Genomic DNA, 128,128 nt, shown 5'->3' on the forward strand with positions numbered 1-128,128 from the left:
TTTTCGGTCCTTTCTTAGTCCAAGAAATCCGTGGAATACAGCTCCTTTTCTTAGCTAGATGAACTCTCCAAGTATTAAGCTAAGTGTAGTTAAAATTTGGGGTAATTTGGTGGAGATTTGAAGTAGTTTGGTGCAAGATGGAGTGAAAAGATGAAGAAGCTTTTTGGTCTTCTTCTTTCCCTTGCTGTTCGGTTGTGTTGAGGTGAGAAATAGAGAGTGTTTGCTGATGGTGAGGCTTCCGTGAGAAGCTTAGCAATTGTGGGTTTCAAGTGTACAAAAGTCAACTCTCCAATAGTTCTCGTACGCGCGCGTTTCGTGCTCGATTCCTCTCGAGTTTGTTTCACTAGTGCACTAAACCTCTAATGCACTTCCATTCACATAAATATTATTCACTCTTAATTGTCCCAAAATGAGGATCTAAAGTCTCTCAATTAAATCGCGCGTGTGAAAACGCGTATTTCCAAATTAGGCGCGATAAAGCGAAATCTCTAGGAAATTATTATAACGATAGTATTATTAACTACTAATTGAGCATTTGAACATAAAAATACCCATTTTGAGACTAATGTACAAGTCTCCAATTTTTCAAACTTATTGTACTCTCAATCGGTTAAAATTTCCAAACACATTTTTACTATTTTCACTAAACGAGGCTTCAGAAATTAAATTTTGAAACGAGTCACTTTAAAAGTATAATTAAGTTATGGACTCATGTAATTAGGTCTAAAAAGGTTAGAAAATAATATTCGAGGCAATTGGCCAAATAAATATTTAAATAAGCTAAAAATAGGAATTTAAAATAAGTAAATTTACGAGTCCTCACAGATTGCATTTCTCTACGTCCCATTTTCCTTATTATGTGGACTTCCTTTTCTTTATTGGTTCATCTAGTAATTTTGTCCATCATGCATTATATGTTTTTTGTTTAGAAGTTCTGAGAGTTCATATTTCTTTGTTTTGCAAAGATCCCAGATGGATAATGCACTTGTTTCATCATAGTTCATTTGCATTTGAACTACGTTTGACATATGTAAGCAATTTTATACGAGTTTGGTCATGCCTTTTGCAATGTCATTGGATTGTTTTTGTTCAATTATTTTTTAACTGGGTGTTTATTTGTTTATTTTGATTCACATGCAACCAGAAGAGACAGGTAAGTAATATTTTTTATAAGACAAAGACGGGCAAGTTGTAAACGCCAAAATTTTGTTAATTTTAATATATTTTTTTTGAATTTTTAACTATTTAATTGGTCATTTACTTTTATGCATTTCAATGTGAATTTTCTTTTTTTTCAAGTCTATTTGAAAAAAATAAAAAAAAAAAGAAAAGAAAATCTTGAAAAGAAAAATCACTCTTCAATCATTTTTCCTATCTAATATACTATTAACCCAATACTGCACTCCACCCCCCAGGCACTCTCTTTTTCTTTTGGTACCAAAAAAAATTCATGATCACAACCAGCATTCCAACTCCTCCAAAATCTTTCTTGGCCCTTCCCTTTATCATTTTTTTGGTCTCAAAAACTCCAACAACTCCCTCACAACTCTCGCTCTCGGTCTCTCTTTCTCCCTCAGTCTCATACTCACACACATTCCCCTCTCTATTTCTTAAACACACACAATTGCCTCTCCTTGTCCCTCTCAGATTCTCACACAAATGCACACACATTAGCACAACACACACATAACACACACTAATTCTCAACACAGAAAAGGAGAAAAGAAAAGTGAAGGAAAAGAAACAAAGAACACGTGTAAAAGAAAAAAAGAGCCGGGAATGGGAAAATAGAGAAAGAAAGAAGAAAAAATGAAAGTAAGTAGCCCAAGTTTGACTGGAAAGCCACCATCATAATAACATTCATCACCATCAAGGTCTTCCCTCTTTTATTTCTACTTGATTTAGTTTTTAAATTTTGTTAAATGGGTTTCATAGTTAGTTTTTAAATTTTGCATATGAACTTATGAATTCGTGATTGTTTCTTGTGAATTGAGTAGTTGCTATGGACTTCCCAGTTTCTAAAGAATGTGTTGGAGCACTTTTAGTGATTTGTTGGGCCTTACTCTAGTGATTTTGGAGGAGAGAGAAAATGAACTATTTTTGCCCATTTTCACCATATTCTGTTCATTTTTTGTGAAAAGTAACCCTGAAAATGGATTTTACGTGAAAAATTGAGTGAAGGTGTATTTTCGTAAATTTTGGCTACCAAAAATGTCGCCACAATCAGTGGTGGGTGGCAGCTCTATCTATGGCAGAGGCCATGGTCGTTGGCAGGATAAGGGGAGTGTGACAGCCCCACCTTCCCCTAAGGCGTACCAAAGGGGTTAGCGGACTGCCTGCCCAGCTCTCGCCAGGACTACTAGGGCGATTATATGCAGTCTCAAACGTTCCGGAAGTTATTAGCGCGCTCAAACGGAACAAAACCATGAAATGAAAACGGAATATCGGAGCCGCACATGAACAGTGCCAATCACATTTATACATGTAAGGTTCCCAACTTACCACCCAAAAGATAGTGTTAAAACAAAATACATTTTAGGTTTTCCAACCATCAAGGAACTATACAAAAAGTATATTAAACTAACTCAACTCGGTTTCAAAATCACAGTTCCAAAAGGTGTTCACATCCCTGTAAGGAAAACAAAGGGAACAGAAAGGGGTGAGCTTACGCTCAATGAGGTACCAAACATATAGGGGTAAAATCATGACCTTTCACATTTAATCAATCAGATATACATACCAGATATAAAGGAAAACATTTAAACACAGTGATTCAAAAGGAAGGATACAGGTGGCTCTCAGGAGCCAGATTTCCATCTGCAGTACTTGATCCGAATCTGTTGACTCTCCGTCAACGTAAATAGAACCAACATATCCGTAGACCCCACTTTACACCAATTTTTCGTCCAGCAAACATACCCCTACCGGGCCCGAACGCCGAACAGAACAGAAGTGGTAATACTCGAGTATACCGGAATTAAGGGTCTCAATACCCAAAGATTCCTGAAACAGACTACCGTGGTTCGTTATCTAATCGACCAGGCCCTTGCCGGCCCGATTTGAGTAACTAGCCACAGGTGTTGAGTTCAGAGGTCACAGAAAGGTCGTTGGATACCAGCACCCAAACGACGTCCGAACAGATTCAGATACAGATAACAGATTAACAGTAAATAGGCATATGGACAGACAAGAGAACGAGTGTAATAAAGTACACCCTCGTCTCAAACAGAATAAACAGATAGTGCAGTCATTTAAATCACAGATTGCAGGGCAGAAATCAAGTTAAGCAGCAAATGAGGGGAGTGGTACACTCACCCGTTCAAGTACAGATATTTCAAAAGTTTTCACTTCAGATTGGCTTTAATCGCCAAGAAACCCTAAAATCATCAAAGTAAACCAATTGAAGGTTTCACATCCAAAATCGAGTAAACGGAATGCACAAGTGAGGCTCGACTACATGTCGTACGCCTTTCCATGTTAAGTACTAGTACAAAAGAATAAAATATGACTTTTGAGCAAAAAGGATAACAGTTGGTCCTAGGGTTACAAACAACTCCTAAAACCCAACATTTTTACCAAGATCAACTCAACTTGAAAGAATCGCGTAGCGCTAAAATTTTGGGCAGCATGCCCTCTGTATTTACCTATTTTTCCAGCCACTTATGGCTTCATTAATTTTCTCAATCAACCCCAAAGTCATACACAATATAAATTCATCACAACAACCATTCAACAGGTTCAAAGTCATTCAAGTACAAAATTTAGCTAGGAAAATGACCGGAAATGAAAGTTAAGCCCAAAAACCCAAAAATAGTTTTGACGTCATTTAGCATATTGGACACAACCGGCGCTAAGATTATCGGATGGAGGTGCAATATACATTGTTTCGAAGCTAACAGAAAGGGATACAATATTGAAGAAGGCCACTCAGTCCAGTTTGTAGTGCAACTAAGTCAAAATTGCAATGTACCAAACCAGAACCGCATAAACAGGTTAGCAAACCGCATTCTGGTTAAACAACCATAATTCAGGCTACCAAAGTCCAATTCAAGTGATTCCAAAGCCATCCGAAAGCTAAGATACCAGGCTATATTTCTTAAGAAGATATTGACAACCAAATCAGTAGTATTCCTGGTCAAAACAACTAATTACAGAAGCTGATTAGCATGTTCGGGTAGAAACAGGGCAGCATGGGTATTTCGGTCTTTTCACAGGTTACGTTGCTCCGATTGGGCTGAAATTTTGTAGGAAACTATAAAACATCATTATCTACAACTTTAATGTTTTAACCTAAGGCTGATTCGGCCTATAACTAGGTCCAACAGTGCCAAGCAGAATAGTGAGAAATTGGAACCCTAACCTGGAAATTTCGGTTCAAAGCGGAAATTTTCCGCAAATAGCTACAATTTACACACTAAGGCTTCATTCTAAACCATTCCCAACCATCATCTATGGCCACACAATATTAATCATATGAAAACAGAAAAATCACAAATAAATATACCCGGTATCCAACACTTAACCTAATTGCCCGAATTTTACCGAACTTTCCGCACTAGCGGGTCCCACGTCCGGTATAGACTCTTAATTTCTCAAAAACTAACCGATACTAGAAAATCATCAAAAAATTATATTTACTCATAAAAATTATTTTTAAATTTTTTCGAATAAAGAAAATATGGAAAAATGTGCAATTAAAAGAAAATAAAACCTAGAAATTAAGAAAATTACGGGTCGTCACAGGGAGCTAGTTGGAGAAGAGAAAAGAAGAAGAAGAATAAAGAAAAAGAAAAAGAAAAGAAAGAAAAAGAGAGTGGAAGGAAAAAAATAAAGGGTTGGGACTTTTATTTATTTTTATTTTTTGCCCTAGATTTTTGTTTGGGCTTTTAGATTTAATAAAGGGCGGGGTGATTTTATTTTTGTTTGGGCTCGTGACTAGGTTTTGGAGTTTAAACCCAATATCTTCATTACTTTTGAATTTGTTTAATTAATTGGGCTTGTCTGTTTCTTTTCAATAAGATAATTTGTTCCTTTTCCTTGGGTCAAAGTGGTGCGGTCTAAATGCTTAAAATGGCCCAAAATTGTGTTATTTATATTTTGCCGAAATCAGAAATCAAATTTTGCAATATAGTCCCTAATTTTTGAGTAATTTTATTGTGGCCCAAAAAATTTTTCATTTCTTTCATTTCGGCCCTTAATTTAATTGCATTTTAGCACCTAAATTTTATCTTTATTTATTTGTAACCCCTAATTTTTTGAAAAAAATATTCTGACCTCTATGTTTTTTAATTTTTACAATTTAGTCCCTAATAATTTTTTTCTCTCACTTATAATCATAGTTATTAAATTCGGCCCGTTCCAGTGGTTGAACCGATCGGCCAGATTACTCGGGTATTAGATCGGGCTGGGTCTCTAGTTTGACTGGACAAGAAATCCGGTCAAATCCGATTGACTCGATGGTTCAACTAAAAACCCGTCTGATTTTTTAATTGACCCGATTTACTTTTTTAAAAAAAAAAAAATTGCAGGTCTTTATTTTTGAAATAAAAATGTATTTATGCTTTTGATAAGATTTGTACATTGGATTTTCATTTAAATATATATAGACTGTACCAATTGTTTAGTTTTTATTTGATCACTAAATTTTTTTAAATAAACTTGTTATATTTTTTATTATACAATTAATCCTTTTAACTTTTAAACTGATAATATTTGATTATTTAGAAAATTACTTTATTTTAAACAAAAAATAAAATATTGAAAAAAGTAATGCTATATTTTTTGAAACAAGTGGTGTAAATTTTGAGGACCCGAATTTTATTTATTTATTATTTATTTTATTTTATTTTACTGGCTTATTTATTTATTCATTTGCTCCAATTAATTTATTTTATTCATTTTAATTGCATTTGCATGTCATTTAATTTTATTACTTTAGCATGAATTTTACTTAAATCATATTTATCACTTACGCGGCAAAATTTTTCAAAAAGTCACACCGGTACGACTAATTGGGAATTTGGAGAATTAATCTTGGACTAGTAAGAATAAGTATTAGTGGTGTAAGAGAAACTAGCTTGGAGGGGGGAGGGATGGGTTGGATGGTACGGGGGGAGGAAGTGTAAACAAGAGGTCTCGATTCGAGTCCTCCTGCTTACACAAAAAAAAAAGTGAAAAAAAAACTACCTTGGAAGATTAGTATTTGAGAGAGAGAAACAAGAAAAAAATTAGTGACTGCATGGCACTATTTGGCCACTATTCCTAGTTGACTTTTAAACCACCAAAAGGCAAGCTTTCTCTTCATTTCACATCACAAGCCAAAGCTCCATTTCTTCTTCCTTTTCTCTCTCTTGGCCGAACTCTTGAAGCTCCAAAGGAAGGGAAGAAAAACTCCATCTTGAACCCTAAATCTTGCTCCAAGAATCTCTCCAAAAACCTTCAAACCTTTGAAGTTGATCAAGCTAGAAGAAAGCCATTGTCTTGTGGTGATTCTTGGTGGTTTTGGGGATGCAAGGCTTGGCTTTAACTAGGGTTGAAGAATCTTTGGAGAGGTAACTAGCTTCACTTCACTTGATCTTTTGTTTCATGCAAGATTTAGTAGTAGCCTTGGGTTGTTATAAAAGGGTATATGAAACCCTAAAAAGTTAGGCTAGATTACTTGAGGATATCCTTGTTTTTTTGATTTATTATTAGGTAGTGGACTTGAGGATTTCTTGTTTGTTTGGTTGTTATTTTAATGATTTCTAGTTTGATTTTGGCTTGAAAGTTGGAGGGAAAAAATTGAAGGGAAAGAGGGCCAATGCTGTCCGAATTTTGTGATTTATTTTCCTTGATTTATTCTCGAATTTTGTCATTAAATTGCTGCAAAAATGCTTGTTATATGTTGGGTTGTGTGTGTGGAAATTATCTCTAAAAAATCATTTCATTTGATTGGGGAAAAGTTAAGTTTAGAGGAGAGAAACCAATCTGGAAAATTCTGATCAGGACAGCCAACCAGAGTGCATTTAACCGCACATAATTTTTCATACAGGAGTCAAAATCAAGTGTCGTTTGTGGCATATGAAACAAGACTCCGAGTGCTTTCTAACGGTATAAAATACACCTGCTAATTCATTTTCTATGAGCCGCAGTGATCCGGTAAATTTGACTATTTTTCCTCATAGTTTTAACCGAGAAACAAGTACAGCTGCAGTTTGTGGCTCGTTTTCACTCATTTTACAAAGCGAATTTGAAGATAGTTTCTGTTTGTGGCATATGAAACTAGACTCCAAGGGCTTTCTAATGGTATAAAATACACCTGCTAATTCGTTTTCTTTGTGCCGCAATGATCCGGCAAAGTTGACTGCTTTTCCTCACTATTTTAATCGAGAAACAAGCACAACTACAGTTTGTAGCTCATCACTCATCTTACAAAATGAAATTGAAGACAGTTTCTTCTAATGATTTTTAGAATTTTGAATCTAGTTTTCAACGCCATAAACCACGCTAATTTTGAACTTGTGTAGCCTTATTTATGACCTGATTTCTAAACTGTGTCGGATACTCCAAGGATGGAATTTCGTGAACCAGGTTTTAAAATCAACTTTCATAAAGCTGTTGTATCTTGGTGTAGAAAGATCCAAATTGAGTTATGCTTGCTGCGTTTGAAACTACACTTAGACTTCTATCGGTGGAATAAATTTCAAGGGCTTGTTCGATTCTTATGAATTTTGCCAAATTTTCAAATTTCACTGAAATTCAAGACTGTTTTGCCCTGTTCCTACTGAAGCAGTGATTTGGAGCTAAGATTTGATCGATTTCTGATTTGAATCTGGAAAAAATGTCTTCTAAAGAGTTTTAGTTCATTGAATCTGTTTCCAACGGTATAAGATTTATAAATTTTGGACTTATGGAACTCAAGTTATGATTTTTCAAAGAATGCTATCCAAAACTGAATTTTCCTTATATAGAAGCAAAAACTCCAAAGTGGTTTGGAAACATTTCCCAGGTATTAAACCTAACTAACTTGATTATTTGCACCTCATTTCATACTTGAGAAATGAATTTCACCTCCTATTCTTATGTCCTTGGTTTCCATGACATTGAACCATAAAATGGAGTATTTTAGCTGGAGTAACTCTTGAGAAATTTTATTAGTTTTATATTCGAAACTTGGAACTTTTAATTTCAACATTTACTATGAAAATGAGTAGCGTTTTGATGGATTTTGATTCCATAAGATTTGAAAACATGAACGCTCCTTTATATTCTAAAACTTGGGCATAGGATTAGAAGTTTTGAGATATGAAAATAATCTTTCCTTTCCTCGATTTTTGTGCCAAAAATTAAGTAGGGTACTTTCTTCTTGGAATCAAGATTTCTTGTCACGATTTGACTCGAAAACGACCCTTGAATTCTCCTTGAGTGTTATTTCAATGCTTAAGTGAAAAAGTCTCTTTTAACTCGACTTGATTGTGGCTTTGGGTGTAGATAGTAAGAGGATATTTTTCTTATTAGCCTTGGTCGAATACCTAGGTAATCGTGATTGTGCATGTTTCAGGTGATCACGTGGATACCGAGGAGCTCGTTTGACCTCTTGCTTTTGCTCCCGTTTTTGCTCTTGACTTTTGGTGAGTGTCAAATGCATGTTTCATGTACTATGATTGAAATGATATTTGTACAAGTGTTATGTGAAATTGTTATGATTTATGAATTTGCCGAGGCGAGAGTATACTTTATCGCCCTTATCCTCTCCCTCTTGAATGCTTGTTACTTGAAATTTGAATTTTTATAACTTGAACTTGTACTTGAACATGCTTGTAACTCGTGAGTACTGAACTGTAGCATGTACCACACCCTATTCGGGTGGAAGGTGCCTCTCATCTTGACTCAGTACTATGACCGATTTTTAAGTCGATTGGAGCATTGTCTCATCGACCATTTATACTTGTGGGGACGCCCAAAACCTAATGACTAGCCATTCAACTCAAGCCAGCAGGCCTTGATTGAGGAGTTTGGTGAACCTTGGACTCATATACTTGACTTGCTTGGATATACTCGAGTGGGTGTAACGGTGGACAAAAGTTGGTGAAAAGTGGGGTTCTACGGACTTATTACTTGCTCTGTTGATGGAGTGTCAACACTTGGAAATTGTGGATCAAGATTATCTCTGAAGCAGTGTGGATTTAGCTCCTGAGAGCTCCCGTATCCTTTATTGATTGTGCTTTTGTTTTCTTTTGTGAGTTTACATGAATATTGTGGCTGCCTTTTGATTTACATGCTATTAATGCTAGTTGCATTGGTTGTTTGCCTGCTTTTCTTGGTCTCACTGAGCGTTAGCTCATTCCTTTAAGTTTTTTTTCCTTAAAAGGTTTGGATGTGGACGTTGAGAAGTTCTAGACTAGCGATTTTTTGTTGAAACTAGTAAATCTTTTGTATGATATTGGAGACATTGGAAGTGTAAACTTTATTATATTTGAATTTTGGGATCGTAATTGTAAATAGTAGCCCTAGAAGAATTTGGATTGTATATTTGAACTATTCCTTTAATCCTAAGTCTATAATTGACTTGTGGATCGCTATTAAGCTTGAATGAGTGTGTGAGTCCTGATGAGAGTTGGGCAGGCGTTCCGCTGATACCTTAGGGTTTGCCTCATAAATTTTGTTTTATACTTGACTATATTATTTAGTTTTTTAAAAGTATGATAAAATGAAATTAAATCTCTATTAATATTTATATATTTATTATATATCTTTTTAAGTATAATAATTAGTATTTAAAAGCACTTTATTATATTTTATGTATATTAAAATTACTTTTTTTGGTTAACTCCATACACGGGGACGGACGCCACCCCAAAGTTTATTCAAAGAGCGTAAAGTTACAAAAAGAGGACTAAACTTTTCCTTAAGTTTTGCACGAAAAATTCTACGAAAGCTTAATCTTCTTAACCAAAGGTTCCTAATCTATCCAATCCGATTTCCCTTCGACCCAACTGCGGGATCATGTGTAGATGATCATAAATCCTGACATGTTCTTGGGGGTGAGAGATGCCCACATTAGAGAATATATTAGCAACTCTGTTTGTTTCTCCGAAATAATGTGAGAATCTAGATGAGTTTGCAACCAACTGCCATATCTATCTTACTTTGCCGCGAATATGCCAAGGACAATAAAAATGCTGCTGAAGTATACCAACTAAGGCCAAAAAATCAGATTGCACACAGACTTGTTCAAACCCCTTCTGGAAGCATAGTCGAAGGCAAAGCAAAAGAGCTAGAGCTTCTGCACGTAAACTTGACGTCTTCCCAAGGAAAGCTAAAAAAGCTATTAACAGGCACCCGTTGGATTCATGTAACACTCCATCTCCACCACACACTCCTGGATTCCCCTTAAAGCACCCATCAGTATTAAGCGTCAACACACCAACTGCGACCTCCTTCCAACGAACAAATTTGAAACCAAATAAGCTTGATGATTGAGAAATCAAATCATAGAACCAAGAAAAACTTTGCACTTCAATAGTTTGTTTAAAGTGAATCTCAAAAACCATTTTGACCTCCAGAAAAATAGCTTGGCAAATAGCTGCACTACTCAGTTTGACACTCTCAAATACCTCTTTATTCCTTGCCTTCCAAATATGCCTGCATATAAACTTGGAAGAATGTTAAAAACAAACCGCCTTTTATCAAATTTATCTGAGGAAAGCCACCAAGCGATTAACCGAGCTCTTAAAGTAGAAGCTGAAACAATTAACCCATACCTACTGCCAAGGAAATTCCAGACCTCCCTTGCAAGTTGACCCATGGAAAAAACATGTTTGATAGATTCACTATCCGCTATCGAACAACAAAAACATTTGGAAGACAAAAGAAACCTGACCTCACATAACATATTATCTATAGGCAACCTCCCTATCAACATTCGTAACATAAAGAATGACACTTTAAAGGGGATGCAAGGATGCCAAATATTGGAAAAAACAAGAGAAGTATGATAGGCCTGCCTAACCTCTTGAAAAGCTGATGATAAAGAGAATTTTCCAGACTTCGTTGACATCCAAACAACCTCATTTGCATCTCCACCATGCGAGGACCCGAAAATTATTTTATATTTTCTTTTATTTTTGAAAAAATTTAATTTATATTTTCTTTTATTTTACCTTACTTGCCTATTTACTAGTCTTAATTTTATGGTGATTTTAAAGGTTAAATCAAGATTTTTCTCTTTTTCCTTTATAATTTGGTGCATGTTAAGTTTCGTAGATTATTATGGTAGTTTGACCGACTAGTGGATGTGCGCCCTATATTTGGTGGACAATGAGTGTTGTGCAAGAGGGATTATGTGATTAGAAGTCTTAAGAATTAATTGGAGAAGTATACTATATGATTAGAAATGCAAGATAGACAAAGAGATAGGAATGAAAATATGTGGTGCCAAGTGTCAACGTTTGAAGCTTCTATTGACCAAGACTTTTCTCTAGTCTTTATCTTGCATTTTAACAAAAAAAAATTCCTTCATTTTTTCTTGCTCTTGGCCGAAAATAAGAGAGGGAAATAGGAGAGAAAAACTTCCAAAGTTCATCTTGATTTTCTTGCTTGATTTGTAAAAAAATCCAAAGACTAACCCTAATCTACTTCGATCAACCTTGAGGTAAGCTTGAAGGGAAGCTTTTGATAGAGTTTTGGAGGAAGAAAACTCTTGATTTGTTTGTCATCTTGGGGTTTTGAGGTAAATTTTCTAGAAAACATCTATTTTTACTTGTTTCTTGAGATTTTTGTAAGATATATCATCATTGAAGCTAAAGGAAGCATGTTTATGGAAGGTTTTATGATTTTGTTAGCTTTTGGTGAATTTCCAGCTTTGATTTTCAGAAATTTATGGTGATTTTGGTAAGGTTTTTGCTTAAGATACTTTGTTAAACCTTAATCTTCACATGTATGTTGAATTTGAGCCAAGAGAGTGGGATTTGATTAAGAAAAGTTTCATTTTCTCAAGTTGTTAGAAATCTGGAAATTTTCGCAGGAAGTTTTGTGCAGTTTTGGGAAATTGGCTATAACTTCGTATAGGAAAGTCAGAATTGAGTTCCGGTTTTTGGATTGAAACTAGACTCATAGACCTTCCAACGGTTAAAAATTCAGGGTTTGGTTCAATTTCTATAAATACCATCAAATCTGTAATTTTTTTTGAAAATCATGACTATTCTGTTTCTGCACTTGTGATAGTAGTGAGTTTTAAACTGAAATTTGACTAATCTATGAGTTGAATTTCATGAAGATGTCTTCCAAAGCTTATTAGTGCTTCGAGTCTATTTTTTAACGATGTAAGTTTTGTGATTTTTTGACCTACGGAACTCAAGTTATATCTTTTCAAAAAATGTCATCAAAGTTGGGAATTTTTATCAAATGGACTGAGTGGGACTTGGGAAAACTTTAGAAAACTTTTCTAGGTTTTAAACCTAACTTTCTTTGGTTAAATCCTGTATATTTTAATTTGAAATACTTAGTGATGTCTTAACCTTATCATGTATGTAATATTTCATTTGATTTGAACTTGATAAGAACTTTATTTAAACAAGAAACCGTGGCCCTTTTGGTCTTCTAATATTAGGGTTAAGCCTGTAGTTTCTGTGGTTGCTAAGTGAAGCTTCGAATGTCATATTTTCTCATCATCTTGGCTTTAAGTGGCTAGACTCTTGATGGATTTCACGATTACCAGACTTGAGAATGTTCGAGAGGAAGAACTAGGGTGACCAATTGGTGAATTAAGTGTGAGTACTCCTTGCATGTTTGTGCAATAAGTGATAAGTTGAAATATTTGTGAATGAGTATTGAGTGTTAAATTGCTTTCCAATGATTGTTAAATAGATTTTCAATGGGCGAGTGTATACTTTATCGTACTCGACCTAAGTAAATGTGAATTTTCAATGATCAAATGATTGAATGTTACTTGTGCTTGAATATAAGCCATGTGTAACTTTATCGCATTGGTTGAATTGGGCCATTGCCCTTCGTTGCTAACCTATTTGAGCCAGAAGCGAACTTGGTTGGGTATGTTGGTGACCCTGGACCACTGTTTTGGTATACTCGAGTATGACCACGAAATCAGGTGGAGTACTGGCCAGTGAATGAAATGCAATGAATGAAATGATTGACTGAATGAAATGATCACTGTTGGAGTTTTTGTTTTCTAATGTTTTCAAATGCTGGAGGTATAAGAAAGAAATGGAAGGAGACTGAATGGCTGAATGAATGAATGGATCCAAGTGAGCATGAATCCTTTTACTAAATGTGCTATGTACTGAATACTTCCAAATCTTTTCTTGATTGGTTGTTGTTAAATGTAAATATCCGTGATTACGTTGAAGCTTGTTTGAGAATTTCATTGGGTTTTAGCTCATTATTTAGTTATTTTCCTTACAGGAGTGGAGTCCGAGCAAATAAGCATGGGTTGAACTAGTGTGTATTAACCCTCTTGTACTGTACTTGTAAGATTAGAATGTATTTGGATATTTGAAATATTGTATCTTACATTTCACTTTTAGTTTGGAATTAAGTTGAATTATTAGTTGAATGTAGAAAATCCAGAAGCTCAGATAAGGTTTAAACGATTATTTTGAGAATTGATTGTAGCGAATGTTAGTAAGTTCTGGCGAGAGTTGGGCAGGCAGTCTGTTCCAAACCCCTTGGGTACAACCCTAAGGGGAGGTGGGTTCATCACAGATGTATCAGAAGCCGCCTTGCGTGGACTCTACGAACAGAGGAGGTCAAGGCGAATGTAGGTCCTAACGAATCTAATCTTCAGTTGAGAAGGACCAACCTGCTCTTTGAGGAGAAGAAGAATCAAGCTAGTTGATAATGAACAAGTTAGAGACTTGAGGGTGTAGGACATGAGATTAGGTAGTGGATAGACACGTCATTTTCTTTTTTTACCACTATGAATTTTTCTAGTGACGTTTCACTACTAATGTGTATTAGTATTACTTTTTTGGTTATGTACTGGTTTTGATCATGTTGATTGCTATAGCATCTTTGTGACTTGATGTATGAAAACTTGGTGTGCTAATAAAATATACTAAGTGTGTTTCCTTGCTTTATGGCTCGGATTCCATATGCTACCATATAAGATTAATGTTTTTCTTTTTGAAATTTCTTTTTACCTTCAAACATTTGAAGAAAATCATTTACTATGTCTTTAAAAAAAAATACTACTAAAACATTGGTTGACCAGAGCAATGCAATGGATCAGAACAGTGAATCCTGAAAAGTACAGGTTCCATTGCCTACCTTACCTGTTCATACCTCTACCCACCTTCTTGGAACCATTTTTTGAGCCTTAATTGAAATGGAGCTCAAAAGACCCAAAAAAGAAAAAAATTTTCAACGGAATATTCTACAAAAATTTTCAAAAAAAAAAAAAGAAGCTCACAATCCAAACTCTTAGACTCTTCAACGTTTTTTTCCTTTTTCCTTTTTTGGTTTGGGGGGGGGGTCTAATCTTTCCTATTCATAAAGCATGAGAAGGAAATTCAACATTAAAATTAAAATTTTATGTCATCTTTTAGTTTTTCCAATTTTATCCTCACAAAAGGAAAAATTTACAAAATTTTTTTTGTAATCTTTTGATTTTTTTCAATTTTATTGTCGTAAGAGTAAAATTTTACTACAGATAACTACTTAAATTTAGTAACTTCTAATAACTTCTATTTTATATTTTTGTTTGTTTGCCAAAAAAAAAAAACTTCATACGATTTAAATAAAAACAACTTAATTTTTTCTTAATTTGCACCCTCATATATAGGATGTGCTTTTCTCACTAATGTAATACTTTAAAGTCGAAGGTATTGACTGCGACATCTAACAACCTAAGAGAGTAGTATAATAGTAAGGTTTTAGAAAGGATTGTTTGTGGTGTGCAATTTCCTAACCAACACTCTTTTGTTTCTTTTGTAGCAGTGACAAAAGAGTCAAGTATTCAACTCTAAATTCACCCCCTAAATCCTTGGAGAAACAACCAAGACGGAAATAGACAGCTCCAGCCTCACCTCAGGAGCAAATCAAGTCAAAAAAAAAAAAAAGAAGAGAGAGAGAGATAAAAAAAACAGTAAAGTTGGTTTTGGTTGTGTACCTGTATAAGCAGTAAAGGACAGTGAAGGACTCCTGCAGAGTCAGGAACATCATAGAGGAGCTCCTCCAGGCAGGGGAATGGAGGCTGAAGTTCTTCCCCAAACTGCTCCAGCGTCACCTCTGCATCCGCTTCAATGAACATGACACCCTCCCCCGTGCAGTCCACCACCAGCTTCCTCCCGGCGCATTCTCTGAGACGCCCCGCGAAGGGGTAGTAGAACACCAGAGCCTTGGCAATGGCCTCCCTGATCACCTTCACGGGGTCTCTCCTGCCATCATCGCTGCGGTAAAACTGGATGACAGGGATTTGAAAGCGAAGACCCTCTTGATCGTCGATGTCAGAGAGGACCTTGCATTCCCGAGGAGTGGACTTCGCCGGACGGACCAGCTCAGGCTTTTGTCTGGTCACCCTGAATGTCAGAGACTTTGATCCCATTTTGTTGCCCACAAACAAACTGCTACGCGCAGTGATTTGACCACCACCAACGAATATATTTGCTCAGGCTCAGGCTTAGGAAATGAAAGCACTGGTAATGAGGATGCTTTAATTGTGTGTATACAGATATAGATAGTCTGACACAGGAGAAGAAAGAAGGAAGGTTTGGTAGTTCTGAGGATGCCTTCCTTCCTTTCCAGCATGGGATTTATATAGTACCACTGAGTGTAACAGTAGTCATACAGGAATTGAAGGGAAAAACACCACATGTCTAGTGCACTTACCACTTAATTGGATCTTATTTGCAAGTACATTTTCCTCATCTTTTCCCACTTCTTTTGTCAATTGACTGACCTGTTATTTGGTCTAGTCTTCTTCTCAGTTCTCACTTTGAGGCCTTCACACTATAAAACAACAAAAAGATGGTTGTTAAAACTTGGATCAACACTCTCAAATGAATTTTTCTATTCCTAGAATTTCTGGGCTACTTCTCTCAACACATTATTGTACCAGTAGCATACTTTAATTTTCCCTTGAGTTTCTCGGTACTTCTATGTGATGTGGACTCCCACCTGCAAATAGAAAACAAATTCCCGTTTCAGCTTTTGGTCAATAGTACAAAAAGTGATGATGCTTCAATTCAATTTCATTACTGACCTTCCAAGATAATGTTAGGTAGTTTTCTTTTATCATTCATTACGCCATATATATTACTACAAATAAAAAAAAAGTTTTTTTTGAAAGAACTAGAATCAGACCATGTTAGTGCAATGTAATCCTAGACCTTCATGGGTGCAAATATTGGACAGAACATCTATCATGGGACATCAATTTTCTGATGTATTTGTTGGGCTCCTCAGTGTTTCAGATTGGGTTGGACAAGCTAGTGCAGCCAATTTTGTCTGAAATGAATATGTCTTGCTTGGTTTGGTGCAAAACCAAAGGTGACTTCAAAACCGGTCAAACCCAGTTAAAGTTGACAAAATCAGTTGACGTGGAGTGCATGGGTAGGACCCAGCACTATTTCTACCTTAAGATTTGTATTAAGGTAGAAATGAGTTTTTGATCCCTAATGTTTGATCTATGTACTAAATTGGTTTCTAATCTTTTAACCAAAGTAAATTTAGTTCTCCAAGTTTTGCATTTTTAATCATTTAGGACAATTGATGGAAAATCAACCAACGATTAATAGTCAATATCATATTATCGTTATTCAAGAACTTTACCTTTACATTTTGGTCCCAATGTTTTAAATTTGTATTATTATGGTTCCTTAGGTTTTAAATAATTATAATTAGCATTTGAAGATGAAACGAGATGTAAATTGATTAAATATACAATAGATGTGTTGCCAAGTCTCTGTAGAATGTCATAAAACACTTCATGTAGGCAACAACAATGTTGTTTAACCTAAAATGCATCTCTATATTAAATAAGTTAAAATTGGATAATAATACACATTTGATATATACAACAAAAAGATCATAGTTTAATATATAACTTTACTAGTTCCTACTATAAAAATTCTTGCATGATTAATAGACATAGGCTGCTAATGGTTGTAGTTAGGAATTGTGATTTGTGACTCTAAAAACTATTGAAGGTAATTACTTAGGAATTTTTGAGAAAAAAAAAACCTTCTTTATTTTTATTGTTTTTCGACCTATTAAATCCAACGTTCCAATAGTAATGTTTATAAGTATTTATTTTCCTTTTTTTTACCATAATAATTTTATTGAATGACAAATAATTCTAATTTTATCTCAAACTCAATTGATAACCTATTGAAATTGAAAAAAAAATAGACGAACAATCTAATTTATATATAGTACATATTCTTTCAATTTTAAAGGGATACTTAATTGAGTGCTTAATTATCAACACAAGTGAAAGATAATAAAATTCATGATCAATTAATTCTTCGTACTCCAAAACAATACATACATATATTATGCTAACTCTGAGACCAGCTATACAAGAAGTCTATGAGAAATTAGTGGGATGAGTAATGAAATATGAAGTAAAAAAGAAAAGAAAAGAAAGAAGTTTACTTAAATTTTTTTCCCATTGACTAATGGTGCAAAATGACATAGATTGGCACGGGCTGCCAGCTGCTGAGATACAGGGAGAGGCGGTGGATGTGAAAAATCTTCAATGCTCTCTATGCACTGCTTGACATTATTGTCGAGTGATGTACTATGACCCATAACATATCACCAGGTAGAAAATGGTGAGTCATATATTATTTTCTATTTTTTTTTTCACAAAAGGCGTATCTTAATTTATGCCAGACTAATTTCCCTGTGATGATGCAGAGCCCGCTCCAAAAATACGTCACACGATAGTCAGTAGGAGTCGACCTCATAATTTTAAGGGCAAAGACCTAAGGGAGGTACCATTCGAACTGCCCGCTGGGAGTCATATATTGTTTACTAATTAGTAAACAAACTATGTCCAATCATCGGCTTCGAATCCTCTGTCCTCAAGTAGTCTCTGTCCCCTCTGTCCCTTATTTGTACAGCTGTCACGTGTCTCTAATCTTTTGTTAACCCAAATTCAAATAAATTGATAATAATCTATTTACAAGTTTACTCAAAATCAATTAAAACAGATAATTCAAAACTTTTTTTACTTTTCTTTTTAACAAAAAAGAGTCTTGTTGATTTGGGGTAAAAAATAAAGAAGAGTTTTATTTGACTTTTATGTTTATGTAATACTTTCCCTTCTCATCGTGGTGATAGATGCTCAACGCAGCCAAAATTGCCGCCCTTACTTTCCCTTCTTAGTACTTCATGTGGGTTGACTTCCTTCTGCAAGGTATACTTGGGTGGATTGATAATAGAGGAATTGACATGTTTTGGTCTAGAATAGGGGTGTAAACGAGTTGAGTCGAGTTGAATTTTGGCCTAATCAAGTCGAGTCTCTAGTTAATTTTATGAATCTCGAACTCGAACTTGAATTCGACGAGTTCAAAATATCAAACTCGATCTTGAGCTTGATTCAAATTCGAGTCTAGCTTAAAAAATAAAAAAATAATTATTATTATTTTATTTTTTAAAAATAAAAATGTACTATTTTATTTTTTAAAATGAATAAAATAATAATTTTTTAACAAACAATAAAAAATTAGGAAAATATATATATGTGTAATTTTACTATTAAAAAAAATAAAAAAAATATATAATCGAGCTCGCGAGCCAACGAGTTTAATGTTTTTGAGTTCGAGCTCGAGCGGCTTGATTCGTGAACAGCCCTAGTCTAGAATGATTGTGCCACTCTAGCACAAATGGTAGAAACTACACATTTGATTCTAAAAGATTTTCTCAGGAAATAGTTTCTGTCAAGATTCTAAGAAACTATTCTCATAACACACACACACATATTAGGCACTGGTCCTAGCATTATTCTCATAACTTTCCAGGAATTCCAATGACATGAGAAATAGTACAGTATAGGTAGGGGTGGCAATGGGGTGGGGGACACCTCCCCCAACCCCCGCCCCCGCTCCGCTTCCCCCGCGAAGACACCTGTGGGATTAAAAAATTTTGTTATATAATTTCATTATAATTAAATTTGAGCAAATAATTAAGTACTAAAATATCAACATATTACCAAATTATTATTCTTTGTAACTTCACAATTGAAACTAATAAAAATAATTAAACAAAGGTTATTTGAATACAATCTAATATGATAAAACAAATATAACTAAAATAATCAAATTTTCACTTTTGATACAAATACAATCACTAAATTATTATTGTATTTTTTTTAGAAAAAAGTGTTATTGTATTAAGTGTAGTTAGGAAAATAACATAAATGTATTAATAAATTTAGTATAAATAATTAATAATTTTTATTAATAAATATATATAATTAGTAGTATAATTGATAATATATTTATATATATAATTATGTACATATATATATATTTTTTTCAAACGGGTGGCGGGGGAGTATACCCCGATCCCCGCCCTGTTTCTAAACAGGGGGAAAAAATTGCCCCCGGCCCTGCCCCAACCCCCGCTGCCATCCCTAAGTTACATAGGAGGCGGACACGAGATCAGGGGAATGAATGAAATTAAGAAAGTTGTTCACAGGGCTGATCTGACAAAAGTGGAGCGATCAATAATACTATGATGGTTGTTGCTCAACAACTTCTCCAGCTCTCTCACAAATCTGTCCATCGCAAAGCCCGGCAGGCAAATAGGAACCACTATTCCTTTCTCCCCGTTCTTGTTCGTGACAGTTATGTAAAAGCTCAACAAGCCGGGGATGGCACCAACCCCGCCTTTGGCCGGGCCTCCGAACTCTGGCCTTCCCCAACCGAAATCCACCTCATTGAACCCAATCCGAGTAACATCCGACACGACATAAGTCCTCACCACGGTGAAATGAGGCCTCCCTTTGATAACCATTAAATCGGCCACCGATTTCATGTAATCTTCAGTCACATCACCTTTGGCCTTGGTCACCAGCTCCAACGCATATCCGAGAGGCCTCTTGCATAGCTCTCCGGCAGTCGTCAGGGCCACCGGAAATGCAAAGCCATTGCCGTAGTATCCTTGTGGCAAGGGAGGATCGAACTTGGAGCGAGCATTGACGACGCAGATCATGCGGACTTCCTCATTGGGTTCGGGCTGGAGGGCGATGGTCCGGCAACGCCAGAGACAGGCCGTCAAAACCTCAAATGTCGAACACTTGCGACTGATGTCGAGCGGGATGGATTTTCTCAGAGCTGACACCTCCGCCGGGCCGAAGAAGAAAGAGCGGTGGACCATGTCGTCCAGGGGAATTATGGTTCCTTTGGTATCGGCTACCTCATCGTATTCGTGATGGATGCACGTCACCCTTGGCGAGTCTCTAGCGTTCAGGCGCTCTCTCTGCCATACTGGCAGTACAGATGGGGCGGAAGCTCCCCGTGCGATCTCGCCGACTGCATTCATGAACTGAACTAGTCCGGTACCATCGGACATGATGGTGTGATTCAGGCGCACTGCGAAGATGAAACCCCCGCATCTCAAACGAGTCACCTACAATACAAGTACTCAATTATGATCAGTAAGTAGATATACAGCAGTACTAGTAGTTGTTTTCATGCAGTAATTGCGAGTGGAATTAATTTATGAAATTAGCACACGTGACAAAGCGTAGGAGTAGTTTTATCCAACAATTACGCGATCCTATTTCACACATTAATTGCTAATTTCGTAGATTAAGAGCAATTATCGACCAAATGGTCACGGATTTACTGATCATATTATTTAGTAGTCAATTACTAATGAAAAATAGTTTGATGGTCAAAACATGATCCGATCAATAATTTAATGACCGTTGAGATTTTTTACGCTTTATTATTTGTCTTAGACTCTTCATTGGTTTTTTTTTTCTTTTTTTTGGGGGGGGGGAAGGGGGCTAATCTTTCCTATTCATAAAGCATGAGAAGGAAATTCAACATTAAAATTAAAATTTTGTGTCATCTTTTAGTTTTTTCAATTTTATCCTCACAAAAGAAAAAATTTACAAAGATGACTACTTTAAGTTTAGTAACTCTCTATATGTAAAGCATGAGAAGAGGATTTGACGTTAAAATTTTTTTGTCATCTTTTGATATTTTTTCAATTTTGTTGTCATAAGAGTAAAATTTTACTACTAAAGATAACTGCTTAAATTCAGTAACTTCTAATAACTTCTATTTTATATATATTTTTTGCCAAAAAAAATCCATACGATTTAAATAAAAACAACTTCTTAATTTGTACACTCAAGTATTCAACTCTAAATTCACCCCCTAAATCCTTGGAGAAACAACCAAGACGAAAATAGACAGATCCAGCCTCACCTCAGGGACAAATCAAGTCAAAAGAAAACGAAAAAAAAAAAACAGAGTGAGAGAGATAGAGATGAAAAACAGACTTGGTTTTGGTTGTACCTGTATAAGCAGTACAGGACAGTGAAGGACTCCTGCAGACTCAGGAACATCATAGAGGAGCTCCTCCAAGCAGGGGAATGGAGGCTGAAGTTCATCCCCAAACTGCTCCAGCGTCACCTCTGCATCCGCTTCAATGAACATAACACCCTCCCCCGTGCAGTCCACTACCAGCTTCCTCCCGGCGCATTCTCTGAGACGCCCCGCGAAGGGGTAGTAGAACACCAGAGCCTTGGCAATAGCCTCCCTGATCACCTTCACGGGGTCTCTCCTGCTATGAAGACGATCATCATCGCTGCGGTAAAATTGGATGACAGGGACATGAAAGCGAAGACCCTCTTGATCGTCGATGTCAGAGAGGAGCTTGCATTCCCGAGGAGTGGACTTCGCCGGACGGACCAGCTCAGGCTTTTGTCTGGTCACCCTGAATGTCAGAGACTTTGATCCCATTTTGTTGCCCACAAACAAACTGCTACGCGCGCAGTGATTTGACCACCACCAACAAATATATTTGCTCAGGCTCAGGCTTAGGAAATGAAAGCACTAGTAATGAGAATGCTTTAATTGTGTGTATACAAATATAGATAGTCTGACACAGGAGAAGAAAGAAAGAAGATTTGGTAGTTTTGAGGATGCCTTCCTTCCTTCCCACAGCATGGGATTTATACAGTACTACTGATTGCAACAGTTGTCATAACTCATACGCAAGAGGAGTTGAAGTAAAAACACACCACGTCTAGTGCACTTAATTGTTCTTGATTGCAAGTACATTTTCCTCATCTTTTCCCACTTCTTTTGTCAATTGACCGACCTGCTATTTTTTTTTCTGACATTTTCTAACAAAAGTAAGAATTTATGCAAATAAACCTAATCCCCACAGTAACTTTAAAAGCCGGCAACTTTTGAAGTCCTGTGAGGGACTTATCTACCCAAACCCTTCCCCCCATACCGACCTGCTATTTGGTCTAGCCTTCTTCTCACTTTCAGGCCTTCCCACTGTCGAACAACAAAAAGATGCTTGTTATAACTTGGGTCAACACGTAACGGCCAGCCATTTAAGGTTTGGCGGGTGAAAGGTAAGAGTGCCGCGTACTGCATCCACCAATTGTCACGTAAGTAATTTCTTTTCAAAAATTTAAATGGATGTATAGTGCACTCATCTGGTTCGTTGGTGGTTCACTCCTCACCGATTTTCTTAGACTCAGTTGAATTTTCCCTTTAGATTAGAATGGTGTAGGATTGACCAAAAAAAAAAAAAAGAACTTGGATCAACACTTTCAAATGAATTTTTCTATTCCTAAAATTTCTGGGCTATTTCTCTCAACACATTATTGTACCAGTAGCATACTTTAATTTTCCCTTGAGTTTCTCGGTACTTCTATGTGATGTGGACCTCCTCCTCCAGCAAATAGAAAACAAATTCCGTTTCAGCTTTTATCATTCATTACGCAATATACATTAGAATCCTGTACTACAAGAAGAAGGTTTATTCACAAAATAAGGATAATGACCATAAGTTATTATTTAATTCTTTGGAAAATAAGCAATGATGTAGCTAATAGCATAAAAACCCAGAAAAGACTTTAAATTCCTTTTTTTTTGTCTTATTCTTTGTAAATGCTTCTAACCCCCTCCCCCCCCCCCCCCCTCCTCTTAATCTGCATTTTAGTTCTACATTTGTTGATGGGATTATAAGAGTCCGTGTTGTAGTTATAAGATGGTTGGTTTCCATCTTTTTTGGACTAACAAGCATGATTGCAATTTGCTAAAATGGTTGTGCTTCTAGAAATTTGACAGACATGGATGCTATTCAAGTTATTAGCTCTGGCTTTCTTTGCAGTATGGTGTAAACTAGACATATAGTTTTTCAATTGGATATACTAAGGAAAAGCATTGTAGATTTCTATTCTTCTTTCTTGTTCTTCTTAGTGTCTTTCTGTTCCTGCATATACACGCTTTTTTTTTACTAGAATCATTCAAAAGCAAGAAAACGTGGAAGGTGGTCGTTGAAGGATGGGAAACTACTGGGGAGAGAGTCCTGAGCAAATAAGGCAAGCACACCCTCATTTCCGATTAATGAGTTCTGCATGGCAGAAGCCAAAATTTTATAACCATTTCTAGAGTAGTTTCAAACCTTGTCTCTCATCATGGTGTCACTTAATGTGACTTTTCATAGATCCATATGAGTGTTTATTGCTTCCATATGACACTGATGGTTTAGTCTCCGTCGATTTTCCGTGACTAAAATTTTATAAGAGTGGTCGAGTCTCGTTCAAGTGAACACCAAAGTGTAATCTTTTTTTGTGAACAAAATTTTATAGAAGTGATTGTTAAATCTCATTCAAGTGGACAATGAACTACAACCTAATTGGTAAGATGATTCATCGTTAGATCATGGATTCAAGTCATTCATTCAAATGAACAATAAAATATAACCTGATTGATAAAACGATTCATCTGCTAAGACTGGCTAAGCGTATAACCAATATGAAATGAGCAAAACCCGCAAGACAAAAACACTAAAAAATGAGATGAATCATTATATTATTTAGATTTTTTCTTTGTTTTCTTACTGGATAGTTATCCATGTACAACAGAATATCTGGTACTCCTCTCTGAAGAGTATTGTATAACAGCTAAAATGAAGACAAAATCTTGCTCGAACGCAGGAAAACAATTCACAATGACATTATACATTCAATATAAAATCTACCAAAAAGAACAATTCTAATGCAGTCGTCCCAAATACTATATACAAAGTTTGTCATCTGCTCTCCTAGTATTACACTGAAAGCTAATTTTTCTAACCCGACCGTCTGCTCTACCATCAGAAATGCGAAAGAATAAACCTACTACTTAACAGGCTTCAAACATATGTGCAAAAGCCACATCTTAACACTAAATGGATTATGAGTTTGACACAAGCAAATAGAAAACAACTGAATGTTACCATGGGAAATACCTCAGTAATCCAAAACTCTTCGATTCTATGACGGTGACTCCTCTGGCTGTCGAGATAACTCCTTATCAGCAAAGTGAAGAAGCCTTCTAAGTCTCAGAACCATGTCGCAGTGAAATGGCAATGCAGATCTCCTTTCCAAGTATGCAGGACTTACGGTCATCCATGATAAAGCATGAAGTTCTGCTGCCACAGACTCGAGAACTAGATGAGTCTCTAATTCAAATTCCCTAGCTTCTGAACTTAAGCCCCTTCCTCCCAATTTCCCCATGCCCTTCACAATTTTATCTTGGGCCATGTTATTACCTCCATAATAATCAACAAGACTCACGGAAAGTATAGAAGGCCATTCTTCTTTCGAGATGCTCCTAGAATCTTTCCTCATTGACGGAACAGCTTTTGAAACCACAAAACCAGTACAAAGGGGAATAGCAGAGCCTTTACTGTGTAGAAGGTGAGCTAGGGGTGGGGACTCAGCGGTAAGGCATGTAGGGAGCTGAAGAGGTGCAGGAGGGAGAAAACGTATGCTGGGTGACGGAATTAGAACATAGGAAGCAGATGTCAAACCAAGGGATCTTACGGGAGTATATCCTTCAAGATAACTTGGCTGGTTTAGAAAACCATTGCTCTGAGTTGACCCTGCATGCATGCAACAGGTGTATCAGATGGCAAAACCAAAACTACTTCTTAAGTCATGCCATTTTGATGGGATGGAGGATGTAAACCATCAATTGAATTGAATTGCTTTCGGACTGAAAACAATTTGACTGAGCAGGACAAGGGGATAATTAAAATTGAAAAGTTTCCTCCAATCAAAATATATTGCAATATAATACTTTACATTCTCTTTCTAGCTCGTATGTTTTTTGGGAGCAAGTGAAGTAATGTTATCATCCATACAGGCTATGGCAGCAGAAAAGAATACAAAGCAACGTCTCCATTCAAACCCCACAAGTACAAAAATGCTTGGTTTCTAGTGAAGTTGTACTTCTGCAGTTCAAATAAAGCACTTGTACTGTTTCTACATTTTGACTAAAGCATTAAAAACTGGAAAACTATGCTTCCAGGAGTTGAAGACTCCAGTCCAAACATGGAAATTCAGTATGCAATACAACTATGTTGAGCTTGGCAAATATTACTAAACAAAGTACATGCATAGAGGATCTTAATTCACCACCATATACATATACTTCTCTTGGAGAGGTCACTTCCTCATAATCAATGTAACAGGTTTCACGACAAAGCTAACCAAATGTGAGGTCACTACAGTTATTCAGGGTGTTAATCAAATATGTAAAGACACGTCAAAACCTCAGAAGCTACCAATTGCTACATTCTTGCAGCATCACCAAAGCACACTACAATCCGAGATTAAAAAAGAAAAACCTGACAATTTGTCAATTTGACACTTTTTACTAGCCTTGAATCTTTACATAAACAACACCCTTCAATGCATGAAAATTGCGCGTGAGACAGAGCTTCTTAAATGCAGACTGGAGACGTTTAATTTTCATTTTAATTTCTCAGATCCTATACACTACAAGGTCTAAATTTAGTTGAACCAGGGCTCTTTCAGTTCCAGACCAAAGGAACTACGAAGCCTGAGCTTCCTTATTTCCTTTTTATTTTATGTTACTAGTATGAATTGTCCACTTCTAGCTTTGTTTTGCAGCCGGTTCCTTGTGAGACTAGAGACTAGGACCCTTCTAATCAAATTCTAAGAGTGAAGCCCTTTCTATTAATTCACCACACTGATATACCCTAGGCAACTGCTTCACACCGGAGTAAAATCAACTAGTGGCCATATAACATGTATACCTCTCTTTACCATGAAAGGAGAAATTTATGGCAGAAATAACAATAAAGCTTCAGGCGTAGCATGAAGTACTAGTTTTCTGAGGAGTGATTTAGATGCCATTCCTGAGGTCTTAACATTAAAACTTCATAGCAAGTTATCAAAATGGACTTTTCCCATTCTTGCCCATGGAACTATGTAACCAACTAAAGCTGGCACCTCAGTTTCCTCCCCCCACCAAAAATAGTATAAGAGCCAAACAAACCCCAATCCCATTCTTTCGTTTCCTAATGAACATGTATGGTCAATTTGGCAAACTGCAAGCACAGCAGATTTATCATTAAGGCCACACAACCAAATTTAAAATTTCGAGTCCAACTGAGGTGTAAGAGTTAACCCTGTCAGGCTAGCAACCATACATTTCAAGGAAGAGATCTCAAATGTTAGCGATGGATTTACACATTCACTGCCTCCTAGTTCACATATTTAGGCACTACAAAGCTCGAACTCATTAGTAAGTAAAGCAAACTACAAATGCAGTCAATCATGAATTAGTAAAACGATATGAATGGTTCACATGTAATTCAATCACCTCAATAATTCTTCAAGGAAAATATTCCCCTCTCATGCCTAATATTTATTATTATATGACCTCATAATTCACCTTCATACCAAATCAAACAAAAACTGTTACTTAAACTCTGCTGTTGAGTCATTATAATAGTGAACTACTTGCAAGCTTGGGACATTCAAGAAGGTACAATTTGGTCACATGAAGGGGTTTAGAGCTTCCAGTAAAACATAAGAGAAGTTAATAATCTAATATATGGGTTTTAGCATATTAATGAGGTATGCATTAACTAAAACCGAAAGTTAAGTCAACCAATCAACTTACGATTGTCAAATTTAATGCAAATGTTAAAAAAAAAATTAAGAAGAAGAATATGAGATGACTACCAGAAGCTAATGAATCTGCCTGGAAGACCAGCTGTAGAGAATGGTCAACTGATAGTGAGATAAAACTGATACTTTGCACCCACTGAAGCAAACCTCTCGAGCTATCCACTCCTCCCATCAGTTGCTTTCTGTTTGAAGGTTGTCCCAAACCACTTTTCATGAATGTCGAAGACTTTGAGTGAGGACTGTACAGAGGACTAGGCGAAGATGGAAGTGTTCTCTCTTGTAATAAAGTCATTTCTTGTTGCTGCATTGAAGTTCCATTACTATTGGTAGGCATCCCGTCAGGAACAGAACGTCTAAGCTGCAGAGACCACTTCTTCACCTCTGAACCACCAATTGCATATAGAGCTTTCTGCCACTCTGGTTTTAGCCATATCAATGATAAAATTTAAAAACTTGAATGAACAACCAGGATATCAGAAAATGGTAGTATATATACAGCAATATTCAGAAGCTTCCCTCAATATAATATTGAATATTGTGAAGGAATCAAAGAAACAAGCAGTAGCTGAAATTGTGAAGCACTCAAGAGGTGAGATTATCATATTATTTGCAGCACAATAAAATCGATCCTGTTTCCACACTTTCCTCAAGATTGATGCAGAACTTCAAAAGATACCATCTGTGATAACTACCATGTGATGGTTTGAATCATTGTGGTACTCGATAATTTAAGGACCATATTTCTAGCATCATCTAGATATAATCAAGGAAGTCAGTCAGCCAGTGAACAGGGCTAAAAACATGCATGTGAATTTCTGCTGGTACGATTAGCACAAGAAATTCCAATTGGAGAATATGTAAAAGCTACCATAATAACTAGGACTTAGATGTAATGGAAACAGAAGAAAAACCAACCACACCTTCTGTTACCTGGTCCTGATAACATTTTGAATTGCAGGGAACCAGACCAACTTTTCCTAATGGCTTTCTAGGACTCAAAATGAGGGGGATCTAGTTAGTATCAAAAAGTAGGGCAGTTTAACAAACTTGTAAAACCACCCATACCACCCAAACCATAGCACAATAAGAGTCATGTTAATGTCATGTTTTAATTTTTTGGATGTCCCAAAAAAGAGTCACTCTTTAAAAGTCAACACAATTTCCCACCTTGCCACTTGAAAAAGTAGCTTTCCCACCTCCCAATGCATTCCTCATACTTTCAAATTTTGAATTTGAGGATAATATTGTAAAATCACCCAAATCCAGCTCATCCAATCACAAAGATCACATATTCCCTCAAAAAATTGGTAAAAAAAAAAGCTCAAATTATGGGACGGAGGGAGTAGTTGGTTTGAAAATCATGCACAAAACCCCATGGTTCAGTGTACTTTAATCTTCAAAAATGAAATTTGGAAGAGATTATCCAACCCCAAAAAAAAAATGTGTGTGATACAAGAAGACAAATGCACAAGATGGGGTAAAACAATGGCAGTCTATAAGTACAAGTATTTTAAGATTCTTTACATAATCTTAATGATCACTTTTTGAAAATTACATCTAAATATTAGGTCCACTAGATCAGCATAAATGGAGATGAATTTGTGAATGAGAAATATGATTCCTATTTTCAAAGGAATCAATGGAAGAACGCTAAATTAGTGAAGTGGGCTGTTCGGCATAATCATAAGAATCACTTTTTATTCATCCTTGTAATTCAGCTTCTACCTTTCCAAATGAAGCCTTCTCAGAATTTGCTAATTTTTCTACAAGTTAGAATAACATATTAATTAATTGAATTATGTATACTTTTGAAAATTGCTATAAATCAGTATCAACCTACAGTTCAGTGGCCTTCATATTTCCTATTTGAGATGACAGTGCTTACAATCCAAAAGATGTTTTCTTTCTTTTTATGGTAGAAATATCTACACATGTTTGTTTTAACTGTTCAAATCGGAAAATATTTAGTGCCTGTTTAATAGTTAACAAAAACCACAACTGACACTGCACAGAACCATAAGGATAAACCCTGCAAGCCATAGCTCTTAACTGTCAATGTTAGGTGATGATTTTAGTTTTTATCCAAAATGGCATACCTTGGTGATGCCCCTAAAAAAAAAAAAGGGTTGTACAAGGCTGCCCCATACCAGAGAAGGCAATAATTAAAGTCAAATTCTTAATCATGGAACAATCCACTCAGCTGCAGTTTGCGCATTAAGTCCTCATTCTTTTGTGCTTTGCACTCATTATTCCCTCAATATTTTACACTATACTCTCATGTAATACATCCTTAGTTGCACCACCATCTCAATCATGAGAATAGAAGTCCATCTCATCAACATCTAAGTACTTCTACTATCAATTATATATGTATATATAATTAAATTCTAAAACCTTAGAACTTATATAATCATTTGATGTTTTATGATATATTGTATCTTTAACTATTTGCTGATTTGCCAATTTGCACACAGGTATTGGCTTATTCTAAACCGTTAAAAAATCTCAAAACCAGGACAAAAGAGTCAATCTACAGTGCAAACATAATGCTCTAATGAATGCACCTGCAACAGTTAGTTAAGTCCATCCATAACTATGCACAGGAAATTATTAGTATCAAAATAGAACTGATCTGCAACACTTTGTGAAGAAGTTTAAAAAGTTCAAAGGATCATGAGATCTAAATAGTGCAGCAGCCACGATCAAATACCAAATGCTGAAAACCATTTAAGACGTGATTCATAGATGGACATGGAACCTAAATTAAATGATTGCAGGCAATAGGACCTAAATCAAAAGATTGCAGTCACATGCAATATCACGTGCCGAAAACCAGATAATAAATACATCCCTATATTTATATTGGAAAGGAAGTATTGGAAAGGAAGCCACATACCTTGGCATTCAAGCTCAAAGAAGCATCCAATACGTGCAATAACAAAATCTCTTGGTTTGCCAGCATCTGCAGAACAAGACTGAAGTATTTGACAACCTTGTTGCAGAATTTGGATAAAAAGAGACTGCAGACCCTTTGTATCCTGCCTGCTACTGATTCCTCCAAAGGGATATATGTAGCTGTCAAGCAATTCCCCCCTAGAGTCTGTCCATATACACACCAACCAACGCCAATCTTCAGTCCAGCCATAGCAGCAATGCAAGCTCGGGAGTGTCTTTTGGTTGCCAGATCCAAATCCATCTGACTCTGATGAATCGTGCTGAGAGCTTGGTCCAGTATCTCCACTTCCCGAAGAAGCAGAACTTTGCATTAAGCTTCCACTTGTACCATCATCTGCCAAAACCTTTGAAGATTCTGAAGCTGGATTCCCAAAAACAGGAGGAGTCACTCCACGTTCTAAAGATCCCGGGTCAGCAAGAATAAAAAGTGGCTCAAACATGCAACGGCTCTCATCTTGAATAAGAAAATCGCCACCTCTATTTGGATCACATCCGAGTGCCCCAGACCTCGTTTGCCAGGAATTTTCCCAAGTACTGGACCTCAAGCTAGCATCAAGATCACTTTCTCTCTGGAGGGAAGATGCTGCTAGTCGAGGACCAACACAATCTTTCCACATCCCAGTTAATGGTGAAGCCATTTGCATTAAGACTGAATGAGATCTACCAGACAAGGATGTACTAGATGGAACCACATCACAATTGCTTCCTCGTAAAACCCTTCGGGCCTTATTGTAAACTGTAAAAGCAATTTCCTTCAGAACAACAAGCTCATTAAGAGGTGGATTTGTTACCCTAAAAATGGCATCCACTGTTACAATCTGCAACACCAATTTAGGAATACTAAATCCTGAAATAGTCAAGACATTGGATAGTGTTTCGTCCACAGCTGCTGAATGATTTAAGGCCTTTCCAACTTGATTGTGCATCATCGATCTTTTCTCCTTATCTGAAGAAAGAACAGAAGAGCCAACTGCAATTGAAGATTCAACTACAGTCCGTAGAATTGCAAGAGGCTCTGGGAAGGGACAGACTACATAGACTACCTGCTAGAACAAATTCACAGCATAAATTTTTTAAAGAATGAGCAACCCACATTTCATGGACATTTTTCAATTTAAAACTATAATCTATTTAGTGGCTAAGGAAACCAAAATGCCCATTCTAGTAAGCTATTCTTATGTGTAGTACATATTCTGCAATACTTATCAGCTACAAGGTGTTTTAATATGCAGTGGAATGGTGTGTAGTATTTTAAAAAGTATAATGAGATATGAGAGTATATGCAAAGAATATGGATGATATACCACAATGCTGCAATTTTTAACAGAAAAGATTTCCCAAAGTAAATTATTTTATGGAGCCAAATTTGGAAATTTTAAGCCATTTATTTTATTTTCTTCAAATTAAACCTCAGACGATAACTTTTAAGTAGAGTTAACAAGTCAAAAAACTAAGATGTAACTTTTATAAGTAGAGTTAACAAGTCAAGTAGAGTTAACTTTTATAAGTAGGGACCTAAATTATGCCATTTTTATACTTCACTGCCTCTGGAAATAAGTTGTCTCATTAATTCTTCATGTAACCATTTGCTATCTCTTTACCCATGTGACTTTACATCAACATACTTACGCATGTAAATTTTGACTTCCAAATGCCACGATAGGCAAAATTCTCACAATATGTGGCTAATACCTAACATATTATTTAGTGCATCCTACTTTCCTTAAAACGCCATGTTGGGATGTGAAGACTGTCCCACCTTACATGTACATACTTGTGTTCTGTGCTAATAATCAACAATAAAGAGTGGATACTTCTGTTTAATGAATGATAAAACATTCTTCAGTGTGACAACTGCTGGGAGATTATGAAACTTGGGACTTACTGTGTATGGACCACTATTCCCTTCTTTTGTGCTTGTGGTCATGCATGAACTGAGATTTAAAGTTTTAAGAACTTTTGAAAGAGACTTCAAATAGCTCGCCAAATCCCAACCATTTGACAGGGAGAGGAAATAGTCACTGATCGAACCCAGAATAGATGCACTACTGCTATCAATCTTCATTGATTGAGGACAATCAAGTACAACAAAACCAGAACACGAAGACTTCCCAGAATCTAGATCCATTTCACTTCCGAAATTTTGAGGTGAATGAGTTCCCAAATTGCAAGTTTCATACACTGGAGAAAACAAAAAACATAAACTTAGTAGAACATATAAAAAATTATGTATCCACACAAAAACAATCGTACAGTAAAGATACTTTGTTTATTCTATATAGAAAGCATTTCAGATATTTAGAGGAGAGTAGATAAAATTGACTGTCTGTACTAACCAGTTCCAAGTTGTTGAAAGAAATCAGCAGCTGCTGTGGTGAGGGGTTCAATATCTGGACATACAACATGGTATGTCATCTGCAGAATCAATCAACAACTAGAATCACTCATCCACAAGATCTATCCCCTTTTTCTATTTGCAGATGGGGGTTGGTTCCAAGCCAATTGAAGACTTGATTTTAATTTTTGGAAGTCTGGTCATAAACTTTAGCAAATGAAATGTTAAGCCACCACAACTATTATATGGCTTACATGTTTCTGTGTAGCATATGGTTCAAGCGGCGCCTTTTCCCAGAGTTGCAGAGAGCTGGCAGATGTCTTAAGCCAATCGTCTTGGTACCTAGTGCAAATAATGATTTTAATAACTTATTATACGAGAACACTTGACACTCCAGAAAAAGAAAATCATTCCCAAGTTACATCTAGCATATTGAGGGTATCATAGTACCTATTCTACATGAAATATCCAGAAAAGTTAAGCCTGCAAATAGCTACTACAAATATATTCCAAGCAATTGGTTGGTGAAATGATAATTAAATCATGGTTAATGTAATAATTCTTACTGTAATGGTTGATGAATATAGTTTTATGCTATGCTGCTTATTCAAGCAGAGTTGCATGAAAGCTTTACTAGAGAGATGCATAACAACAAACTGAGTGAGCAAGCAGCACGAGCGGTTAGACAAAAACACATTTAATTGTCAAATTAATCTGATTTCAACCAAGTAGTAGCTGCAGATTGACTTAGGAAAGGAAATCGTTTAACAGCAAACAGTATCATAAAAAGTTATGCCACTTCAGTTAAAAAGAACATGACAAGTTTCACCAAACTGACAAGAAAGTTCACGTGACCTACATCCATGCAATGTTCAAAATCATCATTTACTTCACAGAAGTTGTCAACTAATGGTTAAATAAAGCAGCAGATGCCAGAAATACAGGGAAAAGCTTTTGGAACAATACATACCCAACAAGTATAGCAGGAAATGGAACTACAGCCAATGTTGGCCTGAGCTTTGAGCCTGCTTGCTGCTCTGACTCTGATAAACAAGCTTCTTGGAGTGATTTCCTATCACTTGCCTCCTCTGCTCTAGCCCCATCTGTTAAAATAAATAAATAAATAAATCAAGTGAAGTGTCAGTATCCCAGCTGTTCGTGCACTTGACAGAAGACTGCAAAGTGCTTATAGCCTTCCCGATAGAGAGAGTTACATTACTTGAAGAATCTTGACATTCACTGGCACTAGCTGTTGATTCGGCATAGAATTCATCACACATTGATCCGGCTTCACAGGACAGACTGCGACCTTTGCACCAGTCAGATACAAATAGTGGACCGTCCAAAGTGCCAAAAGCAGTTTTGAGAGCTGCTTTTATGTCTGATTGCAGCAGACTAATCGTAAAAGATGGCTGAACCTGAAACAAAGTACTTCCATGTAAAACAAATCCAACAAAAGATTAAATATCACCATTAAGAAAAATGGAGAATAGCTATAATTCAACATGACAATTTCAATGAGGCCATTGGATGAGAGTGGAGCACATTTAACACCTCACTCCTTCAATGGTGAACACTATAGTGCAAGTGGGTAATTGATTTCAACATGACTGCTCGAATGAGCACATTAGATGAGTATGGGACACAATTAACGTCTCACTCCTTTATTATCCATGGTGTACAATTTTACGATCTTGAAACATTAAATTCTATTGAAGCAAAATGTGCACAGGTATATTATTTAACTGATGGATACATATCCTCAAGACCATGTGTATAGGGAAATTTAGAATAGATATCGTCTACATCACCAGCATCTACAAGTTGTACATCACAATTTATCAATTGCTTGAGCAAAAGCAAGAGCAGTCTTCTGAAGCTTTGGGTACGCAAACAATTTTGAAGTTACATGAGTAAATCCTATATGATTACCATATAGAACACCATGACAGCCCTGCCTAGAAGGCAAAAGACAGCAATGCTCCTTTCTAGCAACATGATTAATAAAACGGGCAAATTGATTCATCCTCCCATGATGATGTTAAAATCAGTAAGAGTAACAAAGTGCAAATTAAGGAATCAAATAATTTTCTAAGACATTTCATCACCATTACCACATATTCAGCTGAATGAAGATTTTCACCTGAAGAAACTTACATCAACTGAAAGTGGATCGACTAGCTCCACTCCAGCAATATCCACTGAATGGCACGAAGATAAAACTCCCCCACAACCTGCATGAACCATAGACGGTCCACAAGAAAATCCGCGCCTCAACTGCTCTTGCAAGGCAAGCCAACCATGAACACCATCTCCACAATCAGAATCAAGTGCCACATCAACAAATGAAGTAGCTTGTTGAACTAGTAAGGCCAAGCCATCAAGAAGTTCTTGAAGTGGTTGCCTCAGTCCATAAGATAGAAGGTTTTCCTCAACAAATGAATTTTGAGGAATAGATGGGCAGAGCTCCATAGGATGGGTGGTAGATTTTGCACCTTTAGTAACAGGGCGCCAAACACCAACAGGTGCACTAAGATTCCCATCTAGCAATACTGCATCCATGTCACCAGCAATTCTTACTGGTATAGTCTCTTTCTTCTTCACCTCAGATTTACTTGAAAGATTGTCTGACAGTATGCTTGAATCAACATGTGGCTGATTCAGAATATTAACCGCAGACAGCCTATTCAAGCCGACTGGCAAGTGACACCTAGAAGATAATAGTGTATGTCTTATCCTGCACATAAAAGCCTGACACATGAGACATTCTAATTCTGTTGCAAGCATAGGCTTCAAAGATGGAACAAAACTCTCCACTCTTAATGAACCATCACTTCCTTTGCTTGAGACGGATTTAACAGCATTTAGGGAATTGAGCCCCAAAGAGGATGACATTGTTACAGGTTCATGCGCTGCTGTGCCATCATCACAAGTTGATGACATGCCATTAGATTTGTGAATTCCACCATCAATATGAGTGTAATATTTCTTTGATTGGGGAACCGCAATCTTGTCTTGTCTCCCAGAACATATTTTCATGTTTACAGTGATACCAGACTTCTCATCAGAGTCATCAACACAAGGAGAAGGAGGTGTTGCTGAGTATACATATTTGTTTGAGCATGAATTCTCAGTCTCTGTTTTCCGTGATTTGGGAAGGTATGGGCTTCTGAAGATTGATGAAGTGACCTCAACAGAAGGGGTTTCAACTGCTCCATATTCTGGAGCAAATGTCATTAAGGCTTCAGCTTTTACTACATGGTCAAATTCACCACTTGTAGATGCTGGAGGACAGTTAACTTTACCCGGAACACTGACAGTCTTTGTTAGATCCTGATTTTGGGTCAGAGAATCATCCATGGCAACGGGAACTGGTGGTGAGTGAAAACTTTCAAATGAGGGAAAACCTACTGGCAAAAGCATCTGGTCTGAGACATCCATCATTGATGTACTAGGGCTACTGCCAAAATCTCCACAATCTTGTGCTGAAATTACAACAGCTTGTGACTCTGCAGTTCCCGGAGGCTTCACAAATAAGACTATATATTAGGTTCAACAAAAATCAACTGAAGCTATTAGCATAGAAGATATAAGAAAGACATGCAGTAAACCATTTTTATTAAGTGTCCTCACATGGCCATCAACTAAATGTGTATAAGCTACTAGACTAGATAATCTACCAGACCATAGGGCCGCCAAAAACATTAACATAGATTCATTTCAAATGAGATAGATAATGATTTGATGATTATAGTGGTTGCTGTCCTAAAATATTCTCAATTTATGGAAAACCTGAATCATGCAGAATAAACATATGTTTTTCTTCAGACTCAACTTGCCTGGAAAATTTCATGTAATTTTCCAACTGATATGTAGAATGTGAAGCAAACTAAAAAGAGGTAGGTTAATTTGCCTTTCTCTGTAAAATCAGAGCAACCCCAACATCTGATCCAATGTCTTTCATGATCTTTGTACATAACATACCAACACTATCCAAAGCCAGAAAGAAGTCATGCATTATCCTTCGCATAAAGACAAGGTCAATTAGCTAAAACTACTGCAGTCAGATAGATGGAGGAGAATTTTATGATTAGTAATAGCGTGTCATGCAGTTACAAATTTGTTCTTTTCAAGTTGGTTGAAATAGTTCCAAGAAATTCTGCAATTATACATCATAAACTGGAACTGAAAAGATCAATGCAGAATCTAAATCCTGAATATGCTTTCTGTTTGTGCTTATGATTTTAAAAGTCAAGACCAATTTACGTTGTTGCTTAAGGACAAGAATTACCTCCCCAAAAGGCAAGACATCATCCTCAAATAAGTCACCAAAATCTCCAAACTCTGACAGAAGTGCTTGAATATCCATGCCCATACCTCTGTCATCATCATCCCAACCCCATCCAACAGGATGATTTGAACCTCCAATAATGGCCGAGTTATTAACTTCTATTGAGCCATAATCACTTGTAGATGGGTTTATAACTGCACCTGCTTGATTAAATGACTCAGACATCCCAGAATGCACTCGCTTAGAGCCCTGTACAAGACAAGACAAATCGTCAGTGATCAAATCAAAACTCCCACGTATAGGATACCCAATAAAGAACTCAATCTTCAAACCTTAACTGGAAATTGCTATTTGAAGTAAAGAGTTCCTAAACTTCGAAATGACATTAAATTCCACAAAACACCAAGTGCAGCCCACAAAATGATTTTGAACCAAAAAGTTTTAGGCACTAAATTATTTCTAGTTCAAATTGAACCAAGTGCAGCCTGCAAAATGATTTTGAACCAAAAAGGTTTAGGCACTAAATTATTTCTAGTTCAAATTGGCCATCAACTGCACTAATAACCTGAAACAGTCCCACAAGTGGCCACCATTCCTCCATTTTTAATCTCTTACAGCAACACATCCACCAAATCTTACCCACAACCCTAAACAACTTTTTCCATCTCTGTTCTCTGTATGGTTTGAGCATTGTGTTGTCTGCAAAATTTTCTGTAATTTTACAATTGCTTTATATTTCTCAATCAAGTTTGGAAGCGAAGGATGAGAAGAGGAAGATGAGGAAAATGAGCAGAATCAGACTTATTGCAAAGAAGAGAAGAGACAGTCTAAAGGAGGTTTAGGTGGCTGGCTTTAAAAAGAATACTAAAATTTTCTATAGTGGACGAAAGATATATAGCTTAGGCTTTTTAAAGCAGTGGCCATCTGAAACAGAATACAATTCAGCAATGGTTAAATGGACCAGCCACTATTTTAGCCCAATCATATTAAAACAAGTCAAACAACCTGATACAAATAAAAGATATCTTATCTAATCAATGTCAAGACACAACAACTAGTTCATCAGTTTTTAATTCACACACCATCAATTGTCCCAATCAGTGAAGCAAAACTAAGTAAAGCTACTAGACCTACCCAAGCAGACAGTAAAAGGGAAGGAATGAAAATCCCAGTCCTAGTCAATGTCAATTAATTGGCTGAAATAAACATGCAGCATGTAACTGGAATTTTTCCCATCAACCACCAAAGATGAGAAGCCCATAGAGTTCCATCATTATTATTCCTATAACTCTGCTCATCAGTGCCAAGTGTAGTCTTGGCTAATGATTTTGGCACTCCACCATTAACTTTAGGAACTCTCTTGCTTTTTGTTAACCAAAATGACACAGATACCCAAACTTTAGATTTATTTGAAAAACTAAAATGCCAGAAGTAATTATGTATACGCAACAAAGAACTTTACAGTAAGCTTTTGGGAATGTAATTGTAAAAGCATCTGAAGTCTTACATATAAACTCATTAACCTACAAAAGAGTAGGACAAAACATACATCATCTGTAGAATATTTTTTCTTAACCAAAAGCTTACATATGGGAATGATGAACACACTAATAACCATTTTATCACCCCTAAGACCCTCACTAACTTGAATACCTATCATAGACCAAAAAAACTATAAAAGGCTTCTCCTAAAGTATTAGAGCCAAAGCAGACAAAAAATAAAAGAGGAAAACCAAGCCATATAATAGCAAAAAAACAAAGCCCCAAGTAGATGCCATATTGTGCTCTTCTTTCTATCTGCATACATAGGAGAAAAGATGATAACAAACACAAATAGTTAACAAAAGACAGATTCTTGCCACTGAGAATTTTCTTCAACACATGTATGCAAGGAAAGTACCAGCTTGAGAATGTCATGTGACTGGTCAATGGAAGATAAACCAGACTGTCTACATGTCAAAGAATCAGCATCAGCCTCAAGATCGCCAGCTCCAGAAGTTCGGTAATCACTATCACTGGATGAACTACTAATACTGCTGATACTGCTATTGTTACTGCTGCTGCTACTGTGATAACCATGCTGAGAGCGAAGGCTGTTTGACTCCAGCCGAGAACCATCTTTTGAATCGGCTTTACAATCACTACTGAAATAAAAACTACAGCATAAACTTCTAGTTGTGGATCTCAAAAAAGAGCCAAGAAAACAAAAGAGACAGGCAAAACAATAAAAATTAACGAATGATGTGCACTAACCTGTGCATAAAGAAGGATGAGGCAAACAATGATGGCCCTATCCAGTTTTGTAGCCAGAATCTGCTAGTACAGAGATTTAGTATCACATACACATTAATAATTAGGAACCACATCATGCAGAAAGAGTTTCAACAGTTGAGATGAACTTTAACCCTTGAAGACATTATATAGAGGTTCCAGTATACCAGATCAAAAGTCCACTTTTTCTGAGGTTCATAATCCTCAAAATAAACTTGGTCTTTCTTAAAGCAAAGCAAACCTCTCACATCATTTTCAACAGATTAATACCAAATTATCACTAGGGAGTTCATCGTAGATTCTAGCATATTACCAATGAACCACAAATTATGAAATTGCTCAACTCAACTAACTGTTACAAAATAGTTCATACCTCTTAAGACAAGACCTCGCTAATGATGTTTGCATCACCGGAACAAGTACAGCTTCAGCAGGATATATAAATACTCTTGAAGGCTCTAGTGGCCCTTTTTGATTGACCTTCGTCTCTGGCATGGATTCTGTCAAATTATGCCTAGACAAATTCTTATGCAAGCCTGAATTTTGTGCCAGTATCTTGTCATTTCCACCAATAGGACCACCAAGGGTAATTTCAGCATAGCAATTTTGACCTCTCAGATGACAACCAGAGCCATGCAAAGCATGATATGGAAGACCTACAACTTCATTTGATGCTTTAAGCTTGACAGAACTGTTTAAGGAAGTCAATAAAATATAAGGGGAAACAAAAAGTAGTACTTTTCATGTTAAAGACAAAAAGCAATTCGCAGATGACGATGATAAAGTAAAAAATGAGTAAATGAATTAAAAGAAAGTTGGTTGACCTGAAATAGACTTGCTTCACAAGATCACTTGGACAACACCCAGTGAGCCTCCCAAGCATTCCATGAGGGGAGATCACAACTGAAAAGTAGTGAAATAAAATCATAAGAGATGCAAGGAAAGGTATTCTACTTTACAGTTAATTGAGCAGATAAAGTGCTCTATTACTATATCAATGACCATGTGAGGTTTGTAACTGAGTGCATAGCCATGGGCTTGAATGTTTATCAGATTCCATTTACACAAAGGATTCCAGGTTCAAACATGGGTAAAACAGAACCAATTTCACAAACATAATCCCTACAACAAGACCATAAAGATTAAACACATCACAAACTAACCATGAATAACCAAAGAAACAAGGAAAAATCCAAATGGCACCATCATATGCAAACAAACAAGATTAAGTCCGAACCTAATCAACTTTCCTATACTCACCATTTGTGGACCAGAAATATCGAGTTCAAGAAGCCCAAGTAATTTGTAATAAGTTGAGCTACAGCGTCAAACTGTACTAGTCAGCTAAGTTCAATTTCACCCTGCCCTAAGATCCTAGATACACAAATTTAGTGCCATCTTGCTCATGTATCTCCATTAAACAAGAAACCAAATGCTTTTAAACAGCAAGCTTGGCTATTGCATTCATCCCAAAAGCACTTCTACATACACATGTAAAACTGACAAAACAAACCTGGAAGCCTATTGCTAAAATGATCAGTGGAATGCTTCAATGTCATTTCAATATCACCACTTGAAAGTGCCCGTATATGTCTGTAAACAGTAAAGACAGTGAACAGATCACTCAAATAATCTTTCAGTCAAAAGTTTGAAATGCAGCCACAATCTACAAGTAGGCCTAAAAAACGAACTTTGCAGATATTACAGCATGCACAAAAATTGCTTCCTCTGTGGCAGCAAAGATGAATTCAACCACTGGCTGACCTTTCCTACAATAACAGAAATCACAAATTATTCAACTCAGGCTTCATATAATCAAAGTTCTTGTAATCACACTTAAAAGCACAGAAAAGCTCACAAGTTCATCAGCAACATCCTAACAGTCAACAAAATTTGAGAAGAGACAGATTAAAAGCAGATTTTACCTAACCAATCCAACTTATTTAGAAACATATACTGAGCCAGACTGGTTTAGTTAAGTATAAAATCCCAAAAGCTGCTACCCTTTAAAGTCGGGCATGGATGCAGAAAGTAACACCTATCACTATCCATGATATCCTAACAACTATAGAGTAAGTAGTTGTTCTATCAGTTTATATGGCAAGTTCGAAACCTAATTCTTTAAGACAATGTCAATATTTAATATTCAAATCCTTGTATCATTCAGCATTCATATCCTACCTACTAATGCTTTTCTTCTGATTGCTATAATATTTACAATAAATGGATGTTTCCCGTGTCTGTTTAATAATCCCAAGTCTGGTCGCGCAACCAGCAGGGGAGGGGGAGGGGGAGGGGGTCCAGTGAAGCAAACTTATCAGGCGTGCTAATTATAATAGATCAGTAGCAATAATTGTAACTTTCAAGCTAGACAGAATTCTCATTCAACAAAACTAATAGCAAGCCATCATAAAGGTTCCAGACAACTTAACCCAAAATAGTCGTTACTCCAACTTTAATGGAGAGACATTTCGCAAGAGTATACCTGTAAAGTTCTTCACTCTGTGAAGATGGATGATATCTCGAGAATACATCCCCAAATCTCATGAAGGAAAATCCTTTAAGTGCCCTGTCAATTTAATGGTGGGAAAAATAAGGAAGAACAAAAATGTAAATTTTCTCGTACCAATAAAAAAAAACTTCTTATATGCAGACAATTGCTCGTAGCAATCCACTCACAGAAACAAATAAAGAAATATTGACAAGCAAGAAGAGTTAAAGAAGACTTAGTAATTCAAGAATAAAACCTTTCTACACAGTTCCTTAAGGCTTGAGACAATGCAGCTGCAACCTCTTCTGAGTCCCCAGGAGCCACCCAAAGTCCTGATGCAAGCACTACAATCCAAAGGCTCATAATAAGTACACTCCAAGCAATCAGCATTTTAATTGTTTGGATAGTAGATTATTTACCAAATTTTATTTGCTTGAATCATCAACACATTTTTCAACCACCTTTTTATCTCACATTCATCACATAAAAAAAGGTGCTACAATATTTTTTTCAAAAAATTTATCCCAAATAATCTACTATCCAAACACGCTAATATAAAACAAAAATTAAAGCCAAAGTGCAATGCCAACATAAAGTAGAATGACCTAGAGCAGCTTAGTTGTCTAGTTTAAGAGGAGGAAAAAGAATCAGGCATTCGTTTGAGGTAAAGAACTGGTGCACAAGCACACAATTCTGGCACCCAAAGCTCCGGAAGAAACAAACCTCTCAATTTGGATACAGTAGGTTGAGCCTTCTCAACAACAGATGAATGATTCCCGGGGAGGAAAAGCCACAGCTTGATCTTCTCATCTATGCAATTTTAAATAGCAAGCAGCAAGGCAAATTAGCGAACAAAGGTGGGAAAAACAGTTCTATCACTTCCCAGCATATAGTACAAGAGATCCCAATTTATTGCTTGCTTACCAGGATTGTGCAAACCCTGGGACGGATCCCATGGTCCAACAAAAGAATTGGTCCATGTACTAAGAAATCCCTCCTTCTGCAACTGTAGGTGTGATGACAGCACCACAGATGTTGCAGCATCTCTGGCGTCGACCTTCACACTGAATATGATGATTCAAAACCAATCTTGACATAAATTCCAGAAGAACAGCACAAGGATCATCCATAAAGCTACTAAAAAATCAAACCTTTTGTCAGACAAGGAGCTAGGATCAAATTCATTTGGCAGAAACTGAAACCACGATATCTGATGTAAACCTCCCTGCAAAAATGGCAAACCAAAAGAGGGCAAAAAAAGGTAATGTGGAACCGTAGTTAAGGTCCTTAAGGACAAAACACACTGGGTAAGAAAATATATCATTTTAAAAGGTATGACCACTATTGATTTCCTTCCTTTCATAGGAAGGAGGTTGCCAAAGGGGCAACAGCATGAGGATCATAAGCTAGCCTCTGAAATTACATCTACGAATGAACAAAATAACAGAGTTCTTTGAAGCCACATTGCACCTATTGAAAAGTCTGTTTCCAACATCGACTCCCTGAACTGCTCACCAATTCTGATACTTATAATGGACTTTGAGATGGCAGCGACAACAATATTGTGGTTCCAAGAGAATGGAAAGACGAAGCATGTCAAAATAGCTATGTATAACATAAAGTTACAATTTTACATAGGTTCCTCAATTTTCCGTTGTTCTCTTCTCTTTTTCTTGGATGGCACAGGAGTAATTAGATATGTAGAAACTGGCTTATGGCCCTCTTTCTTGTGTTTTAGGTTAAAAGAGAGAAGTTGATGCAATGGACAGGTTAAATGATCTAGTTTCAACTAAAAATGTGCAAATTAGTAGCTCCAAATCAAATCCCAGATAAGAGTAAATTCTGCCTGACTGATAGTTTTTCGGTTGTATAGCTTTTGAATCAACATAGATTCACAATCCCGATATGCATGAGATAAACGTTGTAGCGAAAAGAAATACAGAAAAAAAAAAATTGATAGCATACATTAGTTTTCTTATAAAAACAATTTTAAATTTTTGGATAGACTTGACAGTTCTTTTCACCCTAACACATGCTATACACTTATACTAATTCATCTTCCTTTTCCTGGTGAGATATGCTTCTGGTGACAACCGTAATTCAGAATAACTTCAATCACCTGCTCCATTGTTTTCTACTATTATCTACTATTATTATAGAATTAAAGAAGAGTGAAAACTTCATCCTTGGGGTCCTTAGGTCTACAAAGATACTGACAAAACAATTTGTAGGCTATTCTGGCCTCGTGATGTTCCTACTTCAGATTGTATCTCCAAGAAAATAAGAAGTAATTTTTATGCACTCAAAATGTTATCCAGACCTCGTATTCATTATCGCACACGAAAAAAAAAGAAAATCACAACATGGGATAGACACAACCAAAATGAACAGAGGATAATGAACAAAGAAAATGAAATGAAGGAAGGTAAGAAAGTGGGAAACATACAATCTTAAATACATTTGTCCACATCAGCTGCAAACGGACCAGATAAATTTAACAATTCAAGCTCAGCAGTCTGGATCCTGAGCTCTATAGAATAAATAGCAACTGCACAAATCAAACAATAGATGAGTTCCAACCCAACAAAGATTTGCAATTTCATCCGAATTGCAGCTAAGAAGATGCAAATATGAATTCAAGCTTTGGAGAATTTTTTAAGTAATAAAAATCAAATAGGGAAAAAAAACAAAGGGTAGTGAGTAGAAAGAGAGAAGTAGCTGAATTTGAAGTTATTGATAACTACCTAGCATAATTACTCCATAAACCCTAATGCTTTGAGCTTCATTTAGCAGCAAAAAAAATCATAAAACCCGAATTTAAAAAAAAAAAAGTTGCAAAATTTGGGTGGCTTAGGGCTTATAATTATTCCCCAATACAAATAGTATTAATATCATCTTAAACAAAACAAAAAAAATTCTACCGGCATACCGGAGGTTTTGCAGAGAAAGAGATTCGGATAATCTAAGCTGAGTGATGATCAGCTCGGGATTTTGCGGTCAGGAAATGGTATTCGGGTCGGGTGGGTGGTGGTTCGGAGTCAGCTCCCTGGGGCTCCTAACTTTCGGGGAGGAGGAAACCTTTTGACGCTAGCTTGGAATGCTCCATTAATAAATCATTATTACCGTACTATAAATTTTGGACCCAAAAGGCCAGAAGATAATTTAGTGGAAAGTAATTTACATTTTTTTTTTACAAAAAAGAAAAAAAGAAAAACCATAATTTAAACTTCTTGCAATTTTTATTTGCAAAAAGAAGATCTTATTAACATAATACTACTATTATAGCATATGATTCAAATTGCACCTAAGCAATTAATCAACATCTTTTAGACCTGGAAATGAAATAATTTAAGCACATTTGTTGCAATTTATTTTTTTAAAAAATAACTTATATCGCTATTTAGTTCCTAATTAAAAATTTTTACATTCATAGAAGAACAGCTCAGTTGTTTAAATTTAGTACAAATAATTTTTTCAAAAATATCAATTACTAAATAAATATTTCCTTTCATATTTTCTTTTTTAATTTTTTTCTAAATAAAGAAATAAACTTTTAATAAATAGAATGTATTCACCATTCTACTCTATTGAAAAATTTACAAAACAATAGTATATCATTATTAGTTGCAATATATGAAATATCTTGGGAACGGTGTAATTTTTTGTTGTTTATTGCAAAAACAAAAATTTAATTGAAGTTTGGCTTGAAGTTTTCTAAAGAAAAATTAATATATTTTTTTATCATATTTTTTAATTATATTTTCATCTTATGTATATCAAATTATAACATTTATAGTATATTTTTTTAAAGAATGTTTGAAAAATTGTAATTCAAATGGAACCATAAATTTTTTTTTTTGGGAAATGAAAAAGGAGATGAAAAATATGAAATAATTCAGAAATTAAGAAATATATTTTGTAGCCCCCTCCGAGAAACTTGCCAGCCCATCGTATGATGAAAATGAGAAATTCTACATTTCCACAACCTATTTAAACAAGAAAAAGAATGGTAGGGCAGAAAAAAAAAAAAAGAAACAAAAAGGAAAAAGTGAAAATGCGAGGAGTAGTGAGAAGCAAAGTCGGCAGAGCTCTGTATTCGGTGGCGGCGGCGGCGGGAACGGCATCGGCGACTTCTGCTGCTGCTGTTTCTAGAAATCCATTAAAACACCCTGGCCATGATTGGTTAATTGTAAGAACTCTCGCCTCTATATGCTGGACCACTCAATCTCATTCCTCCTACAAAGTTCACACTGGAGCAGGAGCTCTGCTCGCTTCCCCGTGGTCTATTACTCAGCTCCGTCACGCCAGATTTTCCGGCGCGGATGTATGTTATTTCTCGCCTTTTGCTGGAAAAAATCAAAACTTGATCGTTGGTTTATATATGTGTTGATTACACTTGCTGGAATACTTGCTTATGCATCATATATTGATGTTATCATTATTGATTCTTCACGGTAATCTTCTACTCATTCCTCCGAACTGAAAATAGATTGAAGGTTTCTTTTTTCTTTTTACGTAACTTTTTTTCTCTTTATGATATCATTACGTGGAAAAGAGATGCTTCAGAATAAGGAGTTTACTTGTATACTTTTGAGAGTATTATTAGGTAGAGAATTAATGAAATTATCGTTTAATTGACTGTTTAAGATGTAGATGGCAAAATGTAGCTTGTTTCCTAATGAACTTCAGACATTTTAAGGTCAGACATAGTAATGAAACTAAGCAATTCAACTGGAAAATGTGTATACCAATATTGACAGTGTAATGGCATCATGATTTAGTCTTCAGTTCTCGAAAGTGTTGCATATATGGTGGGTTGCTGGCTTAAAAATTTTCAGGGTGTCTAGATGCTATGACTTTGACCTGCAACAGGGTTGTAAATGGTGGTACACATAAATCCTAAATGCGCTTAGCTTAGTAACCATTTCAAAATTGAGGATACGTCTCCATTTTGCTTCTTGTGCAGTGATGGATAAGAATAAATTTTGCTTCTGCAAAATATCTGCTTTCTGAAAAGCAACAAGTTATAATAGATGCTTTCTGATAATAACATTTTTTTTAAGAAAAATATATAAATGGGAAAAGATGTACTTTGAAGTTTTAAACAGGTTTTGCAGAATCGCTATTTCAAAGCTGCTAATAGAAAGACTGAAAAGCAAAGGGAACAGGAACATTTTTTTTTACTTAATCTGTTTTTTTTTTAAATATTCCTACTTAGAACACCGGATTCTCAGTAGCTTTTTCATTGCATACTAAAGGTACGTATAATTAGGAGACAAATTGTAATCTCAAGTTGTATACCACAAGAGCTTCTTTGACTTGAAGGTTCTGTTTTGACTTATTTCTGTGTTTGACAAATTAAAGGTTCTGTGTTTGTTACACAGGAAAGATAGAAATGGTAAAATTCTTTTAGCTTTCAGCTTTTTGTGTATGAGTCTGCATGTATTTCTCCATTGTTGCCTTCTATTGCAAACTGTTGTTACTGCATTATTTGTCATGATTTGAGTAATTATCTTCTCCTCAGTCTTGTGTTACTCATATGGTTAATTGCTTGTCTAACATTGGTGCAGGTGAGACCTGGGAATGTCATCGAGAGAAAAGGTTAGATTTTTAATACATTGAATTAAAGCGATTATGACATAATATGCATGCCACTAATTGAGCATTCCAATGTTGTTTTCGGATGGTTTTGGTGGTATTCAGGAAAGATTTATCAGGTAATTAAGTGTGCCAATTTTTTATTTTTCAATACATTGTGATGTCATTACTTGTTTCCATATACTATTTTACATGAAATGGTCCTTGATGAAGTTTAATTTGGTTCAGGTAGTAAAGGCCCAGCATACAACTCAAGGAAGAGGAGGAGCAATAATACAGGTCTAGCTTTGCTCTTTCGGTGCAGTTTCACGCATTTTAATTCCTATAATCTTCAAGCTCAAGTGCATTTTAGTTCTAAAGACATCCTTATGGGACTTGTGATATTTTTTTTCTCAACTATTTCTAGCTTTGCTCTTTCAGTGCAGTTTCACGCATTTTAATTCCTATAATCTTCAAGCTCAAGTGCATTTTAGTTCTAAAGACATCCTTATGGGACTTGTGATATTTTTTTTCTCAACTATTTCTTGGAAGGTAAAACATGGTAGATTTGTCCTACTCTCTTGAGAATGTTGTGCACTGTCCCCGTCATAATGTGTTATCTATGACTCACTGGTTGGTTGCTAAGAATGCCATCTTATTGCTGACTTTTATTTAGTATTATTTCTGGAAGTTTTACCAACACTTTCTGTTAACAAAATCTTCTGGCTTGTCATGTTAGTGACACACATTTTCTTATCCCTGCACCCTGTGACATGGTTTTGGCAGTAAATCATACAAACCATGATTATGATTTACCAGACATAATGATATATTTTAGAGAATCCTGCTTGCGTATTAGGACTTTTCATTTTATACTGTTTCATCGAGTCCTTTGGTTTGTGAATTTTGAAATACTTTTGTGCCTTGGATGGTTGACATAGGATATGGCTCTGTTCTTGTTTAGTTCTAACTTGTTCCTGTAATTTAAGTTTATTGACTGTTGAAAACGCTGTTTGACAATATTGAAAATTATTGCTTGAAAATTTTTGAAAAGCCAAAAATTGTTGTGAGTGGCGCCTCGACATTGTGTCGAAGAAACAGCCTTTTCAGCTTACAAATATTCTACGAACAGCTTAATTGGATTTAGCATTGTAAAAGATATAATCTGCAGATTTTAAGGTACTATCTTCTTAGAGCAGCTTATTTGTTTATCATTTCCCTGAACTGCTGCAATGTATATGATCTTGTCTTCACTCTTGAATATTATTAAATATCTGTCAGTTGTACTCATGCCTTTTCCTTTTTTTTTTTTTGAGAATATTACAGGTGGAACTGCGTGATGTTGATAGTGGAAGTAAAGTAAATGAAAGGTTCCGTACTGACGAGTCTATTGAAAGTATGAATTTCAACTACTTGATTCTTGTTGCTTTAAACTCATGCTTGAGATTTTCGTGTTGAATGCTTGTAATACTTTGAAGTCTTAAGCTTACTCGTATGTAGTGGACTGAAGCCCAGTCCTACATTATTGTTTCATCATGGGTGGCAATATTCAGTCGTTCTACTTTCCTGTGTACCATAAAAATATTGTCCATCAGTTTTATGAGGGGAGGAAAAATGTTTTTCCCTTATAATTGACCTACATGTTAGTGGCTAAATCGTTTATTGAAGTTAAATATAAAAGTGTTGGATGCGTCCTTTACAAGCACAAAGTAGATGGTGCATGGGCAAGAGTTGAAGTAATACAATAACAAGAGCTAGTGATCCTTTTGACTTCCAGTCATTCTACGGTTTGTGACTAAAAACTGTGTCTTCTTCAATTTGTCTTTTTAAGAGACTGACACTGTCTAATTTGAAATTTATTTTGATTATAACATTTGCCCGTGTGGATATACTTTCCTAATATTATTAGAAAGTTTGCTCCAGTATTTTATACGATTTGATTATTTTGGTGATCTGATAATCCAATGAAGCTTGTTCCTGTTTACATGTCCAATAAATAAACATGCTTGCCATTCTCCTTAGTTTTACTGCTCTTTTTCTTTGTAAGAATAGTCAAATTAATTGTTTCAAATCTTAAAGATATGGAACAGCAGAGTGAGACCATGCAGCATGAACAAAGCAGAGGTTCTATGTATTCATTTGTTACAACTGCTGTCTTCTTTTTCACCACATGTGTGTTTTTTATGGCTAGAGCCTATTGTTGTCTAAGAAATGTTCAGAAAATGTACTACATTTATCTGCCATATGCGAAATCAATTATGTACAAGATCTTCAAATTCCCAGGCTATGGGTCTGATGTGGAAATTGCTAAAGTTTATTGCTTTTTAATATTCATTTGTATGAGAAGTTTTAAATTAATAGCTTGTGTTTGCAGAAGTTTATGTTGAAGAAAAATCTTTCAGTTACCTTTATAATGAGGATGACATTGTTGTTCTTATGGAGTAAGTCCTAACTTATGGTCTTGATTTTGAGCTGTTGATCATCTTCTGAATTTATTCGAAGGCTTGATGATTATTTGTAATTATGCAGGCCTGAGACATATGCACAAATTAATGTTCCAAAGCACTTGTTTGGTGAATCTCTTCCATACCTCCAAGGTAAAAATGTCACATGTTTTATTTATTTAGTTCCCTTTTCCTGTTCTACATTGCAGATATTGTAGAAATTTGTCTGTGCCAAAGGAATGTTTAAATTTTGGATGAAATGGCAGCTAACTTATTTGATTGACATGCTTAATGATTAGAAAATACACTTCATGGACCTCATGGAATGCAGATGATATGAAAGTTAAGCTGCAACTTTACGATGAGAAGCCGATGTCTGTGTCAATTCCTCCGAAAGTGACATGTACTGTTGCTGAGGCACAAGTTCCAATAAAGGGGTCTACAGCAACTCCTCAGTATGTTTATCACTTTTTAGATTGTAGGCCGAAAAGAACCTCAACATGTAGTATTCATATTTGTCCAGAACCTAACCAGGCATAGTTTATATAGATGCTCCTGCTCTGATGCTCTTTACATCTCATCTATCTTGTTCAGATTAAGTTGCTATGCAATATCTCTGGTCCTCCTTTGGTTGTCATTTTTCTGTCATTGCATTGCAACTTAAATAGCTTGCAGCTGTGTGTTCAAGTGGTTGTGCTTGCTTGATACTTGTAAGGATTTTGTCTCATCTGTAAGACTTCTGAATGCTTTGACACAAAATCTAGTATCCCTCAAGAATTTAGTTTACCTCAAGTTTTTCGTGTTTGAAGTTGGTGTACATATTTAAACAAATGTATAGCTCTTGCATAGTTTAAAATTTCTCACACAATTTTTCAGCCAAAAGCAAAATTTTGCTGGTGTTTCTTTGCATTTCTGTACTTCAGCAAATTTTTGTGTTGCATGAATATGCTCCCGTCCATAGTGTGTTCATGTTTGTCGGACTACAATTGATCTTCCAGTGGTTTAATGCTGGCATGTTTTGTATCAGTAAAGACGACTTCTAAGAGTGTGAGGTATCCATATCATTGGATTTCTCTTAAATGCTAAAATTAGGAAATGAAAAGGGCGTAAGTTGAGAACTAGAAAAGAAATTTCTACCTGTATAGTCTGGTAAAGGCTTTGCATAATTGGAAAGGGTTCCTCTTGTTAAGACCATGTATTACTTACAGGAGATGGCCGGTTGGTTTACATGCAATTGGTATGTTTATTATTTATGAAACTAAATTTGTGATTTTGTTGCTGAGAGGGTACGGCGCTGGTATGTTGAATCAGCAAAATCAGTAACACATGAGAGCAAGAGATACAGTCAGGGAGAGTCTCTTTTGTTGAATTGGTAGCAGTGACTAATATGTCCTCTGAATATGAAATGACTTTGGTGGATATAAATCTTCTTTTAAGTACTACCAAAGGAATGAAAGTTTTAGACCAACAAGTAAGTCTTTGGCACTATGAGATTTGTTGAGAAAGTCAAGCTTGCTAATCTCCTAGTTCTGCTTCTTCCTTCTCTAATTCTGAGTTCCTAGTTTCTCATAATTTTTCACTTTTACAGGTATAAGAAGGTTAAGCTGGACAATGGTCTCACAGTTCAGGTGAGTTGATCGTGTTCTCACCTATGATTCATGATTCTTTTCTGGACATTATTACTCTGTAGCCGCTACCAGATGTGATAAATTGCCACTATGTTAACCTAGCAAACGTGATGCAGAACCAACAATAAACAAATTTGTCTTGTGATGTTTAAATGGATGGATGCACTGTTGTAAATTGCAATTTGAGACCGATTTTCCTGTTAACCAATTTCTGAATGAGATTACTGGACCAGAAATGGGGAAACCATGTGAAAGAATGAGGTGAAGAAATGTGTTGACAAATAATAATCTGTGGATCTTGGCTTTTTACTTGTGAGTGACTACATTTGTGTGAATGTGATGGACACCACATTCGTCATGACTTCGGCCCAATAATGGAACCAAGCAAGCATTTTGGACAATGTTGAAAAATTGATGGAAAGTAATTGAAGTTGGTATTTAGAGCTTTTCTTATAGATTGCATACTTAAAAAGGTATAGTGAAGGTTTGCATATAATCATGTCCACTATAGATGGTCCCTTTTTTGGTTTTGGGGAGGAGGTAACAAGTGAGAGAAAATATGTAGAATACTTGCTTAGAATGAAATATTTGGAACGTAATTGTGCTATTGTTTTACTGGAGTGTTCTGCCTAAAAGATGAAATATCCTAGAGAGACTTGTGTTTGGCAAGGAAGAGTTTAGTCTCCTGAAATTTATTTATGTTTAAACCTGATTGACAATACCTGTGAAAAGAAGAGAGAAAGGATGTGCTCGTGAAACTTCTGGGGGTCGTCCTTAGGATTTCATTTGGTTAGGAACTACTGAGATAGTCATAGCTAAAACAGTTATAGTAGAAAAGGGGTGGGCAAGAACTCTGGGGCCAAGATCTTGGAAACTCTATGCTCTTTTGGAGGAGATGTGAAGGCAAAAAGCCGCCCTAGCAAAAGGAAAAGTACAGAGTTGCTTCAAGCAGTTCCTGTTTTTTTTTTGCTCTGCATTTTTTCTCAGTTATCGCATGCTTATTGCATGCTTTGTTTTGGTAATACTGACACTTGGTGTTGGTTTACTTGGAGTTTTGCCTAATACATGTAATTGGGCTGATTTATAAGAAGAATCTTGTCCGTGACTTGGCATATTCTAGGGATTGGTGAAGGGGAATCATTGTATTATTTTCTTAGTGTTCTACACAATTAAATTTGACAAGGATTTCCGTAATTGTTCATATTTTTTATGTTGCCACTTGCAACCCAGAATTGTTTTGATAAAACTTAGCATGTGGTGGCACTGTCAAAGTAAATGAATAGATTGTTTTCTTACTCTTTTTATGTACCCCCGTTTCTGTAGGTACCATCTTACGTGTTAGCTGGTGAAAAGATAATTATCAATACTGCCGATAATTCTTTCATAAGCAGGTGAATGTAATGTGTGATTCTTTTCCATGAGAAATTGAAACATACGTCATTTGCTACATTTCCTGGTCGTCTTGGCATCCCAATACATGGTTTTAGGAATTTCTTATTTCCTGTTAAGCTTAGTGCACTTTGACATCTCTATTCTTGTCACCTTTTGATGAATACCTAATAGATTGGGTTCAATTCAGATGTTTTCCATTCATTTTTCCTGCTTTTTGTGGCTGATATGTTAATCCATTCTATTTCAGGATCTTAATATCGTGTGGTGTCTTTTATTTTGCGCATTACAGACTGTTGACTTTGGATATCCAAAGTATTTTACGTGCCACTTTGCATATTTCCTATGTACGTCTGACAGCACATTTTCGCGTTGTTTCGCAGGGCTTAATCTGGGCCCTTTTGAATGCTCTGGAGGTATCGTTCAGGATGTACCTTTTCTGCAGACCCTCGTTATATAGGATTAGTCCAAATTTTGTCACTATAGGTAATGATGGGTTGATGAGAAACAAGTGTTCATTTCGGGGTTATTGCGTATGCAGTATTTCTTTTCAACGAGAATGTTTTACATTTTGCATATTTATGAGAATCCCACTTTTCGACTTGTCGAACCGTATATTCCCCCAGTGGGGGGGAGGTGATGAGGCTACAGCTTTGTCCAGTGGTTTTGGAAAAGAACTCATGGATGGAGATGGGACCATTAGAATGGATTTTTGACACAGGTATTCATATTTGGATCAGCAGCATTGCATGGAAGCCAAATGCCCCAGCAATGTGCAAAAATGACTTCCCACAAATCATTGGTGTTGTATTATCACGGGTATTATTGATGTCTTCAATTGATTTGTGCTTCTTACCCAATCTTGTACATAAAACGTTTATCTTTTTTCAATAAAGAATCAACGTGAATCACCATGCATGATGCCAATCTAGCAAGTTTTAGTTTACTGGGTGAAATTGTTCAGCTTTTGATTTAACTTCCTTACAAAGCAGGACAAAATAATTACCAGTTGGACTAATCTAATTATCTAAAGCTACCATGGTCTTAAAACCATCCTACAGAACTCATAATCAACTCAACAGCACTTCTGTCATAACGTTTGAACAAAACTTGGCACTTCTCAGAGCATTTATTGAATGACAAAATTCTGCTGCGGCTTTCTGATGGATATTCCCCACTACCAAAAACTCCACGGATGGTCAGTCAGCCTCTGTAAGGCTCTTCCACAGCGCAGAAATTGCTCTATTAGCTGGTACTCGTATTCTGTGTCATCAAAGTTTTTGAACTCAAGATGTAGGGCGAAGCACGTAGGAAGACCGTCCGGGAAGAGAGGCTCGAATTTCTCATGATCTTCCCTCTCAAAATTGAACTGTTAACACGTACTGAAGATTATTAGGGGACTTGTCGTTCGATCTAATGTATAATGGGATCAACTATGGCAATCACAAATCCAATCACATCCCTGTCCACAGCAGCCACCACCACCGGCTTTGTCAGTTTCCTGCTGCTGCTGCTGCTTCTTGTTCTTGCTCTTTCGCCGCATGAATGGACAGCATGGAAAGCATAAGCATGACACCATCTTCTTCTTCTTGTTGACTCTCTATGACAATGTTAGAACAAAGCCCAGATTTTTTTTTTTCTTCTTAAGGAATCATCAATTTTGTACTTACATAACCTTGTAGTACCGTTTATATAACACTTTCTCCTGTAACATAATTTCCTATGTTTATGTAATATTAGCATCAATTAGGATCACAAATTAAGATATTATCTGGTATTATTAGTATCAATTAGAATCATCAATTGGGATGATAATTAGGATCAATTAGGATCTCAATTAGGGGCTTACCTCGTATAATATTAATCTAGATTTATTCTGTATGCCTACATCAATGTTTTTAAACTCGGACCGGCCAGTGAATCGAAAAAGGGGTCGATTCACAGTTTGACCGGTCCTATCAGCCGATTCACCTGTTCTCTGTTTTTTTTTCTTTTTTTCTTTTCTTTTTTTTCTTTTTTGCAATTTTAGTGTTAAGTACTTCACAAGTCTTCACTCTACATTTGAACTTGGTGGCTGAGCACAATCTAACATGGTTATTGATAACTTTAAGTCCCTAAAATGCATTCATTAACATAATTAAAACTAAATTTAAGTTGAGATAATAATAAATTGCCTAAAAGTTATACATGAAACCTAGAATGATAAACAAAACTAAAATATCATAATTTACCGCAAGTTTTCATAAATTCATTACAAACATAAATAGATATAGTCCAAATATTCACCAATTATCACAAACAAAAACACAAAAATAAATAAAATAAATGTTGACATTCTTTCACAATTTTAAAAAAGTCCATAAAAGAGTCCAAAGACAAACAATTTGAATAGCAAACTTCCATCATTGGCATCACAAAGCAACGGCACCACCTTCACAACTTCATCAATTTAACCTGAAAAAGTTAAAAGTTTATTACAAAAATATAAATTTAATTGTTCAAACTAAATCATCTTACAATATCGCATATGATTTTAATTTCAAATTTCAAGTTTGCGTTATATTTTCCTTTGTCATCGAAAGGTAAATAATGAAATATGAACATTCATTCAAAAGATTCTTTGAAGGTCACACCTTATTAGTAAGCAAAGAGACTATGCCAAATAAGTCTGGGAAACCAAAAGGGCGAATGATTTCAGAATAGAAAAAGGAAAAAGAAACGTAATCCAAATTAGCTTCCATTGATGCTACTCCTAAGCGAAATCTACATAAAAATTACTACAAGTTAGACACCAAAGATGAAAAAGGAAAAATCTGATTAGAACTCCAAAAAAATTATAAAATTATAGTAGTGGACAATACAATTATTACAAGAGAATGTTATATCTTCTTAATACAAAACAATGTTTTAAATAACTTATGTCATAAACGGTATCCATTATCCTTCAAAAACGGCATCTCTATTGTCATGGACTAGTTGAAAATTTTCATTTGATTAAACTTTCTAAATATTTGTACTGTCAGGTTATCTCCTTGTAATTCATGCTTAGTTCCCTCTTTTTTTTTTACCGTCTGTCCCCAGCCGTGCCCAGTCAGCACGGCTGGGGACAGGCTGATTTTTAAAAAAAAAGTGCGCCTCTGAGTCATCTTACAATATCGTTAAGCCAGTCAGAAAGAGATGATGAGTTTTAGCTGCAAGTTGAAGGTTGGCTATATGCTGCAGATGCGACAATTTGTCGGCAAGAAGGTGTGGCTACGAATTGTCGGCAACTTCCAGGAAGTCACGGTAAAGTGGTAAAAGAAAAGTTCGTTCGTGACATCTTTGGAGTGTAGCTTTGCAGCGTGAAGCCGGGTTGCAAATTGCACAAAGTGGAAAATTTTGGAAGCGCAAAAAGTTGTGTGGAAAAATTTCATTCCCGCAAGTTTTAGCCTCCACAGATTTTGCTGCCCTTAGTTGCCAAAGTTGAACCATATCCTTCCTTGTCTCATCGCAGAAAGCATCCCCCCATCACCATTGCAGAACACTTTCATCCTAATTCCAATCCCAAGCGAGAAAAAAATGGCTGATGCTGCTGTTAGTGCTACTATTAAGGTTGCATTGCAGGCGGTTGTTTCTCGTGCCGCTGATCATCGTGAATTCCCAGAGGAGCTGGAGAGACTCAAAAAATCGGCTAAAATAATCCGAGGCTTCTTGGCCGGTGCTGACGAGGCAAAATATAGCAATGATCCGAAGCTTCTTGTGGTGCAAAGTTGGCTCGAGCAGCTGGAAGATGAGGTTTTCGAAGCTGACAATGTGCTGGACGAGCTCAACTATGAAAATCTTCGTCGGAAGGTGAAGTATCAAAATCAAAATCAACTCAAAAAGGTATTCTTCTGCTTTTCATTCTTTAATGAAATTGCTTTTCGTTGGAGGTCGGGTTCAATGATCAGGGGGGTCAACGCGAACCTTGAAAGGATCCATGGGCTTGCCAGAGGTTTGGGACTGGAATGCAAGGGTCAATCTGAAGAAGCTGCAAGCCGAAAGACCGACTCTACTATTGTTCGAAGTGATGTCATTGGAAGAGACAAGAATGAATCAAAAATAGTTGAGAAGTTGTTGACCGAATCTGAAAGTGATCGTATTTCAGTTATTTCCGTAACTGGCATGGGTGGTTTAGGCAAAACAACTCTAGCTAAAGCCGTTTTCAACAATCCACAGTTTAATGATAATCATTTTGACAAAAAAATTTGGGTTTGTGTGGCTAAACCGGTTAACATCTTGGAGCTCTTCAAAATGATTCTAGAAACGTCAACAGGAAAAAAGGCTGACGTGGATAATAGGCAAGTAATAGTTCAAGGAATTGAAGCTGAACTTGAGGAAAAAAGATATTTCCTTGTTCTTGACGATTTGTGGAATAATAATCAAGATGGATTGTTGGATGACTTTTTCAGCACTTTGGCGGGACTCAATGCGAAGAAAGGGAGCTGGTGTCTTGTTACCACTCGTCTGCAAGAAGTGGCAATTGTTCTGTCTAGACATCGGCAGATCAATTTTACTCGCCATGAGCTGGGAAAGCTATGCAATGATGATTGCTGGTCCATCATTAAGAAATGGGTAAATGTAGGGGAAGAAGTACCAAAAGACATAAAGGAGCAAGTTTTAAAAAGATGTGACGGTCTACCTCTGGCAGCAAAGTTAATCGGAGGTTTGTTATTTGAAAAGACAAAAGAGGAGTGGCTATCTATTTTGGAGGAGAGCCTCTTGAAGGGTGGGATCGAGCAAATACTTAAGGTGAGTTTTGATCATCTGTCACCTGCACCGGTTAAGAAATGTTTTGCATATTGCTCAATTTTTCACCAAGATACTATATTGGAACAAGATCGACTAGTTGAGCTTTGGATGGCTGAAGGCTTTCTTCAACCGGATTCCCAAAATGAAAGAACGATGGAGAAAATAGGATGTGAGTATTTGAGAATTTTGCTGCAAACTTCCTTATTGGAAGAAGTAAAAGAAAATAGGTATAAAATGCATGACCTTGTGCACGATTTTGCAAAATCAATTTTGAATCGTAGCAGCAGCAATGAGGACCGCTACCTTGCAGTATACTCATCCGAAAGAATGGTGGAAATCATCAATGAAAAAAAATCAGCATCACTTCGCACATTATTTCTGGAGGGTGGCATAGCTGATGATATGTTATCAAAGTTCAAATACTTGCATGTCCTAAAATTGTTCGGAGCAGATGCCAAAGAGTTGCCGACCTCCATTGGCAAACTAATCCATTTACACTTACTTGACATTTCAAAGTCTAGTATCAGAACTTTGCCAGAATCTCTTTGCAAACTTTATAGTTTGCAAACGCTGAGAATTGGCAAGCTTGAAGAAGGTTTTCCAAAGGAGATGAGCAATTTGATTAGCATGAGACATCTTCACTATGATCATGCTCGTACAAGACGCGAAATCCAAATGCCATCCGGGATTGGACGATGGACTTGTCTTCAAACATTAGAGTTCTTTAATATAGGTCGTCAAGAGGAAGGTCGTGGTATCCAAGAGCTTGGAACCTTGGAAGATCTTAAAGGCTCCTTGGAGATCAGAAATCTTGAATTAGTAAATGGCAAAGATGATGCTGAACTAGCGAAGCTATCTGAAAAGCCAAATATGTATCGGCTAGTATTTGAGTGGGGCAGTGGGGATCGAGAAAGTGATAAATGTGATGAAGATGTGTTGGAAGGCCTCCAACCTCACCCAAATTTAAAAGAGTTACAAATTTTGAAGTTCATGGGTGATCAGTTCCCACAATGGTTCATGAATTTGTCATCCCTCCAACATCTATATCTGACTGGATTGGAAAACATAAGAAGCATTGGGCTTTCATTCTACAGTATGAGTGCTGAGGAGGACGGCGGATCGGGAGGTTCAAGCACTTTTAGCAGACAAACATTCTTTCCAGCCCTTAAATTTCTCTCTCTTGAAAGCATGAAAAATTTGGAAGAGTGGAAGGACGCGCACGAAATGAGGTCAACCGCAGGTGAAGTACATGTGATGGATGTGTTTCCCGTGCTTGAAAAGTTGTCTATTAGTGATTGCCCCAAGCTGACCACCATTCCAACTCCAAGTCGCTTCCCAAGTCTTGATGTATTGCAAATAACAAGGAATTGCCATGTTTTGCTGGCAGAAAAGGTTTTGAGCAATATAACCAATCTCTCGTCCCTTGAATTTGGTAGTCAACGCATCCAGTATCTAAAATTAGTGAAACGACCAAAGAGCAGCTTGAGAATTGATGGCTGTGACAGTTTACCCACTGACATGCTTGAGCGACTCTGTCTTTTTCCAACTCTTCAGCGTGTAGTATTGTTGGAAGCCGCTAATATGACAACATTAAGAGGAATGAGTTGCGCCGCTTGTCTTAAGACATTGGCAGTCTTTTCTTGTGAGAATTTACGGGAGTTGCCAGAAGATCTCTATCAATTTCAGGCTTTAGAGCACTTGGAGATATACCGTTGCCGGAGAATTAATTCATTTGGACATCCAAATCCTAAAAATTCATTTGGACAGAAAGGCCTCCTCAAGTCTCTTGAGGAATTTACTGTCGGTGAGTGCGATGCATTAACAAGATTACCAGTGGAGATGTTCGAGTCGTGTACGTCTCTCCGAGAGCTGAATTTGCTTAATTGCCGCAGTCTGGTCTCCTTTCCCCTTGATTTGCGACGAACCCCTTCTCTCGAGAGCTTCAAATTATTCGACTGTCCCAACTTAAGGATTGCTGAGATGCCTAGTGGATTTGGCTACCTTACCAGCTTAAGGAGAGTGGAGATTGGTCCCTTCTCAGATGACTCTATAATCGAATTTGATTGGGCTGGATTGGCATCTTCATCATCACTCCGACACGTGTCTTTGAATGGAATGCCTGACACGAAATCTCTGCCACATCAGCTTCAAGACTTGACTACCATCACATCACTGTCTCTATTTGACTTCGGAGCAATCGAAGCCTTACCAGATTGGCTTGGGAACCTTGCGTCTCTTGATGAGCTAATTCTGTGGGATTTCCCAAAGCTTGAATATTTACCCTCCGTAGATGCCATGGAACGCCTCAAATTAAGACGTCTGGCAATTCGTGGTTGTCCTCTCTTACAACGAAGATGCACTCCTGAAAGCGGCTCCGAGTGGCCGAAGATCTCTAATATTCCGGAGCGTAAAATTGATCCGGTAAGATCTCATCTCAAAATTTTAATTAATTCCTTCTAATTATTGGATCATCTTATTCTACCCGTATTTGTCCCTCACTCTTTTTCTCCATAAATATCTATTCCTCTACTTCTTCTGGCAAAAGATTACTCTCTCTTTCAATTTTTAAGCTAATTCATGTCATTAACAAAGTAGAGTTACGAGCAAATTGAAAGATAAAAAAATTCTGGATTTCATCTGCTTTTCTGAACCATCAAAAGGATGAATAAGCATGGAAAAATATACAAAGATGAATAGGAAAACACCATAACAAGCACAATCATTAAATTAGTATTGTTGAATGCCTACACCATCATATATAGTCACTATAACCATACACCTGTAGCATTGATTTTACCTTCCATTCCTATTTTATTGACATTAAAACTTAAGTATAAGATTAAAACCATCATATCTTATATAACACAGTAAGAATCCCAATACGCGAAAGAAGCAGTAGTGTTTTGCTGTTATACCTTCCATTCCTATTTTATTGACATTAAAACTTAAGTATAAGATTAAAACCATCATATCTTACTGAATCCCAATACACGAAAGAAGTAGTAGTGTTTTGCTGTTATACCTAAATTTCAACAGTTAATTTTCTTTTTTGCTTATTTTCAATTATATTCCTAAAATTCATTTTAACATACATTAACTTATCCAAATAATTGTAACATACTTTCTAAATTAAAACTTAGATAAAAACTACTAACATTATGCATACAACAAATAATTATCAATCTGATACAACTACTTATATTGTTAAGAATATGTAAAATAAATCTGACTAATATACTCTATTCTAAATCTAGAAAAAATCATAAATTAGAACTAAAATCATTAGCAATTACAAATAAATAAAGAAATTCATACCAATAAATTAACAAATCTTTTCTGAAATAGCCAATATGTACTTCTGAGGTTTCGGCCGAACCAAAGTACTCACTGTTATCTCTCTGTAAGACTCTGAATTATGATTGCCGTAAAATTAGCTCAATGTCGATTAAGTTGAAATTGTTTGCCACAAGTCTCAGTGAAGCAGCAAGCAGTGATAGCGCCGAAACATTGTGAAAGGCTCGAAAGTGTGCTCAAGGCAGAGTCAGCCTGGAACCTCTAAAGCATCTTATTGCACTTTTCACATTCTCCAACTGCAACATCAGGCTGTGGTTTTCAATCATTTTTGAAGAAACATGAGGAGGTATGTGGTTTGGAAATCTCTCCACCCAACTTACTAGAAGTACAAGGGAATTGATCCAAGTTTGTTTAAGTCATGTAATTGGGCCTAAATGTAGGGTGGTATCTGCACTAGTAAGTGTTCTTTGTGGCTTAATCGATGGAATTTAGCTTAATTTCTGCTCTTTAGGATTTTGAGTGCTAAATTGTTGCATTAGTCACCAGACCAAACCTTTCTGTGGCTCATGTTTCTACACAATGCCATAACTGAAACAGAACTGTGATGTAATATTGTTATTTTTTTTCCAGAATTTGTTTAGGAAGCAGAGATTATGCTCTTTGGACAAAGAACACCAACGTTCCCGTGTTGTTCTTATGAGAATGTCAAGAGGGAGGAGTTATTTTCGCTTATCATGAACAAGAGAGACTCATGATACAACTGTGCTAACAGTCAGTCATTCCAGGTACCAGGCTCAGTGTTGAATTTGTTTTAGTAAAATAACGTACCCTAAGTACCTTCTTGGTTCTTAACTAAATTATTTTGACATGTCTACTTCAAGATAAATAGTCACAATCCAAAAAATTGCAGTTTGAATGATCAACAAACAGGTTTTGTTATTGTAGCATTCTATCTGTTATGTTTTAGCCAAGAAAGACTATCAAATCTAAAAATAATTTATAATTATTAAGAAACCACTTGGAATATGTAACATTTCAGAAGACTAATGAAGGTGGGAGATCAATGATAAATGTTTCACGTGAAGTTCTCCAACATGGTTTCACCTAATTAGAGGTACTCTACCATAAAGTATCTGCTTGTTAGGTTAAATGAGCATGTTTCAGCATGCCCATTCAATGGAAGTTGATAAATTACTCTTAAGAATTCAAGGAAGAAGGAAAAAACTTCCCAACACTGAAAAGCTATTGACATCCATTACCCATTTCTTTCTGAAAACGGTTATCCTTTTTTGATTTTTGTTTGTCCCAAAGATTTTAGTCTGTCAGGCAAAATCAGTCTGCTAAAAGAAGTTAATAAGAGAATTTATGAATGCTAGTACATGGATATAAATTTTCCATTTTTGTTCTTCAGATTAGTTTGCCAAACTCTAGTTTAGAACGTCATTTTAGAAAGAGACGAAAGATTATCATCTTGCTCTTCCTTTAACATTTAGTTAAACATTTAGCTTTGATAATCACTTTATTTTCAGAAAGAATCACAAGGACAATTGATGCAAATTCGATTGACTTTTGATACCATTACTTCCTTCTGGGTTTGTTAATGCTCTGTTTTTTAGCCTTTCATTTTTGGTTATCTAGTAGATTGGTGATTTTTCCATCCTACTTGCATAAGGACTTGCTCATGATAAAATATTTATAGAAATATCTATTTTAGCATTTTAGACAAATGTCTCATGGGCTATGTTGGCACATGTACAAAGCAGTGATTTCCAAGCAAAAATGTTCCCTGGATGGTGATGTGGTAGACAATTGTTCTCTTAAGGAGTGAAGATCAATCTTCTAGGAAGCAATAGGTGACAGAGTAGATGAAGAGGTATGTAGTCTCAATGAATTAAATTTGAAGGCCTACAATGTTTCTGTTGCTGTTGCCTTAACTTCAAATGAATCACATACAAAAGCTATGCTCTGAATTTAGTATGCGTTTTTCATGGCTGAATCGATGTAATTCTGCTTAATATTTGCTCTTTAGAAATTTTTGTAATACATTCTTCATAAGTTTTGATGGTTCAACGTGGCTAACATGGTGGTGTTTTTTTCCTGAATCTATTTAGGAAGCAGACATCATCTCGTTGGAAAAAGAACAACATGGTTCCCTGTCGTTTTTGTGAGAAATGTCAAAAGGAAGAAATTACTGTCACTCGGCAGGCAAGTTTCGCAGATGAAGATGGTCATCAATTATAGTTATTTTGCTCATTAATTTGCACAAGCATTGATGGAGGCTTCTCAAACACCACGTAGAAAAACTGAAAGTGTTATGTTCTGTAGTGCTCGGAATGCAAAAATGAAGGTAATGATTTGGCTAAACTTTTTGTTAGCCTGTTTCAATTTTTTTTCTTTATCTATCTTCTGGAAATGTAATTTGGTTCAGAAGAAGGGAAGATTTGATGATGGAAGCTAGATGTTGAAGATAGCAGTAACAGTCATTGGGAAAGCAAAAGCAAAGCATGTAGTGGGATGGCAGAAATTCAAAGATTATGTGCTGCAAGAATATGTATTCACATGCAAGGGTTTCTAAGTCCTCGTTCAAAGGTTCAAGGAAGCACTGCCGCTAGATCATGCAATGCCTTTCTCAATTGGACAATGGACTATACATTTCCACCCAAAAATAAGAGAGATTCATGATGCGCTTGTGCTAACAGTTGAATTTGTCAAGGTAAACTAACATATATTTACCTTGTTGATTATTTGTTTTGAATTATAATACATGAATATCAATCATGACTTTTTTCCTAGGGTTATTATGCCAAACTAGCTAAGATTAGAACCTCACTTTGTAAGCATAGGAAGGATTATCATCTCACTGTTCTTCCGAGTTTTACATAGACATATAGCTTTCATTCTCATGTGCTATTAACATTGACAATATGCAAATTTTATTGCCCTTGCTAATTTTTGAATTCCATTTTTGGTTCATCTAGTAATTATTTGGAATGCTCATCTTTCCATTACTAGTTGTTAACAATGTTCTTTATTCATTGTCAACTCTTTATCCAATATCTGTGTCAATATTGAAGACAATCAGTGTCTAATAGGCTTTGTTGGAACATGTAGGAAGCAGCAGCTTTCGAGCTAAAGTGTATGAATGCAGTCTCGATGGATTAAAGGTCTACTTTGTTTCTCTCGAAGTTGGCATGTCTTTCACACACATATGGAAGTGCCTGACGTTTCATGTATTTTGCAGGTTTCTTCTGATCTGATTTGCTTGAGACAAAGGAAAGCATATGAAGGAACCATTTAGCTGGCATGGCTGAGACCTGTATCCAATTTGGTTGATCTTGGTTCCAGTTTAAGCTGTTTGGATTGCTTTTTGTCAATCTCATGAATATGGATCTCATATCAATGGAAGCATTGAAAGTATGAAGATGAGAAGGCAAGAATACTGGTAGCTAGCTGTTGGATTGTAGGCATGTAAAAAATCTAGCTGGCTAGAATGCATATATTACTCTAGCTTGGCCTACAGAGAGATAAGATTTGAGGTTTTAATGTGATCTAGAGCTTTTAGCTTTTGAAATACTTAATTGACCATGCTTTGGGGTGTTTGATTTAGGTTTCAACCAATCGTGAAGTTTGAATTTTACGAGACTTGCCTCAAATGACTTCAAAAGCTTGCTGAAAATTTCTCCTTCCTCAATTTGTCAAGCCAAATCCTGACTGGTCCTCTTCTAGCTGTCCAAGGCATTTGGTTTTTCTTTAGGGATAATTTCATAAACCTCCTTTGAGGTTTCTAACAATTTTACTAGTCTCTTCTAAAGTTTTTAAAATTACACAAACCTCTCTTGAGATTAAAGTTTTAATAACAAAATTAGTCAATTTAGAAAAAGTAATATTAAAAAAGTACTTTAAGGAGAGAGATGAAACTTTAATTTTATAAATATTCCTTATGCATGTATATAAGTTGTAATAGTAAAAGAATGAAAATAATTAAAAGTTAAAAACAATTAAAACACATATTTCACCAATTAAAAAGTTTACATTTAATGAATTAGCAACATAAATAAGCAACAAAATTATACTAATAATCACAGGATTCAACAAAACAAACTAGTCATCTCTTTTAGTATGATTTTTGTGATTTTAAATAGAAACATTTTCAAAATGTGCCTTTCTTTTCCCTTCATTCTATGTTTGCTATGAAGGGAAAAGAAAGACAAAATTTGAAATTTTTTTTTATTTAAAATCACAAAAATCCCCACCAAGGAAAGTCTCATCATTTGATTTCTGATTATTAAGGAAAAAAACCCCACCAAGAAGGGTCGGATATAAATTCAAAGCCAATCTTAATCTAAAAGGTCCACAGGTTTATGCATTATGCACTATTTAGATCTATATGTTAAGACACTATTTCTACCCCTTTCAAACCAATACAACACACTTAAGCCTGCTCATGAACCTAATCCACACAATGTATACATCTTCCGCTTTCATGTTCTGGAGAGGGAAAGAACCAGACTGTTGATAGGGCTCTTCATCTTTCCCTGATGTTGTGAGATATTGGCGGCCAACTTTGTAAAGAAATCGTTCATTATACCGTCTCCAAAGTGAGCTTGAAAGATGGGTTCATAAACAGCTCTCAAGCTCCTAGCCCTGTACTTGGCATTGGTGTTTGTATTGAATATCTTGCCCTTCCCGCAATCTGCCGCCTCCGCACCAATTATTCGCAGTTGAATGGTGTCCAGATACCTTATCTTAAGAGCACGATTTTTCTCAATGATGGTTTTTACTTCCTCCAAAGAAGGCCGGTAATGTGGAAGGTTGAAAGTATCGAGTGCCTTTTCCTCAATCAGTCCCTGTACAGTTTTACACAGATGGTATCATATATTCACCCCAGATTATATCGAAATTGAGTGTCTATGAATCATTACCTCTGAAACCATGTCATTCATTGTCATCCCAAGTAAGTCCTGTACGTTATATGCTACGGGATCATCGATTTTAGGCGCCAAGGTCACAAATAAGTGCACCCCAGACACCAATTCATCAGCACGGGCACTCAAGAAGTTTGTAAAATCCCTGTCAAATTGATCCAAATATGCATCATGCACACTCTTAGGACTTGTTTTACCTATGTAAACATTGCCACCCACTCGGGTCCTGCAGCAGAGAGGCAGAGAAATACATGATAAGTATCATGTTTTGGGGCTTCGCATTGTCTTTCAATTTCTATTTTGGTATACTTGTAGAACATGATATTGAATTCATTATGTTTGAGGCTAAGACTTGAATATTAATTTTCTTCTGTTTTAACCTGCTTTACTCTCTGACATAAGCATTTGCCAAGCATCATTATCATTCAACATATGATTTAAGTATATATGTAGCTCATGTTCTTCCTAAGCATGCTAGTTTCGTCAACTGATCAAAATGTGTGGGAGCATGATGCTCCAAATTAACTGGTTTTGCTCCTTCTATCCAACCTTAATTGATGGCAAACTCTAAAAACTAATATATCAAGATAACTTCACCAAAAGAAAATCTCGTAAGATGAGAATAATTGGAACAAACCTATTCAGAAGGTCAAATTAATCAGCAGTCACTATTTTACCAGAAAGAAATTGAAAATACCACTAGATTTGCTTACTTCTGTCTCTTTATTATGATAGAAAACACCACATTCTTGACTAACTTAGGAGTTCGATGATTTCCTTCTGGTTAATCTAAAATTCCTTACTAGTTTTGTTCATGTTACCTCCGTTTTGGAGCAATGACACCCCAAGAGGAACACATATATGCTCTGTTTCTACAAAAACTGTACATATTAATCGTTTGCATCAGCAACAAAATTCAATAGATATTTCTTCATTCAGTGCTCAGAGAAGTGATCTAGCCTTTTAGCCAATTAACAAATTTTGACTTCTTGAACAAAGTATATGAACGTGACCAACCTGAGACCAAGAAAACAAGAAATTCGTTTTCTAGTAATATCAAATCGAGAAAGTTGCCAAACAGTAAGTAGAATTACTGGCTAAATGGAAAGTACGAACAGCGGAACTTTCTCCATGAAGCCAAGCACTCTAAAGACAGCTTTCATCTCCAACTTTAACATGCATGGCTCTGTATGGATTCAAGAGTTTTTCAAAAATAAGAATAAGGTTGGAGAAAAAGAAAAAGATGAAGAAAGATAAGTACTTGCCTTTGAAAAAGTATAAGAACTGCAAAATCAAAGCAAATACAATATTAGATTTAAATCTCAACCTAAAACATTAGTAAATTGCAGAAATAATAAAAACAAAAACTATTGTAGATTAAGAAATCAAACTTGCGCATATGGTTTAGGCACAAAACTGAACTTTATTTGCGAAGAATTTGAGAGATTAATGGCGAGACGATGAAGAGAGGAATGATTGGTGTGAGAATTCATTGAAGGAAATTAGGTAAAAATTAGGAACAAAAGAATGGAAGATGTCCTGACTGCTGATCAGTAGTAATAATTGGGCTAGGTTGCACCTTCCAAGACTCTTGAATATTTTATCATTTCAATGCATAGTTGTGCTGGTGTTAAATATAATCATTTGAGGCTGGTGATCATAAAACATTGATGAATGTGCATGAAGAAGTAAACTACTGATCGAAGTTTTATAAGCAAATACATCTACATTTGTTAAGTAGTCAGTGTATGAAAGCATAGGGAAGAAGAAATTATATTGTAAAAGCAGGGGTGATATAAATATAATATTTACATCCTTGAGGAGTTCTGCACCCATATTTTGTGAATTTCTTTCCAGTATAATATATTCTTCCACATTGCCTAGTCCATCGCCATAGTAGCCAAGACTGTCAAAAGCACCAGCACCACCACAAGCACAATCCAGAGGCTGCTCAAGGAAATCTACTTCTCATGAGCTTGTCATCGAAAAGCTGCCTTTGAGGGTCCAGTTTTGTTAGTATAAGAGTAGAAGTCTTTAGGGTAAGCATAAAAGTAGATACAAGCCCGTGCCATTGTTAGTATTAAACGCTAGAATTTTCAATCCAAAGCTATTTTGTTTTCTTCTCTACCGTCCCATACTTCCTTGATCGTTAAGCACATTTTGACCAATAGCAGTAGAAGTCCTTTATTTTGCCGCTCGACTCTTTGGTATTGGCTTTTACCTTTCCTGCAATTCAGTTTAGCATATATACTGCCAATTAACTTTTATGTTCTCTATCATAACCCGTGAATTAATTTATTTGCATTCCCACATTGTTTCACACCAATTCTGGTCTTTAAACCTGCTTCACTTTTTAATAGAAGCAGTTACCACAAGTCCCATTTCGATACAAACAAAAATGTACAAACAAGTGTCACATGGTAGTATGGTACTAATGATGCCTGTAATCTCAAGCAAAATCAAATCATTGTTGTTGACACATGCCAACCTTTTCGACAGATTTTATTAGATTATGTTTAATATTAGAATAATTTAGTTAGTAGTTAAATAAATCTCGTTGTTAGGATATTTGTTAACTAAAAATCATATGGTTTGTTAACAAATATTTTACCTAAAATTTGTTGAGTGGGAGATTATGTTATCAAGTGTTTTGTTGAGATTTTTTAGGATAATTGTTAGTTAGTTATTTTGTCAGTTTGTTTCATATAATCACTATAAATAATGAGTTGATAAATAAATAATATAAGCTTATTTTCAGCTTCAATAACACTAAGGTATTGTTTCTTAATTTATACCTCAAAAAAACCAACACAGTGATATCAGAGCTTATGTCTTAATGCTTGTGTTGTTTTTTGAGAGTGAGTGCATTCGATGAGGATTTTTTATAAGTTCAAAACCATGATAGGAAAGAACTTTTTGTCAAATGTTTCAACTTTTAGTGGTGAAACTCACCAAATTTAGGCCATTAAATTTTGGACTTATTTGGTAGTCAGTAATCTATGGGATGTGGTGCGACACAAATTTTGTATCGCCGGTATTTGAAAATTGATGGATACACAGATTAAAAACCATAGAATTGTAGTTAGATAGAGATTCAAGACCAACATTCACATATCATTTGATGTCGTTTTCACAAGGATAATGGCTTATTATTTGATTGAGAATAAATTTTCTCAATTAAAATGAAAAGAGAAAGTTTCATTATGAATTGGTTGGATTTTGACAATTTTGAAGCAAAGCATGATGAAATCAAGAATTCAAATCCTAAAAAATTCAATAGGAGATCATTAATAAGTTAGGAGGTACCAAATTGATTCCTGATATATATATCAAGATTATAATATTGTTGTTTTGAATCTACGGGTTTTGATGGTGATCACAAAATGAAGAATCATGTAGAATTTCATATTTTCTGTACAAGTTCAAGTATTGTTGAATAGTGTTCCACTTTGAACCTATAAGAAAGTTATTTGGAAACATAAAAAAAAATCTTTTATTTGAAGTTTGGCATGAGAAGACGGAAGAAGTGGTTTGTTGCAAGACTAATCTTTAGTTTGCATAAAAATCCAAAAGAAGAAATTCATTGCAAGACTAATCATGTGCAGAGCTTCTTATAAAAGTTTTCTCCGAAACAAGATCCAAAAATTTGAGAAGGCAATTCAAAATCTACAGCAAAAGTGGCAAGGAGAAGTGTTGACATATATCCAACTTAAGATGCTCCAACTTAACTGGTTTCGCTCCTTCTATCCAATCTTAATTGATGGCAAACTCTAAAAACTAATATATCAAGATAACTTCACCAAATGAAGATCTTGTAAGATGAGAATAATTGGAACAAACCTATTCAGAAAGTCAAATTAATCAGCAGTCACTATTTTACCAGAAAGAAATTGAAAATACCACTAGATTGGCTTACTTCTGTCTCTTTATTATGGTAGAAGACACCACAGGGGCGGAGCCAGAAAAAAATCTTAGTGGGGGGCAAAAATAATACTAAATTTTTTTTATTTACTCTTTTTCCATTGATTTCCTCTTGAAATATCTCTCCATAGCTAAAGAAATTAAAATCAATATATAAGATACTGATCCAATTAAAATATTAAATGTACAATAAAATCTATCCAAAAAAATTATTTCACAATTTAAAGTTATTTATTCATTACTAATTTAATATATCAAATCAATAATCACAACATATGAACGTAATCAAGTCAATTAGATAAAAACTCAAAAGAATCCATACAAGAATAATTTAAAAGTTAAAATATATGTCAAATGGCCCTCTATTCATCATTACATTAACTCCAATATAAGAAACTAATCAAGGAAAATAAAAATAAATTATATATCCATAATCCATAAAAGCATCATTTAACAAGTTAAAATATTTATCAAATAACCCATTTATTAGTTGTTACATTAACTAATCAGTTTTCAAATTTATTTAAAACAGTAATAGTCACATGCTCTAGAAATATATTTGCAAACAAATTTAAAATAATAATAATAATAAGAAGTAATTGTTTAGAAGTTAGAACCTGATTTTGACGGTCAGATGGTCTTCTAAAATTGGTGGAAAGAATTGCAAATCAGTGGCAGAGTTGTAGATGGTCTCCCGATTGTGGCTCTGTTGGGGTCTTGAGGGGAAAATAGGAAACCAGACTAGTTTTGTTCATGTTACCCCCGTTTTGCAGCAATGACACCCCCGAGAGGCACACATAATGTTAAAGTTGGAGATGAAAGCTGTCTTTAGAGTGTTTGACTTCATGGAGAAAGTTCCGATGTTCATACTTTACATTTAGCCAGTAATTCTACTTACTGTTTGGCAATTTTCTCGATTTGATATTAGTAGAAAATGAATTTCTTGTTTTCTTGGTCTCAGGCTTGTCACATTCATATACTTTGTTCAAGAAGTCAAAGTTTGTTAATTGGCTAAAAGGCTAGATCACTTCCCTGAACACTGAATGAAGAAATATCTATTGAATTTTGTTGCTGATGCAAACGATTAATATGTACAGTTTTTGTAGAAATACCCCATCAACAGCTAACCAAACAGAGCAAAGGATTGGAGATGAAGTGTAAGGGTCACTAAATAGTTTTAATATGGAGTTTTTCATTTTAATTAGCATTATTATTGAGATTTAGTTATTTGGAATGTTTCATATTTTTAATTACTACCACAATTAGAATGCAATAATTCTAATTGAAAGATAGAGATAATATGGGCACAATAAAACTAAGATCCCACATGTTGTATGTTTTATATTGTACTAGAATTCCAAATGAGGTTTAGAACGTTCTCAAAATAAATCAATCAATTTGATTGGGATCAAAACAAGTGGGTAAGGTTTTTTTTTCACATAATTATTCAAATAAAACCAACCCAGGTAGACCCAATTATCTTTGTAACACCAATTTGTAGTTTAGCTTTTGATATATTTTTGGGGAGCACACAACTACTTCTTTATTGCTGAATATATATAAGAAAAAAATATAACAACCATGTTCCCATGACTTCTAAGCATAACCCAACCATGTTCCCATGACTTCTAAGCATAACCCACTACATAATAACAACTCCTAAACATATGCAACTAATTTCCTAAAAACAAGCAAAAAATAAAACATTCCTAAAGACTCGTTCTGCAGACTAAGGCACATGTGCACATCTCCGACAATCTCCTCCTTGCCTTAGTGTTTGCAAACACCTAACTTGATTCTCAATTCTTCAAATTTTGCTTTTGGAAGGGCTTTAGTCAGCACATCTGCAATCTGCTCCTCTGTCTTGCAATAAATCAGTTTGATTTCACCAGCTCTCTTCTCTTCTCTTAAATGATACAGCTTGATATTGAAGTGCTTTGTTTTTCCATGAAAAACAGGGTCCTTTGAGATTGTAATAGCAGCTTGATTATCTACAAAAATCTCTGTTGGCTCATTCTGATTCATGTGCAAGTCTACATAAAATTTTCTTATCCAAATCGCTTGGTTCACTGTAGCATTCGCTGCAATAAATTCTGTCTCTGCTGTACTTTGAGCAACCACATCTTGCTTTTTTGAACTCCATGAGAAAACACTTGAACCAAAAGTAAAACAAAAATCAGTTGTGATTCTCATGTCCTTAGTAGAACCTGCCCAATCACTGTCAGAAAATCCTTGAAGCCGGAAATCATCACAGTAGGAATACTTAATGCCATAATCTGTTGTACACTTGACATATTTTAAAATACGTTTAGCAGCTGCAAAATGCACTTCACTGGCACAATTCATAAACCTTGACATCAAGCTTACTGCAAACATTATATCTGGTCTTGTGGCTGTGTGATACATCAAACAATCGATCAGACTCCTGTATAGCCCTTCATTAACCTTTTCAGCTCCATCTTCTTTGTTAAACTTCTCCTTTTGATTCATTGGTGTGCTGATCTCTTTGCAATTTTTCATATGAAATTTCTTAAGAATTTCCTTTGCAAACTTCTTTTGACATATGAAGACTCTATCATGACCTTGCTTCACCTCCATTCCTAGGAAGTAGGTAAATAAATCGAGATCTGTCATTTCAAAAGTTTTGAACATCTCAACTTTAAATTCATCCACTAGCTTCTCATTACTTCCTGTAACAAGCAGATCATCAACATAAACAGACACTATAATTAAATTGGCATCAGAGCTTTTATCTTGAGGGACCTGTAAGATTGAGTGATATAAACAAAAACTTTCAGAATGGAGGCTGATACACAATCACTCTTCAATCATGTTGATCCACCAGTTTTTGATGGCCAAAATTATCAAGCATGGGCTGTTAGGATGACAGTCCACCTTGAGGCATTGGATCTTTGGGAGGCTATAGAAGAAGATTATGATGTTCATTGCTGCCAGCAAATCCAACGGTGGCACAAATGAAGAATCATAAGGATAGAAAAACAAGGAAGTCAAAGGCTAAAGCATATCTTTTCTCTATCGTTTCAAGCACCATATTTACCAGGATCATGAATCTGGAATCAGCCAAAGACATATGGGACTATCTCAAGAAAGAGTACTAGGGCAATGAAAGAACCAAGAACATGCAAGTGCTCAACCTAATCAGAGAGTTTGAGATGGTGAAGATGAAGGAGTCAGAAACGATTAAAGACTACTCTGACAAGCTGCTAGGCATTGTTAACAAGGTGAGACTGCTCGGTAAGGACTTTTCTGGTGAGAGAATCGTCCAAAAAATTCTTGTCACTTTACCTGAGAAATATGAGTCTAAAATTTCTTCTTTGGAAGAGTCTAAAGATCTGTCAAGCATATCCTTGGCAGAGTTAGTTAATGCTTTGCAGGCTCTAGAGCAAAGAAGAATGATAAGAAAAGAAGAAATTGTAGAGGGTGCTTTCAAAGTCAAATCAGAAAATTCTGGAGGAGGAAAAGACAAGAAAATTATGGAGAAGAGCAGCAAGTTTAGCAAAGCCAACAAAAATGATGCAAGTTCACCTTGCCCATATTGCAAGAAGTTGAACCATATGCCAAAAAGGTGTTGGTGGAGGCCTGATATCAAGTGTAGAAAGTGTGGCAATATGGGACACATGGAGAGGGTCTGTAAATCGCAACAGTTCGAAACAGCAGGAGTGTCTACAGAACAACAAGAGGAAGAACAACTTTTCGTGGCTACGTGCTTTGCTACCAACAACAGCTCAAGTGATTCCTGGTTGATAGATAGTGACTGCACCAAACACATGACCAATGATCAAACTCTTTTTACAGAGATTGATAAGACTCTCATTTCCAAAGTAAAAATTGGAAATGGTGAGTTTATCTCAGTCAAGGGGAAAGGGACCGTGGCTATTGAAAGCTTGACAGGTTTGAAACACATCACTGATGTTTTATATGTGTCTGATATTGATCAAAACTTGCTTAGTGTTGGACAGCTTGTTGAAAAAGGCTTTAAAGTTATTTTTGAAGACAAGTGGTGCTTAATCAAGGATGCAAGGGGCAAAGATGTGTTTAAAGTGAAGATGAGAACCAAGAGCTTTGCCTTAAATTTGATGGAGGATGAGCACGCAGCACTTGCAAGTCATATAAGCAATGCAGAATTGTGGCATAAAAGACTTGGGCATTTCCATCATGCTGGACTTTTATATATGCAGAAAAATAACTTTGTGAAGGGTGTAGCATTGTTGGAGGATAAACTAGCAGATTGTGTGGCTTGTCAATATGGAAATCAAGTAAGAAAACCATTTTCTCAATCAGCCTGGAGAGCATCACATAAGCTGGAACTTGTATACACAGATGTTGGAGGACCTCAAGCAACTCCATCCTTGAATGGTAGTAAATACTATATTGTCTTTATAGATGATTATACTAGATTTTGCTGGATTTATTTTCTCAAATCCAAAGCTGAGGTTGCTAACACTTTTTGGAAGTTTAAAGCTTTTGTGGAGAATCAAAGTAATTGCAAGCTGCGTATAATAAGGTCTGACAATGGAAAAGAGTACAAAAATGAAGTTTTTGACAAGTTTTGTGAGGAAACCGGTATTGAACACCAACTCACAGTACCTTGAGTGAAAGGAAAAATCGGAGCATCATGGAGATGGCGAGGTGTATGCTATATGAAAAGGATTACCAAAGAATCTTTGGGCAGAAGCTGCAAGCACAGCAGTTTTCCTGTTAAACAGGCTGCCAACTAGAGCTGTACAAGGAAAAACACCATTTGAGGCCTGGTTTGGCTACAAACCAGATTTACAAAATCTAAGAATTTTTTGTTGCATCTCTTTTTCTTATGTGCCACAGGTGAAATGAGACAAACTTGATAAGAAAGCAGAAGCAGGTATTTTTGTTGGTTATAGCAGCACTTCCAAAACTTACAGAATTTTCCAACCACAAAATGAGAAAATTATTGTAAGTCGAGATGTCAAGTTTATGGAAGATAAACAATGGAGTTGGGAGGAATCATTAGACAAGCAGGTGCTAGTGGATTCACATTATCTTGATGACAATATCGATGATGTCCCAATTCGTGGCACAAAAACTCTATCTGATATCTATGAAAGAAGCAATGTTGCTGTTTTTGAACCTGCAAAATTTAAGGAAGCAGAGAAAGATGACAACTGGATTGAAGCCATGAGAGAGGAGCTTCGTATGATCGAGAAGAATGGCACTTGGGAATTGGTAGACACACCTCAAAATAGAAAGGTCATTGGAGTGAAATGGGTTTACAGAACCAAATTCAATGCTGATGGCTCTGTTAATAAACTCAAAGCTAGGTTAGTTGTGAAAGGGTATAGTCAAAATTTTGGGGTAGATTTTTCAAAAACTTTTGCTCCTGTTGCACGTTTAGACACCATCAGGATGTTGTTGGCCTTGGCTGCACAAAAAGGTTGGAAACTTTACCAGTTGGATGTAAAGTCAGCCTTTTTAAATGGTCATCTTCAAGAAGAAATCTATGTTGAACAACCAGAAGGATTTTATGTCAAAGGATAGGAGGAGAAAGTTTACATATTGAGAAAGGCTTTATATGGCCTTAAGCAGACTCCCAGGCCTGGTATAGTAGAGTTGACAATTATCTTCAAAGTCTTGAATTTGTTAAAAGTCCAAGTGAAGCCACTTTATATGTGAAGAAATCAAATGCCAACTTAATTATAGTGTCTGTTTATGTTGATGATCTGCTTGTTACAGGAAGTAATGAGAAGCTAGTGGATGAATTTAAAGCTGAGATGTTCAAAACTTTCAGAAGCTGTGTGGCATTTGATGCAAGGATCAGTAAACCTAATTTTTAGCAATCATTCAAGTATAAGTTTTAAAATTAAATAGCAGTCTAAAGGATGCCAAATTACATGTATAGTATCAATATTTGCTACCTAAAAACACAAACACACACACAAATCCCATTGACAACTAATTTTATATCCCAAAATTAAACATCAATGCTCAAATACATTTTCAATACAAATTAATCTGACTTAGAACTGCTATTACAACCCTTCTATGGTCTTAAAAATATTAATATCTCAAATATAGAAAATAAATTCTACCTCCACAATAAAATCATCATAAAAAATTTATAATCAAATGAAAGAAATCCTTATGTAATAATTAACATTTTATAAAATTTTTTTAACAATAAACAAAATATGATAAATTCAACATGTTTAGTTCTTTTTCCTATTTTAATCATCAATTTCATTATTTATTTCTCTATCACTACGACTCTCTTCATTTCCTTCTAATTTGACACATTATCTACTCCTTCTATTGATTTAATAATTTCAATTTGATAATATTCACAAAATTGAAGATAATAAAAAGATGTTATATTAACTAAAAAAGAGATGAGTGAAAATAGACAAGAGATAGAAAAATAAAATTTTTTGAGTTTTGTAAATTTATTGCCTTAAATTTAAAATTTTCAACCAAGTGGAGGGCATTATAGGTATTTTACTATATCAAGGGAGGTAAGTATAATTTTTTAAACCTGAGAAAAATCGAGTGAAATTGTGAAAAACCTCATTGGAGGTTTCTGAAATTATGTATAAAAACATAACATGAGCAATGGAAAGAAGGAATGGAAGTGTTAATAATTCAATGATTATTATCTATTTCAAAAGATAAAAGTTCAATTAATTTGAGATCACAAGCTTGATTATGAGATGTTAAGGAGACTATCATTGTGCGTCTGTATTTTGAACCAAGAAGCGAAATAGCTAATCTTAAAAGAAGAGTTGTGTTTCTGTTTAGTGACGATAAAATAAACTCAAGTGGGCAAAGTGCAACTCAAAAGATGAAGGCCCCAGCAACAAAGGCGATTCAGGTGAAAATGCCAACAAGCCACCGCCCTCAAAAGTAGTTTGAAGAAATTTCGTCCTTTTAGGTCCCACATATTTTGTCACAAACTTGTGATTATCATTCAAAAACGCTTGACCACCTGGAAACCCAAATCATTTAAGATTCTTGCATTATTGAAAATAAATGAATGCGAGTCCTGGAATGAAGTGCGGCAAAAATTTTGGAAGGGAGGGAGTATTTTAATTGAGTCAAGTCCATATTACTAACTATGTTTAATTGGTGTGTATTTATATCATTAGCAGTTAGCAATTGTTCTTTTGTACAAATTTTTCCCTCTACTGAATAATCCTTTTTGTTCATTATCTTATATATATAAATTCAATAGGACAATTTTGCACTGTTGAGTTTGTGGGGGGAAATAATCAGTGATGATTTTGCACTAATCTATTATGAGAGTAAAAAAAAACCTTTCAAAAGTTTTTAATGTTGAAAAGAAATGTGTGTTTTAATTTTAAAATAACAAAATGCAATTCAAAGTACCAAAATTTTATCGAGAAATCATCATTATATTTGACCATACGTGCAAAACTGATGGAAATTAAAATAATACTCCCTCCACTGCAAATTATTTGTCTCATTTCAAGATTCAAATTTTTAAAATGTTTCTAAAATTATTCTCGAAAATTCAAAATTTTAAACTTGAATTTAGTGCCAAATATTGATAAAAGTGAAAATAACATTGAAGAAAAGAGATTAAAAGAAAATTTGAGTTTAATAAAATAATAAATATTTTAAAACATTTTAAAATAAAAAAGGTAAACGGGGAAGGAGTAAAAAAAAAACGGATAAGAGAGAAACTACGAGATGATGAGTTAGACATTAAGCCAGTAAGAAAAAGATGATGAGCTAGACCTGCTTTTAAGAAGGAATTAGAGCGCCCGCTGTTTTAGCTGCAAGTTGAAGGTTGGCTCCGAATTGTCGGTACAACCACCAATGCAGATTCTCTGTTTTGTATTCGATTCTGCATCGTCAATACTAGAGTGGTAGACTACTTTGGGATTAAATTAATCTAACTTATGTTTACTTGAGTAATTCGAGGATTATAGGAATGAATTTGGTTTAAAAATATTTATCAACATGTTGGAATGAAGGCTAGTCAACTTATGTTAATTAATTGGGTGACTTGAGAAGAAAAGAAACTAATTTCAGTTGGAATTCAAGAAAGGAAAGTGTGATAACTATTTGCTTAATTTCTCCAATGCTTCAAAGTATGTTAGGAATGCGTTGCTTGAAGACATTTGGCAACCACCAAAAGCGTGAAAGCGTTAATCAGAAATGCCTTAAATTAAGTGGCCCCTGAATTTGTATCGATGTCTTATTTTCCCACACAGGGACCATCTCATCTAATTTTGTTTGTTATCGATGTTAATTTATGTCTTAACATCCAAATTAATTATTTATTTTAAGGATTTTTTAGCCTATTTACTTTACCAAAATGCTCATTTTGCACCACTATCTGAAGATGTATATTTGGGTGAAGTGAAAAAAAAAAGCCCTTGCAATGTAGACATAGGGTCTTTTGTCTTTTGTTGATGAAGATGTATATTAGGGTGAAGTGAAAAAAAACCCTTGCAATGTAGACATAGGGTCTTTTGTTGATAAATTTAATGAGAAGGATAAAATGAAACACTAGATGAATAGAAGATGAAAAAATAATTACACGTGACTACATTATCGACCAATATCTTTCCATATTTTGCAATAACTATATGGACAATTTTTGATGCATCATTTGATAAGTTTCACGTAGTAACATTTTACGTGGCAAAAGTACAAGCAAAAAATCTTGCATAACACACCAAACACCATAAATATACGGTTAAGTAGAAGGTTGGCAAAAAATCTAGCATAGCACACCAAACGCCATAAATAGATGGCTAAGTAGGGGTTGGCATTTGGCACGCTGGAATAGGTAGAGCAAAACTTTTGTATCAAATGGTTTGCTTGAAATTCAAATAATCTACCACCACTTAATGTCGATGCAATGATATTACTCACAGATAATTAGTAAACTAGAACTACATACGAGTCGAGTCGCTCCCGAATAGTTTGAATCAAAGCTCGAGTTGAGATCAATCAACACCGAGCTCTAGTCGAACTCAATCTGACCAAATTGAACTCGAGTTTAAAAATGCTCAATTCGTTAGCTCGCGAGTCGGCTCGATTATATATATATATATATATATATATATATTTAATAGTAAAATTACATATATATTCCTAATATTTATTATTTGTTGAGAAAAATTACTATTTTATTCATTTTTAAAATATAAAATAATTATTTTTATTTTTTTAAAAACTCGAGCTCGAACTCGACTCTACTCGAATTTGAGATCGAACTTGAACTCGAACTTGAGATTGAGTTCCAATTCGAATTTGGTAAAATTAAATTGAGACTCGACTCTATTAAATCAAAATTTGACTCAACTCGACTCATTTGCAGTCATACAGTAAACTTCATGTCTAGGTAAAATTGATTTTACTTCCTAGGCTTGTAAAAGAATGCACAAAATAATAGGAGGTCAAAGTCTAGTATAAACATTGGAAGCCAAGGTATGTCACAGAGGAGGGAAAAATTACAGGAATTGACCGTATCCAATCTGGCCTATCTTCAGGAGCTAGGAATTTGAATAAGAACCATCAAACAAAACCCAGAATTAGAATTTGTTCCCAAGAACTTCAAGAATTTTCATAAGTATACATCCCTCCCATTGATAAAAATACGGAGTGTAGCAAATTTGTAACAAGATCACGCTTTAATCAAGCATTGAAAAGAATGATCACAACTAGATACTGCTAGATACATACATGCATGCTCATTTACCATACTCATATGCAAACTAATATTTGAAGAACCAAGAACTTGCTAAGTAGTTATTACATAAGAGCTTGGATTGACTGCACATCCAACTATAACTAACACAAAACCTAGTTGTATTGAGCAAAATTCAGAACCAAGTAACCATGTAAGCAAGAAGACAGCTTCTAGTTCTATAGGCAAAGCTTGGAGCTCTATTCTCCCAACTGCAGAAGATAATGTGTGATCCCCAAGACTGAATATTACAGGCTTAACGATTATTAATCCACTTGATTGCTTTTCACCTTGCGAATCCCGTTGTCCACTCTACAGCTAGCTTATTGTTGATGTGGCGTGTCCCACATCGGATGCTGCATAAGGAAGTTTTCTTCCTTTCGTCCCACGTCGACGAAACCAAAAAGAAATACTTTCCCTTGTCACTTATAAATAAGGGCTCTTATAAAGGTTTTAAATGCACCACTGAAGAGAGCATTATATGGGCTATTAGTTTCTTGGGTCATCTAACCAATTTATAGTCAAATATTTTAGGTTCTCTTATTTTGCATTTAGGAATATTTTTGAAACTTTTGTAGTGCCTTATTGGTCTAGGAACCACTTTCCTATGATTTTTGTATTTTCTTGTTCATAGTAAAATATTACTCCTCCTCCACCCGTGGACGTAGATCAAGTTGACGAACCACGTAAATTTCTGTGTCTTTTGTTTTGCTTTATTATTTATCTTTATTAGGTTGCCACAACCCCTTTATATGGTTGATTTTACCGCCTAAGTATTAAATGACTGGTGTCTACCGCTTAATCATTATATGGTTGGTATCTACTGCTTAATCATTATATGATTGGTTATACCGCCTATTTTATTCTAATTTTAGTTTGTTTATTCCTGGGTCAATCCTAATAAATTGGTATCATAGTGGTTGATATATTTTGTAAGACATGTTTATTCTGTGGGTTCGCTCATTCTGTGGAAGCCGCTTACGCTGCGAGATCCGCTCACCCTGCAAGATCCACTCATCCTGTAGGGCCTACTCATGAGACTTGCGTATTTATTTGATCAGTTTTTGAGATAAATTTTTGGTTACAAATTTTGTGACAACAATGACGATAACAAAGACGGTTGTCGAATTTTTCGACAGGAATGTCAACTTCAGAATGTGGCAACTCAAGATGGAGGTCATTCTTGTTCAAGACGGGGTTGATTTGGCAATACATAGAGTAGAGAAAAAACCAGAAGCTGTAAATGATGCGAATTTCGTCGAAATGGATAAGAAGGTCAGATCCAGTATAATTTTAAATCTCTCCGATGAGGTATTGCGTAAGGTAGTAGCGGAAACTTCAACCAAGGTTATATGGGATAAATTAAAAACCTTGTATGTGAAGAACACAGTCGAGAATCGGCTATATCTGAAGCAGAGTTTGTATATGTTTTGGATGTTTGACGGTACATCTATACCCTCCCATTTTGATAAATTTGATTTCATTATTATCGATTTGGAGAATATAGATTCAAAAATTGATTATGAAAATCAGACCCTATTACTTTTGTATTTCCTTCCCCAGCCCTTTCAGCATTTCTGTGATACTATAATTTATGAAAAAGAAATAATTTTGTATCAAAAAATTAAATCTGCATTAAAATCTAAAGAACGGATAGATAGGGATATTACTGGAAAAATCAGTGGGAGTCAAGCCGATGGCTTGTTTGTTCGAGATAGATTTGAAAAGAAAAATACAAAAACTAGAAGTAGATCCAAATCCAAGTATAAAAATATGGTGTCCAAGTCTCTTCCAGTTTACAAGTTCAACCAATGCTTGAATTTGGTTGGTGTACGTTGCTGGTGATTTCGGGGCATTGGGACTTATGTGGAGAAGGTGAAGCAATTTTATTATTGTTGATGTTAGGGACACGTCAAGGTGGAGATTTGTTGATGTGGCGTATCCCACATCGGATGCTGCATAAGTGATAGGGTGTTAATTGTTGGTTATTTTATTGTTAATTTCCCCATTTATCCTTGCCAAATATTGTTTTAATTATTAATATTTACTTATATTTGGTATTGGACTCAATTTCAGGGAGTGGAACAGAAAAGTACAAAATAGGAGGGACTTTCGTGAGATAATGGAGACTTCAAACAACCGGGCCCACATGGTGCTGCAAAGGGATTGCATGCCCTTTGCTGATTAGGAGATTGGAGTACGAAGGTCAATAGGAAACAATAAGGGAATTGGGCAGAGTTTGACTTCTGGTAACCTTGCACTCAATTCGGCGGGGACCACGGAGTATGAAGCATTAGTCATGTTGGGCTTTTAAGAAGAAAGAAACGTACAGAGGCTGAAAACAAGGAGTAATTCGGCAGCCTTGTTACTAATTTGTGGGGACCACGGAGAAAAGTTAGGCAATTGTTTTAGAATAGGGAACTTCGTTCTTTTGGGTTTGGTCCAACTCTTTCGTTTATTTATTTTGCCCTTTTTCCGTTTCTTCGGGGACAGCTTTTAGCATAGTTTAGTTTTATTCTTTCTTGGTTTTTCGGATGGCCTGGATCTCAATTAAATTACGTGGAGATTTTCTCATGAGGCGTGGCTAAGTTTTTCTAGTCAAGGGGACAACTGACGATTTGGTTCGACAATTACTGTGAGATCGAATCTATTTTAATTATTTTCTTCATTTATTGGTATTTATATGTTCCCTGATTTTAATTGCTATGGCCTTGTGTATGATTGATTAGTGCGCAATAATTAATTATTCATATAGGCTATTTTTGCTAAATAGGGGTAATTGAATCCGTAATTGTTCGTTATCTCTACCTCAGTAGCAACTGGCGTAATTGGGTTTATGTCAGGGGAGCATACGATCTAGCTTAAACAAACCCTCGTAGCGTGTTTGTTGGTTATGATTGGGTCTTTCTAATTATTAATGCAATCTGAAATTAAATCCTACGGTTGTACCTAGGGTTGTTTTTGGGTTAGAGAAATAGTTAACGGTCGTACCTTAGCTATCGAGAAATTAAGGAAGGGTTGGTTGTTTATCGCGTGCATGACAACTATAACTAATCTATTACTAAATGTTGGAATTATTTCTGCATCAATGATCAGTGCATGAACCATTTCTGAAGTGTACCCTTGGCTAGAGTTTTCCCTTAATTATTCCTCTTAATCAATTATTTTCTGCAGTTAATTTATTTAGTTAGCATTTAATCCAAAACCCCCCATACTTTGGACTCTAGAAGAAACGAATTATCCCCAGTCCCTGTGGATTCGACCCTACTCACCGCTATATACAAAATCTGTATTTTTCTCGAGTAGGTATTTATTATTGTACAGGTTCGGCACCTGTCAATAAGGAAGTTTTCTTCCTTTCGCCCCGCATCGACGAAGCCAAGAAGAAATATCTTCCCTTGTCACTTACAAATAAGGGCTCTTATGAAGGTTTAAGTGCACTACTCAAAAGAGTATTATATGGGTTATTAGTTTCTTAGGTCATTTAGTCCATTTGTAGTCAAATATTTTAGATTCTCTTGTTTTGAGTTTAGAAATATTTTCTAAACCTTTTGTAGTGCTTTATTGGCCTAGGAACCAATTTCCTACGGCTTTTGTATTTTCTTTTTTATAATAAAATATTGTTCCTCCTCCACCCGTGACGTAGATCAAGTTGACCGAACCACGTAAATTTCTGTGTCTTTTATTTTGCTTTATTATTTATTTTTATTGACTTGCCACAACCCTTTTATATGGTCGACTTTGCCGCCTAAGTATTATATGACTGGTATCTACCGCCTAATCATTATATGACTGGTATCTACCACCTAATCATTATACGGTCGGTTATACCATCTATTTTGTTCTAACTTTAGTTTGTTTATTTCTGGACCAGTCTTAACACTTAACATTTGAACAGTGTATGTTGTTTTAGATGAAACTTTACACATAGAACCTCACAGATAAACTATTTACTTACAACTGTCAGGATTAGTGAAAATAGACATAAGCGTGCTAAGAAAGTTTGAGATTGTCAAAGCTGGACTCCAATTATCTTTTAGGATGTCCAAACATTGCAGTGGTAGATGGGAGTTTTGAACTCAGCATGCAAGCCTGAGGTCCGCATAAGAATTATAGAAAAGTCTATTAGCATTCATTACACGTTCACACGATCACTCAAACTAGGAATTTTTGGTTGGATAAAAATGATGACACGTGAAACTAACAGAAGGTTCTATCAATTGCAAAGGGGAACACTTGGTGGCATTTGGACAGGATCAGGTTTTGGCTTGAACACACACTCGAAAACTTTTGAAACAACTTGAACAAACTTTCCTCATTCTGAAATAACATTTATTGCTAGACACTATCAATAAACAAAATCATGACAAGACTACAGTTTCCTGGAGGCCAACATTTCATGCAAACAATCTGAAGCATGAAGGTGAAAAGAAGCATAGAGTGGCGTTTTAATCCATTCTTGGACTGCTGATTGTATACAAGAGCTAAAACAGTCCCTTGGTAAATCAGATGATTTTAAGACATTTAACTCAGCCATCATATGCAGAAACACTTGCTTCTAGCTTGTAGTGAAAATGAAATTAGAATGAAAAAGGAATTAGTGATCTTTAGTATTTCCTATAGCTATCAGCATACCTTTGACCGTTTGAGTGGATGATCACAACAAAAAGTTACATCAAGAAAGAATATCCCGCCATGGTGTTGTGCACCTACAGAACAAAGAAAGGCATTCAGTACAAAGAAAGAAGGATATTCAGTTCAAGTATCATCTATTGAAACACTAGGGACTACACAGCTTATGGATAATACACATGATTTGATTTGGTCTCAGGAACACTTGAGTTATGCTTCTCCTACTGAGTAATAGACATTTCAAAATTGAGTCATTTCATTTTGCACTCTTATAAACTTTTCAACTGTGCCCCTCCAATCTTTACATTCAAAGACATTGTCCCCATATATTTTCTTTTCCTTCTCTTGGCTGGCTCCAGTAGTTAATAGAGCCCATAGAGTTAAATGAAAACCAGCCAATTCTGACCTAAAGTAATTCAGCCTAGGGCTGCAAACGAACCAGCTCACGAGCAGACTGGAGCTCAAAATATTGAGCTCATTAGCTCGTGAGGCGGCTCGCGAGTTCGAGTATATATATATATTTTTTTTTTTTAATTTTTTTATTTTAAGTATATATATTTTTTATTTTTTAATAATAAAATTACATATATATTCTTAATATTTTATTATTTATTAAGAAAATTATTTATTAAGCTCGAGTTTGAGTTTGGTAAAATTAAGCCAAAACATGTGCGGTGTAGTCGTCCAGGGCTCCGAAGTACATGCACGTTTGATTACGTGGTGGCTTTCCCCGGCGTTGTCTCGGCAGCAGAGGTTTGTGTTGGATGTGCTCCCTAGTCTCATTTGCTGGAATATTTGGAAGGCCAGGAATAGAGCGGTCTTTGATGGTATCCAGCCGCAAGACCGAGGTATTTGTAATATGATTGCTCACGATGTCAAAGCTGCGTTTGAGATTCGGTTTCAGAAGGAGTTGGGTATGTTGACTTTCCCCCAATTTTATGAGAAGATCTCTTACCCATCCTATGTTTACAATATCAGCGTTGTCCGATGGAAGGGGGGAGGCCAAGGGGTGCTGACACTCAATACCGATGGATGCTCTAAGGGGAATCCGGGTGTGTGTGGAGGAGGGGGGTGGTCAGGGATTCGAATGGGCATGCTGTGTTTGCGTTCTCGGCGTTCCTTGGAGAGGGCACGAGTCTACGAGCAGAGGCATTGGCTGCCTTGGTTGGCATCCGGTTATGTCGTGCGAAGGGAGTTGAACGTCTGGCTATACAAGCTGATTCATTACTGTTGATTGGGATATTACAAGGGCGGCTACATTGCCCCTGGCACATTAAGAGAGAGGTGGAGCAAATATTGAGCCTGGCGGGGGAACGTCCTATTTTCATGCACTGTTATAGGGAATCGAACAAGGTTGCTGACATCTTGTCCAATGAGGGGGTTTCTCACCCGCTAGAAGAGGTTAGGATTTATGACAGTTGGTACACTATTCCGTTGCTGGCCAGGGGGGAAATTAGGCTTAACAGATTAGGAGTACCTTCCATTAGAAGAATAAAGGGAACTAGGGATTTGGTGTGAAAAACATGGGCATTGCCCTGTAAGCGACGTAAAAGGTTGTGATGTTACGTTTTTATGAATAAAAAAGATGGAATTGTTTAAAAAAAAAAAAAAAAAGTTGCTCTAATAGGGCGCATTATTTTTTCCACATATCTGGTTGGGTGAAGACATATAGAAGTTAGCCTTGATGAAAAAAAGTTCTTCAATTATTATCATGCAAAATTTGCATGTTGCTTTAAAAAAAAAAAAGAAAAGAAAAAAAAAAGAAAATTATTTATTAAGCTCGAGTTCGAGTTTGGTAAAATTAAGTCAAGACTCAACTTGATTAACTCAAAACTCGACTCGATTTGTTTGCAACCCTAATTCAGCCTTAGCCAATTAACGCTTCTACTTGACGAAGGAGGGGATTGAAATTGTGTGAAACAAAGCACATAAAAGCCATGAAGGCCTATATCTCCTCGGCTATGCAGTTTTGTGGTATCCTAATGAATATTAGAACCTATTGAATTACAAGCAAATAAATGGTATATTTTTCTCAACAGCCTACAATCATTCAGAATTTCTCAACAGCCTTGGTTGTGTAAAGTTTAGGGTTCAATTTCTCAATGATATTACATATTAAGTAAAGTAAATGAAAGCCTCAAAATTCCAAACAAAGCTATCAATTCCTTAAAAAAAAATGTTTGATATGATTTGAGAATTGAGACCACAAAAAAAAAAAAAATTCTCTGTAATAAAAATTTGTCAATCAACGCGTACTACAAATACGGCACATGAGTGTCCTTCTTGCATTCGTTTTGGGAGCACGACAAAAATGGCCCCACAGCTTGACTGTGGCAGCAGCACCTCTGAAGACCGAAGTCTTCTCTTAAAACTAAAAGCAGTCTACCATTCGTTTGTTGAACCAATTACGTGCGATGAAATCACGAACTCTCATGAACAAGAACCTGCATAACCGTTGATTATAAAGCACTGATTCGGCAGTGGAGAATAAAGGAAAAGCAGGCAATCGGAAAAGGTGAAGACCCCAGCAACAAGCCAAGCACTTTATTCATTCCTTTGGAAATTAAAGCATCCAACTTTGCCTACGAATCCCTTCTCCACACGGATCGAGGGCTCATTATTTGTCACGTAATTATCGTTTTTTCTGGCACCCATAATTATCTCACTGGTTAGTGTGAATGTATACAATATTGAATGCAGCAAATTACATATGTATGTGCAATATAAGCATGAATTTGTGTTGTAATAAAAAATGCAAATGAGAGACACATTATGGTTAATTAATTATCTCGAGCAATCGTACCTAGTAATTATTCAGGCTTTCTTCATTACCCGTTCAATGACATTGAGACAAATGCATCACAAAAGTTACTCTTTATCAAATTCACAACTGAAACAGTTTGACAAAACAAGGGATATGTAATTGTTGATGCCTCTTGGATCTCAAAATTGAAGCAAATGCATCTTTCAAGTTACTAATTCCCAGACTTCATTGACCAATTTTTTTTTTTTTCAAAGGAGAGAAAATTGGATTGCACCAATTCTCCGTGAAAGTGGACACAAAATCTTTGGTTTTGTAGAGTTTAAAAGGATCGAGTCTAAACAATTTTAAACGATTTATAATAAAAACAAATTATTGATGATTGTTTTTACAATTCCTTGATGATTATTCTCTTCAGAAAATATACTTTTTTCTCTTCAGAAAATATACATTCAAGTAATTTGAGATGACTAGTTTGGTAACTGAGACACAATAATTCACCTGGGCCAACAACTAACCTTTTTGAAATGGTGTCTCAAGCATTGCAGGTCACTGTGACTGCTTTTCTAGCACAAGGATCAAAATGATCATAGTTTATATGATTTCAATTTTCATTGTCGGCTTGTAGCTTTGCCAAGAGTATTTAAACAAATCTCAGTTTAAACAAATTTCATAGTTTATATGTATGTATATATATGTGTGTGGATGGATGGATGCATGTGTGTGTATATATATGTTTATATATAAGTATGTATAAATATATATAAGTATATATATATATACATAAGTACATATATGTATATATAAGTATGTGTGTGTATATATCTACGATTCCAATTAAAAGATACGAAAAGGAAAGATGGGGAAATTAGACGAAAGAGGGCAATAAAGGGCCGGTAGCGCTTTTTGCTTTTCATTCTCATGAAACGCTTGCTGTTACCACTGCTTTTGTTAGTGGAACAGGCAAAGAATCTGAATAAAGTGGATGGGTCCTTAGAAAATGAATAGTCGGCGGGAATGTAACTCATGATACTAATTATTGATTATGTGTTCACATCCAAATACCATTTTAAGATACCTTGTTTTGAAGCCAAATATAACACATAATCTCATGTATCCAAACAAACCCATTAATGATACCAACGATCTTTTTTTTCCCCCCTACAAATCTAACCAAAAATTTTCAGTAACTCGTCATTTTGAGCATTTCACAACAAATATTAAGTAATAAGTATAATATTTAAAAACTAAAAATTGAACAATAAGTAAAATATTTAAAATAAAAAATTAAATAATTTGTAAGATTTGATTTGACTTGATGAGTACTCGGGCATAATATTTTCAAGGTTAAGCTTGATTTGCTTCTCAAGTAGCATGGTGCTCAACTCAACTCACTTGTACTTATACTCCCCTTACCCTTATAATCTAACACCTGTCTCTTCCATAACTAATGTGGAGTACTAGAGGGAAAAGCCCACGCAACGCGTGGAAGTTTAGTGCCTATAATTAAAGATGGTTAATAATTATTATTTGGCATTTTCTAGTATAAAAATTGAAGTATAATAATTTTATGATGTGATATTATAAATAAAAAAAATCATAAGTTATATATTTAGTTAAAAAATATAATATGCAATAAAACATAATTATAAGATATGATTAACTACTTTGCATCTAACCTACTATAATAAAAGACCTATTTATATCTGCTCGTGCATTTTAGGGATATTAAAATTTGTTATTTAGTTTGAATTTGATCTTGATTTGAGGGAAATCCACCACATTATCTTGTCATATAAGTGAGATTTGAACAATTAGCATACTTGAAGAAATCATTGCTAGTGGAATTTCGGTTCTCGCAAGCCAAATTCTTGAATTTATATTGATTCCAAAGACATATATCATCACAAGGTCTTCACATTGAGCAAGCAATTAATTATAATTAATTATATGATTTAGAACATATAACAAAGCATCTCCTTCTCGATAAGGGTTACAATCACGAAATATCAGTTTTGTATTAGTTGCAAAGATATACAACAACTAACATGCTAATTTAGAGGAATAATTACCTCAAAAAATTACTAAAGCATCTTAATCCACTCAATTCAAGAAAAACAATTAAAAGTAATGAGGTACATACTTTAGATTTGTAGCTAAATAGTTTTAAGTAGATAGTTAAACATATTGGCAAATCAGATCAAGTGAAAAATTGTCTAAATGGAATAGTCAATAAAGTAGCAAACGATTTGAAAATTAGCCTAACTAATAGTTAAAACAACAAAAGAAGTAGAAGCAATCTATAAATGGAAAAATTTATGATGATAAATTTATTTTAAACCATAAATAACAATTAACAAGTGTGGTCTCTTCCTTATCAAACTTGTCTAACATGGACAATTGAATTAAAATACTGAAAAATTATTGCACATACAACTTGCAATAGTACAGATTTTTTACAACAAAAAAGTAGATTGATTAAAGAAAACATACCTATTAAAAAAGGTGTTATAAAATGGGGAAGAGGAGTAGCTAATATAGCAACATCCGAATTCAATATGTTGCATGATTGTGGTGGAACAAAATCTATAAGTAAATGAAATGAATTTGAATAGATGGGGGTTACTATGGTAACGGTCGAGAAATCAGACTTCTTTACTAATTGACATTAATTGTGTCTTAACATCTATATATCATAACTTTGCAAATAACTGATGAGAAAGACTTTAAGAAATTAAAAGATTTAGATATTAATACAATTAAATGATTAGAAAGGCTTTTATGTAATTTCACTAAAACACAAGATGAATTCAGTTGTACCCAATGTTTAAGCAGATATCAAACACTGTCACATATCAAACTTACCCCTAGCTTTAAATGTTTAAAAGGACATCCAAGTAATTACAACAAAACTAAATTAGTTATAATGATTCACATTCAATACTCTAAATGCACTTCAAACACTCTCGCATTTCTAAAAAAACCCCACCTTTGCAGTTGAAATTCAAGCTCTAAACTCATTCTTATATAGTATAAGGAAACACAGCAACTAATATGTTTTAAGTCCAAATAAAATTGAAAAAAATAAAATCACAAAATTGAGCCTTAACAAATTTATACATCAAATGTAAATAAAAAGCCTAAGTTTTAACTCTGATGATAAATCTTATGTAACATAAACAAAAATTAAGCTGAAGTTTTCAATAAAACATTTGGCAGCAAGTCTATAAATCTAAAAATGTAAAGATCAAATAACTGTTTTTAATTGTGATGGAGATTTGTATTAATTTTTGGAAATTTCTTTTGTTATATCTCTTATGATTAATTTTGAAATCAAACAGAAGAATCTGACTTTTTATACAAAAATTAATTACTCGATTATGAGGTGGGCAACAAATTCGATCTCAAACTTTTAAAATTTTGAGTAGACAAAGATGATCTAATTACTAAGATGACCAGTTTACTATTTTTTTTATTACAAATGATAATTAGTTTTAGGGTCTGTCTAACGGGTGGCCAAAGATATAATTCAGATATTAAATTTTTGGAAAGATAAGATTAATTAGAGAAATTATATAAATATAAGGGAGGATAATAATTGTTAGTATGTATATATACATGATAGATTGGATGGAATTTAAGCGTGCTAATGAATGCTCATTGAACACTTACTAGAAAGTCCTTTTTGCAATTACTAATTTGGAAATCACTTATGCAATTAACAAATATAATCCCTACGGTACCTTGGACATTGCTAGGCTTATTTGATCTTAAAGAAGGTACATAGACAATTCAGTATCATAGGAAGCATTTTTGTGTAGAAGCTTGTCTTTGTGGAGTGGAAGTTTATCTTATTGGCTTTTTACTTTATTTTGGTTTAGTATAATGAACCCTTTACGTTTTAGGCAAAGTTTTTGGGGGGCTTTTTTCAAGTAAAAGAATGGTAGTTTTCATACATAGACAGTATATGCACTACTAGGTTTAGAGACATGGCATATAAATAAAAATTTGATTTTTAAATTCAAATTGAGATAATATAGGATACATCCAAATTGGTGATATATACATTGATAATGCAAGAAAGATTAATTCTTACTTTATTTATGTACACCTTCGACACAATCAATGTACAATTTCAGCATGAGCTTGGGTGGCAATGAATGTCAAGGTTAATCTTCGCCATAAATTGTCTCAAGCAATTGTGCCTAATAATAATTGAGACCTCTTAAATCCGTTCAAGTCGCTCTTTTTCAGTTTCATTGGCCAAACGATGTAACAGAAACAATCAATTTGTATTAATGCCCCTTTTGTGATAGGATTAAACAAAATGCATTGTTCAAGTCATTCTTAACCGACTTTCAGCCGTCACAATTTTTTTTACACATCGATTCCCCATGATATTGGACTCAACATTCTTTTGTTGTGTAATAGATTCTCAATGATATTATAAATTAAATAATTTAAATTAAAATTTATTAGATGAATAATAATTATATAAAATTTAAATTTAAAATTCAATTTATATATATATATATATATATCATAAATCAAATCGTGATAATATAAGATTTGCTCTTTAAATTATTTGAAGTTTCAAGATTTCATTGATTATTATCTCCTTCAAAATAAAAGTAAAGTTAGATTAAAGTGAATAGTCTTGTCGCTCTTGGCTGGTACTGCATCACTGTACATACAATCATTCAGATTTTTTCACACAACGGGCCCAGCGGATACCTTTATGGTGGGGACCTGCCTATGGTAGGAAGACGGAGACGTTAAATTACTGCACAGCGCGTGGAGAAAAAATAAATGAAGAACCGTCTGCGGATGCAACCAAAAAGTACACTGACTTTCGTACGAATTGGGGCAGGAAGTTTTTTTGCATGTTAAAATCAGAGGCATTTATGTGTTTGTAAATGTACCCATTACGATCGGAAAAATGTTGCAAATGCCTTGGACAAAAAATGTGCATAAAGAAGGTACCGAAATTTTAAGAAATAATAAATGATTATCGCACATGCATGGGGGATAATAATTTGGAAGAAGGAAGAGTGGAGGTAAACGAAAGGAGTCAAGCCTTCATTATATTTATATACATATATAAATTTAGTGACCAAGTGTTCAGCTTAAGCATCCGGGAAAATGGTTCCATGACTATCGTTATGGTAAAAAAACTTATTATAATAGGTTATAATAAATTTAGCAACCATTTGATTACCTGTTGAATTTATTCACTTGAATAGGATTATGCGTAAAAATAAAGAAGTAAGTTTGTCATCTAAAATAGTAAGTTAACGTAATAAACTAGTAATTTTTGCAGCGCAAAATGTGAATTGAAAGTATTACGAAACATACTTTTTAAAGAGATAAATTACAATTTTTATCCTCAATATACTTTTGAGGGAGTAAGTTTATTCGAAGTAATAGTATGTTTTTATACATAAATAATCATTTTTACTTATAACATAGTAAATTTCATTAATGACAAAACATGCTTATTTATGGCAAAAATTCTCTATTATGCTTAAAAAACTTATGCTTAAAATAACACTAAAATGTTTTATTAATGATTAAAATTGAGTACCTTACTTAGTAAGTAATGTTAATATACTTGTATAAATACTTGATCATATGTGAAAAAATTAGTATTTTTGAAATTTATACATAATTAAAATTTTTTCTGTTGCAGTTTTTAAAAAAAGTAAGCGAAATTTTTTTTTGCGCAGAGCACCAAAATCCACAAGTCAAAATAGTTGGTTTGAAAGGGAAAGATACAGCTGAATAGCATTGTTTAAAGCACCAAATAAATAGATGTAAAATGCTGGTTAAAAACTGATACTTTGACATATAATAAAGGAAAATCATAAAAATTAGGCCATTTATGGAAAAAAGTTTTCATTAATAAAAATTCCAACTCTTCACGGCTTTCTTACTAGTCCTCCAAAGCATGAGCAAAGTGCCAATAATTGAAATAGTAATTTTTTCGATTTATACAGAATTAATTTATTTTTTGCAAATTTAAAAAAAAATTGAAATTTTTTTATCAAAAAGCACATAAGTCAAAAGGATTGATCTAAAAGGGAAAGGAATAGCAGATATGTACAGTACTTATATTTCACGTTCGAAGGACTACAGTGCTGTTTTTGACAATAACCCGAAAAATATGTAATGCAAACGAAACCGATTCTTCATTATTTAAAATACCAAATCTGTGATTGTGTTTTAACTGTTATCCATTTGTATTCTAAAGTATCATTTTTTCATCCAATACCACCTCTTTAACACCCATTTTTCCTTAAAAATTTTATTTATTGGATGAAAAAATAAACCTTTTATGCAATAAAACACCAACTCTTTGTAGTTTTCCTCCATTATAAGAACAGAGTACCCATTTTTTCATAAAAAAATTTATTTATCAGATAAGATAAAAATTAACCCATTTTTCAATAAAACAGTAGTTATTTATGGTTTTCGTCCATTATAAGAACAGAGTACCCATTTATAAACAAAAAAAATTATTTATCAAATAAAATAAAAATAAACCCATTTTCCAATAAAACACTAACTCTTTATGACTTTCCTCCATTATAAGAACAGAGTACCCATTTTTGCATAAACAAAATTTATTTATCGGCTAAACTAAAATTAAATCCATTTTTCAATAAAATACGAGTTCTTTATGACTTTTCTCCATTATAAGAACAAAGTACCATAACAAAATTTGTGGATAAATTAAAATTAAAATAAATCTATTTTTCAATAAAACATTAGGTCTTTGTGACTTTTCTCCATAATAAGAATACAGTACCTACCTTTCCATTGAAAAGTGTATTTATCGAATAAAATAAAAATAAACCTGTTTTCTAATAAAACACTAGTTCTTTACGACTTTTCTCCATTATAAGAACAAATAACCCATTTTCGCATAAAAGAATTTATTGGATAAAATAAAAATAAATCCATTTTTCAATAAAGCACCAGCTACTTATGGCTTTCCTCCATAAATTATCTATTTTAATATGTTAATTTATTAGTTAGATAAAATCAGAATGAAATTAGGTTGAACAACAAATTACCCTTTACGATGAAATTGAAATACAGAAAAGTAACCCATAGCAAGTTTTAACTCCATTTCCAATACAAAAATATGCTACAAATTCTTTTGGCAAACGCAAGACACCTCATTCATAAAGTCTCAAGAAACCTTTCCAACCATTATGCAAAAGTAACTTATTCATTCTAAATTTTTAGCATCAATTTGATTATCAGTTGGACGTATCCACTTGAATAGGATAATATGTATTTTCTGAGCCGGGACACAAGACATAATAGGAATTAAACTTGCATTAATGTAAACCTAACAAAATGAGAAAAATAGCATAACAATTAATACAATAATAAGAATAACATAATTGGTATAACAAAATTAGTTTAGTCTACAAATTTATTTTTTTCTGCAGATAGTTCGCGAATATGACATTCAACCACTAAAAAAAAGACATTTATATTTGTCTATATGTATTGCAGAGAGAATTTTAGATAAGGAGCTTTTCAAATTGTCAAAAGTTCAAATATTATTTTATTACAATTTTACATTTCTAAAATTAAGAAATGTTTATCTCACAACTAATCCTTTAACTGCTCGTACAAATCCTATAATCGTGTTCATGTTTTTCCCACATTTCCCTCACATTTTCCCTACTAACCAATAAAATTAAAACTCCCGAATTTTAACTAACAGATAATAACCAACCATGTCAAATTAATATCTGTAAATTCCAATTAACATCTCACATTTACTGCTGACTTTACTGATAGTATTAACTAACAGTTGTTACAAACATTCACATCTCATACTTACCACATTACTCATAGTAATAACTAACTGTTAATTTAAGATATTCGGAACAGCGAAAGTCACATATCCAAAATTTAGGAGCATGTTGAAATTATAATTTTCACAATTCAATGTATTTTACTGCCACAATACAGTTTACTTTCAGAATCATTCACAAAACTGCTGCACACTAATCCAATTGACCCATTTAATTTGCCATCATATAAATTCAATACAGTGAAAAAATTACGTATCATACATTTTTTCACTAAAGATAAATCTCAGTTACAAATATTTCAGTCAGTGACAAAGCCAATATTTTTTTTCTAGAGAGGCAAAAATGGGTACTCAGTTTTTATAATGGAAAAAAGTCATAAAGAGTTAGTGTTTTATTGAACAATGGATTTATTTTTATTTCATCCGATAAATAGATTTGTTTATGCAAAAATGGGTACTCTATTCTTATAATGGCAGAAAGCCATAAAGAGCTAGTGTTTTATTGAAAAATCGAATTTTCATGTATTTTATCCGACAAATAAATTGGTTTATGGGAAAATTGGTGTTAAAGAGGTGGAATTTTTCTAGAGGGGCTGAAATGGGTACTCTATTTTTATAATGGAGGAAAGTCATAAAGAGTTAGTGTTTTATTGAACAATGGATTTATTTTTATTTCATCCGATAAATAAATTTGTTTATGCAAAAATGGGTACTTTGTTCTTATAATAGAGGAAAGCCATAAACAGCTACTGTTTATTCAAAACCGAATTTTCATGTATTTTATCCGATAAATAAATTGGTTTATGGGAAAATTGGTGTTAAAGAGGTGAAATTTTATGCGAAAATGATATTTGACGATACTAATGGATAACAGTTACAACACAATCACATATTTGACATTTTAAATAGTGAAGAATTGGTTCTGTTTCAATTACATATTTTTCGGGATATTTTTCAAAAATAGCACTATAGTCCTTCGAACATAAACTATAGGTACTGTGCGTATATGCTATTCTTTTCCCTTTTACACCATTCCTTTAACTTATGTGCTTTCTCATAAAAGATTCTCATTCATTTTTTTAAATGGAAAAAATAATGAAATATGTATAATTCGAATAAAATACTATTTTAATTATTGCCATTTTGCTCATACGTTGCAAGACTGATAAGAAAATCGTAAAGCGTTGCTATTTTTATAAATGACAACTTTTCTCGTAAATGGTCTGCTTTTTATGTCTTTCCTTTATTATATGTCAGCGCACCTGCTTTTAACGAGTATTTTACATCTAATTTATTTAGTACTGTAAACAATGATATTCAGAATGTTTCTTTCCCCTTTAGACCAAGAACTTTGACTTGTGAATTTTTGTGCTCTGAGAAAAAAGATTTTTACTTACCTTTTTTTTAAAACTGCAAAAGAAAAATTCAATTTCCCCATAAATCTCAAAAATGCTTATTTATACACATACCATCAAGCATGTATACAAGTATAATAACTATACTAACTAAGTAACGTACTCAGTTTTAATCAGTAATAATACATTTTTGTGTTATTTCAAATAACTCTAAAATATGGGATTCGTATAAGTTTTTTAAGCATAATACAATATTATGGCCATAAATTAGCATGTTTTTGTCATTAATCAAATTTACTATGTTATAACTAAAACTCATTATTTTTGTATAAAAACATATTTTTACTTCAAATAAACTTACTCCGTCAAAAGTATATTTGGGATATACTATTGTAATTTATCTCTTTAAAAAGTATGTTTCATATTACTTACAATTTACCTTTTCGACTGCAAAAGTTACTAATTTATTACGCTAACTTACTATTTTGAATGACAAATTTACTCCCTTATTTTTACCCATAATCCTATTCAAGTGGATAGGTCTAACGGGTAATCAAATGGTAGCTAAAATTTTTAGAACCTATTATATCATATCTAAAACTGTGTTATTTACCGTATCGATAGTTATGGGACCATTTTCCTGGATGCTTAAGCTGAACACTTGGGTACTAAATTTATATATGTATATAAATATAAAGAAGGTTTGAATCCTTTCGTTTACCTCCACTTTTCATTCTTCCAAATTATTATCCCCCACGCGTATGCGATAATCATTTATTATTTCTTAAAATTTCGGTACCTTCTTTACGCACATTTTTTGTCCAAGGCATTTACAACATTTTTCCATTAGTAATGGGTATATTTGCAAATACATAAATGCCTCTAATTTTAACATGCAATAACACTTTCTGGCCCAACTCGTACGGAAGTCAGTGTGCTTTCTAATTGCATCCGCAAGCAATTCTCGTATATTTCCTCTTCACGTGCTGTGCAACAATTTAACGTTTCTGTTTGAACTGTATCTAACGTCAATACGTGTTGCTCTCTGCCAGCCTTCCTACCATAGGCAGGTTCCCACCATAAAGGTTTCCCGGGCCCAGTATTCAATGAGAGAAGACAATTCAAGTGAAAAAGCCAAGCAACTTCCACGCAAAAACAATTCAAAAAAATTGCCAACAATCCACTGCCACTACACGGATTGTGGGCTCATAATCTGTCACATAATTATCGTTACATCCGAACATAAACAAATGCTGAAAGCCAGGGTGATTCATGGGTGAACAAAAACAAGGAATGTGTACAAAAATGCATAATTCGTGATATTGGAATCAACAGCTTTGGCCGTGTAAAGTAAATAGAAGTCTCAAAATTTCATTGATTATTTGATCCTTCAAAAAAAAAAAAATATGTTTGATATGATTTGAGAATTGAGATCACAAATTTTTATTACAGAGAAAAAAAATTTGTCAATGGTTACAAATACCATGTATGAGTGTCCTTTTTACCATGGTTTAATTTTTTCCACGACAAAGGCCCCACAACTTGACCATGTCGGTAGCACTTTGAAGACCGAAGTCTTCTCTTAAAAGCAGTCTACATTCGTTTTGGCGATTCCTTCCCTGTCCATGAAACGTATTAGAGTTGCTTTTAAAAGCAGTCTACTATTCGCTTTGTTGATTCCTTCCTTGTATCATGGGTGGCAGTTTATACCATGGGAGGTATTATACTTCACCGTCCATGACATGCCATTGGAGTTTTTTCGCGATTCCTTCATTGTCTTATCACAGAAAGCATCCCCATCACCGTCATCGACATCATAAAACGTTCATCCTAATTCCAATCCTAAGCGAGAAAAAATGGCAGATGCTGCTGTTAGTGCTACTATTCAGGTTGCATTGCAGGCGGTTGTTTCCCTTGCCGCTGATCATGTTAATCTGGTTCGTGAATTCCCAACGGAGCTGGAGAGACTCAACAAATCTGCTGAAATGATTCGAGGCTTCTTGGCTGGTGCCGACGAGCAAATGCATAGCCATGATCCGAGGCTTCTTGGGGTGCAAAAATGGCTCAAGCAGCTGGAAGAAGAGGTTTTCAAAGCTGACAATGTGCTGGACGAGCTCAACTATGAAAGTCTTCGTCGGAAGGTGAAGTATCAAGATCAACCCATGAAAAAGAAGGTACTCTTCTGCTTTTCATTCTTTAATAAAATTGGTTTTCGTTGGAGGTTGGGTTCATCGATCAAGGAGATCAACAAGAACCTTCAAAGGATCCATCAGGATGCAGAAGGTTTGGGACTGGCCTACGTTGAAGAAGCATTCGCTACTATTGCTGCTGGAGCCACAACAAGCAGACAGACAGACTCTACTATTGTTCGAAGAGATGTCCTAGGAAGAGACAAGGATGAATCAGAAATAGTTAAGAAGTTGTTGACCGAAACTGAAAGTGTTATTTCAGTTATTCCCATAACTGGCATGGGTGGATTAGGCAAAACAACTCTAGCTAAAGCCGTTTACAAAAATAAACAAATTGTTGGACATTTTGACAAAAAAATTTGGGTTTGTGTGGCTGAAAAAGTAGATAGAATCGAGGCGGTCTTCAAAATGATTCTAGAATCGTTGATAGGAGGAAAGGTTGAAGGGAATCGTAGGGAGGTAATAGTTCAAAAAATTCAAGATGAACTCAAGGAAAAAAGATATTTCCTTGTTCTTGATGATTTGTGGAATGATCAAGAAGTATTGTTGAATGACTTTTTCAGCACTTTGGCGGGACTCAATACGAAGAAAGGGAGCTGGTGTCTTGTTACCACTCGTCTGCAAGAAGTGGCAATTATTCTGTCTAGACATCCGCAGATCAATTTTACTCGCCATGAGCTAGGAAGGCTACGCAATGATGACTGCTGGTCTATCATGAAAAAATGGGCAAATGTAGGGGAAGAAGTACCAAAAGAATTGGAAGGCATGAGGCGCCAAGTTTTAAGAAGATGTGATGGTCTACCTCTGGCAGCAAAGTTAATCGGAGGTTTGTTATCTAAAAGGAGAAAAGAGGAGTGGCTATCTATTTTGGAGGAGAGCCTCTTGAATGGAGATCAGGGTGGGATTGAGCAAATAATTAAGGTGAGTTTTGATCATCTGTCACCTGCACCGGTTAAGAAATGTTTTGCATATCGCTCAATTTTTCACCAAGATAGATTGGAACAAGATCGATTAGTTGAGCTTTGGATGGCTGAAGGCTTTCTTCAACCGGATCCCCAGAATGAAAGAATGATGGAGAAAATAGGATGCGAGTATTTCAGAATTTTGCTGCAAACTTCCTTATTGGAAGAAGTAAAATATGAGTGGGGAACATGGTATGAAATGCATGACCTTGTGCACGATTTTGCAAAATCAATTTTGAATCGTAGCAGCAGCAATCAGGACCGTTACCTTGCCGTATACTCATCTGAAAGAATGGTGGAAATCATCAATGAAAAAAAATCAGCATCACTTCGCACATTATTTCTGAAGGGTGGCATAGCTGATGATATGTTATCAAAGTTCAAATACTTGCATGTCCTAAAATTGTTTGGAGCAGATGCCAAAGAGTTGCCGACCTCCATTGGCAAACTAATCCATTTACACTTACTTGACATTTCAGAGTCTAGTATCAGAACTTTGCCAGAATCTCTTTGCAAACTTTATAGTTTGCAAACACTGAGAATTGGCAAGCTTGAAGAAGGTTTTCCAGAGAAGATGAGCAATTTGATTAGCATGAGACATCTTCACTATGATGATGATGATACAGGACGCGAAATCCAAATGCCATCCGGGATTGGACGATGGACTTGTCTTCAAACGTTAGAGTTCTTTAACATAGGTCGTCAAGAGGAAGGTCATGGTATCCAAGAGCTTGGAACCTTGCAAGATCTTAAAGGCTCCTTGGAGATCAGAAATCTTGAATTAGTAAATGGCAAAGATGATGCTGAACTAGCAAACCTATCTAAAAAGCCAAATCTGCATCGGTTGGTATTTGAGTGGGGCGATAGGGATGAGGAAAGTGATAATTGTGATGAAGATGTGTTGGAAGGCCTCCAACCTCACCCAAATTTAAAAGAGTTGCATATCCGGAATTTTAGGGGAGATCAGATTCCACAGTGGCTTGTGAACTCATCAACATTAGTGGAATTGCACTTAGTAAATTGCAGAGAACTCCCCACCCTAGGACAGCTGTCATCCCTCCAACATCTATATCTGACTGGATTGGAAAACATAAGAAGCATTGGGCTTTCATTCTACAGTACAAGTGCTGAGGAGGACGGCGGATCAGGAGGTTCAAGCACTACTATTAGCAGACAAACATTCTTTCCAGCCCTTAAATTTCTCTCTCTTGAAAGCATGAAAAATTTGGAAGAGTGGAAGGACGCACACGAAGTGATGGATGTGTTTCCCGTGCTGGAAAAGTTGTCTATTAGTGATTGCCCCCAGCTGACCACCATCCCAACTCCAAGTCGTTTCCCAAGTCTTGATGTATTAGAAATCACAGAGAATTGCCACGTTTTGCTGGCGGAAAAGGTTTTGAGCAATATAACCACACTCTCTTTCCTTCACTTAAGGGGTAATCAACGCGTCGAGTCTCTAAAATTAGTGAGACGACCAGAGAGCAGCTTGAGGATTGGTGGCTATGACAGTCTACCCACTGACACGCTTGAGCGACTATGTCTTTTTCCAACTCTTCAGCGTGTAGAATTGATGGGTGCCGATAATATAACAACATTAAGAGGAATGAGTTGCGCCGCTTGTCTTAAGAGATTGGAGATAGACCGTTGCAAGAATTTACGGGAGTTGCCAGAAGATCTCTATCAATTTCAAGCTTTAGAGCACTTGGCGATATACGGTTGCCCGAGAATTGATTCATTTGGATATCCAAATCCTAAAAATTCACTTGGACAGAAAAGCCTCCTTAAGTCTCTTGAGCGATTTACTGTCTGGGGGTGCGATGAGTTAACAAGATTACCAGTGGAGATGTTCGAGTCGTGTACGTCTCTTCGAGAGCTGAATTTGTTCGATTGCCGCAGTCTGGTCTCCTTTCCCCTTGATTTGCGACAAACCCCTTCTCTCGAGAGCTTCTCGTTATGGAGGTGTCCCAACTTGATTGCTGAGATGCCTAGTGGATTTGGCTACCTTACCAGCTTAAGGAAAGTGGAGATTGGTCCCTTCTCATCTGCAAGCGAATTTGATTGGGCTGGATTAGCATCTTCATCATCACTCCGACGCGTGTCTTTGCATGGAATGCCTGACACGAAATCTCTGCCACATCAGCTTCAAGACTTGACTACCATCACATCACTATCTCTAAGTGGCTTCAGAGCAATCGAAGCCTTACCAGGTTGGCTTGGGAACCTTGCGCCTCTTGAAGAGCTGATCCTGTCGAGTTGCCCAAAGCTTGAATATTTACCCTTCGTAGATGCCATGGAACGCCTCAAATTAAGACGTCTGGAAATTCTTTTTTGTCCTCTATTAGCCCGAAGATGCACTCGTCAAAGCGGCTCCGAGTGGCCCAAGATCTCTAATATTCCAGAGCTTAAAATTGGTATTCAGTATTTGTGCTAACAGTTAGTCATTCCAGGTACCAGGCTCAGTGTTGAATTTGTTTTAGTAAAATAACGTACCCTAAGTACCTTCTTGGTTCTTAACTAACTTAATTATTTTGACGTGTCTACTTCAAGATAAATAGTCACAATCCAAAAAATTGCAGTTTGAATGATCAATAAACAGGTTTTGTTATTGTAGCATTCTATCTGTTATGTTTTAGCTAAGAAAGACTAGCAAACCTAAAAATAAATTATAATTATTAAGAAACTCCCTTGGAATATGTAACATTTCAGAAGACTAATGACGGTGGGGGATCAATGATAAATGTTTCACATGAAGTTCTCCAATATGGTACTCTGCCTCAAGTATCTGCTTGTTAGGCTAGATGAGCATGTTTCAGCACGCTCATTCAATGGAAGGTGATAAATAACTCTTAAGACTTGAAAGAAGAAGGAAATTACTCACCAATACTGAAAGGATATTGACATCCATTTCCTGCTTCTTTCTGATAATAGTTATTTTATTTTTTATTTTTGTTTGGCCCAAAGAGTTTAGCCTGTTAGGTGAAATCAGTCAGCCAAAAGAAGTTAATCAGAGAATTTATGAATGCTAGTACATAAATATAAATTCTGTATTCTTTCTTCTGATTATTTTGCCAAACTAGCTAGTTTGGGTTATCATTTTAGAAAGAGAGGGAAGATTATCATCTTACTCTTCCTTTAACTTTTAATTAAACATTTTGCTTTGATCATGACTTTCTTTTCAAAAAGAATCACAAGGACAAATTATGCAAATTTGATTGACTTTTGCTACCATTACTTTTTTTTTTCGCTTTTTAGCCCTTCATTTTTGGTTGTCTAGTAGACGGGTGATTTTTCCATTCCAACTTGCATAAGGACTTTTTTGGCTCATGGTAAAATATTTATAGAAATATCCATTTGAGCATTTTTAAGAAATGTCTTATGGGCTATGTTGTAACATGTAGGAAGCAGTGGCTTCCCAGCAAAAATGTAATGGATGGTGATGTGGTAGGCAATTGTTCACTTAAGGAGTGATGATCAGTCTTCTAGAAAGCAATGTGCGACGGAGTAAATGAAGAGGTATGTAGTCTCAGTGGATTAAAGGTCTACTACGTTTGTGTTGCAGTTGCCATAAATTCAAATCAATCACATATAAAAGATGAGCTCTACACTTTGTGTTTTTGAATTTTGATGTCTTAATCGATGCAATTTTGCTTAACTTTTGCTGCTTAGGAATTTTTGTAATACATTCTTCATAAGTATTGAAGGTTTGACATGCCTAATTTTACCCTTAATATTACTGCAATGTAACATGGTGATTTTTTTTTCCTGAATCTGTTTGGGAAGCAGACTTCATCTTTCCGCTACTAGTTGCTTATAGAGAGATCTTTGCTTATTGTGAACTGTTAATCGGATATCTATGTCAATATTTAAGGCAATCAGTGTCTAACAGGCTATGTTGGAACACGTACAATGCAACAGTTTCCGAGCTGTAGTGTATGAATGTAGTTTCGATTGATTAAAAGCTTGCTTCTCTTGAAGTTGGCATGTCTTTCACATACACATGGAAGTGCCTGAGAAGTTTTCATGTATTTTGCAGGTTTCTTCTAATTTGATTTGCTTCAGACAGAGGAAAGCATATCAAGGAACCAATTTGCTGCTGAGACTAGTAGCCAATTTGGTTGATCTTGGTTCCATTCCATTATAAGCTCTCTGGATTCCTCTACTTGTCAATCGCGTGAACATAGATCTCATATCATTGGAAGCATTGAAAGTGAGAGGATGGAGAAGGCAAGAGCATTGGAAGCTAGTTGTTGGATTGTAGGCGTGAAAAGGTCCTTCAATTCACATTTCCATTATTTGTTACTATACTAAAGTTTTGCTCTATATATAGTCCTGTATCCCAAAACTTCAGTTTAACTATACTAAAAGTGTCCTACACATGGCTGGCTAGAATGCATGTATTAGTCTAGCTTGGCTTACAGACAGAAAGAGCATTGCAACAGATACTTAGAAAATGAAAAGAGTTAGTCCCTTTCTTTGTAAGGGGCGGGCAGGATGTGGGGAGGGGTTGGGAGGGTGAAAAATAATTTTAAAAAAAAAGGTGAAAAAGAATAAGAAAATAAAAAGCACTGAGTTTATTGGGTAAAGCACTGAGTTTATTGTTTTGACATTAAGTTCAAATTCAAAGCATTTAGGGCAAAAGTTCATAGTTTAATCCATATTGGCCTTCATAATTGAAGAGGTAAAATTTGAATGTAAGAAAAATTCCACGGCCAGGAATTCATTTTTACATTTTACCAAGTGATTAACATTTCCTATCACACAAAACCAGGAAGAAGAATAAATTGATCATCATAGTTATAGGTTGACAGGTTGTCAGGCTTGTGCACTAATAAAACCTGTTCAAACTAAAAGTAATTTCTGTAGATAGTGGTGAGCAGAGTCGAATCCACATGGACTGGGTGTAAGTGTTTCTTTTCAAATTCACAGTAACACGGGGGGGTGTTTTTGTATCAAGGGGTGATAATTAAAGCAATTCAACTAAAAGTAAAATAGTAAAAATAAAATAGCCAACTAAAAATTAAATAACAATTTACTAAAATTAAATGAGTGATAATTAAGGATCTAGCCAAGAAATAACTTCAGCAATGGTTCACCTAATTGATCATCGATACAAAGCCAATTTCAATTATTTACTAATAAATATGTTATAACTGCCAAACAAGCGATAACAGTTAACCCCTCCTTACTGTGTCGGTGATTAAGGTATGTCCGGTAATCACCACTCTAATTGAGAAATAATCTTAGGTAAATCCGTAAGAATTAATTCTCCAATTGCCTTACGTATCAGATGAGCTCTATTCTAATCAAATAACACACTACCAAGGTTATTTTAGATTAGCCCGCGTATCCTCCTGACACGAATCTAATCGTGTTAGTTGTTACTATTTCAAGGCAATTAAATAATTACGGATTTAAATATCCTAATTGACAATCGATTACTAAATTAACTAATTATCCGGATCCAAGACAATCAATTAATTGAACAATTATAAACTCTGTAACCAGGGAATATGCGAATATCAATAAATAAAAGAAAAAAAAATAAGATTAAATCGATCTCACAATTTTTAGGCGAATCAAAGCCTCCGTTGTCCCTTGACTAGAGTGAGAAAATTAGTTCATGTTTGATGAACAAAATCCACGAGAAATTGAAGCAACATCAGCGGCCATTGGCCTCGTTCGTGAGAACTCAATTTGTTCGATTGAATAAGGAGAAACCAGCAACTACAAACAATGATTCAATTCCTCGTAAGGCTCCGGACATGCGCAGGAGAACTCCACTATCAAAAGCTAAGAAGGAAAAGTCCCCACTAGATGACGAAGGTGGAAAAGTCAAAGGAAACTAAGCTAAGTAGTCCTAATCCTCCGCAATTCCAATTCCTATCTAATACTACTGTGCGGCGGCTTCCAGCCTGAAGAGACCCACGAAGCCTGGCCCTTCGTTCTTTTTTCTTTTGTTGTCCTCCGTAAATTATCAAAAAGGACTTGCGTCTCCCTTATTTTAAAAAAGCCCCTGGGATAAGCTCTATTATGTGGACTCTTCTTCTGTTAAATTGACACTTGTTATCATATTTTCGTTCTACTCCCTGAAATAAATATAAAATATTAAAAATTAATAGAATTTAATAATTTCTCCACATCAGGTCAAATAATAGAAAAAATTAATAATAAAATAAATGATAAAATCGTAGCCTATCATAAGTATTTGCATATGAAAGGTATTTTGACCCGTGCTCTGCTTTGACTCCATTTGGATGGTCTATTTTTCTAAATTGTGCTTTTAGAAAACACATCTACAACAATTGTGACACTCCACAATTTTAACTTAAAATTTTTAAGTAGCAGGGGAGATGTGGAATTCAAGAAGCAAAGAGGGGAAGGAGGAATTTGAATTTTTAAATGCCTCGACCTTAACCACTGGGCCAAACTCTCCTCTGATAAATACTAATACTCAATCCAAGAAAAATGTTAATTGCACATTTTTAAAGTTATTTATGTAATTTGTACCATAGAATTTTTGTGCATTATTTAAGATAGGTCTTCCAGAATTTACAATAAAAGTAATGTAACCGTAACATAATTAGTCATAAAGGAAGCCAAAAAAAATTTTAAGAATTAATTGGCAATGAGAAATAATACTAACTAGTAAGATGACAAGTATAAATTAAGTACTGAAACTATGAGTTGTGTTACTAAGTAAATTAAGACTAGATAAATTTGAGGCATTTGTCTTATTAGGTCTCTCAATGAGTTCCGTTACCATGTAAATTATATAACGAGAATGCTAGTTCACTTTACATCAACTTAAGGGATTAAGTCAAAGCTATGGCACCAGAATTATAGCTATTACCCTCATCTCATAGCAAGATTAACGTTTTCTTTTCAGGTCAGTCAATTTAAAATTTCCATTTATCTTTTTTAGATACAAAAATTTTGTCATTTTCATTTTCGAGTCCTCATGGAGGATTCAAGGCTCAAATTTTAACTAATGCCTGCTGCTCTAGCTCTCTCGAAGAGTACTCCTATTTTGTAACTGATACGCTAAGTCGTTAAGAAGGTTCTTACATTAAGTTATAAGAATGAAATAAACAAAAGAATTTTTTAGCAAGAAGTGAATACCATTCTAATAAGTACTAATTAACTACACTTATATTGGTTATTAGGGAAATGAAAGTAAATAAAATATATGGGAAATTGATAGCACATAAAAAGTAGAAAGTAGCACATAAAAAGGTAATAATCTCTTTTGTGCCTAATAATCATTAAGCTTGGAAGTTACGTTATTAAGAAAGTTCAATAAAGGACGTCTGCGAAATGCTGAGATGAACTCACAAAGGAAACTTAATTAGCTTGAGTGAAGTTAAAGTCTATTAATAGAGAAGCAAAATTAGTAGGATTTAACTAATGCTAAGAGACAATCCAGAAGTGATGACCACGGATTAATTACTAACTAATCAATGGTAAAAAGAATTTACATGTGATGAAATTCAAAGTTATATAATTCACTTCTGTAATTAGTGTCACAATTTATGCTCATAAATTCTTGGAAGTTATTGAACGTGGATTACAAGCTTTTCAACTAATGATGGTCATAAGTAAGAAGATTTAACTAATAAAAGAGCTAATTATTCGAAATAGAATTACGATGAGTTGTCTAATAGAACTAGTTGTTCTATTTTTTCCATTCTTGGTGACTTATTTTCTGGGCATTCACCATGCTCCCGTGTGCCCCGGAATTATTAGCCACGAGTCCAAATGTGCCTTCTTCAAATTGAAATTCATATTCATGATAGATCCCAGTGAAATCATTGAATTTTAACAATTGAACAACAAATTTTGTACAAAATACTAAACACTTTCGTATATCAATTTTTGTATGGTAATTACAATATTGATACCCCCATTTTCTTTTTTGTTTTTCCATTTTTGCTACAACAAACAAATTGTAATCGTACAATGAGAATGGGCGGACTATTTCCTACAAAGTATATCAACAGCGTTCTTTTTCTTTGGACTTAGATGACTTCAACTTTCATCCCAAATACAAACCTAATACTTTGAATAGATGTTCTTTGCATGGTAGATCACTATGATTTTTCATGTTATTTGAATTGAATTTGTTAGTGTTTATGCAGTTTGCAGAGGCCCCATTCTGGGCCCAGACACGTGGCAGCCCAGGAATGGCCGAGCTGGGCCTTGGCCCTCAGGCCCCTGGGAGCAGCCCCGGGCCGTACCGACTAGGGCTCCCAGGGGAGGCGAAGGTCCATCCCGAAGAGGTCGGAGGAAGTCCCCCCAAGTGCGGGATACTATCCATACCGGGCAAGTCCCGCGTCGTGCGGAGGTCGGACTCCCTCGCAGGTATAAATAATAGCACACATCCACTGTACAAGGTACGCTGACTATTGGCAATTTACTCTGGACAGTTGCTACTTCCCGTGAACCTTACTCACCGGAAAACTAACTTGGCCGTCGGAGCGCCCTCGGGGACAACCCTCGGGCCCCCTTTTTGTTAGTTCATCTTCTCTGTTTTGCAGGTCTTGGATCAGCTCTCCCATCGACACCCCGAGCTGCTCAGGTCAGCTCTCCTCGGGGAAGCTCCGCGCTTCTTCAGTTGGCGCCGTCTGTGGGAACCGTAAGGTAAGTAAGATTGTGTCGATGGCCCGGACGCGATCCAAGCGTACGGCAGAGGGCACCGGCCCTGGGGGCGGTGAGGGGTCCCAGCGGAAAGAGGCTGGGGCATCCCAGGGCGCCGGTGGCTCAGCCCTTTCAGGGGAACGGAGGCAGCAGATCTTCCAGTTTGTGACGGAGAATCTCCCCATACTGGAGGATATAATTCGGCAGGCGAAGGAAGGAGAGGGGGCTGGGGGTGCACAGACCTCCAAGGCCAAGGGGAAGGAGAAGGAGTTACCCCCTGATCCTTCGGAAGATGAGTCGCGAGACCAGCCCCCTAGGAGGAAGCGACCCGGACTCCTCCCCGCCCCCGAGCCTCGGTGGTCGGGGACAGCGAGAGGTATTCCCGCGACAGGTCCGCGAGGAGTCATCCCAGAGACCCCTCTCCGAGGAAACCCACACGGAATGGGTTCGAGCGTTCCCCTGCTCGGTCTGTCAAGAGCCGGCCCCACGACCCCCTTTATTTGGACCCCGCTCGGGATGAGCTCGAGCAGATCTTGAGGCCCCGGCCATACGAAGACAACTATGCAACCTCGCCCTTTACCCGGGAGATAGAGGACTACCCCCTACCCCGGAGGTTCAAGATTCCGAGCATCGAGATGTACGATGCCTCTACAGACCCGGAAGACTACCTCTCGGTATTCCTGACGCATATGCGCTTGCAAACCGCCGCGGATGAGGTTCGCTGCAAGACCTTCCCTATGTTCCTAAAGGGGAAGGCGCGGCTCTGGTTCCAAGGACTGAAACCGGGATCTATACGGAGCTTTCCCGAGCTGGCCCGGCAGTTTGCAGCCCAGTTCGTCTCCTCGAAGGTGTACGCGAGGAACGCAACCCACCTGATGTCCATCAGGCAACGGCCCGACGAGTCGCTGAGGAATTTCATGACCCGCTTCAATGCGGAGAGCTTGCAGGTCAGGGACAAGGACGAAAAAGTGGTGATGGCCGCCTTCACAAACGGGCTCAGGGTGGAGGAGCTTTTCTACGATCTGGCCAAGAAGCCTCCCGTAAACCTGGAAGAGCTCCTACGCAGGGCTCACGAGGCTGCCAACGCGGAAGAGGCGGGTCGCCTAAAGAAAGAGTCAGATCGGGAGATTGGAGATCGTAAAGGCCGGACCAACCCCCTGGAGGGCAAGGAGGCCCCGGCCAAGAAAAATGTCTTTGATCGGCTCTCGAAGGAGAAGACCCCTGCTCTGCCACCACTCTCAGAGAAGACCTACACCCCTCTAACACGGCCCAGAACTCAGATCTTGGCCGTCATGGAGGCGGAAGGGCTGGGAGATCGGCCGCCCAAGATGGGGACGCCCCGGAACAAAAGGAACCAGGATCGATATTGCGTCTTTCACCGTGACGTCGGACACGACACGGAGGGGTGCTGGGCCCTGCGTAAGGAGATTGAAAACCTGATCCAACGTGGCTTTCTAAGTCGGTTCGTACGCCGACCAGGTCAGGAGTTCGGGCGCAACCATTACGGGGATAGGCGTGAGGGACAGCGTCGCGACCGTCCAGAGCGGCGGGAGGCTCCCCGGAACCACTCTCCCGACCAGGATACCCAGAACCTGGCGGGAGTGATAAACACCATTGCGGGAGGTCCCACGGGGGGGGACAGTCATGCAGCCCGGAAGAATAAGCGGCCACCCCCCGAAGGGGACGACTCCTTGAAGCGTCTGCGCATGGATGAGGAGATCACCTTCGGACCCAGGGATGCGGTTCCCTTGGCTTCCGGGAACCATGAAGCTATTGTGATAGACATTGTCACCAATAACTACCGGGTGAAGAAGGTGTATGTCGACCAGGGTAGCGCGGTTGACATCATGTTCTATCGCGTGTTCAAGGAGCTCGGATTAAGGGATGACCAGCTGACCCCGGTCCGGACGCCTTTGGTGGGCTTCACCGGACCACCCATCAGCTCGGAAGGGATGATCACCCTGATGGTCACAGTAAGTCAGGCTCCCAAGTGTCGGACCGTTCCCGTTAACTTCGTGGTGGTCAAGCAGTCGTCCCCGTACAATGTGTTCTTGGGGAGACCTGCCTTGAACGCCCTCCGGGCTATTCCCTCTACCTTTCACCTCAGCGTCAAGTTCCCCACTCCTGGGGGGATAGCCGAGGTGCGCAGCGACCCAGAGGTAGCCAGGGCTTGCTACCTGGCCACTCTCCGGGGGCAGGAGAAGGTGGTCGCCCAGACAACCTGTTTGGAGCCCTACATCCCAGGGGATGAGGCCCAACAGTTGGGCACCCAGGATGAGATTGAGGAGTTCCCCTTGAGGAAGGAACGTCCCGACCAGGTCATCCGCATTGGGGCATTGCTGCCAGCGAACGAGAAGGAAGGCTTGAAGGCCTTATTGAGGGAGTACTCCCAGGTCTTCGCATGGACGGTGGATGACATGCCCGGGATCCTTACGGACCTGGCCGTCCATCACCTCGACGTGGACCCTCACTTCAAGCCAGTAAAGCAAAAGAAAAGGAGTTTCGCCCCCGAGAGAAATGAGGTGATCAGGGCGGAGGTCGGCAAGTTGTTGGAGTCCAAGATCATCCTGGAGGTCTACTACCCGACCTGGCTGGCCAACCCCGTCCTGGTCAAGAAGGAGGACCTGACCTGGAGGATGTGTGTAGACTTCACAGACCTTAACAAAGCCTGCCCAAAGGACTGCTTTCCCCTGCCTCGAATTGACAGGTTAGTAGACTCTACTGTGGGCTTTGACATTTTATGCTTTCTGGATGCCTTTAAGGGATATCACCAGATAGAGATGGCCGAGGAGGACCGGGACAAGACCTCCTTCATCACCGAGGAGGGAACCTACTGCTACAGGACCATGCCCTTCGGATTGAAGAACGCGGGAGCAACTTACCAGCGCCTGGTGAACAAGTTATTCCAAAACCAGGTCGGCAGGAGCATGGAGGTTTATGTGGACGACATGATCGTCAAAAGTCGAACTGACCAGCGCCTCATACCCGACCTGCGGGAGGTCCTGGACATCCTACTGAAGAGCCGGATGCGCCTAAATCCGAAGAAGTGCACTTTTGGGGTCAGATCGGGAAGGTTTCTCGGTTTCCTGGTGTCCCGAGACGGAATCCGGGCCAACCCGGATAAACTCCAGGCCATCATGGACATGGCCCCTCCGAGGAGCGTGAAGGAGGTCCAACGGCTAGCAGGAAGGATGGCCGCCCTGAATAGGTTTCTCTCGCGCTCCGCGGTCCGGGGGCTGCCCTTCTTCCGAGTACTGAAAGCGCCGAAGGACTTCCACTGGACTGAGGAGTGCCAGAAGGCCTTCATCGACCTAAAAACCTACTTGGCCGAGCTACCATCTCTGACAGCCCCAGAGCCGGGGGAGACCTTATTCCTATACCTATCCGCCTGCAACGAGGCCGTCAGCGCGGTCCTGGTGCGGGAGGATGAGGGGGCTCAGAGGCCGGTGTATTACGTAAGCCGAGCTCTACAGGGGCCAGAGACACGATACTCGCCAGCCGAGAAGTTGGTCCTTGCCTTGGTACATGCGGCACGCAAGCTCCGCCCTTACTTTCAGGCTCATGGCATTGTAGTCCTGACTGACCAGCCTTTGCGTCAGATACTCACCAAGCCGGAGGTTTCGGGCAGGATGACCAAATGGGCTGTCGAGCTAGCCGAGCACGACATCGGCTATCAACCCCGCAAAGCCATCAAGGCCCAGGCCTTAGCGGATTTCCTTGCTGAGGGGGCTAGCTTGAGTCTAACCGAGCTAAGCCCCCAACACGAGGAGCGGCTGCCGAAGGAGCCCTGGGTGTTGTTCGTGGACGGGGCCTCCAGCAAGGAAGGAAGCGGGGCGGGTCTGCTACTCATTTCACCTACCGGGGAAGAACTGACCTACGCCCTCCGATTGGACTTCCCCGCGTCCAACAACGAGGCCGAGTACGAGGCCCTGCTCACAGGATTGCGGATAGCCCACCAGATGGGAATAACCGCGATCCAGGTCAGGAGCGACTCACAGCTCGTCGTCCTTCAAGTCCTTGGGGAGTACGAAACCAAGGACGAGGTTATGAAGAAATACCTGGCCAAAGTACGAGAGGCGGTGGCCTTGTTCACCACGATCGAAATCGAGCGGGTGCCAAGGTCCCAGAACAAGCGGGCAGACGCCCTTTCAAAGTTGGCATCCTCCTCATTTGCCCACCTGAGCAAGGAGGTATTGGTGGAGGTGCTAAAGCAGAAGAGTATCGATCAAATCCAGGTCCTGGCTATAGACAGCTCGGCCACCTGGATGACGCCCCTCGTTGACTTCCTCAGCTCGGGTGACCTCCCCGAAAACAAAGCCGAGGCACGCCGAATCCAGCTCCGGGCTGCCAAGTACGCCTACACCGGGGGTACCCTCTATAGGAGGTCGTATTTGTCCCCCTGGTTAAAGTGCGTGACTCCCGAAGAAGGTGATTACGTCCTGCGCGAAGTCCACGAAGGAATATGTGCGGCACACGTGGGATCTCGGGTGTTGGCCAAAAAGTGCCTCCTTTTGGGCTACTACTGGCCCTCTGTCTTCCGAGACGCAGCGGATCTGGTCCGGAAATGCCGAGCTTGCCAGGTACACGCCTCGCTGCGTCATCAGCCAGCTCAGGAGATGATTCCCATCCATAGTCCTTGGCCATTCGCTCAATGGGGGATAGACCTCCTGGGTCCCTTCCCCCGAGCCCCGGGAAGATATGAGCACCTCGTGGTAGCAATAGACTACTTCACAAAGTGGGTGGAAGCGGAGCCCCTGGTCTCTATCTCGGGGAAGGCGATTCAGAAATTCTTTTGGAAGAGCATAGTTTGCCGGTTTGGGATTCCGCATGTCCTGATATCTGACAACGGCCGCCAGTTCGCCGAGAACCCTTTCCGGAGCTGGTGCGCCGAGCTCGGAATCAACCAGCACTTCACGTCGGTTGGTCACCCCCAGGCCAATGGCCAGGTGGAGAACGCTAATCGAACTGTCCTGCAAGGGTTAAAGACTAGACTGGAGTCCGCCCAATCAAGCTGGCTGGATGAGCTCCCCAGTGTCCTCTGGGCTTACCGCACTACGCCCAGGACGGCTACTCACGAGACCCCGTTCTCCCTAACATACGGAGCAGAGGCTGTGGTGCCCGCAGAGGTTGGTCTTCCCTCACCCAGAACACAGAATTTCGTGGCAACATCCAACGAGGAAGAGCTTAGGTGCAACTTGGACATGCTCGAAGTCAGGCGGGAGGAAGCGGCTATTCGAATGGCTAAGTATAAAAGCCAGTTCGCTCGCTATCACAACGCCAAAGTAAAGACTATACAGTACCAGCCAGGAGACCTCGTCCTGAGGAAGAACTCGATAAGCCGAGTACACGGCTCCAACAAGCTCGACCCAAATTGGGAGGGCCCCTACAAGGTCCTTGAGGCGAGCCGAGCTGGCTATTGCAAGCTCGCTAAGATGGGTGGATCTGAAGTACCTCGGACTTGGCACTTCTCCAATTTGCGGTTGTTTGTAGCGTAGGTTAAACCAGGGTGTTCAGGGGCCTGTTCTCTGGAATCCGAATTTTTGTTTTCTCATTCAATCACAGCTCGTTTTAATTTTCACTTGTACTTGTTTCATTTTTACAATTTCCAAACCTGCACCTTACACTAGCACATTCAGCATTCCCTCGCTCAACGTCCTAGTGGGGGGCTAGGGGTAGTGGGTGAAGTGTGAAGTGTTCGACCCAGGAGGTCGGCACGAACGCGCTTAATGAAGTGTGAAGTGTTCGACCCAGGAGGTCGGCAAGAACGCACTTAATGCTTAAAATATTCTGAAGTGTGAAGTGTTCGACCCAGGAGGTCGGCACGAACGCGCTTAATGGAGTGTGAAGTGTTCGGCCCAAGAGGTCGGCAAGAACGCGCTTAATGAAGTGTGAAGTGCTCGACCCAGGAGGTCGGCACGAACGCGCTTAATGGAGTGTGAAGTGTTCGGCCCAGGAGGTCGGCAAGAACGCACTTAATGCTTAAAGTATTCGGTCGGAAGTGCGAATTGTTCGACATAGGAGGTCGGCAAGGACGCGCTTAATATTTAAAGCACTCAGCCCCAAGGGGTGAGGGGTGAGGTGTTCGACCCCGGAGGTCGGCACATAGCATTGCAAGTGGGCAAGGAAAGAAGAAAATAACTCTTCGAAATTTTGTATACATTGCAAACCTATCTATTACAAAGCTTCCGAGCTGCCTATCTATTACAAAGCGCCCTGCCCCTCTACCGCAAAATTTCCGAGCTGGTAATCTCCTTCGATGTCTGTTCTACCTACTGGTGGCCCGACCGGGGTGGAAGCTGAAAGTACACCTTAAGCATGTTGAGAGGCGTATGGTGAAGGCTATTTAGGAGCCCGGAAGCAGGAAACCCCTTCTGTCCTGGATGGACCTCCAAGAGCATTTTCAACTGGAGCATGGTCACATCCATACAAGAAGACAGAAAGGGTTTCTGGGGTGGCCACCGCCCTAGGCCACCGGCTCTTTCCCGGCAGCTCTGCCAGGAGACCCGTCCTCCTCCAGGGGAACCTCCTCCAGCTCTGCTCCTACGTCGGTTCGGCGGACCAGACTCTTCAGGGCATGCCCCTTCCGGTACCCATCAAAGAGCCAGTCCAGCCTATCCTCGGCTGCAGGATCGTAGTCCTTGAAGTCCGCCACGTTGAAGCCGGGTAGGTTGAGGCCCTGCACCTGGGTCAGGGCCCGCGTAGAGCCAACCTGGAGGATGGGCTGGTTGAGGAGGGCGATGTCCACCTCGAACTGATCGGAGGAGATAAACTCCCGAACAGCCTTCTTCCGCTTTCGGCTGACGGTGCCGGAGAGCTCCACGGCATGCTCCTCCTTCAGCCTGGCCACACCAGCCCTCTCCTGGTCGAGTTCCGACCTGGTGGAGGCGAGCTGGACCTGGGCGGCATCCATCTCCTTCTCGGCCTTGTCTAATTTGGCCTTAAGGGAGCTGGCCTCCTGGAGGGCCTGGGAAAGCTTCCTCTCCACCTCCAAGTTCTTCTTCCTCAACTTCTCCAGGTCGGGAGACAGCTCGGAGAAGCGGGTAGCCAGGGCGGCACCAGCAGCGTTGGACTGGAAAAGAGAGAGAGCAGATCAGCATGCCACATCACTTAACCCAGACACGGGGGTGAAATCAACCCAGGGGCGATACTTACTTGGGCCTGGGCGGTGTAGTACGCGTCCAAGAGCTCAGAGGGGCTGGCCAGCTCCATCCACTTCCTGTCCCTAGGAAGGACCGAGCCCACCATCAGCTCGCGAGCCACCTCGGGGAACTGGGCTCGGTCGTTGATGGAGAGTTTCCAAGATGGACAGAAGTGGCGGGGGTCATGCATCGTGGGGGCTTGGCCTGGCTTCAGGGGAGCTATGTGGCGGAAGTGCCACAAGCTCGGGGGAGCCGACTCCTGGACCTGCTCCTCGGCAGAGCCCACGCCCAGGTGGACTGGTCCCCCGGAGACCCGCGCAAGAGGAGGAGGCTGTGCGGAGACTAGGGCGAGCCTCTTCTGCCCAGTCTGAGAGGGCTCGTCCCCTCTGCCCCTCTTTTGACCGGCCGCCTTCTTTTTGCTGGCGGCCTGCTTGGAGGGGGATGGTTGTGATGTCTCCTTCTGGGGGGCTGAGCCGCCCCCCGGGGTGGAAGCCCCACCTGGGGCCCCCCGAGCAGCTCCCGGCTGGGGGTCGGGAGTGGCCTCCTCGAGAGATGCGCCCAACAGCTGGGAGAGTTTCCTCACTGAAATGAACACCAGGTCAGCCAGACGAAAGACAGTAAAAGGCAAAAAAGGGAAAGTCTATACACTATGAATAAAGACAGGGTCAGAGCCAGCGTTACAGGTGTCGAGTTTGGGCTGGGGGGTCGCCACTTCCCCAGAGGATCCGGACAACGTCCCCATCAGCCCTGTTGCGGAGATCTGCTCGGTAGAGATCCTGGTAACATCGAGCTTCACCTTGGAGCCCAACAGCGGGCTGAGGGTCTCGTAGTCCAGGTCCTTTGGGTAGGGGTCGGCCTTGACCCCCCCAACCTTCCACACATTGGGGGGAAAATGTGTGGATCTGACAAAGAAGAAATCCTCCTTCCAATCCTTAACGGAGGAGGGGAGGCCGAAGAACAACTCCTGGGCCCCTTTCCCTCCCTTGGTCTGGGGGCCCCGGCGGGAGAAGTAGTACCATCCCGGAAGGGAGGACTTAAGAATGAAGGCGGCTCGGAAAAGGGAGAGAGAGTAGGGGATGTCGCAGAGAAGGCAGTAAATCAGGAATCCGGTGATGATCCTGATGGAGGTAGGGTGAAGTTGGGTGATTCTGAGCCCCCAGTAGGTCAGAATATGGGTCAGAGCTGGATGGATGGGGAGACGGAGCCCTGCGATGAGCTGCTCCCTGTAGATGGCCACGAAGCCTGGGGGAGGTCGGCAGGCTCGGTCGTCGGGCCCGGCCGCCCTCGGCTCGAAGGCCGGAGGGATGGAGTACGACTCGGCCAGCTCGGCCACGTCCTGGGGCAATAGGGTGGCCTCCTGTAGGTCTGGGTAACCGTAGGAGAATTCGGGATCCTCCCCCTGCTCCGAGGTAGGGGTCCCCTCAGAGGGATCCCTGTCTTCCCCAGCTCCGCCCTGGGCCCTGCCAGGGGAATCATGGGGGGACTGGGGAGAGGAGGTGGTTGCGGCCTCTCGCTCGAGGTAGGCGTCGAGCTCAGCCGTTTCCTCTAGAGCGCGGGCAGAAAAAGGATGGGATGAAGGAGACTGGGGTGGAGGAGAGCTCATGGTGTCAGTAGGCTCGGGCAGGTCTGAGGTGTGGAAGCTGGGACTAGAAGCAGAAGAAGGGGAAAGAGGGGGAGGAGAAGATGGTGACGAAGATGAGGGTGAAGGCGAGGAAAGAGCGATGATTCGGGGAGCTCTGCGGCGGACTGATACTATAGCAACAGAGGAGGAAGAATGATCCGACATAAAAAGTAGGAGGTAGCAGAGGGCAAAAAAGACACTGCAGAGGGGGAAGATGAATCGCAGAAAGGACTTACTGAGAACGGCAGAAGAAGGACTGAAGGCTCGCCGGAATCTGGGCACAGGACGCCGGAGGTTGCTGGAAAATGGAAATGTGAGTGCACAGGGAGCGTGATAACTTGAAATGCACAAGAAGAAGCGGAAATGGCAAATGGGACAGATGAGAATTTGGCATCCCCTATTTATAGGGGGAAGAGTGGAGGGAAAACGGTTGCGTGAATTTGAACCGACCCCCATGTGAACGCATTTAATGCTGGTACGAAAACCGAAAAGGCGGGACAGCTGAAAGGACGCGGGCACAGCGTCCCTGTGACAGCACTGTACCAGAAGTGACCTCGGCAGAGTAGTGCGCGGCTCTGGCCTTCCACGTGGCGGAGGTAGATTAGGTCTGCCTGACAGTCCTACCTAATCTAGGGGGCTAGTGCAGAGGCCCCGTTCCGGGCCCAGACACGTGGCAGCCCAGGAATGGCCGAGCTGGGCCTTGACCCTCAGACCCCTGGGAGCAGCCCCGGGCCGTACTGACTAGGGCTCCCAGGGGAGGCGAAGGTCCATCCCGAAGAGGTCGAAGGGAAGTCCCCCCCCGAGTGCGGGACACTATCTATACCGGGCAAGTCCCGCGTCGTGCGGAGGTCGGACTCCCTCGCAGGTATAAATAATAGCACACATCTACTGTACAAGGGACGCTGATTACTCGGCTAATACACTCTGACTAAGTTAATCCCGTGAACCCTACTCACCGGAAAACTAACTTGACCGTCGGAGTGCCCTCGGGGACCACCCAGGGCCCCCTCTGTTAGCTCATCTTCTCTGTTTTGCAGGTCTTGGATCAGCTCTCCCATCGACACCCCGAGCTGATCAGGTCAGCTCTCCTCCTCGGAAGCGTCTGCGCTTCTTCACTTACCATGCAAAAGCATACACAGAAAAGTTCAAAGGCTATTGAAAATTTTACCAATGCAAAAGCACCGGCAGACACACAAAGATATAGTAATAATAATATTAGCAGGTGCTTGCTTAGACAATGGCATCATCCGACCCGCTACGATCTCCGACACATACATGCATACAACTGTCTGAGCGTAGCTCTATATTTACAGAAGCTATAGGAGCTCAGAAATTTACCCAACAACAAACAACTAGTTGCTTAGGGAAGATGAGGCCACAACAAAAATACATACCAACTTCTGAAGGCTCCTTGCAATACTTTGCTCAGGGATGAGCTATTTAGAGATGTACTCGGGGCATAATACCAGTAGGTGGTCTCTTTAACATTTTACTACACTCCTAGTTGGGTCAGTGCTTTCGAAGCCAGTTGCGAAAGACCAAGAGAGTCTAAGTCAACAGTTCTCGCAGAGCAGATGGTGAAACTGGTACGAGTCTTTCGTTTCTGCCAGTAGCAAAATAGTTCAAGAGAGCAGAACCTGCTGCTTTCCAGGCAAACCCACATTTTCCTGCGTCTTTTGTGCTAATGGCATACTCATAGGTTACTTGATATAATGCAAGTGCCTCCTTGTGGATCTCCTGCACATCCTTCTGACTTTCTTCAAACTCTGCTGCTTCGTACAGTAACTGCAATCACATAGTTCTTTCAACCAAGTAATTTTTCTCTTTACCACAATGTAAATAAACTACAAAGATGAAAACTGACCCGCTTGTATTTCTTGATTACGTCATCAGCAGCATCATTCCTAGATTCATCATCCTTTTGCATTGCCACTGTCATCTCCTTTCGATACTCGTTGTACCTTCGTCTCCAAGAGCTCAAGTAGTTTTGGGGAACTTCGACATCGAAACACGGTAGTTTTTCAATATCTAGAGTTACACGTGGAAGATGGAGGTCAGTCTTGGAACTTAGTAGAACTCATGTTTTGGAGTCAGTTGTCAAGAATATAAAACCAATCAGGCTTTTTCCAAAGAATCCAGCGTAATTGACAAGAAAGATCATCAACCCCTAAATATCAAGGTACAGGCACAGAGAAGAATGCAAACCACCTATACACCGTTGTTCAGATTGAAATGCCTCTGCTCTATCATAAATGTCACCCAACACAGAAGAAGAACGGTAGCTACCATCCTTTCCCATGTAATGGGGAAATCTTTCTGCCTTCAACTCCTCAGGTACAATGACCTGTGAAAGAATGAAATGGACTACGTTGATCAGATGATTTTCAAACTACTTACTCGGCATGTTGATGATAGTAGGAAACATTTATAGCCTATCTTTGACACCAAACAAATACAAACATGCTAGTTCTCCAAAACACACAAATATCTAAAATCACAATTAAAAAGATGGCAATGAACATCACTTCTCAAGGTATAAAAAGTATGAAAAGAGCTAAAAAGCAATCACCATTTACCAGAAGAAATGAGAGCTACATGTTTAAAATCCAAGCGAAGAAGCACAACTTCAAAGTGCTAGAGGAACGCACACAAATACACAAGCACATCAAGCCAAAAAAAAATCTAGAAAGTAACCATGACAGACTCGTCCACAAAAATTTGAATGGCAGTTGCAAAAAAGATTTGTATCCACAGAACTGACCTTCGTTCCACGTTTTGGTGCATCCAGCGCGTCATAATATATATCAATCAACTTAAGCATATTTTCTTTCAAAGCATGTTTCTCTTTGGCATTGTCATCACCCAATATCAAGAGACGGTCCATAAAAGCTAGCCAACTATCAGCCGCAACGGCCATATTATAGCTGAAAAGAAGATCAAAACGTTAGAGACATTCACAACAAAAACAAAATCTGTCGGGAGGTTATTTCCAGATATTAATTGATGTGGCATTTGCAATTGAGGAGATAGCAATCGAAGGACATAACAGTGACAAACATTCAATTTGGGCTCGTACGCTCTTATCACTTCCATAAACAAGGTAGATGATCTATGCATTTGAGCCATTTTTCTTAATATTATTGATTAATAGCCTCATCACCATCATCCTTGAGCATCCAAAACTTCCAACATGTTCTTCTGAAAGGAATTTACTTCTATGTTTTCTCCTAACTCACTACTACACAACAGAGAAATATTGGAAACGCCCGTTATCTGGAATTGAATAATAATTGATGACACAAGTACTTCACAAAATTTCACATGGTTCTCCTTTTGTATACAGGCAGTACTCTGCAAAGATTCACAAAACATTTAGGCATTCAAACAGGAATAAGTACACAAATCTAAGCTTGAACCCAGAGGTGTCACGTGAGTATCTTATCAATCCAGTAATAAGCCCAAATTCACCATGTTCGAGCAAAGTATCTGTATGTGCATAATACTACATATATGCTAAGATGTGTTTACATATGCGTATCATATGGATAAACATGTTATCTCCTGTACAGAGATACATAAATATTTTAAAACACCATGCATGTTTATGCTTGTTTGTGACTGTCAATACATGAACGATATGCACATGCTATTCTTACATGCAGAGATGGCAGCATACCTTGGCTTCTTTAGAAAATGTCGAAAAAGCTCATGCTCCAATTGTTCAGCTGAATATTCATTTGGATTCTTACTCTCTGCTCGCGGACTTGGATAAACACGCGTCCATGGTGGACTTGCTCTGAAGTACTTTAAGAGCTGTCATCCACAGAGATAAAAAATCAAAGCTAGATCCAATTTCTTACACAAATTAAGAGCATATGCAAACTTTGCTACATCTGCAAATACATGAATGCTAGAAGCCAAAAAAAAAAAAATGCCAGGAGAGGTAGATTCCAAGACAAGCAATTCTGTGGATCTAGCTAAATGAAAAATCTCAGAGTTGTAATATATGCTGGGATACCTCAAGCAGACAGGTACCATAACACATGAACATAACATGGTACCAAAGAAACACAGCACAGCTCATTGCTGGACCAGATTTAACTTAAAAGTGCCACAGCATTTTATATTTTCAACATCTCTCTTCACGTTTTACCTTATAAGCAACACGAGACCAAGAGAACTAGATTGATAGATTTGCAACTTGCAAGCAAAAACCAGATTGACTAGCATCTTAAGTTTCTGATTGCTCTCTCTCCTTCACATCAATACCCACACGCTCAAGATACATAAAATCTTATGACCAATATAAAAAAATTCAGAATAGGAATCAAAAAATGACTACTATTAATTTAATCACAAGATTAGTGAATACGAACCTGAGGATTTCTAGAAACCCAATACATGTCACCATCAAAGTCTCCATTTGCAATTTCAGAAGCAACAGATCTCCGACCTTTCGTGGAGAAGAATATACCATATTTGGCATTGCCAATTATATCCTCCAGCTCCGGCACATAAACCGCTTCAAGGACATGGACATCCCCAAAATGCAGACCTGGATTCCTGTAAACTAAAACCTTCCCAGATACCTGACCATTATCCCTAATATACAAGAAACCAGAAATATCAAAATTAGCATGAAGATATTATTTTGGATTCCAATCGTATATTATTCATATATGGGATAATATCAGAAACCTCCCTTGAGATTTATCTTAATATCACCCACCACCCCTAAGGTTTTAAAAATATCACTTACCTCCCTTATTTTTGTTATTTGTGTAACAAAATTTTTAAAAGCCCTAAACTACCCATTCACTTGCTAAATAACAATATTCCTAAATCACTTTGTTCACTTCAAAAAAACCATCGCCTAAAAAACAATCTCTTATAGTACTACCACATCATAATGTTATACCGCATAAAAAATAAATTTGAAATGAAATACACTTGCACCAATTTCACTCTATATGTTTAAAACTGATTTCTTATAAACCCTTGCCCAAACTATTACATTGTACCAATCATTATAAAAATTAACTCAAAATAACCAAATAAATCATACCCCATTTTATCACAATTACAAAAAATGAGTAATAGAGAATGATAGAAAAAAAGGTAAGAGAAGAAAGTTACTTTTACTTTTGAGCTACAATTATTTGATATGTGAATTATGTGTCAAGTGAGGGGGGAGGTAAGTGATATTTCAAAAACCTCAAGAATGCCAAGTGATATTAAGAGAAATCTCTTAAGGGAGGTTTCTAATATTATCCCTTCATATCTTTGCAAGATGAGTTGTGGACTTGCATAAAGGACCTGTTTTCACCACATTTGTTATGAGAGTCCTTAAACAAAGTTAAAGATAATGGTACTAATTCGAGTACATGGCATTCTCTCCAAACTAGTACTTCCCTTGATGCATAAAGAACGAGGATGAAATAAAATCACTTCACTTAAATATAAATCATGCAAGTGGTGAGAATAATCGAAGCCAATTAAAAGAACAGAGCATGTAAAAAGTCTACATACAGGACCACACAAACTTCATTTTCTTTCAACAAGCCTGTAGGAGTAGGATCAGCCGTTCCCATCAAGTAAAAGCTTTCACTAATAGGGATCTTTCCTTCTTTCAATAGGGTTCTTTCATTATTTGCCAACTCAGATAGACGTTTTTGTAAATGAGGCTCATTAAGAGGGATTCCAGCTAACAACAGTCTTAGAGCACCGCCAGTATCATAAAAACCTTCTTGATTTAGTGCAACTGCATTAATTAAAGCAGAGAGGGAACAACATTTAGAAAATTATCACTACATATGAGGAAAACGAAGAAAAATAACGAAAAAGTAACTAGGTTATCACTTTTTGCTGTATAGTTAAGCAAAACAACAAACTGAGGACAACAAAGATTTCAAGAAAAACAACCAAATTCAGTAACTTGTGCTTAACAAAATACTCTGTATCTGTCAAAGAAAAAAAGAAAAGAAAAGGATAGGTAACTTCCCAAAATTGCAAAAGTAAAAGAAGCTCTTCATAGAATGAAATATAGTATCTCAGATCACCTTTGAATGCAGCACGCTTATCTGTGAAGACAGCATTTGTCTCTTCCAACACACTTGTCACTAGATCCACAAAAAACGTCCTGGGAACGCCTCCGTAGCTCAAAAGAGCAATCAAATACTTTGATAGATGACACCTCCTCGGTCTATGACTGAAAGGCCAATAATAATAACAGTTTACAATCTCTAACAGGACACACCAAAAGCAGTACAATTTTTTGATATTTGCTCCCTCCTTATGATACAATTTTTAAATTGTCCTAATATCTAACCACATTTACGATACTTCTAGCAAGTGGACCTAATTATTATAGTGATAAATAAAGAATAGATAATTTTTTGAAAAGGACAAATTTGTTTTCCACAAATTGAACTTATGTCTCGAAGCAAATTAAATCTTGATAAATAATCATAAATCATTTTAAAAAATGCAAAGCCTTATTTAAGTGTCAAAGTTATTGCATATTATGACCCAACTGTAAGGGGAGTGGGACTTGATTATCCCACATTTGGAAGTAAGGGATTCTGGTGTGGGGTTTATATGGCCTACCTGACTGCAACAATTTCCAGCGAGTCAAATGTTTGCCCAATGGGACCTTTTCTACCTTTCCGAACCTTTATCATGGAGGGCCTAATCTGAATGGTTCCTGCTTTAAGCTGAATTTGTGGAGATGATTTTATAAGCTATGGTGACAGTTAAAAAAAAATACGAACAAATCAAATGCTTTGTGCAGTAAACATACTCAGTTTAGCAAAACTACAGAGCATTTAGATACATCTTTTGCAATAAGAATATTCACATGGAAAGACGGTATGCTACCGTTTTATTTACAAGAAGAGTTCCCTTAACAGCAAGACCTTGACTGAAGAGACGACACTGCATCAACAGAGGCTGGAAGAAAACCAAAAATATTAAAGGAAAAACTTCTAAAGATCTTAAAAACATCAGCTGAGATGCTTCCAGACATCCATTCATAAAATTTAATAGAAAAAATTAAGATCTGTGCCCGTACCGGGTCCCTATTCCCAGCTTCTGTACCTCTCACTTCAAATGGCGCATCCACGAATCCGACAAAATTGTGAAACTTCTACATGCAGAATAAACAGTTAGAAAATTATATTGAACAATTCAGCCATAAAAAAAAAAAGACAGTACACAAGATGATTTAGCAGATTATTTATCTATCAATAAAATGACAGCCAACTAGGTGAGCATTAATTTTGATTTGTTCAGGTAGTGAATGTTTATCTCCATTTTATGGGTGTACTGCAAGAATATGGACATGCATATGAAATGTTCTGAGCCCAATTTAAGATAAATGCTAACCCACACTTTGCAGTAGATCCCTTTGTTGGAATATTTGACTCCAAAGTACATCTCAAATTGAGTCAAAACGTGGGAGAAATTTGCGCAGAAGACAATGTTTACATTTGTGATAGAAACTACAACTAGTGCCATCTCTGAGATCATGTTTGTCATGTTAATATGGAGTATACACTCCCGACCTGGTGAATACAAATAACTTAAATTTATCCTAAAAGTACAGGGTTCAAGAAGTGCCACTATACTGCAACATGGAACCTTAAAAAACAGAAATGCAATCAACAGTAACATGTAAAGAAAATTGTCATGTAGTCATGATATTTTAGGACTCAGCAATGGGGGCAAAAGTAGAAAGCTCCACAGCTTTTTTTATTAAGGAGAGGAAGGATGATGGTATCAGACAGGTTTTTCCTCTATCACAACTATGAATTATATGTATAGCAAAATGGACCTTTAAGTTAATACAAAATCTCAAAACAAAATCTGATTTAGTTCTCTACATATGTCAACTGAAACCATCATGGCACATGTTCTTTGACACTTGGAACTTTTATCAATGCAATTGAAAGTGAAAACTTGGCGTTTCAAAGAACTTTGTTCTCACCTGAAAATCCTTGTCCTTTATGTATTTTGCTCTACCAAAATCTTGCGGACACTTCAGTGCTAAATCTTCGGAGATAAAACCAGTTCCATCTGTATGTATAAGAGGTCCTCCATTATCATCTTTGATAGGCTGATTATTCCCATCCTACAGTAGAGTGGATAATAGAGCAAGAACATGTCCACTATGAGAGGAAGAAGGAAATTGCTTCTAGCTGAGGAAGGAAGTGAAAACGACAAGGAAAAGAAGCAAAGGTCATACATGGCATTCTGTATCTTGAATTGTATCAATGACAACAGAAGAAAGATCCACTGGAAGTTTTATCGTCTTTGACAAGATCAGGGAAAACCTGCACTTAGAACAAGTACAGAACATTTACCACTCGTACAAGTCTTAGATATGGACATCCACATTAACAATAGAAGTATCACCTTGCTATGTATTTTGCCATGCTAGAAACCATGTTCACATCCATAAATAGGCGCCTTGCTTCATTTACTTCCAGTGAAGATAAAAGGTATGGCTCATCAGTGCTAGAAGTAGCAATAGAGTCAAATCGAACGAAGTAGCACTTGGGAAAAGCAGAAAGAGGAGTTTCATTCTTCTCCAATCCTTTTTTTTTCTTCTTGGCATCTTTGCATTCATCTTTAAAAGCTGCAAAATTAACAACAAAGAAATCATCACATGACTGCACAAGATACTGCCTACTTTTAGTAAAACAATCTGTACAAGAACAAACCAAAAGCTTAACATGAGGGAAATGGGATGAAAGTGCCAACAGCCAATTAGATAGATGTCATATTATGTGCAAGCTGTTACCATATGCCAAACCTGTAATTAGAATCCTTATAAGTGAAACAAACAAAGTTGCGACCAATTGCTGTTGACCAAGAACAGATGATCATTTTCTTATTGAAAAATGGCAAACAAGCTAGTGTACGAGAGAAAGAGGTTATCTAGAAGGATAGTTGCAGCCTGGAATGCAATAGTAAAACCTCGTAGAACGATTCATGCACTCTGTTCAAGTGTCATAACCATGTACAGCATGACATCTACAAACGAGCAAAAAAAAGAGTTTAAATGATGACAACAATAACAAGGTTGCTCAATTAAGTCTTTTCTTTTGCATTCTTACCCAAATATTGACCTAGTAGGCCAGTGCTTTCATTAAATAATGCCAGCTTAAAGCAGAACCTTGGTACAATTGGAAGAAACTTGAAAAAAATGTCAGGTTAATCTTGATGTAATTGGCAGGACCAAGGTAAGGCTGTATGAGGCAATAGACTATGTTGTTGCTGACAGGAAATAACTCAAGTACAGACGACTCAAAGAAATGCAAAAGATAGCAAGTTTAGCAATGCATCTAAAGAAGTTATAGCTGTCTAGAACAAAGAATATAAAAGCAATTCCAAGCAATTATGTTTTGGGAAATGGAAAATCAAGATGAAACAATTGAACGTCTTCCAATTAGGGAAAGGAGTGGAAACCAACCGAAAAAGCGGTAGCGCCTCAAACCAACAATAATCCCATCCTCAATGATCCTGTCAGAATTACATTTGCCATTATCAACAAACCTGACAATCAACACGTTGTCATCTCCTAACGCTCTTTGAAGGTGAGTTCTTATGGTCTTTAAGTAAGGTCCCTGAGAAAATGCAATCTGTTATGTAGCATTTGGCCAAATTCTACAAATGATACTCAAACTGAGTATCAGCATTTGTTCAAATTCTACAATAACGTACACAGGTTATTAAACTAGTGAATAAAGTAAAGTCAAAATGAGAGCTAACGAAACTACATGGTCATAAAAACATGTAGTATTATCTAGGTAGAGATAACTACTAACGAAGGGGAAAAAACAACTACAGAAGGATGTGGGGAAAGATGATTTGGTAGCCAGTTGGAAACTTGGACCAGTTCAGAAAACTCTGTTCACCCATTTTATTTTCAACCTTCTAGCTAATGATTACTTTGTTTACAGTACAAGGACAATTTGGAAATACTAAAAACTCAGTATCTTTCTAAAACCTAATATTCTTCACGATATATAAAGTAAAATTACACTACTATAAGAAAGCCTCGCCTCGGTTAGCATGCCAAGATACACCAACCATGATGAAGAGATCACCTTCTACACTACTTGAACAGCTTCAAGTCATGATAATTGCAGTATATTACAAATGCCTGAGGCTCTTGCAAAATTCAAATCTTTTCAAAATACAAAAAAATGAACACCTGATGTATCTTCCTTCACTATTCTCACACAAACCTTGAAACAATAACTTCCATCTTGATAAACGTGACAATAGTAAAAATGCGTCTTCCCAGAGTCCCAATCGATGACCTACAAGACAAAAGATGATGGATTGAAAGTTCATAAATATTACTTTATCATTTTGTCATATTATGCTCTAACCAAACGTTGTTGGTTAATTAACATTTCAGTAAATCAACACTTTCACTTTTCATATAGAACTCTGGACCATAATATAATTCAAAGTTTAGAAAAGGGAAAGCAAAAGGGGTGGGTTGAACAAAAAAAGGAAGCATGCAGAAGAAATGCCTGCCAATTATGACTCTCAACGAGAAAGGTGGCTCTAACAGGGAAAAAAGCAGGACAATCATATACAAAAGAAAACTAATATCAGAAAGACTGAATGTGATTTTAACCTCTATTCTATCTGACGGAGCACATAACTGTTTTCCACACATATCCCAAATGCAAGACTCGTAAACCCCCATTGGGAGATTTTTCATTTCTAAAATCTTATTGGCATTGTCGGTAGTTATAACCTCTTCCAACTTGCTCCTGCAAAAAGAACTGGCTCGGTTAAAGAAATGGCCAACAATAGACCAGACTTGACATGTGGATGAAGAACAGGACTAACCTCCCAATGTAAGAGTACAATAGAAAGAACTTTCTGAACTCAAGTTGACTAAGGACCGTCAACTGGTAGCTGCTTTCATTGAGGACTTTAAAATGATAACCGATATCCTGGGTGCTTGTGCTCTCTTCAACGCCAGGTTCACAACAAAACATTGACTTGTGAGTAGTCTGTGAAGGGCTTGCACTCTCAGGATGCGGTAAGGGAGAGCTCATATTCTGCTTTGACATCGGAGAACAAGGGCTTTCATCACCTGCATTGCAGTACAAACGTCCAAGCCCATCACGAATCATAGGGACAACAAATTAGTAAAATGAATGCAACAAAAATTCGAGAAAAAGAATAAACTATTAAAAAATACAGTCTCGTTAATACTTATTCTCTTGTCTAGAAGCTCACTTACATTAAGCAACAGATATTTTCTTGGGGAAGAAAAAGCTGATCCTGTCATAAGAACCACTAGCGCCGCAACGCCGGCCTTTTTGTTTTTTTCTGGGGGTGATTTTTTTTTTGGGGGGGGGGGGGGTGGGCGCACGTTGAAAAATGAGGAAAAAAAGAAACGGAGATGAAGAAAGAAAGCCAACGTTGGAAACAAATACATAATAATGTATATCAAAGAACAAAAAGAAAAACAGTCCAGATGAATAATTGCAACGGCAAGAAGGACCAACCAAAACACCCGCAGTAGTAAATCAATACTCCAGCGTGCAGTAAATTATGGAAGAACTGAAGTAGTAGGAGTAAGAAGAAAAGGAGGTACTCGTACATTGGGAAAAACAAGTGGGAGGAGGCGGAGGAAAATGCAGAGCACGCTTAGGAGGGGAAGAGCAGGCGTGAAGTTGGGGTGGCGGCGTGCGCGGGGAGGGAGGAGAAGAGGACTGGCGAATGGGACTTTGAGGGCTGTCGGCGAACCAGGTAATGTAGCGACTGAGATCAGTCCGGATGGGCTGCTTGGAGTAATATATCCTCCTCACAATTTCGTAAGCTTTTTCTTCGCCAATATCAAAA

General features: G+C 37.2%; 9 protein-coding genes and 1 long non-coding RNA gene across 12 annotated transcripts; 6 read left to right on the forward strand and 4 right to left on the reverse strand.

Annotated features, from left to right (window-relative positions):
• Positions 1 to 13,772: 13,772 nt before the first annotated feature.
• On the reverse strand, positions 13,773 to 15,762 carry LOC113759626 (benzyl alcohol O-benzoyltransferase-like). The gene is made up of 2 exons (XM_027302210.1): positions 15,082 to 15,762; positions 13,773 to 13,798 (listed from the first exon to the last, which is right to left on the reverse strand). Exons 1-2 carry the CDS (start codon positions 15,539 to 15,541, stop codon positions 13,773 to 13,775), a joined length of 486 nt encoding a protein of 161 aa, XP_027158011.1. The 5' UTR covers positions 15,542 to 15,762.
• A 3,827-nt stretch (positions 15,763 to 19,589) lies between these two features.
• On the reverse strand, positions 19,590 to 22,086 carry LOC113777955 (benzyl alcohol O-benzoyltransferase-like). Its single transcript, XM_027323194.1, has 2 exons — positions 21,474 to 22,086; positions 19,590 to 20,574 (listed from the first exon to the last, which is right to left on the reverse strand). Exons 1-2 carry the CDS (start codon positions 21,918 to 21,920, stop codon positions 19,636 to 19,638), a joined length of 1,386 nt encoding a protein of 461 aa, XP_027178995.1. The 5' UTR covers positions 21,921 to 22,086; the 3' UTR covers positions 19,590 to 19,635.
• A 1,904-nt stretch (positions 22,087 to 23,990) lies between these two features.
• Positions 23,991 to 44,530, reverse strand: LOC113762865 (mediator of RNA polymerase II transcription subunit 13). 3 transcript variants are annotated; one of them, XM_027306501.1, is made up of 23 exons: positions 44,400 to 44,530; positions 43,917 to 44,018; positions 42,622 to 42,695; positions 42,395 to 42,534; positions 42,194 to 42,280; positions 41,727 to 41,814; positions 41,465 to 41,548; positions 40,671 to 40,748; positions 40,493 to 40,572; positions 39,804 to 39,882; positions 39,353 to 39,670; positions 38,962 to 39,021; positions 38,609 to 38,849; positions 36,709 to 36,957; positions 34,575 to 35,942; positions 33,637 to 33,835; positions 33,388 to 33,520; positions 32,672 to 32,759; positions 32,419 to 32,497; positions 31,968 to 32,263; positions 30,024 to 31,128; positions 27,182 to 27,544; positions 23,991 to 25,068 (listed from the first exon to the last, which is right to left on the reverse strand). In XM_027306501.1, exons 2-23 carry the CDS (start codon positions 43,938 to 43,940, stop codon positions 24,458 to 24,460), a joined length of 5,844 nt encoding a protein of 1,947 aa, XP_027162302.1. In that variant the 5' UTR covers positions 43,941 to 44,018; positions 44,400 to 44,530; the 3' UTR covers positions 23,991 to 24,457. The 3 variants fall into 3 exon arrangements, with proteins under 3 accessions (XP_027162302.1, XP_027162294.1, XP_027162286.1); XM_027306493.1 differs by having other exon boundaries at positions 30,024 to 31,125; positions 38,609 to 38,852; XM_027306485.1 differs by having other exon boundaries at positions 38,609 to 38,852.
• Positions 44,531 to 45,512: 982 nt separating this feature from the next.
• LOC113774372 (elongation factor P) lies at positions 45,513 to 53,111 on the forward strand. Its single transcript, XM_027318943.1, has 11 exons — positions 45,513 to 45,794; positions 47,041 to 47,071; positions 47,174 to 47,187; positions 47,297 to 47,347; positions 48,374 to 48,443; positions 49,422 to 49,488; positions 49,577 to 49,644; positions 49,823 to 49,946; positions 51,080 to 51,119; positions 52,443 to 52,510; positions 52,892 to 53,111. The coding sequence occupies exons 1-11, from the start codon at positions 45,525 to 45,527 to the stop codon at positions 52,896 to 52,898; spliced, it is 810 nt and encodes a 269-aa protein (XP_027174744.1). The 5' UTR covers positions 45,513 to 45,524; the 3' UTR covers positions 52,899 to 53,111.
• Positions 53,112 to 55,869: 2,758 nt separating this feature from the next.
• Positions 55,870 to 61,184, forward strand: LOC113759635 (putative disease resistance protein RGA3). Its single transcript, XM_027302217.1, has 2 exons — positions 55,870 to 59,699; positions 60,749 to 61,184. Exons 1-2 carry the CDS (start codon positions 56,067 to 56,069, stop codon positions 60,755 to 60,757), a joined length of 3,642 nt encoding a protein of 1,213 aa, XP_027158018.1. The 5' UTR covers positions 55,870 to 56,066; the 3' UTR covers positions 60,758 to 61,184.
• Positions 61,185 to 61,380: 196 nt separating this feature from the next.
• LOC113749562 lies at positions 61,381 to 64,167 on the forward strand. The gene is made up of 5 exons (XR_003464542.1): positions 61,381 to 62,445; positions 62,684 to 62,919; positions 63,001 to 63,285; positions 63,684 to 63,736; positions 63,814 to 64,167. It is a non-coding gene; the product is annotated as an uncharacterized LOC113749562 (long non-coding RNA).
• A 33,398-nt stretch (positions 64,168 to 97,565) lies between these two features.
• On the forward strand, positions 97,566 to 98,970 carry LOC113759641 (putative disease resistance protein RGA3). Its single transcript, XM_027302221.1, has 2 exons — positions 97,566 to 98,819; positions 98,935 to 98,970. Exons 1-2 carry the CDS (start codon positions 97,566 to 97,568, stop codon positions 98,968 to 98,970), a joined length of 1,290 nt encoding a protein of 429 aa, XP_027158022.1.
• Positions 98,971 to 99,060: 90 nt separating this feature from the next.
• On the forward strand, positions 99,061 to 103,294 carry LOC113751083 (putative disease resistance protein RGA3). The gene is made up of 3 exons (XM_027294982.1): positions 99,061 to 101,307; positions 102,259 to 102,373; positions 102,894 to 103,294. Exon 1 carries the CDS (start codon positions 99,153 to 99,155, stop codon positions 101,289 to 101,291), a length of 2,139 nt encoding a protein of 712 aa, XP_027150783.1. The 5' UTR covers positions 99,061 to 99,152; the 3' UTR covers positions 101,292 to 101,307; positions 102,259 to 102,373; positions 102,894 to 103,294.
• Positions 103,295 to 108,129: 4,835 nt separating this feature from the next.
• On the forward strand, positions 108,130 to 112,989 carry LOC113759651. Its single transcript, XM_027302227.1, has one exon. It carries the CDS (start codon positions 108,130 to 108,132, stop codon positions 112,987 to 112,989), a length of 4,860 nt encoding a protein of 1,619 aa, XP_027158028.1.
• Positions 112,990 to 117,409: 4,420 nt separating this feature from the next.
• LOC113783804 (probable RNA-dependent RNA polymerase 5) lies at positions 117,410 to 128,116 on the reverse strand. The gene is made up of 19 exons (XM_027330030.1): positions 127,887 to 128,116; positions 127,124 to 127,373; positions 126,906 to 127,044; positions 126,505 to 126,579; positions 125,727 to 125,880; positions 124,667 to 124,889; positions 124,497 to 124,584; positions 124,239 to 124,382; positions 123,324 to 123,398; positions 123,131 to 123,202; positions 122,861 to 122,967; positions 122,314 to 122,462; positions 121,784 to 122,015; positions 120,631 to 120,856; positions 119,931 to 120,067; positions 119,016 to 119,178; positions 118,463 to 118,598; positions 118,119 to 118,282; positions 117,410 to 118,039 (listed from the first exon to the last, which is right to left on the reverse strand). Exons 2-19 carry the CDS (start codon positions 127,348 to 127,350, stop codon positions 117,803 to 117,805), a joined length of 2,748 nt encoding a protein of 915 aa, XP_027185831.1. The 5' UTR covers positions 127,351 to 127,373; positions 127,887 to 128,116; the 3' UTR covers positions 117,410 to 117,802.
• Between the last annotated feature and the right edge of the window lie 12 nt (positions 128,117 to 128,128).

The sequence above is a fragment of the Coffea eugenioides genome, chromosome 1 (genome assembly GCF_003713205.1).
Source record: "Coffea eugenioides isolate CCC68of chromosome 1, Ceug_1.0, whole genome shotgun sequence".
NCBI classification, from domain to species: Eukaryota; Viridiplantae; Streptophyta; class Magnoliopsida; order Gentianales; family Rubiaceae; genus Coffea; species Coffea eugenioides.

Excerpts from the sequence above, each read along its gene's own strand:
- LOC113759626 (XM_027302210.1), bottom strand. The coding sequence starts at position 15,541 with ATGGGATCAAAGTCTCTGACATTCAGGGTGACCAGACAAAAGCCTGAG. Across the intron at positions 13,799-15,081 it reads CAACCAAAACCAACTTTACT|GTTGGTCCTTCTCAACTGAA; the intron begins GTTTTTTTTATC and ends CTCAAAGAGCAG.
- LOC113777955 (XM_027323194.1), bottom strand. The coding sequence starts at position 21,920 with ATGGGATCAAAGTCTCTGACATTCAGGGTGACCAGACAAAAGCCTGAG. Across the intron at positions 20,575-21,473 it reads GTCCTGTACTGCTTATACAG|GTGACTCGTTTGAGATGCGG; the intron begins GTACAACCAAAA and ends CTTGTATTGTAG.
- LOC113762865 (XM_027306485.1), bottom strand. The coding sequence starts at position 43,940 with ATGTGGACAAATGTATTTAAGATT. Across the intron at positions 39,883-40,492 it reads TTTTAGCAATAGGCTTCCAG|TTGTGATCTCCCCTCATGGA; the intron begins GTTTGTTTTGTC and ends ACTACTTTTCAG. Across the intron at positions 38,853-38,961 it reads TCATCCTTCTTTATGCACAG|TAGTGATTGTAAAGCCGATT; the intron begins GTTAGTGCACAT and ends TTTTTATTTCAG.
- LOC113774372 (XM_027318943.1), top strand. The coding sequence starts at position 45,525 with ATGCGAGGAGTAGTGAGAAGCAAAGTCGGCAGAGCTCTGTATTCGGTG. Across the intron at positions 49,489-49,576 it reads GACATTGTTGTTCTTATGGA|GCCTGAGACATATGCACAAA; the intron begins GTAAGTCCTAAC and ends GTAATTATGCAG. Across the intron at positions 51,120-52,442 it reads ACAATGGTCTCACAGTTCAG|GTACCATCTTACGTGTTAGC; the intron begins GTGAGTTGATCG and ends CCGTTTCTGTAG.
- LOC113759635 (XM_027302217.1), top strand. The coding sequence starts at position 56,067 with ATGGCTGATGCTGCTGTTAGTGCTACTATTAAGGTTGCATTGCAGGCG.
- LOC113759641 (XM_027302221.1), top strand. The coding sequence starts at position 97,566 with ATGGCAGATGCTGCTGTTAGTGCTACTATTCAGGTTGCATTGCAGGCG. Across the intron at positions 98,820-98,934 it reads GGATTGAGCAAATAATTAAG|GCTTTCTTCAACCGGATCCC; the intron begins GTGAGTTTTGAT and ends GGATGGCTGAAG.
- LOC113751083 (XM_027294982.1), top strand. The coding sequence starts at position 99,153 with ATGGTGGAAATCATCAATGAAAAAAAATCAGCATCACTTCGCACATTA.
- LOC113759651 (XM_027302227.1), top strand. The coding sequence starts at position 108,130 with ATGTACGATGCCTCTACAGACCCGGAAGACTACCTCTCGGTATTCCTG.
- LOC113783804 (XM_027330030.1), bottom strand. The coding sequence starts at position 127,350 with ATGTCAAAGCAGAATATGAGCTCTCCCTTACCGCATCCTGAGAGTGCA. Across the intron at positions 122,968-123,130 it reads CTCTTCTTGTAAATAAAACG|CTTAAAGCAGGAACCATTCA; the intron begins GTAGCATACCGT and ends CCACAAATTCAG. Across the intron at positions 120,068-120,630 it reads GGGTTTCTAGAAATCCTCAG|CTCTTAAAGTACTTCAGAGC; the intron begins GTTCGTATTCAC and ends TGTGGATGACAG.